This window comes from Bufo bufo, chromosome 3 (assembly GCF_905171765.1).
Source record: "Bufo bufo chromosome 3, aBufBuf1.1, whole genome shotgun sequence".
NCBI lineage: Eukaryota > Metazoa > Chordata > Amphibia > Anura > Bufonidae > Bufo > Bufo bufo.
Genome location: NC_053391.1, coordinates 301,276,449 through 301,420,627, shown reverse-complemented (window position 1 = coordinate 301,420,627; position 144,179 = coordinate 301,276,449). Strand labels below are relative to the sequence as shown.

Sequence of the window (144,179 nt, the reverse complement as noted above, 5' to 3'; positions counted from 1 at the left end):
ATCAGAGGAAGCGGATATGGGTCACGAATTGTGATACGGTTCAGCTCCCTGAAATCCAGACAAGGTCTTAAAGAGGACCTTTCACTAGAATAAAACATCTAAACTAACTATACAGACATGGAGAGCGGCGCCCAGGTATAACAGTAAGTGCAGGGACATCCCTGGGCGCCGCTCTCCATGTCTGTATAGTTAGTTTAGATGTTTTATTCTAGTGAAAGGTCCTCTTTAAAGAACCATTTTTTTTCTTAAGAAAAAAAAAACCAGCGGCAACAGGTGACTTCGAGGGTCGAATGTGTCCCTTTCTCAGGCTCTCAGAGATATAAGTACGCATAGCGACTCTTTCAGGTTGGGAGAGATTGTATAAACGTGATTTTGGAAGCTTGGCGCCTGGGATGACATTAATACTCCCGGTGAGGGGGCAACTCCTGGACACCACTCTCAGAAAACACATCTGAAATTTCAGAGAGAAAAGATGGTACAGTCTTGGTAGAAACCTCTGAAAGAGATGCCGTGAGGCAATTCTCTCTGCAAAACTCACTCCAACCATTTATTTGCCTTGTTTGCCAATTAATGGTGGGGTTATGTTTAGTGAGCCAGGGTAGCCCCAACACTAGAGGAGTAGGTAATCCGCTTAGGACGAAACATGACATATCCTCAACATGAGCATCACCCACAGTCAAACGGATATTGTGAACTATGCCCTTTAACGATCTTTGAGAAAGTGGAGCAGAATCGATAGCAAAAACAGGTATATCCTTTTCCAAAGTGCAGACCTGGAAACCATGCGTTGTTGCAAATTGATTATCAATGAGATTGACAGATTGACAGCTGCTCCACTATCTACAAAAATCTCACAATGTTCTTGCTGTCTAGCGCCACCTTGGCAGGTAGGAGAAAACGGGAACTACAAGCAAACGGCAAACCTTCAATTTCCGCATCAACCTTACCAATAGTAGCAAATGGAAAGTTTTTAGAGGATTCTTTTTTATTACCCTCAGAAAACTTTATGAATCTCCTAGAGGGGCAAACATTAGCCAAATCATTTATACCCCCACAACAGAAACAAACCCTCCTCTGAGAGCTGAATCCTCTACTATCAGAGACAAGCAAACCCAGCTGCATGGCCTCCTCCTCAGAGGGTATTGAGACAGACTGAGACCCCTGCACACTGAATGAGACAGCCCCACTGTCCTTGGACTGAATATGACAGGAAGGAGTAGTCTCCTCTCTCTCTCTAAGACGCCTGTCAATACGAACAGCTAGAGACATGGCAGATTCTAATGAGGCTGTTCTCTCATGAAAAGCAAATGCATCTTTCAATCTTTCCGCAAGACCATGGCAAAATTGACTTCGGAGTGCAGCATCATTCCAACCTGTATCAGCTGCCCATCTCCAAAACTGACGGCAATTGGGTACCTACTCGCGCGAGTTTGCCGCAACGCATCCGGACACGCTCGTGTGAACTCAGCCTAACAGTTTGCTTAGGATACCCAGCCTGAAACTCCTCGGAACCCGTAGAAGGCAGTTCCCGATGCAGGCATTGGGCAGCCTCTGCACGGCATCAGGTCCCTGCCACAGCAGCGCGGGGACTCAATGCACTCACTCACCCGACACAAACCCCTTCTATGTCACGGTCAGCGCAGACTGCGGCATAGAAGGGGTTAATCTGCCGGCATCGGCTTTTACAGCGATGCCGGCAGATACATCAGGGGCCCGGCTACCAGGCCCCTGCAGTGATCGCGCGCACCGCTCCGGTGCCCGCGCGATCACCATGACGTACTATTACGTCGAATTGCAGGAACACAGTGGTTCCCATGACGGAGTAGTATGTCATGTGTCGGGAAGGAGTTAAACTATTTATTTGGTATTGCTATAATTGCACTGATGCAGTGAGAACATTTATCATGTTATTTATTCCACACACTTTGCAATCCGTGCTTTTTTTTTTTTTTTTGGCTTTTCACACTAGCGCTAAAATCTTCTGGCAGGGTTGTTCCGGAAGAGGAATTGCCTGCTGGAGTTCTTCATATCCGGGATAGCTGTCTACCGCCTTTTCACATCGCAGCCCATTGACTATAATGGGATCGGGCCTGTTTCCAGTATTAGCGCCAGACAAAAAACAATGCTGGTGGCATACAAAACCAGATACTGTGCTAACATGGTTGCAGCATATTATACATCCTACTTTCACTGTTGTTGTGCACAAACCCCAAATACCAGCATTAAATCTGTATACAATTGCTTCTAGGACTACTAAAATGAACTCAGGCTAGTGCTAGTATTAATGCCAGCCATATTCTGTTCATTCTACTCATATGAATTAGAATCAAACTACAAAAACATATTGCCCTAGTAAAATTATGTGTTACAGGTGATTTTCTTTCAAAATAAAATAAAAGTTGAGCTAAACTACAGCTTGTATTTAAAAAATAAAAGGCTTTATATAGCTACATCAATGGAAAAATGCAAACTTATTGCCCTTATAATGTGACTATAAAAAATAAAGCAAATCATTCACACGTCTGTATCTACAATGACATCTGGACAAGATGGTCAATGGTTCATACATGGAAGGATGTGTTTGGGTCCTTGTGTCCGTTTTTGACCCTCCGTGTGCCAACCGTATTTGACAGACAATACTCAGCTGAAAATTAATTTCAAGAGCATCTCCTAGCCAACGATCTGGATGCCATCAATACCATCCATGTTATGTCTGTGTTTTTTCACTGACCCATAGACTATAATGGGTGTGATAGATGCACGGACAAAAATAGGGCAGGCTTCTATGGTGTATTTCTCGACCCCCGGACCATGGTAAATCACAGATATGTGAATACATACATTAAAATAAATGGGTATGTGTGCTGTCTGTGATTCACGGATGTCTGAAATAAGGCCTAAAATGGGCTAGTCACGTCAGTAAATAACTTATGGTAGAGAAAGTTAATACAAGGCACTTACTAATGTATTGTTATTGCCCACATTGCTTCTTTCGCTGGCTAGATTTGTTTTTCCATCCCATTATACACTGCTCATTTTCATGGTTACAACCACCCTGCAATCCATCAGCGATGGCCATACTTACACTTGATAGAAAAAAATCACCAGCCTATGTGCACTCCCATGGTCCTGGCCACCAGAAAAGCCAATACTTTTTGTCCATAGTGTGCATGCAGCCACTGCTGATGGATTTCAGGGTAGTCATTAACTATGGAAACAAGCCGAGGTAAAAGGTGATGGAAAAATTAACCAAGCCAGCAAAGGAGGCAATATGGACAATCATAGTACATTAGTAAATGCCTTGTATTAACTTTCTCTACATGATAAATGCAACTAGCTGAAGTGAGACAACCCCTTTAAGGAATTAAAGTGTGAACCCTAATGCTTGTCATTTCTTCTGTTTTAGCTGGGAAAAGCAAATTTTAACCTGGTCTGCTACCTGAGCCTGTTAGGTAAAGTTGTTTTAAACATACATAGGCCCACATTTACTAATGTGAGGGCACTTTTGATAGCTAGGCACAAAGAACCTTTCTAAAACTGCCAAATTGTAGCAAAATTTGGCAGTTTTAGAAAGGTTCTCTGTGCCTAGCTCTCAAAGGTGCACGACTTAGCGGGAAATGGGGTGTTATCAATTTTCTCCAAATTTGCACAACATTTCTGGCATAATATTCTGGTGCAATTTAAGCCAACCAATAGTTGGTATAAGGTTAGTTTAAGGCTGGTTTCACACGGGCATTGCAGGAAAAGATGCGGGTGCGTTGCAGGAACATGAGCGATTTTCCCGCACAAGTGCAAAACCTTGCAATGCGTTTTGCATGCGCGTGAGAAAAATCGCCATGTTTGGTACCCAAAGGTTTGGGTTCGGTGTTGTGTAGATTGTATTATTTCCCCTTATAACATGGTTATAAGGACCATGGTGATGGACCATGTGATGAGCGCAGTGACGTCACCACAGGTCCTTTTCCTCACAGATGAAGGCAGAAGAGAAGTCGGGCTGCGCGAACAAGTGGATTAAGGAGAGTTCAATTATTATTTTCTAGCCCTATTTTACTAAGCATTCTGTATTAAGAATGCTATTATTTTCCCTTATAACCATGTTATAAGGGAAAATAATAATGATCAGGTCCCCATCTCTATCTCCTAGCAACCGTGCGTGAAAATGGCACCGCATCAGCACTTGCTTGCGATTTTCACGCAGCCCCATTCACTTCTATAGGGCCTGCGTTGCGTGAAAAACTCACAAAATAGAGCCTGATGCGATTTTCACGCAACGCACAAGTGATGCGTGAAAATCACCGATCATGTGCACAGCCCCATAGAAATGAATGAGTCCGGATTCAGTGCAGGTGCAATGCGTTCACCTCACGGATTGCACCCGCGCGGAAAACTCGCCCGTGTGAAAGGGGCCTAAGTGTCTAGTCACGCTCAAGATTTATCTAGCCTGAACCACTGTCATAAATCTGGTGCAGGTCTTAACTGCCTAAGTTTACTCTACCTACAGGATTAGTAAATATAATGTCCTATAGTGTTTTGCTTGGTGGCAAAGCTTTTTTTTTTTTTGTCAGTGACACTTATTCAAAATAAAGCATGCTGAAAGTGTGGCCTCCTTCTGGGTTTTTAATATAACTTCAAAAGCACCTAGAAAAGAAAAAAAAAAACTTGCAGAAGATACAATTTTAAAAATGTCAGATCGTGGGGTCTGACACCCAACACATACACAGATCAGCTTTTTTTTAAGCAGCCAGCAGAGCTGGAGACTTAAAGGGGTTATCCCATCTTAGACAATGGGGGCATATCGCTAGGATATGCCCCCATTGTCTGATAGGTGCAGGTCCCACCTCGGGGACCCGCACCCACAAGGAGAACGGAGGGGAGAAAGTTGAGGAGGTCACACTGCGCATGCACAACCGCCCTCCATTAATTTATATGGAGCCGCCGAAAATAGTCGAGCGCTGGCTCAGCTATTTCCGTCGGCCCCATAGAAACGAATGGGAGCGGTGGCAGCGCTTGTGCGGTGCGCTCCAATTCACTTCAATGGGAGAGGAGGGGATCTGCGCCTGGGTCCTCCAGCCACAACTCTCCCCGACTCTGTTCTCCTAGTAGGTGGCGGGTCAAGGTGGGACCTGCACCTATCAGACATTGGGGGGCATATCTAGCGATGTGCCCCCATTGTCTAATGATGGGGATACCCCGGGTACCACTTAAGGACCACAGCTTTATACCCCCCTAGTGACCAGACCCTTTTGTACAAATCGGCACTCTCACAATTTTAACGGTTTATTGCTCGGTCATGCAACTTGGCACCCAAATGAATTTACCTCCTTTTCTTCTCACAAATACAGCTATCTTTTGGTGGTATTTGATTGCTGCTGAGATTTTTCGTTTTTCTGATATTAATCAAAATAGACTGCAATTTTCTCAAAAAAAGGTATTTTTTAACTTCTCTGGTTAAATTGTTCATATATAATTACATTTCTATACAAGTTTGTGTCAGAATTTATTGTGCTACATGTCTTTGATTAAAAAAAAATCCAATATGTGTATTTTTATTGGTTTGTGCAAAAGTTATAGCGTTTACAAACTATGGTACAAAAATGTGAATTTCCGCATTTTGAAGCTGCTCTGACTTTCTGAGCTCCTGTCTGTTTCTTGAGTGCGAGAATGCCAGGATAGTATAATATCCACCCAAATGACCCCATTTTAGAAAGAAGACACCCCAAAGTATTCGCGGAGGGGTATGGTGAGTTCATGTATGATTTTTTTTTTTTTCACAAGTTAGCGGAAAATGACACTTTCTGAGGAAAAAAATAATAATAATAAAGTTTCCATTTCTGCTAACTTCTGGCAAATACCTTGGGGTGTCTACTTTCCAAAATGGGGTCATTTGTGGGGTGTGCTTACTGTTCTGGCATTTTGGGCAGGGCTAAATTGTGAGCAACCCTGTAAAGCCTAAAGGTACTCGTTGGACTTTCGGCCCCTTTACGCACCTAGGCTGCAAAAAAGTGTCACACATGTGGTATCGCCGTACTCAGAAGAAGTAGGGCAATGTGTTTTGGGGTGTATTTTTACATATACCCATGCTGGGTGAGAGAAATATCTCTGTAAATTGACAAATTTGTATAATTTTTTTTTTTTTAAGTTGTAATTTACAGAGATATTTCTCACACACAGTATGGGTATATGTAAAAATACACCCCAAAACACATTGCCCTACTTCTTCTGAGTACAGCGATACCACATGTGTGACACTTTTTTGCAGCCTAGGTGCACAAAGGGGCCCAAATTCCAATGAGTACCTTTAGGATTTCACAGGGCATTTTTTACGCATTTGGATTCCAAACTACTTCTCACGCTTTAGGGCCCCTAAAATTCCGGGGCAGTATAAATACCCCACAAGTGACCCCATTTTGGAAAGAAGACACCCCAAGGTATTCCGTGAGGGGCATGGCGAGTTCATGTAAAAAAATTTTTTTTGTAACAAGTTAGTGGAATGAGACTTTGTAAGAAAAAAAAAGAAAAAAATAATCATTTTCTGCTAAACTTGTGCCAAAAAAAAAAAATCTTCTATAAACTCTCCATGCCCCTCACGGAATACCTTGGGGTGTCTTCTTTCCAAAATGGGGTCACTTGTGGGGTATTTATACTGCCCTGGCATTTTACGGGCCCTAAAGCGTGAGAAGTAGTTTGGAATTCAAATGCGTAAAAAATGCCCTGTGAAATCCTAAAGGTACTCATTGGAATTTGGGCCCCTTTGCGCACATAGGTGTCATGCCCCACTCTGACGATGTGCGAAGGTCGGCCAGGATAGCAGCACGAGTTTAGTATTTGTTTTGGTGCCGTGCTGGATCCGCCTCTCATCAGGAGCACTGGGTGGAGTCATTAGTTTAAATGGTCTCCAGCTAAGTGCTCTGAGCGGATTATGCTGATCATTTTGGTCTGGGAAGTTTGGAGGGAAGGTTGGCTGTCAGTTCCTGCTCTCAGAAGATAAGTGTCATTTCTTGTTTGGTTGTTGTTGTCATCTATCCCATCCAGGTTCTGTGCGAGCAGGCTGCTCCTATCTCCCCACTTCACCATCTCAGGGAGTTCAGGGTTTTGTCAGTTCAGGCTGGAGGACACAGCACACCTACCTTCAAGGTCTGCCTGTGGGCTGAGCAGTGCAGGGAAAGAGGTCAGGGATAAACTAGGAGGTGACCCTTCCCCTGTCTCTCGTCCAGAGCCTGGTTGGTGTGTTATCTTTTATACTGTGCACGTCCGCCGTGACATTATAATCCACCATACTGTGACTGACATTGCTCAGCGTTTATGTGATGGCGTCAATTGATGCACTGGTTGACCGCATGCAGGGTTTGTCCCTGGAGGTTGCGGATCTGCGTAGTATGGTCACACAGTGTCAGAGGGTGTTGGCTTCAGGTACAGGTCAAATTGTTGGGGAGCCTAAAGTCGCTCTTCCTGAGAAATTTGCAGGGGGTACTGATGATTTTTTCCTTTTCAAAGAGTCATGTAATTTGTACTTTCGATTGTGCCCATTTTCATCAGGTAATGAGGATCAGAGGGTGGGTATCATCATGTCTTTGCTTAAAGGGGACGCGCAATCCTGGGCTTTTTCTCTGCCGCCCGGTTCTCTGGCCCTCCGGTCGGTGGAGGAATTTTTTAAAGCCCTGGGATTGATTTACGATGACCCAGATCGAGTTTCGATGGCAGAATCAAAATTACGTAACTTACTACAGGGTAAACATACTGCTGAGGTTTACTGCACAGAGTTTAGGAGGTGGGCTACTGAGTCGGGGTGGAACGACCCCGCGTTACGTAGCCAGTTTTGTCAGGGGTTATCTGAAAGGTTGAAAGATGCTCTGGCTTTTCATGAATACCCCGATACTTTGGAGAACGCAATGTCTTTGGCTATACGTTTGGATAGACGTATCAGAGAGAGGTGTAAGGGTCCCTCCGTGCAGGGGATTCCTCCCGCGTGTGGTTTTGTTTCACCAGCTGCCCAGGGTGATATTGCTTGTTACTCTGGGGTAGGGGAGGAACCCATGCAGTTAGGTCAGATATCTTGCCATTCGGATAGTAGAGACTTTCGAAAAGTGCACAATCTATGTTTCTATTGTGGGAAGAGGGGTCATTTTGTTTTTTCTTGTCCGTATATTGAACCACAGGGGGAAGAGATAAAGAAAAAAGAAAAAAAAAAAAAAACTCCCCTCACACTTGGTAGTATGAATGGTGTGGTGGAGCAGACTGGTATGCAAGTTCCCTGCAGTTCCCGTTTTCTCCTTTCAGCTATGGTGGTGCTACAGTCTAGAAATGTGTTTGTTGATGTTTTTCTTGATTTTGGTGCTGGGGTAAATTTAATTGACTTTCTGTTTCTTGAGGGTTTGGGACTAAGTACTTGCACGTTAGAGAACGAGATTCGTGTTTTTGCTATTGATTCTTCCCCTCTTTCTCAAGGAAGCCTTACTCACGTTGTTCATGGTATTCATTTAAAGGTGGGTGATTCACATGCTGAGATTATTTCCTGTTTCGTCATGAAGGATTTGCCAGCTCCAATAGTTTTGGGGTTGCCATGGTTGTCTAGACATAACCCATCTATAGACTGGCAAGCGAGACAAATCATTGGTTGGAGCAAGTTTTGTTCGGATAATTGTCTTGTCACATCTATTTCTGAAGTGTCCGTTACGGCCTTGCCTCAGTATCTCTCTGATTTTTCCGACGTCTTTTTGGAGGATGGGGCTCAGGAATTGCCCCCTCATCGTGTCTATGATTGTCCAGTGAATCTCATTGCGGGGGCTAAATTGCCTAAGTCTCGGCTCTACAACCTCTCTCAATCCGAGAGAGGTCATGCGAAAGTATGTCGCCGAGAGTTTGGCAAAGGGTCATATTAGACCATCTAAGTCTCCAGTGGCTGTAGGTTTGTTCTTCGTGAAGAAGAAAGATGGATCACTGAGACCGTGTTTGGATTTCCGGGAGCTGAACCGTATTACAGTCCGGGATCCATATCCCCTGCCTTTGATCTCTGATCTTTTTGATCAGATTGTTGGAGCCAAGGTGTTCTCCAAGTTGGATTTGAGAGGAGCATACAATCTGATCAGGATCAAGGATGGGGATGAGTGGAAAACGGCCTTCAATGCGCACGAGGGTCATTTTGAGAACCTGGTAATGCCTTTTGGGTTGACGAATGCGCCAGATGACATTTTAATTTATTCTCCTGATCTGAAGACCCATCAGGATCATGTGAGACAGGTTTTGACGATCCTTCAGGAGAATAAGTTATACGCCAAATTGGAGAAATGTTTGTTTGCGGTGCAAGAGCTTCCATTCTTGGGATACATGCTTTCTGATTCCGGTTTTCGTATGGACCCCGAAAAGGTCCGGGCGGTTCTGGAGTGGGACCGACCGGAGAATCAGAAAGCTTTGATGCGGTTTTTGGGGTTTACAAATTAATCCACGCTAGTCAAACCTCTTACTGATATGACCAAGAAGGGCGCTGATGTCTGTCTGGTCGGATGAGGCATTGCAGGCCTTTTCGGCTATTAAGGAGCGTTTTGCGTCTGCTCCCATTCTGGTGCAGCTGGATGTATCTCAGCCATTCGTGGTCGAGGTTGATGCATCAGAGGTGGGGGTTGGGGCGGTGCTTTCGCAGGGTCCTTCTCCTGGCAAGTGGGTCCCGTGTGCCTTCTTCTCCTGGAAGCTCTCGGTCGCCGAGAGGAATTATGATGTTGGAGATAGGGAGTTGTTGGCTATCAAGTTGGCCTTTGAAGAATGGCGTCACTTTTTAGAGGGGGCTCCTCACCCCGTTACTGTGTATACAGACTATAAGAATTTGGCTTAACTGCAATCTGCCAAGCGTCTGAACCCTAGACAGGCCAGATGGTCATTGTTTTTTACCAGGTTCAATTTCGTGGTTACCTTTCGCCCAGTGGTCAAGAACGTCAAGGCAGATGCCTTGTCTCGCAGCTTCCCTGGGGGAGGTGATTCAGAAGATCCAGCGCCGATTTTGACGGATGGAGTGGTGGTCTCCGCACTGTACCCTGAATTAGAGATGGAGGTATTGGGAGCTCAGGAGAGGGCTCCTGGTTCGTGTCCCCCAGGGAGGTTGTTTGTTCCTGAGGGCCTACGATACAAGGTGTTCAAGGAACATCACGATACTGTTCTCGCTGGACATCCTGGTGGTAAGTCCACCTGTGATCTGGTGTCCCGGAGGTTCTGGTGGCCAGGGTTGCGTAAGAGTATTGAGAATTACGTGACAGCTTGTGAAACCTGCACTCGGTCAAAGGTTGCTCATACTCGACCGCCTGGTTCACTTCTTCCATTGTCTATTCCATCTCGTCCTTGGACGCATTTGTCCATGGACATTATTACGGACCTGCCGAGTTCCTCCGGGAGAACAGTGATTTTGGTGGCAGTCGACCGTTTCAGTAAAATGGCTCACTTTATACCACTAACAAGTCTGCCTAACGTTAAGACTCTTGCGCAGAGTTTTGTGGATAATATTGTGAAATTGCACGGTATTCCTTCGGATGTGGTCTCTGATAGGGGCACGCAGTTTGTCTCCAGGCTTTGGAGGGTGTTCTGCTCTCGACTTGGCATTCAACTTTCTTTCTCGTCGGCTTTTCATCCACAGTCGAATGGTCAGACGGAGAGTACCAATCAAAACCTGGAGACCTACTTGAGGTGCTTTGTGGCTGAGAATCAGGAGGACTGGTCCTCATTCTTGTCCTTAGCAGAATTTGCATTCAATAACCGTAGGCAGGAGTCCACGGGTAAGTCGCCATTTTTTGGCGCATACGGTTTCCATCCTCAGTTTGGTACCTTTTCTGGGTCTGGTTCCTCCGGGATGCCAGAGAAGGAGATTCTCTTCTGCCTTATCCTCTATCTGGCGGAGGATTCAAGGGAATCTGGAGAGGTATAAACGAATGGCTGACAGGAGACATGTGACTGGTCCGGACCTGTGTCACACACCAAGATTCTCTCTACTAGAACAGGAGGAGATGGCGATGGTACCACCGGTTTAACATATTTTTTTTAGTAAAGACTTGTGGAAGACATCATGGATCCTCCAAGTCTGCGGCAGATCCAGTCGAAACGCCACAGGATTGATCACCGCAGAAATTTTATACGGACCAACAAATCTTGGACCCAGTTTCCAAGATGGCACTCTTAACTTGATATTCTTAGTGGACAACCACACTAGATCACCCACACACAGGCTTGATCACCGCAGAAATTTTATACGGACCAACAAATCTTGGACCCAGTTTCCAAGATGGCACTCTTAACTTGATATTCTTAGTGGACAACCACACTAGATCACCCACACACAGGCTGTGTGTGGGTGATCTAGTGTGGTTGTCCACTAAGAATATCAAGTTAAGAGTGCCATCTTGGAAACTGGGTCCAAGATTTGTTGGTCCGTATAAAATTTCTGCGGTGATCAATCCTGTGGCGTTTCGACTGGATCTGCCGCAGACCTGGAGGATCCATGATGTCTTTCACAAGTCTTTACTAAAAAAAATATGTTAAACCGGTGGTACCATCGCCATCTCCTCCTGTTCTAGTAGAGAGAATCTTGGTGTTCGAGATCTCCAGGATTCTCGACTCGAGAGTTCTGCGGGGTTCCCTCCAGTACCTGGTGCACTGGAGGGGATACAGTCCTGAGGAGAGGATGTGGGTTCCGGCGTCAGATGTCAACGCCAGCCAACTGGTGAGGGCCTTTCATAGGTCCCATCCGGATAAGGTTGGTCCAGGGTGTCCGGAGGTCACCCGTAGAAGGGGGGTACTGTCATGCCCCACTCTGACGATGTGCGGAGGTCGGCCAGGATAGCAACACGAGTTTAGTATTTGTTTTGGTGCCGTGCTGGATCCACCTCTCATCAGGTGCACTGGGTGGAGTCATTAGTTTAAATGGTCTCCAGCTAAGTGCTCTGAGAGGTTTATACTGATCATTTTGGTCTGGGAAGTTTGGCTGTCAGTTCCTGCTCTCAGAAGATAAGTGTCATTTCTTGTTTGGTTGTGGTTGTTATCTATCCCATCCAGGTTCTGTGCGAGCAGGCTGCTCCTATCTCCCCACTTCACCATCTCAGGGAGTTCGGGGTTTTGTCAGTTCAGGCTGGAGGACACAGCACACCTACCTTCAAGGTCTGCCTGTGGGCTGAGCAGTGCAGGGAAAGAGGTCAGGGATAAACTAGGAGGTGACCCTTCCAGTCTCTCGTCCAGAGCCTGGTTGGTGTGTTATCTTTTATTCTGTGCACGTCCGCCGTGACATTAGGCTGCAAAAAAGTGTCACACATGTGGTATCGCCGTACTCAGAAGAAGTAGGGCAATGTGTTTTGGGGTGTTTTTTTTTTACATATACCCATACTGTGTGTGAGAAATCTCTGTAAATGACAACTTTTTTAATTTCTTTATACAAAGTTGTCAATTTACAGAGATATTGCTCTCACCCAGCATGGGTATATGTAAAAAAAATACACCCCAAAACACATTTCCCTACTTCTTCTGAGTACGGCGATACCACATGTGACACTTTTTTGCAGCCTAGGTGCGCAAAGGGGCCCAAATTCCAATGAGTACCTTTTAGGAGGGCATTTTTTGACATTTGGATTCCAGACTTCTTCTCACGCTTTAGGGCCCCTAAAATGCCAGGGCAGTATAAATACCCCACATGTGACCCCATTTTGGAAAGAAAACACCCCAAGGTATTCCGTGAGGGGCATGGCGAGTTCATAGAAGATTTTTTTTTTTGGCACAAGTTAGCGGAAATTGATATATTTTATTTTTTTCTCACAAAGTCTCCCTTTCTGCTAACTTGTAACAAAAAGTTCAATCTTTCATGGACTCAATATGCCCCTCAGCGAATACCTTGGGGTGTCTTCTTTCCAAAATGGGGTCATTTGTGGGGTGTTTGTACTGCCCTGGCATTTGAGGGTCTCCACAATCCTTACATGTATGGCCAGCATTAGGAGTTTCTGCTATTCTCCTTATATTGAGCATACGGGTAATGAGAATTTTATTTCCATTCAGCCTCTGGGCTGAAAGAAAAAATGAACGGCACAGATTTCTTCATTCGCATCGATCAATGTGGATGAAAAAATATCTGCCAAAAAATGTGCAAAAAAAAAAAAAGGGGAAAGGCGTCTGCCAGGACATAGGAGCACCGCTCAACATCCAAACCCACTTCAGCTCGTATGCCCTGGCAAACCCGATTTCTCCATTCACATCAATCGATGTGGATGAAAAAAATCATTGCCAGAATTTTTTTTTTATAAAAAATGTTTGCCAAAGCATATGAACACCGCCCCTCAGCTCATAAGCCTCGGCAAACGTATCTTTTTTACTGCAGAGGAGAAATCTCGTCTTGCAGCGCCGCATACACCGACTTTGTGTAATCTGACAGCAGCACAATGCTTCTGTCAGAATGCACATCAGTGCTGCAGCTGGTTGATCGCTTGGTCCACCTAGAAGGTAAAAAAAAAAAAACAGGCCCCAACGCAATAAATTTATTAAAGGGTTTCTACCACCTCATTTTGACCTAATTAGCTCTCAGACACTATCGATCTGCTAGTGTCTGATCTACCTAACAATGCTATTCTCAGACCTGTGTGTGGATCCGTTTCACTAAAAAACTAACTTTTATTAATATGCTAATGAGCCTCTAGGTGCTATGGGGGAGTCTTTTCAGCACCTAGAGGCTTGGTCTACTCACATTGTATGCCGCCCCCGCTCGTCCGTTAAGCCCGCCCATCTCCTCTTGAATGCCATCCTCCATCTGAGCCAGCGGACGAATTCTCGAGCCTGCCCCGTGCGCGTCTGTATTCTTTAGAGGACAAACCTCTCCTTTCCCATGGGACAATGTGCAAAGCGCAAATCGCCCAGAGATGTGGCGAAGTACATTATGCATTTTGTCCCAGGTGAAAGGAGAGGTTTGTAGCAGCTCTGTGTGAAAGGGCCCTAAGACCCCTGTGTGCCTGTCCTGTGTCACGCGATCCCTACACTAATAGTGTACCTGTGTGTGATACTTGCGGAAACACTCCCCTATGCATAGGGCAGGCTGGTCAGGACAAAAAAAGGTGGCGTCACGCCTTATTCCAGCCCTGCTACAGACACGACATCTTTTTCTTGGGGAACCCTGAGTTGGGGTACCAGGATAGACACTCGGGAAGTGTCTGCCATGTAGCCGGCTAACTACATCAGGGACTTGGAAGGAGGAGTTCCGAAATGATCTCTTCCTGGAATTTTAGGAAGGATTCCGTTCTCCCAGCCTTACTGTAGAGAACAAAACTATTATAGATAGCCAACTGAATTAAATAAACAGACACCTTCTTATACCAGCGTCTGGTGCGGCAGGACACTAAATAGGGAGCCAACATCTGGTCATTGAAGTCCACCCCTCCCATGTGAAGGTTATAGTCGTGGACAGAGAGGGGTTTCTCAATGACTTCAGTTGCCCTTTCAATTTGGACAGTCGTGTCTGCGTGAATGGTGGACAGAAGGTAAACATCCCTCTTGTCCCTCCACTTCACCGCGAGCAGTTCTTAGTCACACAAGGCAGCCCTCTCCCCCTGTGCAAGTCGGGTATTAACGAGCCGTTGGGGAAAGCCCCGGCGACTAGGTTGCACGGTGCCACAGCATTGAATTCCGACTATATGCAAGTGCCGAAAGAGGGCCACACTTGTGTAAAAATTGTCCACGTATAAGTCCCAGACAATCTTGCCACTGCACCCCAGGTAGTCAGGACATCCGACCGGCTCCAGTTTTGAGTCTTTTCCCTCATAGACCCTAAAATGATATATATAGCCTGTGACCCTTTCACAGAGCTTATACAGTTTGACCCTATACCGGGCGCTCTTGCTGGGGATGTACTGTTTGATGCCAAGGCGCCCGGTAAAATGTACAAGGGACTCGTCTATGCAGATCTTCTGATTGGGGGTATACACATCTGCAAACCTGGATGACAAACGGTCTATAAGGGATCGAATTTTGTGGAGCCGGTCATAAGCAGGGTGGCCTCTTGGATGACAGGTTTTATTGTCAGTAAAATGCATAAAGCGCATGATGCCCTCAAAACGTGCCCTGGACATAGCAGCAGAGAACATGGGCATGTAATGTATTGGGTCTTTAGACCAATAGGACCGCAATACATTTTTTTTAGTTAGACCCATGCTGAGGATAAGGCCCAAAAATATTTCCGGTGGAAAGGCTGGGCATAGAAGCTTTCCGGATTGGCGGTTATATACTGTGTGACATAGCGGTTGGTTTCTGCCACAACGAAGTCATAGAGATCCGCGGTGAAGAACAGATCAAAAAACTCGAGGGCTGATCCTAAATGAGCTGTCTCCACGCGAACTCCAGACTGGGCGGTGAAAGGGGGCAATATGGGTGCGGCGGAAGCAGGGGAGTGCCAATTTGTGTTTGCCAGCACCTTTGGGAGACTAAGGGCTCTACGGGCCTGTGAACGTGGTGGCTGCGACGGGGGAGTTACTGCACATGCCACCGTACCAGCTTGAACTGCCCTTCTGGTGCTCGCCACTTCACCAGGGAATACGGCAGTGCTGGTAGAAGGTCCAGGATGTGCTGCGCTGCTGGTGTATGCCGCACCATAAAAAAGATCAGCGCTAGCACCACTCTGCTGCAAATGAAGCGGCTCTTCACGCGGGGTATGCAGAACACTGACATGGGATCGGGTACGCCTGACCATAGCAGGGACCTCAACCTAGTCATCTTCGCTAGCGGTTAGAGTGCCACTGCTGTCTACAGGTTCATATTCTGAACCACTGGATTCAGCGGGTGAGGCGTCCCCATCGCTTTCATCCATCAGGGCCAGAATCCTGTAGGCCTCTTCAGCGGAATACCCCTTTGACATTTTGGGCTAACTAAATTTAGGGGGTATTCCTCTGAGACTACCCAGGAAAAAGAGCACACCTGCCTAGTAAAAAGGAGTGCTTGCGAAGTAAAGCTGTGATCGCTAATAAAGATCCAGAAAGCTCAAAAGTGATCTTTATAGAGGGGGCGTGGTTTGGCAGCCGAGCATGATGGCCGCTTGAACCTGCTGCTCCTGCACACATCGACTGATTTAGCAAGGTATTCCCTTTGAAACACCCGGTGCCATTCACCCCAAAGTGCCTGAACCGCTTGCGAGATGCCCAGGGGCAAAAGGGTGCATGCCAAACAAGGCAAACTTGATTTCTACTTTGAGAAAGATGCGGACGCTTCACAGCAGAGCCTGGCAGTCCCGCCATTTTTACCTCATGCGGCTGAGAAGGAACCTGCACTTTCTCCAACGCGGCAAAGAGAATCGCCGCAGCCAGCGAGGAGCGATTCCAGCTTACACACACCTGAGAACCGGTCTACATCGACGGGCAGCTCCGCTGGTGCATCTCCCCCCTCCGGTGATGCAAAAGCACAGTCACCACTCTGCTCCGATGCAAGGAGCCCGGAGAAGCAGAGGCCTAAACTCCAACCGGCTGCAGACACAGAGGTGAGCGCTGAGGGCCTGGATGCCCACTCTGTTTCCAGCATATTATGCAAGTTACCTACCTCTGACCAGCCTGCGTCAGGAAACCTCTTGAAGGAGATGTTGATCGCTTTCAGCGCTGCCCTTCATTCTGATTTCTCCTCCTTGATTACCCCGCTAAAATCATCTGTTGCGGGCCTAGAATCGAGAGTGGCGCATGTGGAATTCAAAATGGGGGAGTTTGCGACCTCGCACAACCAGCTGATAGATAACCAAGAAGCCATGCAGGCGGACATTGACCGCATCCAAGCCAAAATAAATGACCTGGAGGACCGCTCCAGACGTAACAATATTAAATTTCGGGGCATTTCAGAGGATATTAGCCCCTCTGAGCTGATGGACTTCCTGAAAACCTTAATGAAAAAGCTGTTACCCTCATGTGCGGATCAAGACCTGATCATAGACAGGGCCCATCGGATTCCAAGACCCCGGCACCTGCCGGAGAATAACCCCAGAGACACTCTGGCCCGGATACACTTTTTCCGCACAAAAGAAGCTTTATTAATGGCGGCCCGGCAGATGTCTGAATTGCCCGCGCCCTTTCAGTCTGTGAAATTGTATGCAGACCTGTCGGCAGCCACGCTACGACAAAGGCGCCTGTTGGCTCCTATTACCGCCGTCTTCAGGGAGGAACTTTCCTCTCCCTTCAGAGGAGGTTCTCCTATCCGGGCCCCCTCGCTATTTGAATGCAGAGTGGCATGCAGTTGGTGCCAAAAGGGGTACCAAGCATTGAGTATCTACTGTAATTTGCGCACTGGAGAACATTCTAGTGCTTGGCATCAAACAGGACTAGTTCCCTATAAGTCCTAAAACCGGTTATTCACCATCATAGGTGATTATTCATTCCGGCTTGATTTGATGTATGGTTTGTTATATTTTTGTCTGTTTTGTTCCTTTTGTTTAATTTTCACTTGCCTTTACAGTCATGTATCAGATGGCATTACTAGTTGGGATATGGAAGGAGTTGGGAACAGGCTCCATATGGCATCTGGAGAGATCCTAGCGGGTGTCCTTAGCCTTTTGACTTTCTCCCATGGTTCTTAAGCTGGTCTCTCTAAATGCCAAGGGGTTAAATAGCCCTCAGAAGAGGTCCTACATGTGGTCAGAGGCTCTTGATCTCAAAGCGGATATAGTGTGTGTGCAGGAATCTCACATAGTATGCAAGGATGCACATAGGATTAAACATCATCTATTCCCACATGTCGTACAGTCTCACTACCGTAAAAAGCAAAGAGGAGTCATATTGGCCTTTAGGAACACCATTGCCCTTTTGATCAATAACACCCTTATAGACAAGAATGGCAGATTCATCATTTTAACCTGCACTTTAAATAATATGGCATATACCATAGTAGCCATTTATGCTCCGAATAGACATCAGTTACACTTCCTTAATAAAGTATTAGCAACAACGGCGAAACAGCGACAAGGCCATTTAATAATCTGTGGAGATTTTAACTTAGTGCCCGACGCTGAGATAGATTCCTCAGCCAAGAATAGGGGTTCTTATCCCACTCTGAGTCCTCTTTTGAGACGGGAAGAGTTGTACGACGTGTGGAGAATTCACCATGCGTCTGAAAGAGACTATTCTTTTTTCTCTCCTGTGCATAATTCCTACTCCCACATAGACCTTTTCCTGGTTAGTAGATCACTCCTCCAATTGTCCATGCAGTCTACGGTTGAAACAATAAAATGGTCTGACCACGCGGCTATATCTCTGTCAATACAAGAGACGTATAATATACGTGATACTCTGTGGTGCTGTAGTCCTTATATTGTTTCTAACCCAAAGTACAGGGCCGAAATTGATGAAGCATTAACCGACTATTTTGAGCTAAATGCGGGCTCAGTCTCTAATCCCTATAGCCTGTGGAATGCCCATAAGGCTTTCATTAGAGGCATATTTATCAAATTGGGTCACCAGGCAAAAAAACTAAGGGAACAAAAATTACATGACATAATGTCTCAACTTACTTCTCTGGAATCCCTGAATAAATCCTCCCCGTCCGCAGAAAGGACTGCTCAAATACATGCCCTGAGAACACGACTCAGGGAGTGTCTTCTCTTTACATATGAGAAGAACCTGAGGGCCACTAAAGCCCGATATTATTCGCAAGATAATAAAGCAGGAAAATTATTGGCCTGCCGCCTAAAAACAAGGGCAGCCAAGGCCAGAGTCCCTTACTTGGTCCACCCGACTGATGGTCATAAGATTTATGATCCAAAGGCTATGGCAGATCAATTTGTTAAATATTACTCAGCCCTATATAACTTAAAAGACTCCCCTGAGATAAACCCTACTTCGCCCCTTGAAATTGACTCATACTTGGAAAAATTAAACCTCCCGGCCCTAAATGACCAGCAGAGGAGCGAATTGTCCCTCCCTATTAGTATCCCTGAGATTGTTAAAGCCATTTCCTCGCTCCACCCTCATAAGTCCCCTGGCCCAGATGGTCTATCCAATATTTACTACAGCACTTTTCAGGACAAGCTCATTCCCCACTTGTCGCCGGTATATAATAAAGCATTTATAGAGGGTTCTTTCCCGGCCAAGATGTTGTCTGCAACAATAGTAGCCCTACCAAAGCCTGGCAAATCGCCAGATAGACCCCAGAATTTCAGACCCATATCTCTGTTAAACACAGACCTGAAAATGTATGCCAAGATTTTAGCAACAAGATTATCAGATATTATACCAATCCTTACATCTTCGGACCAGACAGGATTTGTCAAGGGTAGGCAAATTACAGATAACTCTCGCAGAGTATTGAATATCATAGATGCCATAAATCGTAGGGGGACTCATGCACTGTTGGTGACCTTGGATGCAGAGAAGGCGTTCGACCGATTGAACTGGTCGTTCGCCTTCTCTGTGTTGGGAACAATGGGACTAGGTGGGGCATTCATTGAAGCAATACGAGCCCTATACTCGAACCCCTCAGCTAAGGTGTTTATCAATGGGGCTCTATCTTCATCATTTCCCCTAACTAATGGCACGCGTCAGGGGTGCCCCCTCTCACCCTTGATTTTTATTCTAGCGATGGAGCCCCTGGCCCAGGCCATTAGACTCAACCCAGATGTACCTGGAATACAGATTGGGAAGACTAAACATTGCATTTCCATGTATGCAGACGACGTGCTTATGACACTCTCATCACCTCAAACTGCCCTTCCGGTAGCTCTTACTATTATTAAAGAGTATGGTCGCCTATCATATTATAAGGTCAACGAATCCAAGTCCCAAATCCTCCCTCTAAACATGGAAAGTAACATGATAGACTCCTTAAAAAGTGCCTTCCCCTTCGATTGGAGATGTGATAGCATAAAATACCTGGGTGTAAATTTACCTCCAACCTTTTCCACTATGTTTAGTACCAATTATCTCCCCTTATTAGAGATGATCAAGCAAGACTTTGCCACATATAGCAAATCTGAAATATCCTGGGTAGGCCGCATTGCGACCTTCCAAATGTTTATTTTACCTAAGCTTTTATTTATTTTTAGAATGGTTCCTATAAAAGTCCCCAACTTCTTTTTTAAGAAGGCACAAGGCCTACTCAGCTGCTTTGTATGGTCGGGAAGTAAACCTCGAATCGCAACTAGCACTCTCACAAAGCACAAAACCAAAGGAGGTCTTAGCCTTCCAGATCTTAGGGATTACTTCCTGGCCACCCAAATACAGGCATTGAAGAGGTAGTGGAATATGGACGTTCAAACTCCCTGGGTACAAATTGAATCTACGTCAGCCCCAAACGGTCATTTAAAAATTCTCCTGATTAATAGCTTGAGTGTCACTAAATCTAGGGTTCAGCCTTTACCTCTTGTGATGAAGACCTCAATCTACCATTGGTGTCTCTTTCACAGGAAATGTGCTCCGGTTCCGGTCTCACTGCTAGATTTATCACCTTTACAGCTAGTGGAATTACATATTCCAGAGTTAGACTTATCACCATGGGGCCCCTTAGGTATCAACACACTGAGTCAACTATACAGTAACGGATCCTTAAAGTCCTTTAGTGAACTCCAGGAGGAATTTATGATTCCTAGAGGAGATTTCTTTAAATACCTACAGGTTCGGCATCTCTTACAATCAGTATCTCCTTACCAAGTGTTAGCGTACAAGGGAATCTTTGAAATGTGGGCCTTACCAACAAGACCGGATAGAAAGGAGGGAATAAGATTTCTATACCAAGCTATAGGCATGAAATCCACTTTTACCAAATCTGCACCACTTCTGGCATGGGACAAGGAACTGGAAGCAATTATACCTGAGGTTGATTGGATGGAAACATTCAAATTCATCTCCAAAACCTTTCACAGCACATCTTTATATGAGGCTGCTATAAAGTCATGTTTAAGATGGTACTATACCCCTGACAAATTGAGCAAAATCTATCCTGGTACATCTCATCTTTGTTGGCGTGGATGCGGACACAAGGGTACACTACTACATATCCTTTGGGGGTGCCCGTTGATTTTAAAGATTTGGTCAGATATATTTGAAGTTGCCTCTAAATTTTGTGGTATTACAGTTAACAAAAATGTGAACACTGCTCTCTTTTTCAAGGGTATACAAGCTATTCCACCCAGGAGTAGAATTCCGGAGGCACATCTGCTACTTGTGACTAAATTAGCTCTGACCAAATATTGGAAATCAGTAACCATCCCTTCTGAGGCTGAAATTCTTGCCAGAGTCCAAAATAACTGTGCTTATGAAAAAGTAATGGCATACAAAGATCATAGAGTGGATAAATTCTTGTATCAATGGGAGCTATGGATGTTATTCATGCCCAAGCCTTCAAACCAACCCCATGATGTGTCTCTCTAAAACTGTCTGATCATTATACTACTGTAATGTTATTAGCATCAAGGCAATATTTATTCTTTGTTTTTTATCTTTTATTTTACTTTCTTCTTTTGAGTTATTTGTGTTATTATGAGTGTGTGTTATTTTATGTCCTTATAACACTTGCTTATATGTGTTGATACTTGACACATAATTTATAATATTAAATCTATGAATATCCATATGTATCATCGACTCTCTGGATTGTATTGATATTGTAATTCATGGTATGCATCTTTTGTATTGTTAAAAATTTTCAATAAAAATGATTGAAACAAAAAAAAAGTGATCTTTATAGCGCTGCAGCGAATTTACGGTGTTTTTGAAGTGATCAGAAAAAAAAATATTCTGTCACTGCGGTGGGGCGGACTGAACGCAAGTGTGCGCACAAGATCAGGCCTGATCGGGCAAACACTGCGTTTTTTGTAGAGCCTAAGGTGACCCTATTGATCACTTACAGATACTATATAGTACTAGTGCTGATTAGCGACAGCGATGACGCTAATCAGCGACTAATCAGTGACTGCGGTTCGGTGGGCTGGGCGCTAACTACCTAACAAGTACCTAAGTAACTGGCAGTGATAAGGGACCCTTACAGGGGGGTGATCAGGGGTTAATAAGTGACAGGGGAAGGGTGTAATGTGTGTGTGGTGATTCATTCATTGGTTATTTTAAAAATCTACAGCCTGCCAGCGAATGATCGCTGCTGGCAGGCTGAAGTTGAACTTGTGAGCGCACGTTCACAGGAAATCTCAGGGCTCACGAGATGACGCCAATAGGTGTCGCTGAGCCCCGAGAGCGCTGCCGCCTGGACGCCTATCAGCGTTACATGTGCGGCAAGCGGTTAACAGTGGACAGAAATGAAACAGAAGGCTCTGTCCACTGTATGGTGGTCTTTCCAATGTACTGTAACTAGAAAGATAGCTGAGCTGTAGTATGCCCGTGTCAAAAACTACACAGTTGATGGAGCCTTCAGCTTCCAGCTCTGTCCACTGTTTAGTGATCGGCAACTGCCAAAAACAGATTGGTACAGGTCCCAGGTATCAGACCTTCAATATCAATAACTTGGAATACCTTCATAATGTTAACCAACTTTTAGTCAAGTTCACATGTAGATTTTTTTTTGCAGAGTTTGCCACAAATCCACTGCAAAATCCTTGGTTAATCTGTGACTAAACGTGTATGTGTTTCATGCACACGTTGCTAAACGTACAGAAGATTTGGAATTACTTAAAGAGGACCTTTCATCGGTCCAAACATTGTGAACTAAGTATCATGATATATACAGCGGCGCCCAGGGATCTCACTGCACTTACTATTATCCCTGGGAGCCGCTCCGTTCTCCTGCTATGCCCTCCGGTATGTTTGGTCACTGAGTTGAACTAGGCGGAGACTTAGGGGACTTGGTTATAGTAGGTGGAGACTGCCCTTGTTCTCCTGGGCATCTCCTTCTCCCAGGCTGTTTGGGCCGATGAAAAGGTCCTCTTTAAGAGACGCAATTGTTTCCCCAGTATGTGAATGGTTTGACGCCACCATTACTCATCCTGTAGGTATGTTTTTATTTCAGAATTCCACATGTATGCAGAGTGTGAAGTAGTATGAATTACTATAGGGAGAAGAAAAAAAAAAAAAGTACTTAAAATCAGAAGTTAGGGTTGTATATGTTATCAGCATCATCTTGCAGGACAAAAGCTTCAGTGCCAATTGCCAGGCCATTGAGGGTCTGGCTTAGTCATATGACAAGACCTTTAGGGAGGTCTACAAAGATGGTGAAGAAAATGCCCATCCTCCAACTTAGCATCTGAAATTATGTATATGGATACCCTCCATATATCAAGAATATGGCTCTTTCCACATGCACTAAAAGTGTGCCCTGGCTGAAAGAATGGGCAGGAGCTTATTTAGCCCTCAAAAAAGACACAGACGTCTTTTAGTTACGTCAAGGGTTCAGGCCCTCACACAACTGGATATATCATCAGTGCAAAAATCCACTGGCATCCCCCACTTTCATGAAGAAACAGTTTTCGGACTCAGACCTATGACATCATAAGCACTACATTTGTGGAAGAATGCCTTCAGAAATTTGAATCTAGGTGATACTAAATCACATCACAATCTTGGGTCTTCTCAACCATTACAAGACTACTACCTAATCTTTCCCCGCAATTCATTTTTCTTAAATCCAGAAAAGAAAAAAAAGAAAATAAAATGATGCTGCTAAAAGAAGCCCCATTATATCAGAGAGACTAAAAGAATTTATTCAAGGATCTTTGCTATACCCTAGCAAGATCAAGGTAGAAGACTTGTCATAGATCTGACATTCCTGACCAAAGAGTCATCAACAAAATTCAAGATGGAATCTACAGTATTGTACAAAAGAGTCAGATAAGGCTTGCTCCACTTGCAGGAGTCCATGTTACTTCATGCTGAATATACAGTGCCTTGAAAAAGTATTCATACCCCTTGAGTTTTTCCACTTTACACCCAAACATAAATGTATTTTATTGAGATTTTATGTGATGGATCCACCCAAAGAAGCATGTGTGTTTGAAGTGAAGAGTGATATAGTTCAACATTTTTAATAAATATAAATTTGAAAAGTGTGGCATGCATTTGTATTCAGTCCCCTGTACTCCGATAGGCCTCATTCACATACGTGGACCACAGTCCATGAAAACCCAGCCTGCCAAGTGCACGACATCATTGGTTGATATGACACCGTGTTCTTTGTGCAACTGTACAGTAAAACTCAAATCATACGAGCGTTACTGTACAGCAGAGGCAGCACAAAGTGCACAGCAGCAAAGCAACCAATGACGCCATGCACTCAGCAGGATGGGTTTTCACGGACCGTGGTCCACTTATGTGTGAATGAGGCCATACCCCTATTTAAAATCCAGTGTAACCAATTCCTTCAGAAGGCACCTTATTAGTAAATGGGGTCCTCTTGTGTGTAATTTATTCTCAGTATAACTACAGAAGTTCTATGAAGGCCTCAGAGGTTTGTTAGAGAACATTAGTGATCAAACAGCATCATAAAACCAAGGACCACACTAGACAGGTCAGGTAGCTCTTAATGACATTGGCTGTGGTTTGTTTTCATGCTACAAAATTAATTTAAACACTCCTATTTTTGAAAGCATTCAATTTAACCGAATTACTGAAATAAAATTAACTAGATGCACCTGTAGATGCGAGAGTAGGAACTCCATTATTGTTTTATTTTCCTATACACTTTGATCAAATTATTTGCCATCATTACCTCAGGGACATTTATCAAGACTGGCATGCCTGTTGCATGCATACTTGCCAGCTGAAAGTATCCTAGTTGATCAGTGTAGAGTGCTAAGAGCCAGACCCCCACCAGAGGATGGGCCATCAGAATCCCAGACACCTTTAAGCACACTGGCTTAGCTAGCATGAGAGGGCACCTTCCTGACATCCCATACATTTAGCTACACAATGACATGCATTTTGTTCACACCAATGTTATACATAACCATGTTTTTTTCCCCTTCATTTTATGTTGGGGTTATTAGAAATAACCCCTTTAACTGTGAATTCACAGGCAGCAGCAGAAAAGAGAATTCCCATGCTGGGCTCTGTAGAACCCCATCTCCTGCAATGAGGTCCAATACCATGTCAAAAGACATGGTAGGACGCCACATTCTACAGAGATTGGCATGGGACTCGACAAGCTCCAGAGAAGGAGAGTATTCATTTTCTTTAATTTGGGACTTTAGGAGAGTTTGCTGCAGATCCATCAGTAAGCTAAAGCAAAAAAACGATCAGGTTTGTTGGGCAATTTTAAAAAGACTTTAATGATAACCTATCCTCTGGAGTGAGTGGGTGCTGACACACTGTTTAAAGGAGTTGTCCAGGTTCAGAGCTGAACCTTGACATACCTCAATTTTTCACCCAGAGCCGGTGACATCACCGAACACACCACTGTTGGGCGTAAGCTTACACCCAGCAGTGTATTATAAATAAAAAAGCCCTTGCACATCAGAGCATGACATGATCCGATGCCAACATCGGGGGGGCTGTCTGGGTGAAAATATGGGTATGTCTGGGTTCAGACCTGAACAACCTCTTTAAAGAATGCACCAGCTCGCAGTTGTGCCACAGCCTGCAACAAAACCATGACAACTCCACATGGTAAATTGACATGCTGCACATTTCAAAATCCTCAACCGGTTTTGCTGCACGCAAATTCACCCTTGCCTGTTTTTAACAGGGCACACCCACAGCCCTACATTTCCAGCTGTAGGTCATGTCTGGTACAGCAACCAGTCCTCTTCATTATCAAACCTTTCAAGAGTATAATTGTCTGACCCCATCCTTGCACTGTGCATTCATAAAAATAGGTTACGTTTTTACCGACTTTCCTTGTGAAGCAGAAGGTACACACAAAAGAACACATTTAAATCATTTATTGATTATATGCAAACAAGATCCTCAAAAGCCAAATTGAAACCCTATTAAGAAAAAAAAAAAAATGAAAAAAAATTGACACCTACGATTCAAACTTAGAAACATTGTACCAATTTATTCAAACCCCCACCCCCATATCCCTTTTGATTACCATCTATTCGTGATGTATCCTTCCCAGAAGATGGCTCCATCTTGCCTCTGGCCTCCTCTTTATTAAACAAAAAAATTGCACTCCTTCTTGCATTCTAAGCGCTTCCAAAAATTTCTATACAATAGCCAATTGAGGATTTAAAAAAAAATAAAAAATCCACATGAATGCGGTTAAGATGGGCAGGAATCCACTCCTATGATCCTTGTTATCTGATCCCGCTCCATGAATCCTGGTAATGCTTTCTCCCTATCCTATTCACTCCTTCCTATGATTTGAATCCAATGATCCAGTTCCAGGATTGGGATCCAGTGAGCCCTCTCCAATCCAAACCTTTACAACCAGCAAAACCAAAAAAAAGAGGCAGAGTTAGATATTATCAACACAGGTTTCTGGGAACTGATCAGTTAGGTTGTGTTCACGTCACAATTTTATCCCATATTTAATGTATACACATCACCATACGGTTCCAATGTAAAAACATATCCACTTAAACTATACTTTTTTTGCAAGATGGAAAAGTGGAGTGTACTACACTCCTGCATCTTTTTTTCCCCCCAGCATATAGGTTAAACGTGGGACAAACATGATGTGAACCCAGCCTTGTATGTGCATCTTATTGGGGGGAAGAAAAAAAAAGGGGAGTACAGATAACTATTACATTCCCAAAACTAATGAATTCTGTGGTATATTTTGTTTCAAAGTTAAAGAATATTTTTACGTGATGTTCTTATTTAGGCGCTTGAGAAGAAAATGCTGCACTAACGCAGTCAGTTAGGCACATACCTGAAGGAGCAGCAACTTTTCAAGCTCAGCAATTATTTAAAAAAAAAAAAAAAAAAAGAAGAAACCCAACATTTTCAACACTTTATAGGCAAGGCGTCATTTATGTCCTAGCTGACTGTGGGCCAACTAAAATAATTAGGGGACGGCTGTGCTGTGGTCAAGAACCGTTCAATTAGCCTAATGACAACCACACTGGATAGTCTTAATTGTTAATGGCCGCATGGCACCTTCAATACAATACGGCCATAAACAGTGCCGACCGGCTATATAATGACTTCTTCATTAGTTAAACAAAAGTTGCTGCGGGCCAATCGGCTGCAAGTTTCTTGACCGCAGTACAGCCGCACCTATATAGAGATCCAAGAATATATTAGTTTGGGTCAGACATTGTTGGGGAAGGACATGCAGCTGCATTACTTTTTCTGGTTATACACCTTTTTAATAATGGGTGGGCAACCTCCAGCACTCCAGCTGTTGTGAAACTGCAACTCCCAGCATGCATACTTGCTCTGCTCTAAGAACTCACACAGAAATGAATGGAGCATGCTGGGAATTGTAGTTCGCAACAGATGGAGTGCCGAAGGTTGCTGATCCCTGGTGAATAACAATACCAGAAAATCCTTCACAAATTGTAATGAGAATTTTTTTCAACAACTTGTTGCTTTTCCTTTTCAAGGAGCAGTCCAGCTTTGCATACAATTAAACTCACTAGGTTAAAGACGACCTGTCACTAGAGATTAGCGAATTTCAGGCTATGAAATTCGTTCACGCTTCGTTTACTGGTAAAAGGCGAATTGCGTTATGGAGTCAGTTACCATGGACCATAACGCAATTCTATGAGGGAATGCATAAAGGAATGCCTTTAAAGTCATTCCATCATAATAGAAGTCTATGGGCTGCAAAACGGATCCATCCCATTTCAGTTATCTAGGAGAGGACTCCCCTGCATAATGGAAACGGGACAGATCAGTTTTGCAGCCAATAGACTTCTATTATAACGGAATGCCTCTAAGCGCATTTAGTTATAGAATTGCGTTATGGTCTGTGGTAACAGAAACCATAACGCAATTCGTCTTTTACCAGTTAACGAAGCGTGAACGACTTTCAAAATATGATATTTGCTTATCTCTACCCGTCACCACAAAATGCAGTAGTGCAGGCTGCAGATAGTTTTGTGGAAAAAGACAGTAAAATGTGTTCTTTATACATTTAAGTCTCTATTCTGGTGCAATCCCATGCACAAGTATCAGTGATTGGGAGCTGTAGTAGCATACTGTGTATACATAGCTGTCAGTATCAGAAAAGGCAGACATTTTCACCAAAACTACATGCCAAATGGCTCGGCTCCTCCTGCATTTCATGGCGACATGTTCTCTAAGGTAAACAGGCATGACCTCTAGCTTATAATGACTAGATCAGGCTTACCCCACCCACATGTTACATAATACATGTGCTTTCTCTGCATAGATTTCCATGCAGAAAATCCACAGTGTATTAGGGTACTTTCACACTAGCGTTTCTTCTCCGGTATTGAGTTCCGTCCTAGGGGCTCAATACCGGAATTTTTTTTTATCAGTATTATCCTAATGCATTCTGAATGGAGAGCAATCCATTCAGTATGCATCAGGATGTCTTCCCTTCAGTCACTGTACGGTTTTCTCCGTCCAAAATTCCAGAACACTTGCCGGAATGCCAGATCCAGCCCCAAGTGTTCTGGAAAAACTAATCTGGTAAAAATTTGAAAAAAAAATACCGGATCAATTTTTCCAGATGACAACCGGAGAAACGGATCCGGTATTGCAATACATTTGTGAGATGATCTAAATCCAGATCAGTCTACAAATGGTATCCGTTTGCATACAGATTGCCGGATCAGGCAGGCAGTTCTGGCAACAGAACTGCCTGCCAGAATCCAGCGACACTAGTGTGAAAGTACCCTTACAATACCAGCAAAGTATGAGTTTACACAAATCTCATGTACACTGCAGATTTTTTGTGCAGTTTCCAAAACCACAGCATGTCAATTAGGTTTGCCTTTCTAGCTGTGGATTTCACCATTTTCTAATCTGCAACAAAAACAGCTTTTCGAAATAGCAGATTTGGAAGCAGATATGGTGCAGAAACGCAAAAATCCATTCAAATCTTATGTGCAGTCATCTGCACTTATGTGCAGCTAGCTACCCTTAGGTTCCCAAAAATCTGTCACAGATTCTCACAAATCCACAGACAATCTATGGCATTTCACACACAGATTGTGACTTTGCGCATATTTCACCCTGTGCATTGCAAAAGGTAAAACTTGCAGTGAAAATCTATGGGAACAAAATTTACATGCTGCAGATTTGAAATCCACACCTCATATCCATGCTGATTTTTTTGTTGTATCTAGTGTAGGTGAGATCTCTTAAAAGATCACCCGCTTTCTTGCAATACAAATTTTCAGCTAATCCAGACAAACTGCAGTGTAACCACTATGTGTGAAGATACTCTTGGGGGTTGATTGAGTTGGAAGGGAAAGTCTGCTGTATGCTCAGACTACTCTAGAGGGTTACTAAAGTGCAGCATGGGAACAAGATGGCCAGTACCTTCACTCATTACCATGAAGTTTGTCAGCACCACATCCTTGTGGTTTCTTTGCTGACAGATTCCCTTTAATGTGGTACCAGATTTGTACTTATGAAACTGGCGGACCTTTTGCATGTGAACTTGGCAGCTCAACGGATCTGTGTTGATTCCATGTTTGTGTGTGCCCGCATTGCTGAGAAAAAGGTTTTAATATAAGCAACATAGCCCATAGGAGCAACTGGGGTGTTGCTGTTACACCTAGTAATTCTGCAACTGCCATCCTATCTCCACTTTGACAGGACAGGGCCAGGCAGTTGAGGACGTTTTCACTGCCTGGCCCTGACAAAGTGCAGAACCTCTAGGTGTAACAGCAAAACTGCTGTTGCTCCTACACACTCATATAAGTGTATTAAAATATAAATTTTCCCAGCTATGCAGGCAAATATGAACATTTGACCAACACAGATGCCTTCAGCGATCAAGTGCACATGCAACAGGTCAGCCAGTGTTATAGGTACACATCTGCTGACAGATGTCCTTTAGAGATGGAAGTGTCTGTCACGTGAGCTGCTGCAGGGTTTACACAGGGTAACTGTCAGGAACAGGTATTGTTTGTTCCTGATCAGTCCCTGCAAAAAAAAAAAAAAAAAAAAAAAACCACACTGAGAACCCAATGTTGGATAAGTTAACCAGCTTCAGCTATTACTGCCCAATGGCTGGACCACCCCTCTAAAGATAAAGGCAAGAAGTTGCTTTTCAAGGAAATTTTAAATAAAGACAACTAAATGTTGCCATTGCTTGAATGAATATGAGATTATTAAAAAGGGATTGAAATGAAACATCTTGCAATGGTGCAAGACAAATAATATCTTACCACTCTAGTGCTGATGGCCAATCCTGGTTCCTTCTGCTCCAGCTTGAAGAGTTAACACAAAAAGTGACAGCTGCAGCCATTCACTAGCTGTAGTGATAACATGTCAATAACAGTTACTCCTGGGGCAAATCAATGGTTGCAGCAGTCATAGGTTATGTTAACACCGCTGGGACTGGAATAAAATTCAAGGACTTATCAGCACTGGAACTGTGCTAAAGCATTACTTTGTTTTACACTATTGTAAGACAATTTTTTTCTTTTTTTTACATTGGACAGTCCCTTTATTGGACTGAGTATGCAGGAAAACCAATCCTCCTCAGATTCAAACTTTACAAGCCCACTCAAATTCTAACTAGTATCCTTTTTTTTTTTAATAAGTCACTGGATCTCTTTACATACGACCTTTTGTGTTCTTAATTTGGCATTTTGATGGGTTAAGTATGTAATATAAGATAAAATTAGACCAGTATGCTAGAAAAAGGATGGTTTAAAGGGTTTCTGTCACCCCACTAAAGTGATTTTTTTTTTTTTTTGGGCTAGTTAAATTAGTTATATAGCGATATATTAAAATATATTAGTGTTCCTTACTTTGATCCAGCAGTTTAGTCAAAAAACGAAGTTTTATCATATGCAAATTCGGTCTCTACCTTGGACAATCCCTTTGACTAAACTCCTGTCGGCATTTCAAAAATCGCGCGCCCGTGTTGAATCTGCGCAGGCGCTCTGAGATGAGGAGGCTCGTCTCCTCAGAACTCCCTCAGTGCGCCTGCGCCGATGACGTCTTCTATTTCGATGATGTCATCGGCGCAGGCGCACTGAGGGAGTTCTGAGGAGACGAGCCTCCTCATCTCAGAGCGCCTGCGCAGATTCAACACGGGCGCGATTTTTGAAATGCCGACAGGGCTGGCCGGAGGAGGAGATCCCGGCTGGCCCTGTCAATCAACAAGAGGAGGGGGCGGATTTCTGCAGCAGCTACCAGCAAGTAGACGCCCTACTTGCTGGTAGAGACCGAATTTGCATATGATAAAACTTCGTTTTTTGACTAAACTGCTGGATCAAAGTAAGGAACACTATTATATTTTAATATATCGCTATATAACTAATTTAACTAGCCCAAAAAAAAAAAAAAAAAATCACTTTAGTGGGGTGACAGAAACCCTTCAAAGGGATTGTCCAAGTTATTTTTTTATTCTTTGTATGTTTCTAACTAAGCAAAATGTTAGGAGTTTTCAATTCACTTCATCTACAGTGGCCCTGTTCTCCTAGCCAAGTGTCACATGACCTGCTGTCAGTCTATTTCCGTTCTCTGACACGAGGGAGCAAGCCTGCCTCTGTACAGTCACTGTGAAGGCTGTGCTGTTTGGAGGCACAAGTCACACCCTGTTCACTGCTTGATCTGCTGGCTAAGCTGTCTGCTTTGTGTCTGACAGACCAGAGGAGTTGTCTCTTCTGTACTCTAGGGTTGTCTGCAAGAGCATTGCACAAGAACAGGTAAAGATTCTGTGTGTATCTGCAATTTCACTGTACCGTACAGCTGGGACTTTTAGTCCTATACATACTGCAGACAGGGAAGCAATTTTATTCACTCCCTTTGCATTGTAGAGAGAGGGGAAGGCAGCCTTTGACACCCTCAGATTGTTGTTACACGCCCCCACAGCTCTGCAACTGCATGTAAACAAAGGGGCCATAACAGAACTAGGGGAAAAAGTCAATGTAATTTTTTTGCATAAAACTTGCTAAGCTTATGTATATGTTGCGGACCATAAGATTTACATTGCTTTATTTTTTTTATTTTTTTTAAATAACTCAGACAACCCCTTTAAATAAAGCAGAGAAAAATCAGAGTTCCACCTACAGGCCTGTATTACACAACTATTAAGATCAGTAGGTGGGACTCTGAATCAAAACATCTGCCAATGTATAGCAATCTACACAAAGAGTTTGAAATGTATTTTAATTGACATTAAAAAAAATAGCAAATTACTAGTCACAAAGAGGACATGCAGAGTTAGCAGTACTGATATTATACTCTACACGTTAGCAAGTCCACAAAACAAGTGTATTGTGGCACATTTGCCAACAGACATTACCGACATTAAGTTACAAAAGGAAAGCAACATTTGGTTGCCTGTACTGGTCTTAACCTAATATAGCATATAACTTCAATACTGCCATTTTCATCTCACAATAGCACTTGGAGTCATACCATGGCCTCCACATTTGATTTGATCCTCCTCAAGCCTCCATTTGACAATCCTAAAATGATTGAAATGTCCTCCATTATCCTTTAATCCATCTCTTCAGATATGTCTACAGAAAGACACATGAAAAGGCAAGGTAAAATAAGGTTTCCCCACAAAGGAATTATTATTATTATTTTTTTTTAACCATATTCACCCAAATCCCCATGTCAAACATTGCAGTCAACACACCAGTGCTGGTGCTTCTGAAAAGTGGCTAGCTTAACTGCAGTGTAGTTCTGCCTACAGTTGTTAAAATGCACCTCTAGGCAAGACTCAATTGAGAAGGAATATGTAGGTATAAGGACTAGCCTTACTATTCTACACAACAGGATTAACACTTTAATAAAACAGTAAAATAAAAAAGTAAAGGACTTAAACTGTGTATACAATGAAAGGGTCTACAAAAAAACAAAACAAAAAAAAAAACACTGTCAGCTATTTATGTACGTGAACGAGATCTGCTGTGGCGGGGAGAGTAGCGAGGGGATCCACGGCTTCTTCTTGGTGAGTAGCTGCGGCTGCGACTGTTGCTTCTACTACGGCTCCTGCTACGACTATGACTGCGAGAACGCGATCTTCCATAGCTTGGACTTCTTGGACCATCAACTTTAACCCGAATGTAGGCAGTTTCTCCCTATTAAACAGATAGAACCTGGGATTGAACAAGCCAAGCTTAACCAGCTTTGCAATTCAGGCAAGATGTAACGCTACGTTTGAATGTAGATGATGGAATCCATGTTCTGGTGAGCCCCCCTCTTACCTTCTGACAATAAAGTTAATTATTAATAGCCATGCAGCAAACAGAAGGGATACAATGAGAAGTACCTACCTCATGTGACCTAAATTTAGTATTATCCAGTTTCCGCACAGCATAGGTCATATCTTCCTTCCGCACAAATTCGACAACACCAGTACCATCCCGGTAAACGTCGGCATAACATACATCACCTGCCTCACGCATGTGATCCTTTAAATCCTGCCAGCTTCCACTTGGAGGCAGTCCTGACGGATTTAAAATAAAAATAGTATTTGAGTATCACTAAAACATGGGACATTTATTACACAGACAAACCCTGCCAAAAACACTTCCATCACAGTAGGCAGGGTCAGGAGAAATAGTAAGAAAATATATTACACCACATTTAAGCAATGTGTCTCTTTGGTGTAAGAACATGAAGTGAACAGTGATGAGCAACAAATACTATTATGCCATTTTCTAATCCATATACCAAAATAACAGTTCTGCTCTGCACAATTGTCATTTCAGATCCTCTAGAAACCTCCCTTAAAAGGGAATCTGTCACCTGCTTTTACCATTTTAAGCTGGCACCATCGCTATGTTGACTAAAGTACCTTATTTCCAGCAGTCGTCTTTTTACTTATTTTTGTTATGTAGTTTTGATATAAAAGCTATTTTTCTGTTATGCTAATTAGGGTCCAAGGTGCCCAGAGGGGCGTTTTTTTCACTCTCCGGAGCCCAGTGACGCCCCCCTGCAGTGCCCAAGAATGTTTTCTGATCATCAAATAACCTCCCACAGCCCCGGCAAACGGTTCCGCCCCCTCCCCACGTCATAGTCTACCTTATAGAAATGCCCCGTCCTTCTTCCTGTCTGCGGCCAGAAAACTCACGCAGGCGCAGTACTGCCAGTGGCCTGTGCAATCATCAACGTCCTGAGGGCAACAGCGCTCAGGTCACATCACTGGGCTCGGCGCATGCCCAGTGAGACTTTTGAGGCTGTTGCCCTCAGGAGTTTGATGATCGCGCAGGCCGCTGGCAGTACTGCGCCTGCGCGAGTTTTCTGGCCGCAGACAGGAAGAAGGACGGGGCATTTCTATATGACGTGGGGAGGGGGCGGAACCGTTTGCCGGGGCTGCATCCTAAATTTAAAACTAGATTGCAGCTCTGCGGGCGGTGATCGGAACAGGATGTCCGCTGAAATCATTTAGCAGGCATCCTGTCAACGCCGGAAGGGGTCCTGTGAAATCAGTGTAAAACTTACATAAATAAAAAAATAAAAAGTATACATATTCGGTATCGCCGCATCCGTGACAACCTGGTCTATAAAAATATCACATGATCTAACCTGTCAGATGAATGTTGTAAATAAAATAAAAACGGTGCCAAAACAGCTATTTCTTGTTACCTTGCCTCACAAAAAGTGTAATATAGAGCAACCAAAAATTATATGTACCCTAAACTAGTACCAACAATACTGCCACCCTATCCCGTAGTTTCTAAAATGGGGTCACTTTTTTTGGAGTTTCTACTCTAGGGGTGCATCAGGGGGGCTTCAAATGGGACATGTCAAAAAAAACAAAAACAGTCCAGCAAAACCTGCCTTCCAAAAACCGTATGGCATTCCTTTCCTTATGCGCCCTGCCGTGTGCCCGTACAGCGGTTTACGACCACATATGGAGTGTTTCTGTAAACTACAGAAACAGGGCCATAAATATTGAGTTTGGTTTGGCTGGTAACCCTTTCTTTGTAACTGGAAAAAAAATTAAAATGGAAAATCTGCCAAAATAGTGAAATTTTGAAATTGTATCTCTATTTTCCATTAATTCTTGTGGAACACCTAAAGGGTTAACAAAGTTTGTAAAATCAGTTTTGAATACCTTGAGGGGTGTAGTTAATAGAATGGGGTCATTTTTGGGTGGTTTCTATTATGTAAGCCTCGCAAAGTGACTTTAGACCTGAACTGGTACCTAAAAATTGGGTTTTGGAAAAATTTCAAGATTTGCTTCTAAACTTCTAAGCCTTTTAACATCCCCAAAAAATAAAATCATTCCCAAAATGATCCAAACATGAAGTAGACATATGGGGAATGTAAAGTAATAACTATTTTTGGAGGTATTACTATGTATTATAGAAGTATAGAAATTGAAACTTGGAAATTGTCATTTTTTTTTTATTCATTTTTATTTATACTTCATTTTACCAGTGTCATGAAGTACAATATGTGACGAAAAAACAATCTCAGAATGGCCTGGATAAGGCAAAGGGTTTTAAAGTTATAAGCACTTAAAGTGACATTAGTCAGATTGGCAAAAAATGGCCAAGTCCTTAAGGTGAAATAGGGCTGAGTCCTTAAGGGGTTAAGAACCAGTTCAGGTCTAAAGCCACTTTGTGAGGCTTACATAATAGAAGCCACTCAAAACTACACCCCTCAAGGTATTCAAAACAAATTTTACAAACGTTGTTAACCCTTTATGTGTTCCACAAGAATTAATGGAAAAAGATGACATTTCAGAATTTCACTTTTTTGGCAGATTTTCCATTTTAATCCAATATTTTCCAGTAACAAAGCAAAGGTTAACAGCCAAACAAAACTCAATATTTATGGCCCCTGAACGGATTTTAACCCCTTGTCTGCGGAAACGGTCCGTTACAGCCCCGATTCTGTAGTTTACAGAAACACCCCATATGTGGTCGTAAACCGCTGTACGGGCACACGGCAGGGCGCAGAAGGAAAGGAATGCCATACGGTTTTTGGAAATCAGATTTCACTGGAATAATTTCAAGCTGCTATGTCCCATTTGAAGATGCACCCCTAGAGTAGAAACTCCAAAAAAAGACCCCATTTTGGAAGCTATGGGATAAGGTGGCAGTTTTGTTGGTACTATTTTAGGGTACATATAGTTTTTGGTTGCTCTATATTACACTTTTTGTGAGGCAAGGTAACAAAAAAAAAATAGCTTTTCTGGCAGTTTTTATTATTTCAAACATTCATCTGACAGGTTAAATCATGTGGTTTGTGTTCACCTGAGGGATTAGATCATGTGATTTTTATAGAGCAGGTCGTTAGGGACGTGGCAATACCTAATATGTATACTTTTTTTATTTATTTAAGTTTTACACAATATTTTTGAAACAAAAAAAACAACAAAACACACCTCATGTTTTATAGTGTCTCCATATTCTGAAAGCTATAGTTTATTTTATTTTTTGGGCAATTGTCTTAGGGGCTCATATTTTGCAGGATGAGACGATGGTTAGATTGGTACCATTTTGGGGGCCATACGCTTTTTGATTGCATGAGGTTACACTTTTAGTGATGTAAGGTGACAATATTTTTAGCACAGTTTTTATTTTATTTTTTTACGGTGTTCATCTGAGGGGTTAGGTCCGGTTATATTTTTATAGAGCCAGTCGATACGGACATGGCAATATATATGTTTAGTTTCTTTTTTTCCCTATTTTTTACTTTATTTTGGGAAAGGGACGGTTTTTTTTATTTAATTTTTGTCCCACTCTGGGACTTCTACTTTTGGGGGTCTGATCCCCTTTACAATACTCCTGTATTGTAAAGCATTGGCTGTAATTGTATTACCAGTGTAATACACAGCCTGCTTGCCTTTGAGATCCAGGGGGCTGGATCTCACAGGCTCTCCCGGAAGGCAGCCATGATGCCCAAGGCATCGGGCTGCCTTTCATGCCATCAGGTCCCTGTCACAGCAGCGCGGAGACCCAATGGCAGCTCCAATCCCCTCATGTACAGTGCACGTGCCGCGGTCAGCGCAGACAGCAACACTTCAAGAGTTAATGCGACGGCATCTGTATTTTCACCGATGTCGGCGCATGCAGGAGGGGGTCCGGCCATCAGTGACTGCCGAACCCCTGCCACTAACAGGTAGGCGCAGTTCAGTTAAAAAATTAAAGGGAACCTGTCACCGGGATTTTGTGTATAGAGCTGAGGACATGGATTGGTAGATGGCCGCTAGCACATCTGCAATACCCAGTCCCCATAGCTCTGTGTGCTTTTATTGTGTAAAAAAAACACGATTTGATACATATGCAAATTAGCATAGAAGAGTCACATCTCACTTGTGTGACCAGAGAGGAGTCATATTTTCAAGCTCTGACTCATCTCAGGGTAATTTGCATATGTATCAAATCGTTTTTTTTACACAATAAAAGCACACAGAGCTATGGGGACTGGATATTGCGGATGTGCTAGCGGCCATCTAGCAACCCATGTCCTCAGCTCTATACCCAAAATCCAGGTGACAGGTTCCCTTTAAGGGGCTGGCATAATGGAAACCCATAAATGGCCCAATTTTAGAAACTACACCCCTCAGATTATTGAATTTATATTACAAACTTTGATAACCCTTGAGGTGTTTCACAAGTAAAGGAAAATGGAGGTGACATTTTTAAATGTCTTTTGCAGATTTTTTTTTAAATCACAATCAATTATCTTTTGCAACACAGCAAGGGTTAACAGCAAAATAAACCTCAATATGTATTACTTTGATTCTGAAGTTTAGAAAAATACCCCATATGTGTTGGTAAACTACTGTAGGGGCACACGGCAGTGATCAGAAGGAAAGGGGCACCATTTTGTATTTGAAGAGACCCTGCCGTACCCCTACAGCGAAAAGCCAGAAAGGAAGGAGCACCATATGGCTCTTGCAGTGAAGATTTGTCAGATATATTGAGCACAAAAGGGATCAATATGGTAAAGGCCTATACAAATCAAATTACAGATTCATATATGAACATGATGGTAGCAATGTTGTCTGAATGCTTTAGGAGGTCAAAGTGAGTTGATTTTCCCAGACAGAGAATTGCAAAGAAACTCAAGAATCTTTGTATAACCTTTACTCGGGTCGTAAATTGAAGGGGGGTGCCCAGACGTAACATAAAGATGGAGACCCTTGCAGAACAAAGGACTGAATGTGCTAAGGTGGTTTTTTTTCACTCCCAATAAATAGAAGGGAGATAACCTATATTCGTTGTAAGGATTATAATTGTTACCAAGTGATTGTATTGTGATATTATCGGAGTTATCCTAGATTATTATGTTTTAAGAAGCTGAAGTATAAATCTTGAAATCAAAATATATTCTTTGACTGTAGAGAATTAGGTAAGGTTTCCAATATAGCCTGAGTGTGTGAAAAACATTTGGAGCTAATTACCGTATTTTTCGCTTTGTAAGACGCACCTAGGTTTTTGAGGAGGAAAATAAGAAAAAAAATATTTTGAACCAAAAGGTGTGCTTTTGGTGGATTTTGAACTAATGGTCTGGGGATGACACTGTTATGGGGCTCTGTGGATGACGCACTGCTATGGGGGGGAATCTGTGGATGACGCACTGTTATGGGGGGGGAGAATCTGTGGATGACGCACTGTTATGGGGGGGGGGGGGGGGAGAGAATCTGTGGATGACCTGTTATCGGGGGGGGGGGGGGGGGGGAAGAATCTGTGGATGACGCACTGTTATGGGGGGGGGGGGGGGAATCTGTGGATGACGCACTGTTATGGGGGGGGGGGGGGAATCTCTGGATGACGCACTGTTATGGGGGGGGGGGGGGGAATCTGTGGATGACGCACTGTTATGGGGGATGTGTGCTGTGACATAGGGCCATGATAAGATGCTATATGTGTGGATGACACACATAGCATCTTATGCTGGTCCCCCTCATGGCCCTGTGTTTCACAGCATTACAGTACTTTATTCTTTGTATGTAAAATCTTTCTTTAATCCTGAATCAATCGCTCTCCTTTTGATAAACTAGCTGACACTGATAACGCCGGCCGCTATGCTGCATAGCGTGGCCGGCGATACATCAGTTACAGTGCGGGGAGGGGCTGGAGGCAACTCACAGCGGAGCCCGATGCAGTCACTGTATTACACCGGGCCCCACGCACAGAAGTCTCTTTGTATGTAAAATCTTTCATTATTCCTGAATCAATCGCTCTCCTTTTGATAAACTAGTCTAATCGCCTGCATCAGTACTCACTATGAATGCAGCGTGCGGTCCGGCCAGCATGTGACTGACGTCACTGAGTCAGTCACGCTCCTCCCACTTCATTAATGAAGCAGGATGAAGTCATGCGCCGGAGGGACTGCACGCTACATTCATAGTGAGTACTGATGCCGGCGATTAGGCTAGTTTATCAAAAGGAGAGCGATTGATTCAGGAATAATGAAAGATTTTACATACAAAGAGACTTCTGTGCGCGGGGCCCGGTGTAAGACAGTGAATGCACCGGGCCCCGCTGTGAGTTGCCTCCAGCCCCTCCTCCCTCCCCGAACTGTAAATGATGTATCGCCGGCCACGCTGTGCAGCATAGCGGCCAGCGATATATCAGTGTCAGCCCTGTAAAAAAAAGTCAACCATCGTTTTATAAGACGCACTGTCATTTTCCCCCCTCTTTCAGGGGGAAAAAAAGTGTGTCTTATAAAGCGAAAAATACGGTACATGTCTAAAGAATGTGTAGATAAGAAAATGATGCATCTAGGGAGAGTTTGTTTAAGGCTACATGCACACGACCGTATGAGTTTCACACGGATGAGGCTACTTTCACACCTGCGCTAGGTGCGGATCCATCTGGTATCTGCACAGACTGATCCGCACCTATAAATGCAAACGATGGTATCTGGATCCATCTCCATCAGCTTTTTCACGATCGTGAAAACTCAGATCCGACAGTATATTCTAACACAGAGGCGTTCCCATGGTGATGCTTCAAGTTAGAATATACTAAGAACTGTGTACATAACTGCCCCCTGCTGCCTGGCAGCACCTTATCTCTTACAGGGGGCTGTGATCCCCACAATTAACCCCCCTCCCTCCCCAGTATTAAAAGCATTGGTGGCCAGTGCGCCCCCCTCCCCAGTATTAAAAGCATTGGTGTTTTTTTTGCGGATCCATTGTAACAATGCCTAAAATAGATAAGAATAGGTCATGTTCTATTTATCTGCGGGGCTACGGAACGGACATACTGATGCGGACAGCACAAAAAAAAAAAAAAAGGAACGGACATGGAAACAAACGTTCATGTGCATATAGACTAAAAGTTATATATTTTAGAAGTAGACTGAATGTGACAGTATACCTTAAGGTCGTTCTGATCTATATTTATAACTTGGTCCTAGGTTTAGGTCAGAGGTTATCTTTTACAAAAATTAAAAGAAAATAGAAGAATTAAGGGTCATTACACACAGGTTTGTGATATAGAACCCTAGTGCCCTCTGGTGGTGAAAATAAGTAAGAAACAATAGTGAAAAAAATACTAAAATTATGTCATTAGTCACGTGGAAAATCAGGTCAAGCCCACTGTGCCAGGGGGGATAAGAATAGCATGGGACACCATAGAAAAAAGGAGAAGGATCCAACACCCAAGACAAAAGACACAAGAGAAGAGATCAGAAGGAAAATAGGATCTGCTCTTACTTCATATTTGAACTTTGACGCAGATTTGTTCCAGACAGATTCTGTCGTATTGTATACATTTTGTTTGTATATTAGGCAACTGATAAGCCATATACACATATTTATTCAAATAGACCATGTTCTTTGAAAGATCTAGATTGATTTGAGATAATTGTAACTTCAGTATTATTGTGCATTTTCAATCTAGGGAGATAAATCTATACAGTTGATATATCTACAATTGTGTGATCTCCAAAGAACTGATTGTAGTTAGGCCCCATTCAATCGCATTTTGCGGAACGAAATTGCGGACCCATCCATTTCTATGGATAGGCATATTTTTATGGACCAAAATCTTGAAAAATGAACTTTAATCCCCTGCATGCACTATGTAACAGCAGAATTCAAAGTCAAGGGGACAGCGGCCTCCTTGCGTCAAGTCTGGATAACCACGCCCCCTTTCCCTGCCCCTTCACCTCTGACAGCCGCACACGCGAATGTTCTGACGCGCACTCACACCCGGCCGGGAGCCTGCGAATTGAGCCGCTGAAAACTACCTAAGAGCGGTATACAGCAATGTGCAGATACGTTAACAGAGACGTCAGGGCTCACGTGCGAGACTTCAGCTGGCTTTGCTGTACAGCTGAAAACTATCGTCTGGCTGTCAATTAAAAGCGAAAAAGCAGGGAAAGGGGGGTGTGGTTATCCTGACTAATTGAGGAGGCCGCTGCCCCCTTGATTTTAAACTCTGCTGTTACATAGCGCATGCAGGGGATTAAAGTTCATTTTTCAAGATTTTGGTGCATCTGGCCGGAGGAAGAAAAGGATCTTTAGAAACATACTGCTGGCTACTTTAAGGTAATGCTGGCGGGTTTGGGAGGCGTTTTTTTTAGGTGACCGGTTGCCTTAACTTTCATTGGTGGCACAGTGTGCACACCCCTCCTCCGCGCCTCTCTCTTATTGGCAGCAGCGGCACAGGGGGAGGGAGAGAGCGACTCCTTCTCCCCTGTGCTGCTGAGGGAACATAAGCACACTCATGATCTGTGATGCTAGGCTGCGCAGTAGCGCAGCCTACTATCGATAATATCAAGTCGTATCGATATCGAGACAAAAGTATCGATTGGGTATCGATATTTCAATACCTGCAACAACCTTAGTCATGACTACTATCGTGTCTTACACACCAAAACAACTTAAAGGGTTTCTATCACTTGGTATCACATATTTAGGTGTCAGACACTAGTGATCCGCTAGTGTCTGCTCTAACAAACCATCCTAATATAATAGGTTTTGGGGCAGCCGTTTTGCTAAAATAACAACTTATATCTATATGCTAATGAGCCTCTAGGTGCTATGGGGGCGTCATTAGCACCTAGAGGCTCCGTCTACCTTCCTAAACTGCCGCCGCCCAGCGCGTCCCTCCAGCCCGCCCATCTCCTGCTGAATGCGATCCTCTCCGTGCGCGTCTCTGTTCTGCGCATGCGCAGTGAATGTCTGACCGCTTCCCTGCTCAGACATGATGTCATCGGCGCAGGCACAGTGGAGATGTCTGAGCAGGGAAGCGGTCAGACATTCACTGCGCATGCGCAGAACAGAGACGCGCACGGAGAGGATCGCATTCAGCAGGAGATGGGCGGGCTGGAGGGACGCGCTGGGCGGCGGCAGTTTAGGAAGGTAGACGGAGCCTCTAGGTGCTAATGACGCCCCCATAGCACCTAGAGGCTCATTAGCATATAGATATAAGTTGTTATTTTAGCAAAACGGCTGCCCCAAAACCTATTATATTAGGATGGTTTGTTAGAGCAGACACTAGCGGATCGTTAGTGTCTGGCACCTAAATATGTGATATGAAGTGATAGAAACCCTTTAAAGCAGCAAGTTCATATTACATAAAAACTGATATGTCACATAGAGAAGAACTCCCGCAAAAATTATTCTTTGACCTGCTAAAAAGGCACATGATGTAATCTGTAGTGAATGTGGTCTTCTCACCAGTGACTGTATGTGTCTCCTTTGACCAACTCCCTGATCTCCAACTGACACAGGACAGGAAGTCAGTTATGTCTCTATTCACTCCTATGAGACTGAGGCTCCCATAGGAATACATAGAGAAACTGACTTCCTCTCCACACACAGGATCCTGTGGTATTTGGAGAGCCAAGAAGCATAATGGAGGAATAGCTCACAAATACAGCCACTGGTATGATAATTACATTCACTACAGATTACATCATGTACCTTTCTAGCAGGTCAGAATAAAACCTTTTTGTGGGAGATCTTCTTTAAAGGGGTTGGCCACTTTCTGGCTACTACTGAAAAATGTGCAGGTAAGATAACTATATGACACCAATACAATAATTCTGTGTCTTAACCAAGTCCTTTGTGCTGTCCACAGGGGAGGTCCTGTGCTCAGGATGGCTGCTGATGGAGGGTCATGTGCCAGACATCACTCAGCCTCCTCCATTGAAACACACTGCACGGAACTCCCCATAGTGATACTCTGCAGCTGCTGTCTGAAGAATCTGAATGGAGGTGATCAGCCTGGTCACGTGAGCCTCCATCAGCAGCCATTTTATGACAGGACCTGTGCATGGACAGCACAAAACACTTATGAAACAAGGGGGCATTAGTGCCAGCGATGTGCGGGCCGCAAAATGTGGAACGCACATTACAGTTGTCCGCGTTTTGCGGATCCGCAAAACAAGTTACGGACATGTGACTGGGGCCTCCGTCAGATGGTCTAATTGTATTGAAATATATTACATTACATGGTTGAAGCTTAATTTTATTTGGGGGTTGTAACTTGGCTAGGATCACATGCTCCAGGAAGCACCTTCAGTAAAAGTTGACCAACGCTGGCTCGGTGGGCAGATATTAATACCCATCCACGGAGAAATAGTTTTTCCACATCAAAATTCTGCAACAGATATTGTGAAGGATCTTCTGGGTAGAAAAATACAGTGTGAACATACACTGAACTTAAAATATTTTTAAAGGGGGTTATCCAAGAGTTAGACCTCCCAGAGTGGCCCATGGTAGAGATCATACTTACTGGATCCCCTCTACTGGGTTATGTGTAATACTCCTGGGCCAGCTATTCCCTTTCTGATAGGGACCTTAGATTGTGAGCTCCACTAGGGACAGCCTGATGCTAATGTCTGTAAAGCGCCGTGGAATATGGTAGCCCTATATAAGTGTGTAAAAAAACTCTTGGATAACCCCTATAACTAAAATGTATCACAAACATACCTGATACTACTACTCTGTACTCTGAGCGTCTGGATGGAGGCCCATATCTTCCACGTGGTGCTCCACCACCTCCACCACCTCCTCCTCCTCCGCCGCCTCCTCCACCACCACCACCACCACCTCCTCCTCTTCCTCCACCTCCTCCTCCTCCTGCCCCTCGACCACTTCGTGGAAATTCAACGCGTAGACGGTACCCATCGTAATCATACCCATCACGTCCGTAAACAGCATCTTCTGCATCCCTATATATAATAAAAGTTATGTCTTAAACATAGAAATAGCCATCCCCTCCCCCACGCCCCATTACCAGACACATAGCAAGTCCAATATCAACAAAAATTGTGATCACTGGCGCTATTGCGCAATGTGGACTAAGTGCTGCAAGAAACTGTCGGTAGCGCAACAGACTAAAGATAATTGCATAAAGTATTGTTTCTGCACAAACTACCGGAGCATGAGCATCATATAGGAGGCGTGCTACCGGCCGGGGCATGCTTCCATTAGAAAGAAATAACTAAGGCTACTTTCGCACTAGCGGCACGGACCTCCGGCAGGCTGTTCCGTCGGGTGAACATCCTGCCGCTAGTGATCGTATGCCCCCGGACTGCCACTTCATCCCCATTGACTACAATGGGGACGGAGGCAGAGTTACGGCAGAGGCGTGGGAGAGGCTGTCGGAATAAAACTACATGTCCGACATTTATTCCGACAGCCTCTCGCCGCCGTGCCTTCGCATCGCCCCCCCCCATTATAGTCAATGGGGACAAAGCGGAAGTCCGGGGTGCATGGTCATTAGCGGCAGGACTGATCCGGCAGGCTGTTCACCCGATGGAACAGCCTGCCCGAGGTCCGTGCCGCTAGTGTGAATATAGCCTAAACTGCTTCTAAAGCACTCCGGGATTGAGCCAAACCATTGGAGATTTTACCACAGCTGGACCAACGAAGGAATAGTATAAGGGAATATTGGATGTGGTGGAATCTCAACAGGAGTCAATTAAGAGACCATCTAATATTTGATAGTTTGTGCAGAAGCAATGCTATGTGAAAAACAGTAAGTCCAATGCATATAAGTGAAAAACCATGAATTCATGATATCCCTCTAAAGTGTGATAGAAAGAAGCAGCACCTGGTGTATTATCATCAGCAGCGTTACCGCACAGCATCATGGTGAAACAAAGGGCTGCACTACTGACACAAAGCAGGCACGACGTGAACAATGGCGCCTCAGGTGGTGGAAAGCCAACGGAACCACGTGCTAATGGCTGCACCCCCAGCCACCGTACACCACAGCACGCGGGACCGCAATTACAGTCACCCCTCTCGTAAAAAAAGATTTAACTCATTTCGTACGGTAGGCCTCACTACCGTGCTGCAGCCTCGGTATTTTCTACAGGGTACAACCAAGCGCAGGAGGGTGCATGCCACCTCCTTCACAAATACTTACCTCGGATCTTCAAATTCTACAAAAGCGAACGGAGGACCTCCTCGCCTATTTTTCAGATCGATGTCCCGGATGGCGCCGTACTTGTAGAACACGTCCTCGATGTCCTTGGTGCGGATATCAGGGGGCAAGTTCCCCACGTAAATGCGGCAATCATTATTGCCCGCCGGCCCCCTAATCACGCCGCCTCCTGACACCTCCAGCTTGAGGGTTTAAATGGGAATGATCTAAGAGAAAACTGGAAGGTAGCAGAAGCGAAGGCTTCTCCCCGATGGTCGGCTAGTGAATTAGCTGCACAAAATGGCGTCTTCTGTCTTTTCGGTTATGCTTGTGAACACCGCCTCGCGGAGTGATACCAATAGCGGGATACACAGCCCTTGCTGTAACCTTCCGCCAGGCGAGGAAACGCAATGTGTATGAAGCGGGGAGGAGACAAGACATTGCCCGCGAAAATAAGAAAGAACTCGGCGTAAAAAGACTATATATAAAAGAAACCTGAGACCGCCTTTTTTTTTTTTTTTATTATATATTTTTAAATTCACCCCCGGAGGGCGGTGCGAGTAATAATTTGTGTGTGACGTAGAAATATCAGATAGCAAACCTGGTTTTTCTTTGGCGGGAAAGCTTTTTGTTTCAGTTTTAAAGGAGGTAACAGATCCCAAGTGCTTTCTGTCTATAGAAGCCGTCATGCGTTTTATTACCTCACGTCTGCAGCCAAAGGGTGTGGTACTTCTTATAGATATTGCAGGAAGCATTTTGGTTATGGGATTTTCTTAAATATATATATATATATATACAAAAAAATGTAGTGGCAGCACCGTCAATAGTATAAAAAACGGGTGCAACTGGCCCAATATGGATACAAGCCAATCCAAAAAGATAAAAATTGCAAAAAAGGGCAGCACTCCAGAGAGTAAAAATGAAGAAAATCTCTTTATTCACCCATATGGGACATGCGACGTTTCGGCTCTATGCAGGAGCCTTTCTCAAGCTTGAGAAAGGCTCCTGCATAGAGCCGAAACGTCGCATGTCCCATATGGGTGAATAAAGAGATTTTCTTCATTTTTACTCTCTGGAGTGCTGCCCTTTTTTGCAATTTTTTAATATATATATATATATATTTGAAGAAAAATCCAACGGGAGCACCATCCAGAGAGCAGGTGCAATGTCCAACAATGGGTTTCAGCAATACCCAATATTATAAAAAAAGAAAAAAAGTTGGACTGCACTCCTGAATTGTAGTGAAAACAATAAAACTTTATTCACCCATATTGTGGCAAACTTGCGACGTTTCGGCTCACATGAGCCTTCCTCAAGCATTGAAACAGTGAAACAGAAAGTATATAAAGGCATGTCATAAGTGACCAACCAATCACAGTGTGATTCCAATCATTGTTTGATTAAATGCATCTGATACATATGCAAAAGAATAAACAAAGTGACATGTGCAATAAGATCAAGATACATAAACGGCATCCTTGTGTATAAATCAAATAAGCGTATAGTATAAAACAGTGGTCCCCAACCTTTTTTGCACCAAGGACCGGTTTCATGCAAGACAATTTTCCCAGGGACCGGTTCGGGGGGGGGGTGGAGGGGGCAGAGTTCTGGGGCGGGGCTTAGGGGGTGGGCGGGACCGACTAATTCACGCGCATAACAAAACACAAAGGTGCATATTAACCACTTACCGTCACACTAACGCCGAAAGGCGTCATTTCTGCGGCGCTCCCAGGTCACACTAACGCCAATTGGCGTCATCTCGCGTGAGCCGAGATTTCCTGTGAACGCGCGCACACAGGCGCGCGCGCTCACAGGAACGGAAGGTAAGAGAGTTGATCTCCAGCCTGCCAGCGGTGATCGTTCGCTGGCAGGCTGGAGATGTGATTTTTTTAACCCCTAACAGGTATATTAGACGCTGTTATGATAACAGCGTCTAATATACCTGCTACCTGGTCCTCTGGTGGTCCCCTTTGTTTGGATCGACCACCAGAGGACACAGGTAGCTCAGTAAAGTAGCACCAAGCACCACTACACTACACTACACCCCCCCCCCCGTCACCTATTAACCCCTTATTAGCCCCTGATCACCCCATATAGACTCCCTGATCACCCCCCTGTCATTGATTACCCCCCTGTCATTGATCACACCCCTGTAAAGCTCCATTCAGACGTCCGCATGATTTTTACGGATCCACTGATAGATGGATCGGATCCGCAAAACGCACACGGACGTCTGAATGGAGCCTTACAGGGGCGTGATCAATGACTGTGTTGATCACCCCATATAGACTCCCTCATCACCCCCCTGTCATTGATCACACCCCTGTAAAGCTCCATTCAGACGTCTGCATGATTTTTACGGATCCACTGATAGATGGATCGGATCCGCAAAACGCACACGGACGTCTGAATGGAGCCTTACAGGGGCGTGATCAATGACTGTGGTGATCACCCCATATAGACTCCCTGATCACCCCCCTGTCATTGATTACCCCCCTGTCATTGATCACCCCCCTGTAAAGCTCCATTAAGACGTCCGCATGATTTTTACGGATCCACTGATAGATGGATCGGATCCGCAAAACGCATACGGACGTCTGAATGGAGCCTTACAGGGGCGTGATCAATGACTGTGGTGATCACCCCATATAGACTCCCTCATCACCCCCCTGTCATTGATCACACCCCTGTAAAGCTCCATTCAGACGTCCGCGTGATTTTTACGGATCCACTGATAGATGGATCGGATCCGCAAAACACATACAGGCGTCTCCCTGGAGCCTTCCAGGGGGGGTGATCACCCCATATAGACTCCCTAATCACCCCCCTGTCATTGATCACCGCCCCTGTCATTGATCACCCCCCCCTGTCAGGCTGCATTCAGATGTCCGTATGATTTTTACGGATCCACGGATACATGGATCGGATCCGCAAAACACATACAGACATCTGAATGGAGCCTTATAGGGGGGTGATCAATGACAGGGGGGTGATCACCCCATATAGACTCCCTGATCACCCCCCTGTCATTGATCACCCCCCTGTCATTGATCACCCCTCTGTAAGGCTCCATTCAGACATTTTTTTGGCCCAAGTTAGCGGAAATTATTATTTTTTTCTTACAAAGTCTCATATTCCACTAACTTGTGTCAAAAAATTAAATCTCACATGAACTCACCATACCCCTCACGGAATCCAAATGCGTAAAATTTTTTAGACATTTATATTCCAGACTTCTTCTCACGCTTTAGGGCCCCTAGAATGCCAGGGCAGTATAAACACCCCACATGTGACCCCATTTCGGAAAGAAGACACCCCCAGGTATTCCGTGAGGGGCATATTGAGTCCATGAAAGATTGAAATTTTTGTCCCAAGTTAGCGGAAAGGGAGACTTTGTGAGAAAAAAATAAAAAATATAAATTTCCGCTAACTTGTGCCAAAAAAAAAAATTCTATGAACTCGCCATGCCCCTCATTGAATTCCTTGGGGTGTCTTCTTTCCAAAATGGGGTCACATGTGGGGTATTTATACTGCCCTGGCATTCTAGGGGCCCCAAAGCCTGAGAAGAAGTCTGGTATCCAAATGTCTAAAAATGCCCTCCTAAAAGGAATTTGGGCACCTTTGCGCATCTAGGCTGCAAAAAAGTGTCACACATCTGGTATCGCCGTACTCAGGAGAAGTTGGGGAATGTGTTTTGGGGTGTCATTTTACATATACCCATGCTGGGTGAGAGAAATATCTTGGTCAAATGCCAACTTTGTATAAAAAAATGGGAAAAGTTGTCTTTTGCCAAGATATTTCTCTCACCCAGCATGGGTATATGTAAAATGACACCCCAAAACACATTCCCCAACTTCTCCTGAATACGGCGATACCACATGTGTGACACTTTTTTGCAGCCTAGGTGGGCAAAGGGGCCCACATTCCAAAGAGCACCTTTAGGATTTCACAGGTCATTTACCTACTTACCACACATTAGGGCCCCTGGAAAATGCCAGGGCAGTATAACTACCCCACAAGTGACCCCATTTTGGAAAGGAAACACCCCAAGGTATTCCATGAGGGGCATGGCGAGTTCCTAGAATTTTATATTTTTTGTCACAAGTTAGTGGAAAATGATGATTTTTTTTTTTTTTTTTTCTTACAAAGTCTTATATTCCACTAACTTGTGACAAAAAATAAAAACTTCCATGAACTCACTATGCCCATCAGCGAATACCTTGGGGTGTCTTCTTTCCAAAATGGGGTCACTTGTGGGGTAGTTATACTGCCCTGGCATTCTAGGGGCCCAAATGTGTGGTAAGGAGTTTGAAATCAAATTCTGTAAAAAATGACCAGTGAAATCCGAAAGGTGCTCTTTGGAATATGGGCCCCTTTGCCCACCTAGGCTGCAAAAAAGTGTCACACATGTGGTATCTCCGTATTCAGGAGAAGTTGGGGAATGTGTTTTGGGGTGTCATTTTACATATACCCATGCTGGGTGAGAGAAATATCTTGGCAAAAGACAACTTTTCCCATTTTTTTATACAAAGTTGGCATTTGACCAAGATATTTCTCTCACCCAGCATGGGTATATGTAAAATGACACCCCAAAACACATTCCCCAACTTCTCCTGAGTACGGCGATACCAGATGTGTGACACTTTTTTGCAGCCTAGGTGGGCAAAGGGGCCCATATTCCAAAGAGCACCTTTCGGATTTCACTGGTCATTTTTTTACAGAATTTGATTTCAAACTCCTTACCACACATTTGGGCCCCTAGAATGCCAGGGCAGTATAACTACCCCACAAGTGACCCCATTTTGGAAAGAAGACATCCCAAGGTATTCGCTGATGGGCATAGTGAGTTCATGGAAGTTTTTATTTTTTTGTCACAAGTTAGTGGAATATGAGACTTTGTAAGAAAAAAAAATAAAAAAATCATAATTTTCCGCTAACTTGTGACAAAAAATAAAAAGTTCTATGAACTCACTATGCCCATCAGCGAATACCTTAGGGTGTCTACTTTCCGAAATGGGGTCATTTGTGGGGTGTTTGTACTGTCTGGGCATTGTAGAACCTCAGGAAACATGACAGGTGCTCAGAAAGTCAGAGCTGCTTCAAAAAGCGGAAATTCACATTTTTGTACCATAGTTTGTAAACGCTATAACTTTTACCCAAACCATTTTTTTTTTACCCAAACATTTTTTTTTTATCAAAGACAAGTAGAACAATAAATTCAGAGCAAAATTTATATATGGATGTCGTTTTTTTTGCAAAATTTTACAACTGAAAGTGAAAAATGTCATTTTTTTGCAAAAAAATCATTAAATTTCGATTAATAACAAAAAAAGTAAAAATGTCAGCAGCAATGAAATACCACCAAATGAAAGCTCTATTAGTGAGAAGAAAAGGAGGTCAAATTCATTTGGGTGGTAAGTTGCATGACCGAGCAATAAACCGCTAAAGTTGTGGAGTGCCGATTTGTAAAAAAGGGCCTGGTCTTTAGGGGGGTATAAACCTGTGGTCCTTAAGTGGTTAAAATATATAACACTATATAATGACTATATAAACTGACTATGGTCTCTGCTGCACTGGTCTCTGCTGCACTGGTCTCTGCTGCACTGGTCTCTGCTGCACTGTACCGTATTTTTCGCCCTATAAGATGCACCTAGGTTTTAAAGGAGAACAATAAGAAAAAAATATTTTTCATTACACCTCAGGTCAGACCAGCAATCAGACCCCCAATGTTAATCAGACCTCAGATTAGACCCCCAATGGCTCAGATCAACCACCAAACCTTTAGCCATCTATCAGCCCCCAATGTCAGCCATAACCCCCCCCCCAATGTCAGCCATAAGCCCCCCATTAGCCCCTCATGTCAGCCATAAGCACCCCATTAGCCCTTCATGTCAGCTATAAGCCCCCCATTAGCCCCTCATGTCAGCCATAAGCCCCCCATTAGCCCCTCATGTCAGCCATAAGCCCCCATTAGCCCTTCATGTCAGCCATAAGCCCCCCATTAGCCCTTCATGTCAGCCATAAGCCACCCATTAGCCCTTCATGTCAGCCATAAGCCACCCATTAGCCCTTCATGTCAGCCATAAGCCCCCCATTAGTCCTGCATGTCAGCCATTAGCCCCTCATGTCAGCCATAAGCCCCCATTAGCTCCTCATGTCAGCCATAAGCCCCCATTAGCTCCTCATGTCAGCCATAAGCCCCCATTAGCCCTTCATGTCAGCCATAAGCCCCCCATTAGCCCTTCATGTCAGCCATAAGCCCCCCATTAGCCCTTCATGTCAGCCATAAGCCCCCCATTAGCCCCTCATGTCAGCCATAAGCCCCCATTAGCCCTTTGATGTCAGCCATAAGCCCCCCATTAGCCCCACATGTCAGCCAGCCCATAAGCCCCCCATTAGCCCCCCATGTCAGCCAGCCCATAAGCCCCCATGTCAGCCAGCCCATAAGCCCCCCATGTCAGCCAGCCCATAAGCCCCCCATGTCAGCCAGCCCATAAGCCCCCCATGTCAGCCAGCCATAAGCCCCCCATGTCAGCCAGCTCATAAGCCCCCCATATCAGCCAGCCCATAAGCCCCCCATGTCAGCAAGCCCATAAGCCCCCCATGTCAGCCAGCCCATAAGCCCCCCATGTCAGCCAGACCATAAGCCCCCCATGTCAGCCAGCCCATAAGCCCCCCATGTCAGCCAGCCCATAAGCCCCCCAAGTCAGCCCCATGTCCCCCAGGTCAGCCATCAGTGCAAATCAAATAAAATAAAAAAACACTTACCTCTCCTGGTCACCATCGCGATCCTCTTCATTCTGCTGTCGGCTCTGGCTGTGTATAGCGGCGCACAGCGTGACGTCACAGAGCGACCTCACGCTGTGCACAGCCCTGCACAGCCGATAGCCGAGCCGAGGACCAGGAAGCAGTGAGTACAGATCCTTCACCGCTCCCTGGTCCTTCTGTACTAATGAAGCGCTTCCATAATGGAAGCGCTTCATTAGTACAGAGTTAAAGACTGCCCTGATCGCCGCGGCCCGGCTAACAATCTTCCACGGCCCGGTCCTGGGCCGCGGCCCGGCGGTTGGGGACCGCTGGTATAAAATACATCAGGTATATATAAAAAACATCTTTTATAAGACTGTAATAAACAACGTGACTTAATGAACCGGATGAAGATCATAAAGATCCTACCTCAATAAGTCATGGCGCCCGCAGAGACCATCGCGCTCCATTGAGCGTCTCAGATAACTCATTGCGCATGTCCAGACTAACATCGTCATGTATGGCGTAGCACATCGACAGAGTGCATGCGCTCTTCGCAATTATGCTAAACCACCATGTTGTTTGAAGGCAAACTGCCCCATTGTTCTATAAATATTTGTTATAGGGATATTTCAAGTGCAAAGTGCATCCTCGACAGTTAGCAGGCCGCCATAGGTGAATCCTACATTATCCAGCATATAGGGAGAGTTCCAAATCAGCCGAGATGGAACCCAACCCAGTAGGTCGCCCGTGTCAGAAGGGGACACATCAATGTACCCCGCTGGCACAGACAGCCACAATGTCGGTGATTGCACAGCCCTAGGGAGGATTCTCCCTTAGATTTTAAGGAAAGCACTTCACATAAATTAAGTATCTGGAATTGCGCAACAGTTAAAAGAGCGGGTACTATTGCTGGGCGTCATCACATTCAAAGAGGTTTGGTCCAGGGATCTTCATCCGGTCGTGTGAATATTAAAATTTCTAAAAGGACAAGAGAGACATTACAAATTAGTTTCAAGTAGGATAATATGTTCGATGTAAGTTACAAATTATACTTTCACCATTCCTTGGCACTATTATACATAATTGGAGCAGGAAGACCACCAACACAAGGAAAATCAGGATCAACCCCAAATCTAGGGTCCTTCACCTAAATTCCACATTAAGACCTCTAGGGTATAGACTATCCAGAGTATATATCCATTGTAATTCTCTTTTTTTTTTTTAAATGCTTTACGGTCACCGCCTCTTCTGGGTAACGCAATGTGATCTATGATCCAGCATCTTAGATCCCGTTCTGTATGATGAAGGGATCCAAAATGTCTGGAAACAGGTAGATCAATGCGGTTTTTCCTTATGGAGTTTCTGTGATTGTTTAACCTTAATTTCAATTCAGTTGATGTTTCACCAACATATAATAGGTTACATGGACATGATAACACATAGATCACATATGATGAGGAACATGTGAGATGAAATCTGATAGGATACTCTTTCCCTGTATATGGATGTACAAAGGATTTGGATTTACAAATGTGGCGACAATTGACGCAGTTAAAGGGCTTCTGTCACCCCACTAAAGTCTTTTTTTTTTTTGGGCTAGTTAAATTACTTATACTGCGATATATGAAAATATAATGGTCTTACTTACTTTGATTCAGCAGTTTCTTCTAAAAATGAACTTTTATAATATGTAAATTAGGTCTCTACCAGCAAGTAGGGCGGCTACTTGCTGGTAGCCGCCGCAAAAAACCGCCCCCTCGTCGTGTTGATTGACAGGGCCAGCCGGGATCTCCTCCTCCGGCCAGCCCTGTCGGCATTTTAAAAATCGCGCGCCTGTGTTCATTCTGCGCAGGCGCTCTGAGATGAGGAGGCTCGCCTCCTCAGAACTCCCTCAGTGCGCCTGCGCCGATGACATCACCGAAATAGAAGACGTCATCGGCGCAGGCGCACTGAGGGAGTTCTGAGGAGGCGAGCCTCCTCATCTCAGAGCGCCTGCGCAGAATGAACACAGGCGCGCGATTTTTAAAATGCCGACAGGGCTGGCCGGAGGAGGAGATCCCGGCTGGCCCTGTCAATCAACACGACGAGGGGGCGGTTTTCTGCAGCTGCTACCAGCAAGTAGCCGCCCTACTTGCTGGTAGAGACCTAATTTACATATTATAAAAGTTCGTTTTTAGAAGAAACTGCTGAATCAAAGTAAGTAACACCATTATATTTTCATATATCGCAGGATAAGTAATTTAACTAGCCCAAAAAAAAAAAAAAGACTTTAGTGGGGTGACAGAAGCCCTTTAAGGCACGAGAAACATCCCAAACCCGGCTGCGTCAATGTTCGCTGTACCATACTTTATTTAGGACCTATGTCTGCTCTAACCAATTGGTCTCTAATATTCCTGTTCTTACGGTATGACAAAAGAGGAGGAATTTTAAACTCAGGGACATCTTTGATACATTCTCAATAGATGTATCAAAGATGTCCCTGAGTTTAAAATTCCTCCTCTTTTGTCATACCGTAAGAACAGGAATATTAGAGACCAATTGGTTAGAGCAGACATAGGTCCTAAATAAAGTATGGTACAGCGAACATTGATGCAGCCGGGTTTGGGATGTTTCCCGTGCCTTAACTGCGTCAATTGTCGCCACATTTGTAAATCCAAATCCTTTGTACATCCATATACAGGGAAAGAGTATCCTATCAGATTTCATCTCACATGTTCCTCATCATATGTGATCTATGTGTTATCATGTCCATGTAACCTATTATATGTTGGTGAAACATCAACTGAATTGAAATTAAGGTTAAACAATTACAGAAACTCAATAAGGAAAAACCGCATTGATCTACCTGTTTCCAGACATTTTGGATCCCTTCATCATACAGAACGGGATCTAAGATGCTGGATCATAGATCACATTGCGTTACCCAGAAGAGGCGCTGACCGTAAAGCATTTAAAAAAAAAGAGAATTACAATGGATATATACTCTGGATAGTCTATACCCTAGAGGTCTTAATGTGGAATTTAGGTGAAGGACCCTAGATTTGGGGTTGATCCTGATTTTCCTTGTGTTGGTGGTCTTCCTGCTCCAATTATGTATAATAGTGCCAAGGAATGGTGAAAGTATAATTTGTAACTTACATCGAACATATTATCCTACTTGAAACTAATTTGTAATTTCTCTCTTGTCTTTTAGAAATTTTAATATTCACACGACCGGATGAAGATCCCTGGACCAAACCTCTTTGAATGTGATGACGCCCAGCAATAGTACCCGCTCTTTTAACTGTTGCGCAATTCCAGATACTTAATTTATGTGCAGTGCTTTCCTTAAAATCTAAGGGAGAATCCTCCCAAAGGGCTGTGCAATCACCGACATTGTGGCTGTCTGTGCCAGCGGGGTACATTGATGTGTCCCCTTCTGACACGGGCGACCTACTGGGTTGGGTTCCATCTCGGCTGATTTGGAACTCTCCCTATATGCTGGATAATGTAGGATTCACCTATGGCGGCCTGCTAACTGTCGAGGATGCACTTTGCACTTGAAATATCCCTATAACAAATATTTATAGAACAATGGGGCAGTTTGCCTTCAAACAACATGGTGGTTTTAGCATAATTGCGAAGAGCGCATGCACTCTGTCGATGTGCTACGCCATACATGACGATGTTAGTCTGGACATGCGCAATGAGTTATCTGAGACGCTCAATGGAGCGCGATGGTCTCTGCGGGCGCCATGACTTATTGAGGTAGGATCTTTATGATCTTCATCCGGTTCATTAAGTCACGTTGTTTATTACAGTCTTATAAAAGATGTTTTTTATATATACCTGATGTATTTTATACCAGCGGTCCCCAACCGCCGGGCCGCGGCCCAGGACCGGGGCGTGGAAGATTGTTAGCCGGGCCGCGGCGATCAGGGCAGTCTTTAACTCTGTACTAATGAAGCGCTTCCATTATGGAAGCGCTTCATTAGTACAGAAGGACCAGGGAGCGGTGAAGGATCTGTACTCACTGCTTCCTGGTCCTCGGCTCGGCTATCGGCTGTGCAGGGCTGTGCACAGCGTGAGGTCGCTCATGGTGGTTTTAGCAAAATTGCGAAGAGCGCATGCGCTCTGTCGATGTGCTACGCCATACATGACGATGTTAGTCTGGACATGCGCAATGAGTTATCTGAGACGCTCAATGGAGCGCGATGGTCTCTGCGGGCGCCATGACTTATTGAGGTAGGATCTTTATGATCTTCATCCGGTTCATTAAGTCACGTTGTTTATTACAGTCTTATAAAATATGTTTTTTATATATACCTGATGTACACTGCTCAAAAAAATAAAGGGAACACTTAAACAACACAATGTAACTCCAAGTCAATCACACTTCTGTAAAATCAAACTGTCCACTTAGGAAGCAACACTGAGTGACAATCAATTTCACATGCTGTTGTGCAAATGGCATAGACAACAGGTGGAAATTATAGGCAATTAGCAAGACACCCCCAATAAAGGAGTGGTTCTGCAGGTGGTGACCACAGTCCACTTCTCAGTTCCTATGCTTCCTGGCTGATGTTTTGGTCACTTTTGAATGCTGGCGGTGCTTTCACTCTAGTGGTAGCATGAGATGGAGTCTACAACCCACACAAGTGGCTAAGGTAGTGCAGCTTATCCAGGATGGCACATCAATGCGAGTTGTGGCAAGAAGGTTTGCTGTGTCTGTCAGCGTAGTGTCCAGAGCATGGAGGCGCTACCAGGAGACAGGCCAGTACATCAGGAGACGTGGAGGAGGCCGTAGGAGGGCAACAAGCCAGCAGCAGGACCGCTACCTCCGCCTTTGTGCAAGGAGGAACAGGAGGAGCACTGCCAGAGGACTGCAAAATGACCTCCAGCAGGCCACAAATGTGCATGTGTCTGCTCAAACGGTCAGAAACAGACTCCATGAGGGTGATATGAGGGCCCGACGTCCACAGGTGGGGGTTGTGCTTACAGCCCAACACCGTGCAGGACGTTTGGCATTTGCAGAGAACACCAAGATTGGCAAATTCGCCACTGGCGCCCTGTGCTCTTCACAGATGAAAGCAGGTTCACACTGAGCACATGTGACAGAGTCTTGAGACGCCGTGGAGAACGTTCTGCTGCCTGCAACATCCTCCACTATGACCGGTTTGGCATTGGGTCAGTAATGGTGTGGGGTGGCATTTCTTTGGAGGGCCGCACAGCCCTCCATGTGCTCGCCAGAGGTAGCCTGACTGCCATTAGGTACCGAGATGAGATCCTCAGACCCCTTGTGAGACCATATGCTGGTGCGGTTGGCCCTGGGTTCCTCATAATGCAAGACAATGCTAGACCTCATGTGGCTGGAGTGTGTCAGCAGTTCCTGCAAGACGAAGGCATTGATGTTATGGACTGGCCTGCCCGTTCCCCAGACCTGAATCCAATTGAGCACATCTGGGACATCATGTCTCGCTCTATCCACCAACGTCACGTTACACCACAGACTGTCCAGGAGTTGGCAGATGCTTTAGTCCAGGTCTGGGAGGAGATCCCTCAGGAGACCGTCCGCCACCTCATCAGGAGCATGCACAGGCGTTGTAGGGAGGTCATACAGGCACGTGGAGGCCACACACACTACTGAGCCTCATTTTGACTTGTTTTAAGGACATTACATCAAAGTTGGATCAGCCTGTAGTGTGTTTTTCCACTTTAATTTTGAGTGTGACTCCAAAATCCAGACCTCCATGGGTTGAAAAATTTGATTTCCATTTTTTTATTTTGTGTGTCAGCACATTCAACTATGTAAAGAACAAAGTATTTCAGAAGAATATTTAATTAATTCAGATCTAGGATATGTTATTTTTGTGTTCCCTTTATTTTTTTGAGCAGTGTATTTTATACCATACGCTTATTTGATTTATACACAAAGATACCGTTTATGTATCTTGATCTTATTGCACATGTCACTTTGTTTATTCTTTTGCATATGTATCAGATGCATTTAATCAATCAATGATTGGAATCACACTGTGATTGGTTGGTCACTTATGACATGCCTTTACAGGGAGTGCAGAATTATTAGGCAAGTTGTATTTTTGAGGATTAATTTTATTATTGAACAACAACCATGTTCTCAATGAACCCAAAAAACTCATTAATATCAAAGCTGAATATTTTTGGAAGTAGTTTTTAGTTTGTTTTTAGTTTTAGCTATTTTAGGGGGATATCTGTGTGTGCAGGTGACTATTACTGTGCATAATTATTAGGCAACTTAACAAAAAACAAATATATACCCATTTCAATTATTTATTTTTACCAGTGAAACCAATATAACATCTCAACATTCACAAATATACATTTCTGACATTCAAAAACAAAACAAAAACAAATCAGTGACCAATATAGCCACCTTTCTTTGCAAGGACACTCAAAAGCCTGCCATCCATGGATTCTGTCAGTGTTTTGATCTGTTCACCATCAACATTGCGTGCAGCAGCAACCACAGCCTCCCAGACACTGTTCAGAGAGGTGTACTGTTTTCCCTCCTTGTAAATCTCACATTTGATGATGGACCACAGGTTCTCAATGGGGTTCAGATCAGGTGAACAAGGAGGCCATGTCATTAGATTTTCTTCTTTTATACCCTTTCTTGCCAGCCACGCTGTGGAGTACTTGGACGCGTGTGATGGAGCATTGTCCTGCATGAAAATCATGTTTTTCTTGAAGGATGCAGACTTCTTCCTGTACCACTGCTTGAAGAAGGTGTCTTCCAGAAACTGGCAGTAGGACTGGGAGTTGAGCTTGACTCCATCCTCAACCCGAAAAGGCCCCACAAGCTCATCTTTGATGATACCAGCCCAAACCAGTACTCCACCTCCACCTTGCTGGCGTCTGAGTCGGACTGGAGCTCTCTGCCCTTTACCAATCCAGCCACGGGCCCATCCATCTGGCCCATCAAGACTCACTCTCATTTCATCAGTCCATAAAACCTTCGAAAAATCAGTCTTGAGATATTTCTTGGCCCAGTCTTGACGTTTCAGCTTGTGTGTCTTGTTCAGTGGTGGTCGTCTTTCAGCCTTTCTTACCTTGGCCATGTCTCTGAGTATTGCACACCTTGTGCTTTTGGGCACTCCAGTGATGTTGCAGCTCTGAAATATGGCCAAACTGGTGGCAAGTGGCATCTTGGCAGCTGCACGCTTGACTTTTCTCAGTTCATGGGCAGTTATTTTGCGCCTTTGTTTTTCCACACGCTTCTTGCGACCCTGTTGACTATTTTGAATGAAACGCTTGATTGTTCGATGATCACGCTTCAGAAGCTTTGCAATTTTAAGAGTGCTGCATCCCTCTGCAAGATATCTCACTATTTTTGACTTTTCTGAGCCTGTCAAGTCCTTCTTTTGACCCATTTTGCCAAAGGAAAGGAAGTTGCCTAATAATTATGCACACCTAATATAGGGTGTTGATGTCATTAGACCACACCCCTTCTCATTACAGAGATGCACATCACCTAATATGCTTAATTGGTAGTAGGCTTTCGAGCCTATACAGCTTGGAGTAAGACAACATGCATAAAGAGGATGATGTGGTCAAAATACTCATTTGCCTAATAATTCTGCACGCAGTGCATATACTTTCTGTTTCATTGTTTCGATGCTTGAGGAAGGCTCATGTGAGCCGAAACGTCGCAAGTTTGCCACAATATGGGTGAATAAAGTTTTATTGTTTTCACTACAATTCAGGAGTGCAGTCCAACTTTTTTCTTTTTATATATATATATATATATATATATATATATATATATATATATATACACATACACACACACTCTTTAAGCCTAGTGCAAATAGTGCATATTTGGTCAATTTTTGCATGTCCTTAGGGAGGCTAATCCCCACGGCCTGCTATTGGCTGTGAGACCGGGGAGATGCAGCAGTGGCCTTGCAGAGATCTGGATAAATTAAGGACCCATACAAATTACAATATTGTTGGCTACACCTGCAGTTTTTAGCAGGAACTGCCAGCAGTCCAAGGGCTCATGCACACAAATGTGTGCCTGTATTGCCACCTGCAGACAGCTGAATGGGTCCACAATCTAGAAGATATGGAGAGGAAGGCCACCAAATCACTACAGAGTGTTTCTGTGGCATTTCGGTCCGTACCTTCACTCCGCCAAAAAATAGAACATGCTCTATTTTTTCTGTGGTGCAGACGGATCGCAGCACATCAGTCAGCACCAGCCACACAGACCGTGCATGTGCATTTGGTTCCCAATGCATGGCACCTTCAATACCATGCAGCCATTAACAATGAAGATTGGCTATACAGTGTGGTCTTTATTAGTTATATAAAGGGCAGCTGCTACCTAATTGGCCATGAGTTTCTCGACTGCAGCCAGCCGCAACCTGAGTGGATCATGTCCGCTCCATGTGGTCGTTGAAGAGAAATGTGACTCCATCTTGTCTTCTCTAAATATGTAAAGAATTGTTATAACATCTCACCCACGGACTGTTTCACGTCCCCCCGCTGTGACTTAGGTTCACTTATCTGTCTCAGGACAGATTCTGGGAATATCCTAGAACTAGAACAAACGTTCTTGTCTTATCCAGGGTCATTCAGCACAACTGCGTACATTCTTATAGTGAGTGATTAAAACCTATTATTTCTGCTTACTGCACGTATACATACCATATAAGGATGTTCGGTAATATGTGTATGAGCACCAATGTGTAGCTTTATGATTGGTTTAACGCTGTTGTTATGCAAACTTTTCTACTGCCTATATAAGGCCAAGCGATAGCATAATAAAGTTAGAGTGTTTCTCAGTAATACTTGTGTGTGTCTGTTATTAGCAACTGAGAAACATCTCTCCTGACGTCAGTGTCTCAAACCAAGGTTGTCGTAGAGGTCCAGAAAGGTCCAAATCCTTTCAGTTTGGGGGCTCTGTCCGGGATAGAGAAGGCCATCCTCGTGTCAGGTAAGAGAGACATGCCTTTTGTCCACTGCCCGGTCCGAGGGCAGTGGCCACATCTCTACCCGTGAGTTTTTATTATGTATCCGGGATACATTGTTAAGCCTTAAAAATAGACTCCGGGAGTTTATAATAAGTACTTAGAGTACTTTCATGACTAAGGCCGGCACTTGGAGTGCCATGCACGGCATAGAGTCTCAGGGAGATCTATCCATAAGTTGGTTTGTGTCAGGGACACACCATAGGATCTGAGGGAGATCTATTTACTTTATCTAACTGTCGACAGAGATTTTTTAGTACCAGGGGTACATGTACGAGAACAGTCCCAGGGAGACTGACCTACCTCGGTTTGACGCTTACCTATATTTAGAGTATAAGATACATAGAGTGTTAAGATTCATCTGTTTGTGTGAGAGCTATTGTTCTGGTGGTAAGTGTAAGAACATATCTTACTGTAATATCACTCTGTCATTTGGTGAATTTTCTTACTGTGGGTGGAGGAAAATCTAAGTGTGAGTTTCCCCCTCCCAACCAGGGACTGCAGGCTGCAAATAGTGACAGCCTAGTTCTCCTTCCCAATCTCATGCTGACTGTAAAGCAAAATGTTTTCTCATGGACCTCAGACAAAATACAAGACTTTGAGAAACATTTATATGAGAAGGAGGCAGCGGGATGCTTTGAGATCAGGAAGATACAGACCCCCACACATAGTTACAAAAGTTCAGGAGCCAACATGTGAGTAAACAGAGATAGCCGAGACATTTCTCAGTTGCTCTCAATCATCCCTGCAGATGCTGTCTGTTTCAGCGTGATAGACTTGAAAAATGCTTTCTTCTCTATCCCGGTTGACAAGTAGACCAGACTCTTTTTGCTTTTTCCTTTGAGTGTTGTCAACTCACCTGGTGCAGGATGCCCCAGGGATATGCTGATTCACCTGTAGTGTACAGCATTGTCCTCCAAGCCCGTTTAAAACCATGGCACCCTACCCCCCCAGGGTTCTGTACTCTTGCAATACGTGGATGAGTTGTTATTGTGAAGTGTGTCAGAGGAGGCCAATGTAACAGATGGTTTATCTTTGTTGAAATAGTTGTCTAAATGTGGACACAAGGTGTCACGCAAGAAAATGCAATGGTGTAAAAAGCAAGTTGAATACTTGGGCTTTGTTCTCACAAAGGGAGAAAGGAGAATCAGCAAAGAAAGAATCCAGTCTGTTGCGGGCCTGGTCACCCCGCACACCAAGAAAGAAATGTTATCTTTCCTTGGTGTAACGGAACGCCTAGCACCCCGATCGGGTACCTCCGTTGATAGTTGCTCCTAGTGCTTTCCGAGGACTCCAAGCACTCTACTTGACACCGTACGCACTGCAGACCCCACGAACCGCCGAAGCTTGGTTGAGGTCTCACCATCTCCTACCCACCCTGGACCTACGACAAGGCTCCAGGCTCCAGTGGGTGAACCTCTCCTAAAACCAGAGAGCAGGAACAGCTCTTAAAAGAGCTAGTAGTTATAGCCAGGGGAGTATAGCAAATCTCCCAGCGTATAGCAATCCCCAGCGTCGATCAGTTACCCAAACATCAGCCTCACATGATAAAGGGTAAAACAGGAACACTTTATTGAGGGCTACCCGCTCGTATTTATGCAGGTCCCCATCTGGTGTACACGCCCCTAGGGGACCAGAAGGAAGACTGTGACACAGGACAGATACGTAGCACTCAGGATACACCGACACAACACATCCCCACAATGCATCATGGTTTCCTCCTCTCTGCCCTGGAGACACCCGAGGAGTAATTCAATTATCTCTCAGGACAAAGGGAAATAGCCAATACACATGTGGATACAACAGGACAGGAATCACCACCCAAACACACAATGTCACACCCCCACAGCAAACAGACATTTAACATATTCCCAGATAGCTCAAGTCTGAGTGCATATCATTAGGTGAATGGCACTCAGAATACACAAATACAATAAAATTAGCTATCTGGGTACCCTCACATAACAAAATACAATTGCAAAGACAGATTTAAGCTGTGCGGCCGGTCTGTCTGCTCCTTTAAAGTTAGTATGGGCCATAATCCTGAAGCAAGAGGCTGGTAGCCAGGCCCCTCCAAAACCCAGTGGCGAGGTTGGTTTCGCCACACTTGGTATGATAAACTACTGCAGACAATGGATTCCTGATTGCTCCTACTATGACAATGTAATGAGACAAGCCACTTTGGCAGACATGCCAGATCTCATCAGGTGGTCTGAGGAAATGTTTAATTGCATTTGATTATTTGAAATGTTCTTAATGACAAGTCCGGGTTTGGGCCTCCCTGACTACAAACTCACATTCCACGTATATGCTCGACAAAATTGTAAAACCATGGCGGGTGTGCTGACACAATATCACAGAGGCAAGTTACGTTCTTGTGCCTTTTTCTCAAAGGTGGTTCCGGCATCCGTCCAAGGAATGCCGGCCTGTCTGAGATCTCTTGCAGCCTGTGCTATGATGGTTGAGCTTGCAACGCCACTCACAATGGGACATGAGACTATCCTGTACACCACACATGATGTAGTAGGCCTTCTCAAAGGCATACACACACAGCACATGTCTGCACAAAGACTATCTGGATATGAGATTCTACTCCTCAGCAATCCCTACCTCCAAATCAAATATGCAACACACACCTCAGGTCCAGCACCTATCTTGAATGCCCTATTACGACTTAAAGGACCTGAGGATCACTTGACAGAGGCACATGATTGTATACACGCCATACAACATGACACACATGTTGTCCTGGAAGCCAGACCCATCACATACCAATCTGCACAAGCAGCAGAATTAATTGCACTCACGAGAGCATGCATACTACATGAAGGCAAGCTAGTCACCATTTACATTTACAGCAGGTACGCACATGAAGTGGTCTGGGACCACGGGGTCATTTGGCAAAGGAGAGGATTCATTGCAGCTGATGGTAAGCACATCTCACATTCACAACTTGTCATACAACTTTTAGAAGCCATAAGATTTTCCTCACAGATTGCAATTGTCCACTGCAGGGCGCATACTGGTGGTAAAGATCATGTGTCCCAAGGCAATGCCCTGGCAGACGCGGAGGCCAAGAAGGCTGCACTGATGGCCCCAGCCACATTGCAAATGGTGAAATTAGTACCTCCTTCACTTGAGTTAACTCAGATGCTTGTGGATCTCCAGTCCTCAGCTACTGGCGATGAAATGGCTTATTGGTGTTATCCAATCTTGCAGAAGAATCCTAGGACAGGATTAATCTGCAAAGAGGGGAAGCCATGCATACCACAGCACAGCTCCCCTCTGTTCATTGCACATTTTCATGGAGTAGGACACAACAGCATTCAAACAACACACATGCTGCTAGCACAGAATTTCTATATTACAGGCATTAAACAGTTAGTGTCAGATTATGTGGGAAGGTGTATAACATGTTTGAGGAACAACCCAAACACCAATGTAACCAGATTGATTAAAGCCCTAAGTGAAATTGAGGAAAAAGTTGCTTGTAAGTCTCCTTGTCTTCCACAGGAACCAACTCACCCATTCCAAGTGGGAGATATCGTGCTGATAAAGAAATTAAAGAAAGGAAAATTTGCAGGAGACTTCACCTACTGACCACCGACTACAGTGGTAGCCGCGACCCGCACAGCAGTACTCACGGAAGAAGCACCTACTTGGATCCACGCCACCAGAGTGAAACTGGTAAAGGAGGCACCCCAAAAGGAGGTAATAACGGGGACAGACAGTCCTGACCTCGAAAAAGGACAAAGTGAGGTACTAACGGGAGCAGACAGCTCTGACCTCCATCAGGATGCACTCCCTCAATTCTGGAAGATGGCACAGACGGTCCACTTGGACTGTGGGATTACTGACGATCCTAATGACTCTGCCGGAGGATAACAAAGCTGAAGTTGCTGTAACTCAGAAAGGTGGTGTAACGGTCACGTCCACACACACACAGGGAGAAGGATAGTGACCACTGCGCTCCACCCTCACCCCTGGCCCTGCCTACTTGCCTCACGAGTCCTGATGACAGGGGACAACTGGACGACAGTCCCTAACTTAGGATATGTGCAGGGAAGACAGACAAGACAAAATACGGAACATGAACGGACCGGGTCAGAACCAAGAGAGCTACGCAGTACAAAGGGTTAAAGGGAACCTGTCACCAGGAATTTGTGTATAGAGCTGAGGACATGGGTTGCTAGATGGCCGCTAGCACATCCACAATACCCAGTCCCCATAGCTCTGTGTGCTTTTATTGTGTCAAAAAACCGATTTGATACATATGCAAATTAACCTGAGATGAGTCCTGTACGTGAGATGAGTCAGGGACAGGACTCATCTCAGGATAATTTGCATATGTATCAAATCGGTTTTTTGACACAATAAAAGCACACAGAGCTATGGGGACTGGGTATTGGGGATGTGCTAGCGGCCATCTAGCAACCCATGTCCTCAGCTCTATACCCATAATCCCAGTGACAGGTTCCCTTTAAGCAAAGAATGGTCAGGAGAAGCCGGGGTCAAATACCAGGAGAGTAGAGAAGTACAAGAGGAGTCCTAAGAGAGTAGTCAGGTGGGAGCCGAGGTCACAATACCAGGACGGATGCGCAGTACAGGAGGAGCAGGCAAAGGATCGCCAGGGAATGGAATCAGGTGAGTATTCAGTAGTCCAACAAATAGCCAGGAACCTAGAAATTAACAGGCAACCAGTGGCTAGCAGGCTGCCTGTATTTATAGTGGGGAGTGAGGGTCATGTGACGTGGCCAGCGTCACATGACCGACAGACCAACCAGTTGAGCACCGAGTGATCAGCTCGGCGCTCAAGGCAGACTTAGGAGCAGGGAGCCACCCAGCAGTAAAGCCGCCCTGGGAATGAGGTCAAACACAGATCCTCATTCCCAAAGCTAAGCAACAGTTCTGCGGGCAATGGGGGACCGAGTGCACCTTCGGAACCCCGTTACAGTACCCCCCTTTTACGAGGGGCCACCGGACCCAAGACTTCAGGCGATGGCTTTTCAGGGTGTTCTAAATGAAATTTACGAACCAGTCTAGGAGCATGAACCTCCCTGGCAGGTACCCAAGATCTCTCTTCGGGTCCATACCCCTTCCAGTGAATCAGGTACTGCAAGGAGTTACGCACCTTCCTGACATCCACTATTTTAGACACAACATACTCGACAGCATCATTAACAAGAACCGGCGGAGGCGAGGCTTTTGATGGTACTACCGGTTCAAAATATTTTTTAAGTAGAGATTTATGGAACACATTATGAATGTGGAATGACTCAAGCAGCTCCAACCTAAATGATACCGGGTTAATCACCTCCGTGATCTTATATGGTCCAATAAAACGAGGAGCAAATTTTCTAGAAGCTACCTTGAGAGATAGATTCTTGGAGGACAACCATACTTTATCCCCAACCTGAAAGTTCACCTCCCTTGAACGTCTCCTATCGGCCTTGAGTTTTTGAGAACTTTGAGCCTTTTCTAGGTTCGATTGAACCCGGGCCCAAACTGTGCACAGTTCGGAGGAGAGTTTATCAGCTTCAGGGTTAGAGGAGGAGACGGACGACCCAGAATGTAAACGGGGATGAAAACCATGGTTACAAAAGAAAGGGGAGACCCCAGCAGAAGAATTGACACGGTTTTTCAAAGCAAATTCAGCCAACGGAAGGAATTTGACCCATAATTGCTGGTCATCAGCAACATACAACCTCAGGAATTGTTCCACAGACTGATTAAGGCGTTCAGTCTGCCCATTACTCTCAGGATGGTAGGCGGAAGAAAAAGACAACGAAATTTTACATCTTTGACAGAAGGCCCTCCAGAATTTGGACACAAACTGCACACCCCTGTCCGAAACAATATTTTCCGGGATGCCATGTAAACGAACAATCTCTCTCACAAAAATAGACGCCAGGGTTTTAGAATTCGGAGGTTTAGACAGGGGAATGAAATGAACCATCTTGCTAAACCTATCGACCACTACCCAAACCACAGTCTTACCCTCCGCCAGCTGTAGGTCAGTTATAAAGTCCATCGAAATATGGGACCAGGGTCTACTGGGAATGGGTAGGGGTCGGGGTTACCAGCAGGGCGAGTCCTAGGTGTCTTAGACCTGGCACAAACCTCACAGGCTGACACGTAGGACTTGACATCTCTGGTCAGAGTGGGCCACCAATAAGATCTAGAAACCAGATCCGGGCCACCAATAAGATCTAGAAACCAGATCAACACCCGGATGTCCACAAAAGGCAGAATCGTGACACTCACCCAACAGTTGGAGACGAAATAGTATGGGAACAAACAACTTATCTGTTGGGGTGGATGCCAGTGCCAGATGTTGTTCAGACCTAATGCGAGCCGAGATATCCTGGGTTAGAGCCGCTAAGAAGATGTTTGCTGGTAGGATGGATTCAGGCGGCGTCTCAGTGGGTTGAAAAGCATGGAAGCTCCGAGATAATGCGTCTGCCTTCACATTTTTACTTCCCGGCCTGAACGTAATGGAGAAATCAAAACGGGTAAAAAACAGAGCCCATCGGGCTTGTCGGGGATTCAACCTCTTAGCAGACTCGAGAAACATTAGGTTTTTATGATCAGTGACAACAGTTACTCGATGCCTTGCCCCCTCCAAAAAATGTCTCCACTCCTCAAATGCCCATTTAATAGCCAGCAGCTCCCTATTTCCTATGTCGTAGTTTCTCTCCATGGGAGAGAATTTCCTAGAGAAGAAGGCACACGGTCTCAGGTTAGTGAGGCTAGCAGGACCTTGTGAAAGGACTGCTCCTGCGCCGTCCTCGGACGCATCCACCTCCACAATAAAAGGTCTCTCCTGATCAGGCTGGATCTGAATGGGAGCGCTACTGAATGCCTTTTTTAATGTTTCAAATGAAGAAATGGCCTTGGTAGACCAATTCTCCAAATCCGCCCCTTTCTTAGTAAGGTCGGTCAATGCCTTAGCAATTACAGAAAAATTCATGATAAATTTACAGTAGTAATTAGCGAAACCCAAAAACCGTTGTAAAGCCTTTAAGAATGAAGGCCTTACCCATTCCTTAATTGCTAAAACCTTACCAGGATCCATCTTAAAGGCGTGAGGAGTCAAAACATGCCCTAGAAACAGTATCTCCTGTACCCCAAAGACACATTTCTCTTGCTTGGCGGATAGCTGGTTCTCCCTCAACACCTCTAATACTTGTTTGACATGAGACACATGAGATTCGAAATCAGGAGAGAATATCAAAATGTCGTCAAGATAGACAATAATAAATTTACCTAAGAACTCCCTAAGAATATCGTTCATTAAGTTTTGGAACCCAGCTGGGGCATTGCTGAGTCCAAAAGGCATCACCTGATATTCAAAGTGTCCTATCGGAGTATTGAACGCTGTCTTCCATTCGTCTCCCTCCTTGATTCGGATTAGGTTGTATGCCCCTTTCAGGTCAATCTTGGAAAACCAGGTTGCCCCCAAAACCTGGTTAAATAAATCCGGAATTAATGGGAGAGAGTATCTATTTTGGACAGTGATTTTATTTAATCTCCGGTAATCAATACAAGGCCTAAGACCACCATCCTTCTTTTTAACAAAGAAAAACCCTGCTCCCATAGGAGAGACTGAAGGTCTAATATGCCCTTTAGCAAGGCTCTCCTTAATATAATCTTCCATAGCCTTGCGTTCGGGCCCTGAAAGATTATAAATTCGACCTTTAGGAAATTCGGCACCCTCAATTAGCTCTATGGCGCAATCATAAGGTCTATGGGGGGGTAGAACCTCTGGAGTAAGGGAGGAGAACACATCAGAATATTCCTTATTAACAGAGGGTAATGTATTAGACCTTACTGAAACCCCAGCCTGGACCACGGACAAGCATGAGTCACACTTAGGTCCCCATTTCACCAACTCTCCTTTGGACCAATCAATTGTGGGGTTATGTAAACGGAGCCAAGGCAACCCTAGTACCACCTCAACCGGTAGGTTCTCCAGGACTAGAAGAGAACATCTCTCAGAGTGGCACACACCCACGGACAGAGAAATTTCAAAGGTACATGACCTCACCGTACCACCAATCAGGGGAGTAGCATCAATAGCCATGACATGGATAGGTGTAGGTAAAGCAAACATAGGAATACCCAATTTACTAGCAAACTCAAAGTCAATAAAGCTGGCCGCTGAACCGGAATCAATAAAGGCCTTACCCGGCCACTTATTAACCCCCAGAGAAATTGTTATGGGTACCAAAAGCTTACCTTTAGAAAAATCAGGGTGTACCTGGTCTTTAGGTTGTCTTGCCTTAGGAGACTTGTCAGAGAGGACCCTCTTAGGACACTTGTTGATCCAATGGCCAGGATCTCCACAGTAGAAGCACTCTCCGCGTCTGCGACGAAGATTACCCCGGGTCATGCCAACCTGCATGGGTCCCTCAGTGGAGACCTCAGTGTTGTCCCTGGAAAAGGCCTCTGGCTGGACGACCATCTGAGAACAGAACTGTCGTTCTTGTCGTCTCTCTCTAACTCGTCTGTCAAGTCGGACAACTAGGGTCATCATCTCCTCTAAGGTCTCAGGAATTTGGTAATTGACTAATAGATCCTTTAAATTATCAGATAGACCAGACCTAAACTGACTCTTCAGGGCTGGTTCATTCCATCCTGAGGGGACACACCACCGTCTGAATTGGGTGCAATACTCCTCCGCAAGGAGATGGCCCTGAACCAGTGCCCTAAGAGCTGTCTCGGCTACCAGGGCCCTGTCTGGTTCGTCATAGAGTGTACCCAGGGCCTGAAAAAACCCCTCCACAGAAGTCAGACAACTGGCCCCAGGAGGTAACGAAAATGCCCAGTCCTGGGGATCACCCTGTAGTAGAGAAATGATAATCCCCACGCGTTGGCTCTTGGGACCGGAGGACACGGGGCGCAAACGGAAGTAGAGTTTGCAATTCTCCTTAAAGGAGAGAAACCTCTTCCGGTCTCCAGAAAAGGGTTCTGGGAGCTTGATCTGGGGTTCAAAATGTGGACTGGAGGACAGAGTGGAAGAACCTTGCCCTAACTCACAAGAACGGAGTCTCTCTCCTAGCTCGTGCACCATCTGTGTCAAGTTAGAGACATGGTCAGTCAGGGTAGTAAGAGGATTCATGATACAGTGGTTATTGGGCCTGTTATTCTGTAATGGTCACGTCCACACACACACAGGGGCCCTGCCTACTTGCCTCACGAGTCCTGATGACAAGGGACAACTGGACGACAGTCCCTAACTTAGGATACGTGCAGGGAAGACAGACAAGACAAAATACGGAACATGAACGGACCGGGTCAGAACCAAGAGAGCTACGCAGTACAAAGGGTTAAGCAAAGAATGGTCAGGAGAAGCCGGGGTCAAATACCAGGAGAGTAGAGAAGTACAAGAGGAGTCCTAAGAGAGTAGTCAGGTGGGAGCCGAGGTCACAATACCAGGACGGATGCGCAGTACAGGAGGAGCAGGCAAAGGATCGCCAGGGAACGGAATCAGGTGAGTATTCAGTAGTCCAACAAATAGCCAGGAACCTAGAAATGAACAGGCAACCTGTGGCTAGCAGGCTGCCTATATTTATAGTGGGGAGTGAGGGTCATGTGACGTGGCCAGCGTCACATGACCGACAGACCAACCAGTTGAGCACCGAGTGATCAGCTCGGCACTCAAGGCAGACTTAGGAGCAGGGAGCCACCCAGCAGTAAAGCCGCCCTGGGAATGAGGTCAAGCACAGATCCTCATTCCCAAAGCTAAGCAACAGTTCTGCGGGCAATGGGGGACCGAGTGCACCTTCGGAATCCCGTTACAGGTGGTATCACTACCTTCTGGTACAATTCCTCTAGTACTCACGTTGCAACTTACTCCTTCTGTTTATGCAGCATAATGAAGTGCAGTCCTTCCACGAGATGCGGCAACCACTATAAGAATGGACATACCCTCAGAAACAAACAAACCCCGTATCTTAACTTTTAACAATATGACAGCAATATCTGACCCAACATATGAGGAGGCTTTTGCAGCAGAAACTGGGTTCTCTGATGCCAACCTATGGTTAGAATGGATGAAGTACAGTGCAGCTTCAGTAAATAAAAGTAATTGTTATATATGTGGGACCGCTAAGCCTCACCTAGGTACTGTGCCCTTAATATTGCCCTCTAGTGTTGAGGAATGTTTTTTGCAATTATTCTCAAATTCATCTAGTAACCTTATTTAAATAATTTAGGCTGTCTCACAGTATTTTTGCGTACATAAATTTATTACTCATTAAAATACATTTGAATTAATGTCAACATATCAGCATGATTACATGTATAGACATAAATAGTGCGGAGCTCTCGCACACACCTATACGACTGGAGTACTCCAAATTGTATAAGACCTTTAGCTAGTGTTATTGGCGTTTTTCTGCAAACTTCAAATATATAGACAGTTTAGTACTAATGTACTATTTTACCGGTTGTTGGAACCAAATGGTTCAAGGAACGTCCTTTTTGCAATTATTGATGTAAAAAATGCTGTGTTCAAGTATCGTCCGCTGGTGTTGATGCCTCCGCCTTCACCTGATGTTACTCCACCGGCTATCGTTGCGGAATGGGCTCCGACCTCGCTTCACACAGCGTCCCACGTGACCTCCCTGAAGATAGCACAGTGGAAGCTGATGCAGCAGAGTTCTTTCGGTATGCGGTCCGATTTTAATCACAAGTTAGGCATGACAGCATAATTCAGTCCATATGGCCGATAGTTTATAGCTGAAATCGCTATTAAGCTTGTTCCTTTTAGAGGTATATATCCCGGTATTTTGATGAAATCTTTTTTCAAGCAGAGTTGAAAAAACGCATCAATAGCTAGGTCTGGTTCACACTAGACGCGTTTCGGAACTATGTTCCTTCATCAGTAGATGTGAAATGCATTTCACAAGGCGGAGGCATCAACACCAGCGGACGATACTTGAACACAGCATTTTTTACATCAATAATTGCAAAAAGGACGTTCCTTGAACCATTTGGTTCCAACAACCGGTAGAATAGTACATTAGTACTAAACTTTCTATATATTTGAAGTTTGCAGAAAAACGCCAATAACACTAGCTAAAGGTCTTATACAATTTGGAGTACTCCAGTCGTATAGGTGTGTGCGAGAGCTCCGCACTATTTATGTCTATACATGTAATCATGCTGATATGTTGACATTAATTCAAATGTATTTTAATGAGTAATAAATTTATGTACGCAAAAATACTGTGAGACAGCCTAAATTATTTAAATTTGCTTTTTTATAAGTTGGTTACTGACAGGCTGGGCTCCAGTAGTTTGCTGGTATATTATTTTTCATCTAGTAACCAGTCTGCATGTGAAGAATGGAAGCAAAAATACCCACTCCTCATAAAAACTCCCCGCCCTGGTGCAGGTATACATATCTATCCTGGTAACTATACCTGCCACAGAGGGGAAGATCAAGGAAGATTCCTGGGTAATTTCACTGAAGGATACTGTGCAACTTACAGTGAAACAGATACCTCCCTCACACAGAATCAAGTATACTCGATTGGAGATGTACTGTATATTGGATCTGTGGGGATGGAAAGATAAGATCTAGACTAGAGGGTTCCTGGAAAGGTGAATGTGCTCTTGCTAAAGCCATCATGAACATACACATCTTCACTGAAAATGAAAAAGACACCAACACACATGCTACATGGCTACATTTAGGTGCACCTGTGAGGCCTGGGCCATACCAGCCAGTCTTGAGTGGGACTCGCAGACTCCTCCCTCCTCCCATTGCAAGCATGGCTACATGTTGGAGGTAACTGGTGAGTTGTTTGTTGTTTGTGAGTCGGCCTCATGCTCCTGTAATTTGCCCACTGGCTCCTGGTAGTGCCCATACGGCGCAGGTAGGTGAGTGTTAGGTTCCCGAGCTACTTGAGAAACCTTGGCGCGGTGCTCGGGCTCAGACATGTCCTACACCGTAGGATATGTTGGCTAATCTCTCAATTTTAACATCAGTTTGAGGGTTTAGTAAGACCACAGAGTGCACCTGTCTTTGCTATTTTGTTATATTGCTATATTGATTACTACATCCACATAATTGCTATCTTGTGTAGGATGTCTATTGTGGTACTTGTGGTTCACTGCGGGCATCCTCCATTGTATGCATTTTTGCTGGGGATCGTCATTAGCAACGGGCCACAAGTGCAGGATTTGCTCCCCTATATATATGCACAACCGCATGTGGGTTTGAGCATTTCCTGCTTGGTTAATGCCACGCCATTCTTTTCAGTTTATATCAACACACATATACGCAACCGTCGCGCCCTCCCAAAAGGTAGCTTCGACCCACACGTGTATATTGATGCAATAGGCGTCCCAAGAGGGGTCCCTGATGAATTCAAGGCCAGAGGTGGCAGCAGGATTTGAATGCATAATTCCCCACATAACAATCAACAAAAATGTAGACTGGATCAACTATATTTACTATAATCAACAAAGGTTTGTAAACTACACCAGGGATGCGTTACAGGGTGTAGCAGAACAGTTACAGGCAGATTCCATTATGACATTTCAAAACCGCATGGTACTCGATATGATACTTGCAGAAAGAGGTGGTGTCTGTAAGGTATTGACAGACCCCTCATAATGCTGCACGTTCATACCCAAAACACCGGCCCTAATAGTAAGGTCACATTGGCAATAAAGAAACTCGAGGATTTATCAATCGAGCTCAAAAGAAACTCTGTTATCGATAACCCTTGGGATCAGTATTTTGGCTGGTTCACTAACTGGAAACAGGCACTTGTACAGTTGGGAATCATTATCCTGATAATTATTATAGTAATAGCAATAGTTGCAACATGTATCATACCATGTGTACGGAAACTGATAATGAAAGGGGTATCAAATATGTCATTTTATGAGACTCTGCTGCCTAATCCTGAAGACAACTGACATGAAGGATATAGAAAATATCTGGCGGTATACAGGGAAAAGGGCAAGGGTAAGAACCATATTATCTAAGAAATTTGGTTCTAAGAGGGGATTGAAGAGAAATGTGACTCCATCTTGTCTTCTCTAAATATGTAAAGAATTGTTATAACATCTCACCCACGCACTGTTTCACATCCCCCCGCTGTGACTTAGGTTCACTTATCTGTCTCAGGACAGATTCTGGGAATATCCTAGAACTAGAACAAACGTTCTTGTCTTATCCAGGGTCATTCGGCACAACTGCGTACATTCTTATAGTGAGTGATTAAAACCTATTATTTCTGCTTACTGCATGTATACATACCATATAAGGATGTTCCGGTAATATGTGTATGAGCACCAATGTTCACTTTATGATTGGTTTAACGCTGTTGTTATGCAAACTTTTCTACTGCCTATATAAGGCCAAGCGATAGCATAATAAAGTTAGAGTGTTTCTCAGTGATACTTGTGTGTGTCTGTTATTAGCAACTGAGAAACATCTCTCCGGACGTCAGTGTCTCAAACCAAGGTTGTCGTAGAGGTCCAGAAAGGTCCAAATCCTTTGAGTCGTACCCTAACATGTATAGGGAATTACCAACATACCCTGAACAGATAATTTTGGGGGAAAGTAGGATCAGCACTTTGCATTTCAATGCCCAATCTTTTTGATCTCCTAGTACATAAGATTATTAAAAGTGTTACACCATTGTCATGCATTTTCATAAGTGTACAGTCTTATCTGAAGATATTATAGTCTAAATATCAATGCTCATTGCCTTTAAGTGTAAGGACAGACTGAACCAGAGTCTAAAGTCTTTCTGTAGGTTTGAAATAGGCCGAGATGAGTTCATGCTGAGTTCAGTTTGGGTAAAATGTTTATAGCGGACATAGAGTGTATTGTCTCTTAAAAATTATTGTGAGCAGATGTAGTGTATCTGTTAATAATATAATGGGTCCTACAGACATGTGTCTGTGAGAGATAACCATTTAAATAGCAATGTATTATTTTTACTTGGCTCTTCCTGAGGCTTGCTCTACTAAGTGGCTTCTTATTAAGTGGAGTTAAAAAACAAGGAGTTCTAGATCTGTGTGTGGTTTTGTGGGAGTGATTGCAGGTGGCTGAGTGTGGATTGCAGCAGAGATCATTGAAAGTTAAGTGTTTGTATTCTAGTACTGCCATTTAAAATCTTTTTTTTTTTTTTTTTCCTCTGCTTAACCACTTAAGGACCACAGGTTTATACCCCCCTAAAGACCAGGCCCTTTTTTACAAATCGGCACTCCACAACTTTAGCAGTTTATTGCTCGGTCATGCAACTTACCACCCAAATTAATTTTACCTCCTTTTCTTCTCACTAATAGAGCTTTCATTTGGTGGTATTTCATTGCTGCTGACATTTTTGCTTTTTTTGTTATTAATCGAAATTTAACGATTTTTCTGCAAAAAAATGACATTTTTCACTTTCAGTTGTAAAATTTTGCAAAAAAAAACGAGATCCATATATAAATTTTGCTCTAAATTTATTGTTCTACATGTCTTTGATAAAAAAAAAATGTTTGGGTAAAAAAAAAAAATGGTTTGGGTAAAAGTTATAGCGTTTACAAACTATGGTACAAAAATGTGAATTTCCGCTTTTTGAAGCAGCTCTGACTTTGTGAGCACCTGTCATGTTTCCTGAGGTTCTACAATGGCCAGACAGTACAAACACCCCACAAATGACCCCATTTCGGAAAGTAGACACCCTAAGGTATTCGCTGATAGGCATAGTGAGTTCATAGAACTTTTTATTTTTTGTCACAAGTTAGCGGAAAATGATGATTTTTTTATTTTTATTTTTTCTTACAAAGTCTCATATTCCACTAACTTGTGACAAAAAATAAAAAGTTCTATGAACTCACTATGCCCATCACGAAATACCTTGGGGTCTCTTCTTTCCAAAATGGGGTCACTTGTGGGGTAGTTCTACTGCCCTGGCATTCTAGGGGCCCAAATGTGTGGTAAGGAGTTTGAAATCAAATTCTGTAAAAAATGACCAGTGAAATCCGAAAGGTGCTCTTTGGAATATGGGCCCCTTTGCCCACCTAGGCTGCAAAAAAGTGTCACACATCTGGTATCTCTGTATTCAGGAGAAGTTGAGGAATGTGTTTTGGGGTGTCTTTTTACATATACCCATGCTGGGTGAGATAAATATCTTGGTCAAATGCCAACTTTGTATAAAAAAATGGGAAAAGTTGTCATTTGCCAAGATATTTCTCTCACCCAGCATGGGTATATGTAAAATGACACCCCAAAACACATTCCCCAACTTCTCCTGAGTACGGAGATACCAGATATGTGACACTTTTTTGCAGCCTAGGTGGGCAAAGGGGCCCATATTCCAAAGAGCACCTTTCGGATTTCACTGGTCATTTTTTACAGAATTTGATTTCAAACTCCTTACCACACATTTGGGCCCCTAGAATGCCAGGGCAGTATAACTACCCCACAAGTGACCCCATTTTGGAAAGAAGAGACCCCAAGGTATTCGCTGATGGGCATAGTGAGTTCATGGAAGTTTTTATTTTTTGTCACAAGTTAGTGGAATATGAGACTTTGTATGAAAAAAAAAAAAAAAATCATCATTTTCCACTAACTTGTGACAAAAAATAAAAAATTCTAGGAACTCGTCATGCCCCTCACGGAATACCTTGGGGTGTCTTCTTTCCAAAATGGGGTCACTTGTGGGGTAGTTATACTGCCCTGGCATTTTCCAGGGGCCCTAATGTGTGGTAAGTAGGTAAATGACCTGTGAAATCCGAAAGGTGCTCTTTGGAATATGGGCCCCTTTGCCCACCTAGGCTGCAAAAAAGTGTCACACATCTGGTATCTCCGTACTCAGGAGAAGTTGGGGAATGTGTTTTAGGGTGTCATTTTACATATACCCATGCTGGGTGAGAGAAATATCTTGGCAAAAGACAACTTTTCCCATTTTTTTATACAAAGTTGGCATTTGACCAAGATATTTATCTCACCCAGCATGGGTATATGTAAAAAGACACCCCAAAACACATTCCTCAACTTCTCCTGAATACAGAGATACCAGATGTGTGACACTTTTTTGCAGCCTAGGTGGGCAAAGGGGCCCATATTCCAAAGAGCACCTTTCGGATTTCACTGGTCATTTTTTACAGAATTTGATTTCAAACTCCTTACCACACATTTGGGCCCCTAGAATGCCAGGGCAGTAGAACTACCCCACAAGTGACCCCATTTTGGAAAGAAGAGACCCCAAGGTATTCGCTGATGGGCATAGTGAGTTCATGGAAGTTTTTATTTTTTGTCACAAGTTAGTGGAATATGAGACTTTGTATGAAAAAAAAAAAAAAATCATCATTTTCCACTAACTTGTGACAAAAAATAAAAAATTCTAGGAACTCGCCATGCCCCTCACGGAATACCTTGGGGTGTCTTCTTTCCAAAATGGGGTCACTTATGGGGTAGTTATACTGCCCTGGCATTTTCCAGGGGCCCTAATGTGTGGTAAGTAGGTAAATGACCTGTGAAATCCGAAAGGTGCTCTTTGGAATATGGGCCCCTTTGCCCACCTAGGCTGCAAAAAAGTGTCACACATCTGGTATCTCCGTACTCAGGAGAAGTTGGGGAATGTGTTTTGCGGTGTCATTTTACATATACCCATGCTGGGTGAGAGAAATATCTTGGCAAAAGACAACTTTTCCCATTTTTTTATACAAAGTTGGCATTTGACCAAGATATTTCTCTCACCCAGCATGGGTATATGTAAAATGACACCCCAAAACACATTCCCCAACTTCTCCTGAGTACGGCGATACCAGATGTGTGACACTTTTTTGCAGCCTAGATGCGCAAAGGTGCCCAAATTCCTTTTAGGAGGGCATTTTTAGACATTTGGATACCAGACTTCTTCTCATGCTTTGGGGCCCCTAGAATGCCAGGGCAGTATAAATACCCCACATGTGACCCCATTTTGGAAAGGAGACACCCCAAGGTATTCAATAAGGGGCATGGCGAGTTCATAGAAATTTTGTTTTTTGGCACAAGTTAGCGGAAATTGATATTTTTTATTTTTTTCTCACAAATTTTTTTCTCTTTCCGCTAACTTGGGACAAAAATTTCAATTTTTCATGGACTCAATATGCCCCTCACGGAATACCTGGGGGTGTCTTCTTTCCGAAATGGGGTGCCATGTGGGGTATTTATACTGCGCTGGCATTCTAGGGGCCCTAAAGCGTGAGAAGAAGTCTGGAATATAAATGTCTAAAAAATTTTACGCATTTGGATTCCGTGAGGGGTATGGTGAGTTCATGTGAGATTTTATTTTTTGACACAAGTTAGTGGAATATGAGACTTTGTAAGAAAAAAAAAAAAAATTCCGCTAACTTAGGCCAAAAAAATGTCTGAATGGAGCCTTACAGGGGGGTGATCAATGACAGGGGGGTGATCAATGACAGGGGGGTGATCAGGGAGTCTATATGGGGTGATCACCCCCCTGTCATTGATCACCCCCCTATAAGGCTCCATTCAGATGTCCGTATGTGTTTTGCGGATCCGATCCATGTATCCGTGGATCCGTAAAAATCATACAGACATCTGAATGCAGCCTGACAGGGGGGGTGATCAATGACAGGGGGGTGATCAGGGAGTCTATATGGGGTGATCACCCCCCCTGGAAGGCTCCAGGGAGACGCCTGTATGTGTTTTGCGGATCCGATCCATCTATCAGTGGATCCGTAAAAATCATGCGGACGTCTGAATGGAGCTTTACAGGGGGGTGATCAATGACAGGGGGGTGATCAATGACAGGGGGGGGTGATCAATGACAGGGGGGTGATCAGGGAGTCTATATGGGGTGATCACCATAGTCATTGATCATGCCCCTGTAAGGCTCCATTCAGATGTCCGTATGTGTTTTGCGGATCTGATCCATGTATCCGTGGATCCGTAAAAATCATACGGACATCTGAATGCAGCCTGACAGGGGGGGTGATCAATGACAGGGGGGTGATCAGGGAGTCTATATGGGGTGATCACCCCCCCTGGAAGGCTCCAGGGAGACGCCTGTATGTGTTTTGCGGATCCGATCCATCTATCAGTGGATCCGTAAAAATCATGCGGACGTCTGAATGGAGCTTTACAGGGGTGTGATCAATGACAGGGGTGTAATCAATGACAGGGGGTGATCAGGGAGTCTATATGGGGTGATCACCACAGTCATTGATCACGCCCCTGTAAGGCTCCATTCAGACGTCCGTGTGCGTTTTGCGGATCCGATCCATCTATCAGTGGATCCGTAAAAATCATGCGGACATCTGAATGGAGCTTTACAGGGGTGTGATCAATGACAGGGGGGTAATCAATGACAGGGGAGTGATCAGGGAGTCTATATGGGGTGATCAGGGGTGATCAGGGGCTAATAAGGGGTTAATAAGTGACGGGGGGGGTGTAGTGTAGTGTAGTGGTGCTTGGTGCTACTTTACTGAGCTACCTGTGTCCTCTGGTGGTCGATCCAAACAAAGGGGACCACCAGAGGACCAGGTAGCAGGTATATTAGACGCTGTTATCAAAACAGCGTCTAATATACCTGTTAGGGGTTAAAAAAAATCACATCTCCAGCCTGCCAGCGAACGATCGCCGCTGGCAGGCTGGAGATCAACTCTCTTACCTTCCGTTCCTGTGAGCGCGCGCGCCTGTGTGCGCGCGTTCACAGGAAATCTCGGCTCACGCGAGATGACGCCAATCGGCGTTTGTGTGACCTGGGAGCGCCGCAGAAATGACGCCTTTCGGCGTTAGCGTGACGGTAAGTGGTTAATTAAGGCGAGTGCCCTGGGCAACCAGGTGCTATAAATTGACCCACTTACACTCTCCAGAGCCTGCTCTTCCTGAGGCTTGCTCTACTAAGTGGCTTCTTATTAAGTGGAGTTAAAAAACAAGGAGTTCTAGAGCTGTGTGTGGTTTTGTGGGAGTGATGGCAGGTGGCTGAGTGTGGATTGCAGCAGAGATCATTGAAAGTTAAGTGTTTGTATTCTAGTACTGCCATTTAAAATCGTTTTTTTTTTTTTTTTTCTCTGCTTAATTAAGGCGAATGCCCTGGGCAACCAGGTGCTATAAATTGACCCACTTACACTCTCCAGAGCCTGCTCTTCCTGAGGCTTGCTCTACTAAGTGGCTTCTTATTAAGTGGAGTTAAAAAACAAAGAGTTCTAGTGCTGTGTGTGGTTTTGTGGGAGTGATTGCAGGTGGCTGAGTGTGGATTGCAGCAGAGATCATTGAAAGTTAAGTGTTTGTATTCTAGTACTGCCATTTAAAATCTTTTTTTTTTTTTCTCTGCTTAATTAAGGTGAGTGCCCTGGGCAACCAGGTGCTATAAATTGACCCACTTACACTCTCCAGAGCCTGCTCTTCCTGAGGCTTGCTCTACTAAGTGGCTTCTTATTAAGTGGAGTTAAAAAAAACAAGGAGTTCTAGAGCTGTGTGTGGTTTTGTGGGAGTGATTGCAGGTGGCTGAGTGTGGATTGCAGCAGAGATCATTGAAAGTTAAGTGTTTGTATTCTAGTACTGCCATTTAAAATCGTTTTTTTTTTTTTTTTTTTTCTCTGCTTAATTAAGGCGAGTGCCCTGGGCAACCAGGTGCTATAAATTGACCCACTTACACTCTCCAGAGCCTGCTCTTCCTGAGGCTTGCTCTACTAAGTGGCTTCTTATTAAGTGGAGTTAAAAAACAAGGAGTTCTAGAGCTGTGTGTGGTTTTGTGGGAGTGATTGCAGGTGGCTGAGTGTGGATTGCAGCAGAGATCATTGAAAGTTAAGTGTTTGTATTCTAGTACTGCCATTTAAAATCGTTTTTTTTTTTCTCTCTGCTTAATTAAGGCGAGTGCCCTGGGCAACCAGGTGCTATAAATTGACCCACTTACACTCTCCAGAGCCTGCTCTTCCTGAGGCTTGCTCTACTAAGTGGCTTCTTATTAAGTGGAGTTAAAAAACAAGGAGTTCTAGTGCTGTGTGTGGTTTTGTGGGAGTGATTGCAGGTGGCTGAGTGTGGATTGCAGCAGAGATCATTGAAAGTTAAGTGTTTGTATTCTAGTACTGCCATTTAAAATCGTTGTTTTTTTTTTTGTTTTTTTTCTCTGCTTAATTAAGGTGAGTGCCCTGGGCAACCAGGTGCTATAAATTGACCCACTTACACTCTCCAGAGCCTGCTCTTCCTGAGGCTTGCTCTACTAAGTGGCTTCTTATTAAGTGGAGTTAAAAAACAAGGAGTTCTAGAGCTGTGTGTGGTTTTGTGGGAGTGATTGCAGGTGGCTGAGTGTGGATTGCAGCAGAGATCATTGAAAGTTAAGTGTTTGTATTCTAGTACTGCCATTTAAAATCGTTTTTTTTTTTTCTCTGCTTAATTAAGGCGAGTGCCCTGGGCAACCAGGTGCTATAAATTGACCCACTTACACTCTCCAGAGCCTGCTCTTCCTGAGGCTTGCTCTACTAAGTGGCTTCTTATTAAGTGGAGTTAAAAAACAAGGAGTTCTAGAGCTGTGTGTGGTTTTGTGGGAGTGATTGCAGGTGGCTGAGTGTGGATTGCAGCAGAGATCATTGAAAGTTAAGTGTTTGTATTCTAGTACTGCCGTTTAAAATCGTTTTTTTTTTTTTTTCTCTGCTTAATTAAGGCGAGTGCCCTGGGCAACCAGGTGCTATAAATTGACCCACTTACACTCTCCAGAGCCTGCTCTTACTGAGGCTTGCTCTACTAAGTGGCTTCTTATTAAGTGGAGTTAAAAAACAAGGAGTTCTAGAGCTGTGTGTGGTTTTGTGGGAGTGATTGCAGGTGGCTGAGTGTGGATTGCAGCAGAGATCATTGAAAGTTAAGTGTTTGTATTCTAGTACTGCCGTTTAAAATCGTTTTTTTTTTTTTTTCTCTGCTTAATTAAGGCGAGTGCCCTGGGCAACCAGGTGCTATAAATTGACCCACTTACACTCTCCAGAGCCTGCTCTTCCTGAGGCTTGCTCTACTAAGTGGCTTCTTATTAAGTGGAGTTAAAAAACAAGGAGTTCTAGAGCTGTGTGTGGTTTTGTGGGAGTGATTGCAGGTGGCTGAGTGTGGATTGCAGCAGAGATCATTGAAAGTTAAGTGTTTGTATTCTAGTACTGCCATTTAAAATCTTTTTTTTTTTTTTTTTTTTTTCTCTGCTTAATTAAGGCGAGTGCCCTGGGCAACCAGGTGCTATAAATTGACCCACTTACACTCTCCAGAGCCTGCTCTTCCTGAGGCTTGCTCTACTAAGTGGCTTCTTATTAAGTGGAGTTAAAAAACAAGGAGTTTAAGAAAAGGAGTTTGGAAACTAAGGTTGGATATAATTTCCTTGTGTGTTGTTGGCTTAATTTTACGTGGTCCTTCGACTACAGCAGACAGGGTCTAAATCTAAATCATATATACTGTTTTACTTTTTTACTGTTGTAATCCCCATTTAGTATGTGTTGCACAATTTACAACGCAGTCCAGTGCACATCTTGCATGATGTATGCAGTCCTGGAACAGGAGTTCAAGGGTGTATATCTTTGTTCTAGATGTGAGCAAATTACCCGTTTGGAATCGCAAATCGAGTCTCTAAACGGGCAAGTTGCAACACTGAGAGGCATTGATAATTTGCAAAAGAGTTTGCTTCTCACCGAGCAAGCACTCTTTGGGGTAGATGAGGGGGAGGGTGACAGAGAGGAGGCTGAGGAAAGTGAGGTAGCTAGCTGGGTAAAAGTTAGAAAGCGGGGTAGAGGGAAGAGTGCCAGGGAGGCTAGCCCTGATCTGACACACCCCAACAAGTTTGCACGTTTGGCAGATGAGGGGGATGTCAGTCCGTGGACGGCACTGCTGCAGCCAGACACTTCCTCTGCCAGTCAGGGGAATGTCAGCTCCAGTAAGCAGGGAACCAGGAGAGCAGGGCAGGCCAGACAGGTGCTGGTAGTGGAAGACTCCATTATTAGGGGAACAGATAGGGAAATCTGTCACAAAGGACGTGATCGCCGAACAGTGTGCTGTCTTCCTGGCGCTAGAGTTCGACACATCGCGGATCGGGTTGACAGATTACTGGGAGGGGCTGGAGAAGATCCAGCGGTCATGGTCCATATCGGAACCAATGACAAAGTTAGAGGTAGGTGGAGAGTCCTTAAAAATGATTTCAGGGATTTAGGTCAAAAGCTGAGGGCAAGGACCTCAAAGGTAGTATTTTCCGAAATACTGCCTGTACCACGAGCCACACAAGAAAGGCAATGGGAGATTAGGGAGATTAACAAGTGGCTCAAGAACTGGTGTAGGAAGGAGGGGTTTGGGTTCCTGGAGAACTGGGCCGATTTTTCTATCGGCTACAGGCTCTATCGTAGGGACGGGCTGCACCTCAATGGGGAAGGGGCAGCTGTGCTGGGGAGAAAGATGGCTAGAAGGTTGGAGGAGTGTTTAAACTAGGGACTGGGGGGGAGGGTAATTACGTTATAGGAGGGGAAGATAGTGCAGATAGAGACCGGGGGCAAGGTAGTGGGACTGGGGGAGGAATGGAAGGAGGGACTAGAACAGTTCAGAAGGAAAGGTGTAGGGTAAAAAATATACATAAACCTCTCAAATGTATGTATACTAATGCCAGAAGCCTGACTAATAAAACTGGTGAACTGGAATTAGTGATGTGTGAGGAGGACTATGACATAGTGGGAATAACTGAGACATGGCTGGATGATAGCTATGACTGGGCGGTTAATGTACAAGGTTACAGTCTGTTTAGAAAGGATCGTCAAAACCGGAGAGGGGGAGGGGTCTGCCTTTATGTAAAGTCCGGTCTAAAGCCCACACTCCGTGAAGATATAAGTGAGGGACATGAACATGTGGAGTCACTGTGGGTAGAGATACATGGAGCTAAAAACAACAGTAAATTACTAATAGGAGTTTACTATAAACCACCTAATATACCAGAGTCCACAGAAAATCTACTACTAAACGAGATAGACGAGGCGGCAAATCATAATGAGGTGGTTATTATGGGGGACTTCAACTACCCAGATATAGACTGGGAAACTGAAACTTGTATATCTCATAAGGGAAACAGGTTCTTGGCAATAACCAAAGACAATTACCTCTCCCAACTGGTTCAGGACCCGACTAGAGGGATGGCCATACTGGACTTAGTATTAACCAATAGACCTGACAGAACAACAGACGTGCAGGTTGGGGGACACCTGGGAAATAGTGACCATAAAGTAATAACCTTCCAATTATCATTCAAAAGAGCGTTTCTACAGGGAGGAACAAAAATACCAAACTTCAAAAAAGCTAAATTTAGCCAACTAAGAGACGCCATAGGCCAAACTAACTGGGACAAAGTCCTCAAAAATACAGCCACAAAATGGGATATCTTTAAAAACATCCTAAAATCTCATTGTGAGAGGTACATACCGTATGGTAATAAAAGGTTAAGGAACAAAAAGAAACCAATGTGGATAAATAGAACTGTAAAGAAAGCAATAAATGACAAAAAGAAAGCATATAAAACAGTAAAACAGGAGGGTAGCACGGAAGCACTGAAAAACTATAAGGAAAAAAATAGAACATGTAAAAAACAAATAAAAGCGGCCAAACTAGAGACCGAGAGATTAATTGCCAAAGAGAGTAAAACTAACCCTAAAATGTTCTTCAATTATATAAATGTTAAAAAGTATAAATCTGAAGGTGTTGGCCCTTTAAAGAGTAATGAGGGGGGAGTCGCAGAGAGCGATGAGGAGAAAGCAAAGCTGTTAAATATTTTTTTCTCCAATGTATTCACTGAGGAAAATAAATTGTCAGATGACATGCAGAATGCAAAAATAAATTCCCCATTAAAAGTGTCCTGTCTGACCCAGGAAGAAGTACATCAGCGACTTAAAAAGATTAAAATAGACAAATCGCCAGGACCGGATGACATACACCCCCGTATCCTAAAGGAATTAAGTAATGTCATAGCCAGACCCTTATTTCTGATATTTGCAGACTCTATACTGACAGGGAATGTCCCACAGGATTGGCGCATGGCATATGTGGTGCCAATATTCAAAAAGGGGCCAAAAACAGAGCCTGGAAACTATAGGCCGGTAAGTTTAACATCTGTTGTGGGTAAACTGTTTGAAGGTTTTCTGAGAGATGCTATATTAGAGCATCTCAACGGAAATAAGCAAATAACGCCATATCAGCATGGCTTCGTGAGGGATCGGTCATGTCAGACTAATTTAATCAGTTTCTATGAGAAGGTAAGTTCTAGACTTGACAGCGGCGAATCAATGGATGTCGTATATCTGGACTTCTCCAAAGCATTTGACACTGTACCACATAAAAGGTTAGTATATAAAATGAGAATGCTCGGACTGGGAGAAAACATCTGTATGTGGGTAAGTAACTGGCTGAGTGATAGAAAACAGAGGGTGGTTATTAACGGTACATACTCAGATTGGGTCACTGTCACTAGTGGAGTACCTCAGGGGTCAGTATTGGGCCCTATTCTCTTCAATATATTTATTAATGATCTTGTAGAAGGCTTGCATAGTAAAGTATCAATTTTCGCAGATGACACTAAACTGTGTAAAGTAATTTACACTGATGAGGACAGTATACTACTACAGAGGGATCTGGATAGATTGGAGGCTTGGGCAGATAAGTGGCAGATGAGGTTTAACACTGACAAATGTAAAGTTATGCACATGGGAAGGAAAAATGCAAGTCACCTGTACATACTAAATGGTAAAACACTCGGTAACACTGACATGGAAAAGGATCTAGGAATTTTAATAAACAGCAAACTAAGCAGCAAAAACCAGTGTCAGGCAGCTGCTGCCAAGGCCAACAAGATAATGGGTTGCATCAGAAGGGGCATAGATTCCCGTGATAAGAACATAGTCCTACCACTTTACAAATCGCTAGTCAGACCACACATGGAGTACTGTGTACAGTTCTGGGCTCCTGTAAACAAGGCAGACATAGCAGAGCTGGAGAGGGTTCAGAGGAGGGCAACTAAAGTAATAACTGGAATGGGGCAACTACAGTACCCTGAAAGATTATCAAAATTAGGGTTATTCACTTTAGAAAAAAGACGACTGAGGGGACATCTAATTAATATGTATAAATATATCAGGGGTCAGTACAGAGATCTATCCCATAAGCTATTTATCCCCAGGACTGTGACTGTGACGAGGGGACATCCTCTGCGTCTGGAGGAAAGAAGGTTTGTACACAAACATAGAAGAGGATTCTTTACGGTAAGAGCAGTGAGACTATGGAACTCTCTGCCTGAGGAGGTGGTGATGGTGAGTACAATAAAGGAATTCAAGAGGGGCCTGGACGTATTTCTGGAGCTTAATAATATTACAGGCTATAGCTACTAGAGAGGGGTCGTTGATCCAGGGAGTTATTCTGATTGCATGATTGGAGTCGGGAAGGAATTTTTTATTCCCCTAAAGTGGAGAAAATTGGCTTCTACCTCACAAGGTTTTTTTTGTTTTTGTTTGTTTTTTGCCTTCCTCTGGATCAACTTGCAGGATAACAGGCCGAACTGGATGGACAAATGTCTTTTTTCGGCCTTATGTACTATGTTACTATGTTACTATGTTACTTCATTACAAGGTCATTAAGGAAGTCATGCCTTATGGGAGACATTTGGTGTGTGAATGTCCCATTCATGTATGTATGATTATGTTCTATATATTTCTGTGTGGTATATTTAGATTTGCAACATATCTTAACCAATGATTTATATAATGTGTCATTTATGTGTAACAGTGTGTCGATACATATGTGTGTATATATATATATATATATCGTACCATGTATGTATAATTTAGAATATATATTTTATGCCGTGTGTATCTCACTGATTGAATATAGCCTTTTTAAGGTCTAGAAAGTATTGAAGTTGTCTTCCTACTAATTGGATTTCATTAAGATAGCTGAATGTTATTAGCCAGCCATGTGGACAAGTTAAATATATGAACCCGGATGCCAAATAAGAAGGCCCATTGTCCCGTTGTCCATTATCATGAATTTAAAAAGACAGTAGAAGATAGTGACTCCAACATGTTTAGATTATGGGTAATTAAAATGTCAGGAAGAAACCCTTATTACTGATGTATATTGGAGAGGTTAAGAAGGTCATGTGAATGTATTATTAGGTATTTAGAATTAATGTTTGAAATTGTTATGTGGTACAACAGTGCCATCTAGAGGTAGATGGATAATAGTATGTCATTTTCACCAATATTTCGAGGGTTAAAATGACATCATTATTATCTGCATACGAATAGACCCACCTTGTCTGATTGGAGATCCCTAATCTAGAAGGGGATAAGTTCTTAGATAACATGGGGTATAAAGTATGCATGTAAGAGGTTAGACAGGACTCTCAACTGACAGAACTTCAACTAACAACTTACTTCAACAACTAAAATACAACTACAACACAAGAAAATCTTGCTACAAAGAAACATTGGCACAGAGAAAATTGCCCATAAGAAGGATTCATCACAAATAAACTTGGATTAATTTTTGTCTACTGGAAGAGTTTTGAGAACTGATCACACCCGCAACCCTGTTCATCCTTGACCCGGTAACGTATATTTTTACTCACTGATTGTGGTATTAATAAGATATTCCTCTCGGCATATAGTCAAGAGTCCCGATACTGAGGGAACATATAGTGTTAAACACCTCCCTAATGCTAGTTGTCCTCTTAGCAAAGATGCATATTGCTAATGGGAGATGGGACATTATCTGAGTAGAGGAAAAACCCTTGGGAAATTATATTTCCATAGTATGATTGACGAGTGGGGTATAATATATTAATATCATATATATATATATATATATATATATATATATAACAAAAAGAAATTCCGCAGCACTTCCAAGGCGTAAAATGAAAAGATAGTACTTTATTTACCAGACAGCAACGTTTCGATCCTTCTCTCTGGGATCTTTCTCAAGCAGTGAACAAATACTAGCATAGCATGCTTTTTATACAGCTTAGTGTCATTAATCAATAAACATTTCTCAATTAATATATATTAATAAAATAATGAAAAAATGATAAAAAAACATAATGCAAACACGTGAATTCATAGATTGTGTATATCATGGGTTCCATATAAATAGGATATAGAATTAATATCAAAAATAACATATTATAGTGCAATACAAATATAAAGCGACATGATTCATGATTATATCCATCTGATCATGATTAGCGATGGTGAATAGTGCAGGTGTACCTGATAAAAACATTCACAATCCAAGAAGGTCCTTCGGTGGAGATGGGACACAGACCACATGAAGTTCGGCGTATCAATAATAAAACTGCGCATGTCAAAGGACCTTAAAGATCCAGCTCGTCATGTGATCTATGTTTTGATCACATGATCGCTGAAATCATAATGTTGGAGTTCACGCCCTCTCTTAGGACAGCGTCATGCGTTCCAGGGTGGAGCGCACAATATCCACTTGTATAGAGGAATCCAAGCGCCGCACTTAACAAGTGACGCGCACGCATCCCCATGGAGACCAGCAAATGCTACTGGGTATCGAACCCTCACGGCACATACTCAGCGGCACGGACACAGTCACAGCATATCACAGAAAAAGCATATGGGAGTACATCAGGATGTGAAAACAGCTCAGGGAGAATTCAAATTTAACCTAGTATCTTTAACAGTATATATATATATATTTGATTGGTCCTAAGGAGACAGTGGATCAGTTATGCTTCCAGTATTGGTCTTCGGACAATTTTATTCTGGTGAAAAAAGCAATAGTGGGTTACACCACCATCTAGTGGTGGTTTGTTGGTACTGTGTCAATTTGTCTATCCATTGATCTTATGTCTGTTTTGTATTGGATTTTACTCATTTATAAATAAATTCTTACATATATTTTTACATAAATATTTGTCCCTTGTTTCACTGATTGCACAAAACAAATTAAGATTTCTTATCAAAGAACTTAGAGGTGATATGTCAGCCTAGAGGATCCGATCATTTTTGTATTTTATTTTTCTGAGATCTTCTCTTTTATATGAAGATTAATTTTATATAGAAGATAATTCGACACCATATCCTCTGCTCCATCACCAGAGGATGAAGAGATGCAGGCCTCTTCTCTAAGTTAGGCACATCCTTCGTCGGCAATGAATTTATTCTAGCTGTAGGATAAAATAGACTTCAATAGTCTTTTACATCACTTTACTGGTATAAATGTCTGATGGTCCCGGCCATATCACGTTCCAGTCACTTCCCCTTTTCAAAAAGTGGAGAGGGCAGCATAGAAGCATCACTTGCACCTAAAGTTAGGCGCAATGTTGTTTAAAAAGTCACAAACAGCTAGCTTGCAAGATTTTTTTTTATTAGGGGTGTTGTGCATTTTCATAAGTGTACAATGTATCTGATGATACTATATTCAATATGGATGATCATTGCCTTTAACAACATGTGATCAGCATGAACCTGAAAAAACCCAAGATGGGTTCATAGCAAGTTCAATGTGTTAAAAGTGAATATATAGAGAAGACTATACTTTTATTATTGTTTAGAGACATGGATTTATCTACACAGGTTTCTCTAAACTTGTCTGTCTGAGGAACAATGGGTGTTTTAATGGCTAAACCATGATCTGATAAGAGACGTCCATAAAACACATCTGGTGTGGAACAGATATCTATTCATATATTCGCATATAGATATATATTCCTGTGTGCATTTATTTAGCGTTTGAACTTATTAATGATTCATATATACTATGCAATATTGATGTATTATAACCAAATATTATTAATGTATCTTTATGTGTCTGTATCTCATTGAGAGGATATATTCTAGGGGATATAGAATTTTCTTAAATAGGGTTTATTTTAGAGGAGCTGATGTTATTTCAAACATCATTACTCAATAGCTGAAGACAGTTAAGGTACACAAACCAGAAAAACCATCCTGACTCCTATCTGCCCCATAAATTCAGGGATTAGGAAAACTTCTGATACCGCCAGTCAGTCTGAGCAAAGTGTCAGAAAGAGCCCCTCCTAATTGATTTAAGGTGTGAAAGGGCAAAGTTTAAGTAGTAATAAAACAATCTGTATATATGTTAATTCTTAAAATATTCAAAATTGTTATATGATACAACAGTGCCATCAAGTGGTAGATGGGCAGAAGTTTCTTAGGAATGTCAATTAGATGACATCATCCCCATGTTTAACATACGTCACACCCACCTTATCTAATTGGTAATCCCTAATCCAAGAGGGGATGGGCATAGATAAGGATTGGGATATCTGATCCAGTTTTGGGATAGCAGGAACTTCTTCACAGACACTTCACAAACTTCACAAAAAGAAAAACTTCACAAGGACTTCTTCACAACGGAACTCTTTACAAAGATTCATTCATCAGCATCACTTCACACGTCAGGAACATACCATAGGACGGGACATATCTGAACCTTGGAAAGCTGAGTCCATTCTAAAAGCTCTTTATCCCAAAGCCAGGGGTAATGTATAATTTATTTCATTTGCAGTAATTATAAATCGCTCCAATTGGCATATAGTTGAGACCCCATTATTAGTGGGTCAATAGTGTTAAAACAATAATTTTATGGGAAATTTTAATGAACGTGCACATCATTAGAATTCCTGTAATATTGATATCAGAGTAGAATCTCTGATCGGATATTATTATCCGTAGTTAGGCCAACGGGCGTATTTATAAGGTGTCTCTTACTGCCATATTCTTTGATTGAGCATAAGGGATTTTCCACATATTCCTTTCTATTGTTTTGTTGTTATTGTTACATTATAATATTTTAATAATCGGTAATAATTTGATAATAATTTGAATAACATTGTATTGTACTTGGTGTACTAAATTAAGTAAGCCCGGCGTAAACGGCGGAGCATCATTTTGTGGTCAATTTTGATATTATCCTTGTATTCATTTGTATGCCATTTTTACTGCATGTATTTATTTGTAATAAATTATATTTTATATAATTAATTGCACCCTGTTTCATTATCTGCACAAATTAACTTTAGATCTCATCAATAAAAGAACTGGCGTTTATATGTCCGCCAATAAAAATTTTAATTTTTAATTTTTCATATTTCATAAAAATATGAAATCATAATTTTTATGATTTCATATCTTATATGAAATAAATACCCGACAGGGGCACAGGGCTTCATAGTTAATGACCTATGCAATGCGTTTGGAACACTTTCAGACCCTTTCATTTTTTCTTTCACATTTTGTTACGTTGTGGCCTTGTGCAGAAACATTCAAGTTTTCCCCTATCAGTCTGCATTCTACCTTTTGCATGGACATAAGTTCAGGCCATTTGCTGTGACATTAAAAATGTATCTCTAGGGGCCTAATTTCTCTTGATCATCTTTGAGATGTTTCTACACATTTACTGTATTTTTCGCCCTATAAGACACACTCCCCCCCTCAAAATGGGGGGGGGGAGGGGGTTAGTGCGTCCTATGGGGTGAATATAGGGGAAAAAGTAAATGTCTGGCGCTTTGCTTATTACAGTACCTTGCTGCAGTGAAAGAGCCGGTCGCGTTGCGTGTGCTGAAGGGAAAGGGCAGAGTGCGCTGCTGTGCTGGGAGTCAGGGACCTGCCGCAGCTACATGTGGTTGGATGCAGGGACTGGTCTCCTCTGCGGGTGTTCTGTAATAGGGGCCTGCCAGCCGCAGCAAGTGGTAGGGACCGGCTGGCCCGAAGTTGCAATGGTATGGTGGAGGAGGACTGTTGATGGGAGTGCAGGCAGACGAGGGGTGGAGCAGACTTTCCTGTCACACATCCATCTTCCGCCTCTCAGCCTTTACACGTGCCTGCTCCTGGCTACCAGGATAGATCATCAGTTAAATGAAAGTGCAGAACCCCTTTAACATCTTTGACCGCTTTTAGAAGGCAAAGTGAAGGGGATTGTTGGTGAGCTTGACCCAACCTGGCCAATTTAGCTTCTAAGCAATTTGGGTTGAATTATTTTCCTTTTTTAATTGGGAAGCTACCCCCATTAACCTCCCTTGCATAAAGGCTTTGTGGGTTAGCCACAACATCATAGCGTCAATGTCAGGAGAAATATTCTCAATAAAAAAATTTTTTTGTTCATCATGGAGCTGACCACACAAAGCAGGGCGTGTTAAGAGGGATTCATTCAGCCTCCAAGAGTAAGGAATGCTGTACTTGTCCGCAGAGACAATCTCTGTCATAACCATGTCATGGTCCGACCATGATGAGACAATATGTCTGGAGTAGGAAAGATATGGAAAACAGGATGAAGTGACCAATATCATATCAATACGGGTGTATACGTTATGAGCCGGGGAGTAATAAGTATAGCCCCTTTGTGGACCGTTGTGTTCTCTCCATAAGTCAGCCAGAGACAAAGATTCTAAGACTTGACGTATTTTGGCTGTACGAGTAGATGGGCGAGGATGGCCAGGGGGGGGGGATGAGCGATCCAATATAGGTTTGAGGACAAAATTAAAGTCTCCGCACCATAAAAGCTTATAGTAGGAGAGGGGTTCAATTATGCGACTCATATCACTGAAAAAATGTAATAGGTTCGTCAGTTGGGGCATAAACGTTAACTATACATAAGGTTTCTTCTTTATAATTGCCCATTAATAATACAAATCTCCCATTTGGATCAATGATAGACTGGGTTAAGGAAAACGGGAAGGAGTTTTTTAACAGGATGATAACTGCTTTTAGTGGAATACGTGGATTCGAAATATCTTGTATATTGCTGGTGGAAGTACTTCGAGTGTGATGTAGGGGTGAAGTGCGATTCCTGTAGGCAGATAACATCAGGTAGAGGTTTAAGGTATGTAGAAAAAGGTGATTTGTGTTTTCTGGGGGAATTAAAGCCCCGTACATTATGGGTCAATATTTTACACATAATGAAGAGATATAGGACATTTCTAAATTGGACTGACAATAGGAATTACCCCCTTGAGTAACCGTTAAACAATAAAACATTAACAATGTGCTTGCAAGCACTACATAGCATACAATGTGGCTGTGCCTAGCAAGGCTAGCAAGTAGTAGTGGGTTAGGTGAAGGGAGACGGTGCCCAAAAAGGGCAGACGGCTCCACACCAGTCAACCCTGGTGGAGGAAGCAACATGATCGCGCCAAATCCCTGTAGTGAAAAGAAAGTGGAACATAAAAACAACAAAACCGGGGCAAAAGGACCCCCAAAGATTTATAGAAAAGGTAACACTTGCGTCCAGATCAGTAGATGAGTGCCGTCCTCTATCCCTGAAGAAAAGTAGAGACCATCTTGTAGTTGTATAGTCTCAGTTATCTGCCGATCTAGTCGGACGAGGTGAAGAGGAGAGGACATTGGTCCAGACCCTAGCTGGTCGTTGTGGTCTTGGTGGGACAGCTGGAATTTCTGAGCGTTCAAATGGGATTCCTGCCCGTTGTAGAGCTTCAAAGCCTTCCGCTGGAGTATGGACCGTATGATTACGGGAGTTTAGCTGGAAGGATAAGTTGAATGGGAACCCCCATCTATAGCACTCCTGCGCATTCTGTAGGGCTAATGTCACCGGCCTCATCTCTCTGCGTTTGCAGAGTGTGGAAGGTGCCAAATCCGCATATAAGTTAATCACTCTTTTAAAATACATTTACTTCTTGGGAACTCGCTGCTTAAAATTCCTCAGGGAGATCAGGGTTCGGGATCTGTCTCATGTTTATTATATAGTGTATGTCCACATTGGACTTCACAGGGCGGGATATGAACCACCCCTCGAGTCTCCAAACTATGCAAGAGTCTCTATGTCTGATACCTGCATGTCATCCCCTGAAGACGCTGAGTACACGGCGAAACATGTAGGGATGCAGGAACCAAGATTTTAGTTCAGGGAATTTGAGGCAGGGACCTCACAGTGGGAAATTGCATTTAGATAGTGTCAGACATAGAGACTCTTGCATAGTTTGGAGACTCGAGGGGTGGTTCATATCCCGCCCTGTGAAGTCCAATGTGGACATACACTATATAATAAACATGAGACAGATCCCGAACCCTGATCTCCCTGAGGAATTTTAAGCAGCGAGTTCCCAAGTAGTAAATGTATTTTAAAAGAGTGATTAATAATGATAAAAATTTTATCATTACTAGTCAGAGAGGTTGCAAAAGTTACGCTAAGGTCCGAGTGACCATTTAATCCTTCAGTATAATAAATATAGCATCGCAACCTCCTGAGGGATCCTTTGTTTGTTGTTTAACCCCTTAAGGACTTAGGACGCACTTGAACTGTTAGAACAACACTGGTTTATTTAGACTGGCCCACGGAGTGGTAATGTATACTGCCAATAAAGTGACAGTGGAAAAAGGCTCCGGCACCAAAGGACGTTTTGTGAAAAAATCCCGGTCTTTATTAAATTCTTCACCAAAATACAGGTACAGACAGCAACAGTGACACAGGAACCCACTGCTCCCCACGATCTACGCGTTTCGAACGGTGTCGTTCTTAGTCATGATCTAAGGCGTCTGGCGTGCACCGGGCTGAAATAAGGCTCAACCTCGAGACATCCGACCACAAGGAGGGACCTCAGAAAACCAGGGTAAGTCAAAAATCAGTCCGGTGGACGCGAGACACCTGTGCAAACAAGTTCACCTGTGGCATAAACATTTCCATACCCGAAGTGCTACAACATATAATACTATATATAATACAATGAATAAAAATAGCAAAGTGTAATTACTCTACTCCAAAACAAAGAAAAAACCATATAGTTCTGACAAACATATATGCATATGATTCATGATTTGACAGCCCAGCATGGTATAAATGCACTAATGTTGTTCATTGGGAACAGACAATCTATATATATCAAGGAAAAACATATCAGAAGAGAGAACTACATGTATATATATGTGTATATACAAACATATATATACACACACGCAAGGTTGATATGGAGTAAAATTGATAATATTCCATAGTCCTATGTCAGTGAGGCCCAGATCCACCAAATTCTTTATGAAAAAATGAATGAATAAAATATTGAGCTAATCACTCTCAGCGAATTAACGCAAGGTGTGAACAGGCATCAAGGTTCATATGCAGAAACCAATCCAACATATTGTAATAATTATGGTGTATTCGGGCGTCACTGACAAGACTACCATTTCACCCAGAGTTTGTCTTCTATCCTTCAGATCCGTCTGTTAAAAGGACGCTCCACGTGAACTGTGTCATACTCTCCAAAGGACGGACTAGTCTATAAGGGAGGACTGGACATGTTATTCCATTGTAGTATAAACTTATGTAGCCCGACGATAGTAAAAAAGGACCACATAGTATAACTGAGACAAAATCTGTAAGTATTATATATACTTTTTTGGAAGCAAACAACCGGTATATTTTATTGTTGTTATCTATGATTTTAGTCTTAGTATGGTTGTATTATCATCCTGATATATCATATTTAAGACAGACATTTATATATCAATAGTTTTTATACATTTTTTATATATTATTATTTGTTGTTATTGCTATCATCTCCTTTTCATTATCTCCATGTTCATGTGCGCATTCCCATATATCATTCGAATATTTCAATGTTCTCAACATCTGTCCAGATATAATTCTGGGGATATTATACAGAGAACATGGGGAAAGGAAAAAATAAAAGAAAAAAGCAGTAACATACAATGTGTCTGTCTTTGAATTCACCATTTGACATGGTAAGTTCCCATATGTGTTGGAACACATGAATCAATTATAATGCAGGGCAGCACAAATGTAACATCACAACATCGGTGTCTTATATGGATCATACATAGTTCATTGATGAAAAATCCTCATAGTAATATATTTGTGTAAGGGGCTTACGGTAGTACAGTGAAGAGCCCTGGGAAACAGGGAATGAGTGTAGTCGGTTGTGGTGTGCCGAAACCGAGGATGAGGTAGGCCTGAGAAAGAAGAGGGCCTACCCAAGGAAAAGATATGGAAGAAATGAGTTGTAAATGAGTGGAGTGGTGGGAGGGTCAAAGCTCAGACCTCAATGATGCAGGAGCCAGGTAAGGGGAGTGCCCTAAATAGGCTGGAGGCGGACCTCAGCCCCTCCCACAAATCCAGGCAATCTGCCTTAATACTTGTGTAAGGGGCTTACGGTAGTACAGTGAAGAGCCCTGGGAAAGCAGGGAATGAGTGTAGTCGGTTGTGGTGTGCCGAAACCGAGGATGAGGTAGGCCTGAGAAAGAAGAGGGCAAAAATGGAAATAACCAGTTTATTGTAGCCAATTGATGTATCAATAGCTTAACCCGACATGTTTTGGAAAGCCACTCTTAAACTCTTGTGTTGGATTGGGGAATGTATTGCGCGTAAGCGGATGACTCCCAGCGCCCCAATCCCCTGATGCCATGAGTGAGGATGTTGGCACTGGAGGCCGTGGACGTGGCTCCAATGCGAAAGGAGTGCCCTGAGTAGTTGGCTGCGTTGAGGCCTAGTTGTGTGAGGGATGACCCGACATGGGTCATGAAGGTGGTGGTGGTGAGTACCGAACCATGTAGTTGAAGTAGCGGTTGAGAGGGTAGAACTTGTGATGCTGATTGTGAGCATCCAGGACCCTGACTGGACACCATCTGTTGTGCGTGGGGTAATATGAAATGTTGACGGGTAAGTGCTGACTATTCTTGGAGTGAGGTAAGGACAGGATGTAGTGAACCATGTGTTTTGACAAGTGGGAGACAAGAAGACAAGGTGAGGTTCGGGTCGTGGAGGCTGTAGTGAATTTCCCGGAACTCAGGAATCCGTAGAAGGTCAAGTAAATGCCGTATTGATGATGGAGTTGGTATCTGTTTCCAGAGGCGTGGCGTCCAGTAAGTCGGATAATGCTTTGAAGATATGATTGATTATGGGTAGCCTCTGGGCTGGACGTGCGGGTTCCGTTTCCTGAATACCTCTGAGTATGGATTTGATCTGGTGCGAGGACATGAAGCTGATGTTATTGGGGTGTATGATTAGCATATGATGTTGAAATGCCAGTGAGATATGGTTTGATGGTGTTGTATGACATGAGTTTGAGGTGGCAAAAAGAAGCCAACCCCGGAAGAGACGTCATGACAAAAAGGGTGCGTGATGTTGTGTTCCAACAGGACCTGTTGAATAGTGTGAACGCTCTGTCGTATGTTCTATGTGTATCGTCTGATAGTGCTAAGCGCGACAAAGACTGGCTATGCCGCATGATGCCTTCTAATCCAGAATGAGCTGTTTGGAGTGATGGAGGCTGTGGGTAACGCTGATGGGAGAGCTTGATGAAATGCCTGAAATTTGACGCGAGACAGACTGTCAGCTGCCGTATTGCCCACCCCCGGGACATGGAAACAATGCAAGAAGAAAATATTGCAAGCGGCCAACCAAGGAAGTCTCCGCAGAAACCTCACGATTGTGAGAGATTTGGAACAATCCTGTTGATGAACTGGCAGGTCGTATGGTTGTCTGAATAGCACCGGACCGACATGTTGCCCATGAATGACCCCATGCTACGGCCGCCGCCACAATGGGGTAGATCTTGAAAAGCGCTGAGGCAGTGGAGAATCCTTCCAAACCCCGGACCGCAGGAGGCCAGCTGCCCCACAGCCAATCGTTCCCAAAAATGGCCGCGAAGCCTGTGGTAGATGCCGCATCTGACCGGATAGAGGGGGAAGAGTCCGACGGCTGAGGGAGAAACAAGCTCCCGCCATTCCAGGTGGACAGAAATCTCCCCCACATGCCCAGACCTGCCTGCAGCGTGGGCATCCAGGGACAACCTGTGTGAGTCGTGTAGGAAAAGGGGAGAGGTGCAGGAGCCGTGATATAAATGTGCGACACTGAGGTGGATGCGCATGGCAAAGATCAGGGAGCCCAGCAGGGACTGCAGTTCTTTGCGGTTGCCGGTGCTGAGTTGAAGGTAGTTGCCTATGTGGGCGAGAATGTCCTGGATCTTCCCGGATGGCAAACTGGCTGAATCCAACTGGGTACCCAGGAAAGGTGATGACCGTGTCTGGCCCTTCTGTCTTCTTGGTGGCGATGGGTACCCCTGGTTCCTCCTCCGGTATTATGTGCGTCGGGCTGACTTCTTGGTCCTCCAGGCTAACGGTCGACGTGATCACTGGCAATCCGGCCGGTGACGCTGCCGGTGGTGGCCCCGCCAAGGAGAGGGTCGCAGTGACCGATTCCAGCCTCTCCAACCTGGCGTTGACTTTAGACATGGATGACATTTAGGGAGGACAGCATGGTATGTATATCCCCTGTGCTGGACTGGCTAGGTCCTCCCCTGCCTCCCTGTTATCGATTGGCGTGCGCAGCACCTGGAAAAGCTCTGCTTCCCTCGCCGTGGCGGGGAAGGGAACATGCCGTCACCTTGACTCAATCGTCATGCGCGGGATTGCCCAGGATCTGATGGGTGCTGGACTGGCTAGACCGTCTCCCTGGGTAGCAGTGACGGATCTAGCAGGGGTGCCAGGTAGGGAGAAGTTCTCTTTCCCTTCCAGAGACATAGTAAAAAAAAACAGTTGATTAGCTTGGGGAAACACAGGATCGTGCTGGCTAGCTAGGCCGGATGGCGAAAAAATTATACTTGCATGGTGACAGATGAGGCCCTGCTAATTGCCAAGCGGCTTGAGAGGCTCTACCTATGATTTGGCGCGAGGGGTTAATGAGGCCACTTGTGGTAGTGGCAGGAGCGTTGGCCTCTCGGTGACTGTAAGACAGGACTAGGGGAAGGGAGTGACAGGTGAGGCCCTCTCTATGCAACACGCGAGGCGGCTTACTAACGAGGTGGCGCGTTGGGCGGGTGCCTCTGTACGTTTGAGGCGGGGTGTCGGCCTCGCGGGACCACTAACTGCTGGCGAAGCCAAGAAGGGGGTAACCTAGTGGGATGATGGTGCCCCTAAAGCCAGCACGCTGACCCTAACGGGATTATTCGAAATGTAAGGAAGACTTTTGTTAATGAGCAGGTGAACGTACCTGGTGGTAAGAAAAATTCTCCGGATACATGGTAGTGCAAAATACAATATAGGTTGACCGCCTGAAAAAAGAAAGGGGGAGGGTAGACATAAAATAGTGTGATGAAATGTGCAAATGCATATGGTACATATACACGACCGGGAGGATCATGGCGGTTGTTCATGAAACGACAGCTTGCGCCTGGTGTGAAAAGAGACCAGTGCGTGCCGTGTGGCCATGCCCAGGCGGAAAGCGCGTGCCGGCAATTTAACCACCTCAGCCCCCAGTGCTTAAACACCCTGAAAGACCAGGCCACTTTTTACACTTCTGACCTACACTACTTTCACCATTTATTGCTCGGTCATGCAACTTACCACCCAAATGAATTTTACCTCCTTTTCTTCTCACTAATAGAGTTTTCATTTGGTGGTATTTCATTGCTGCTGACATTTTTACTTTTTTTGTTATTAATCGAAATTTAACGATTTTTTTGCAAAAAAATGACATTTTTCACTTTCAGTTGTAAAATTTTGCAAAAAAAACGACATCCATATATAAATTTTGCTCTAAATTTATTGTTCTACATGTCTTTGATAAAAAAAAAATGTTTGGGTAAAAAAAAAAATGGTTTGGGTAAAAGTTATAGCGTTTACAAACTATGGTACAAAAATGTGAATTTCCGCTTTTTGAAGCAGCTCTGACTTTCTGAGCACCTGTCATGTTTCCTGAGGTTCTACAATGCCCAGACAGTACAAACACCCCACAAATGACCCCATTTCGGAAAGTACACACCCTAAGGTATTCGCTGATGGGCATAGTGAGTTCATAGAACTTTTTATTTTTTGTCACAAGTTAGCGGAAAATGATGATTTTTTTTTTTTTTTTTTTTTTCTTACAAAGTCTTATATTCCACTAACTTGTGACAAAAAATAAAAACTTCCATGAACTCACTATGCCCATCACGAAATACCTTGGGGTCTCTTCTTTCCAAAATTGGGTCACTTGTGGGGTAGTTATACTGCCCTGGCATTCTAGGGGCCCAAATGTGTGGTAAGGAGTTTGAAATCAAATTCTGTAAAAAATGACGAGTGAAATCCGAAAGGTGCTCTTTGGAATGTGGGCCCCTTTGCCCACCTAGGCTGCAAAAAAGTGTCACACATCTGGTATCTCCGTATTCAGTAGAAGTTGGGGAATGTGTTTTGGGGTGTCATTTTACATATACCCATGCTGGGTGAGATAAATATCTTGGTCAAATGCCAACTTTGTATAAAAAAAATGGGAAAAGTTGTCTTTTGCCAAGATATTTCTCTCACCCAGCATGGGTATATGTAAAAAGACACCCCAAAACACATTCCCCAACTTCTCCTGAATACGGAGATACCAGATGTGTGACACTTTTTTGCAGCCTAGGTGGGCAAAGGGGCCCACATTCCAAAGAGCACCTTTCGGATTTCACTCGTCATTTTTTACAGAATTTGATTTCAAACTCCTTACCACACATTTGGGCCCCTAGAATGCCAGGGCAGTATAACTACCCCACAAGTGACCCCATTTTGGAAAGAAAAGACCCCAAGGTATTCGCTGATGGGCATAGTGAGTTCATGGAAGTTTTTATTTTTTGTCACAAGTTAGTGGAATATGAGACTTTGTATGAAAAAAAAAAAAAAAAAAAATCATCATTTTCCACTAACTTGTGACAAAAAATAAAAAATTCTAGGAACTCGCCATGCCCCTCACGGAATACCTTGGGGTGTCTTCTTTCCAAAATGGGGTCACTTGTGGGGTAGTTATACTGCCCTGGCATTTTCCAGGGGCCCTAATGTGTGGTAAGTAGGTAAATGACCAGTGAAATCCGAAAGGTGCTCTTTGGAATATGGGCCCCTTTGCCCACCTAGGCTGCAAAAAAGTGTCACACATCTGGTATCTCCGTACTCGGGAGAAGTTGGGGAATGTGTTTTGGGGTGTCTTTTTACATATACCCATGCTGGGTGAGAGAAATATCTTGGCAAAAGACAACTTTTCCCATTTTTTTATACAAAGTTGGCATTTGACCAAGATATTTATCTCACCCAGCATGGGTATATGTAAAATGACACCCCAAAACACATTCCCCAACTTCTCCTGAGTACGGCGATACCAGATGTGTGACACTTTTTTGCAGCCTAGATGCGCAAAGGGGCCCAAATTCCTTTTAGGAGGGCATTTTTAGACATTTGGATACCAGACTTCTTCTCACGCTTTGGGGCCCCTAGAATGCCAGGGCAGTATAAATACCCCACATGTGACCCCATTTTGGAAAGAAGACACCCCAAGGTATTCAATGAGGGGCATGGCGAGTTCATAGAAATTTTTTTTTTTTTGCACAAGTTAGCGGAAATTGATATTTTTTATTTTTTTCTCACAAAGTCTCCCGTTCCGCTAACTTGGGACAAAAATTTCAATCTTTCATGGACTCAATATGCCCCTCACGGAATACCTGGGGGTGTCTTCTTTCCGAAATGGGGTCACATGTGGGGTATTTATACTGCCCTGGCATTCTAGGGGCCCTAAAGCGTGAGAAGAAGTCTGGAATATAAATGTCTAAAAAATTTTACGCATTTGGATTCCGTGAGGGGTATGGTGAGTTCATGTGAGATTTAATTTTTTGTCACAAGTTAGTGGAATATGAGACTTTGTAAGAAAAAATAATAATAATTCCGCTAACTTGGGCCAAAAAAATGTCTGAATGGAGCCTTACAGGGGGGTGATCAATGACAGGGGGGTGATCAATGACAGGGGGGTTGATCAATGACAGGGGGTTGATCAATGACAGGGGGTTGATCAATGACAGGGGGGTGATCAATGACAGGGGGGTGATCAATGACAGGGGGGTGATCAATGACAGGGGGGGTGATCAATGACAGGGGGGGTGATCAATGACAGGGGTGGTGATCAATGACAGGGGGGGTGATCAATGACAGGGGGGTGATCAATGACAGGGGGGTGATCAATGACAGGGGGGTGATCAATGACAGGGGGGTGATCAATGACAGGGGGGTGATCAGGGAGTCTATATGGGGTGATCAGGGGCTAATAAGGGGTTAATAAGTGACGGGGGGGGGTGTAGTGTAGTGTAGTGGTGCTTGGTGCTACTTTACTGAGCTACCTGTGTCCTCTGGTGGTCGATCCAAACAAAGGGGACCACCAGAGGACCAGGTAGCAGGTATATTAGACGCTGTTATCAAAACAGCGTCTAATATACCTGTTAGGGGTTAAAAAAAACACATCTCCAGCCTGCCAGCGAACGATCGCCGCTGGCAGGCTGGAGATCAACTCTCTTACCTTCCGTTCCTGTGAGCGCGCGCGCCTGTGTGCGCGCGTTCACAGGAAATCTCGCGTCTCGCGAGATGACGCGTATATGCGTCCACTCGGAATGAATCAACCACCTCCAGGACGCGTCTGTGCGTACAGCGGTCCGGAGGTGGTTAATGGAACATTTGGACCGTGTCCCTGCAATTCCCACCTATTTATTGATTATGATGAAACAATTATAATATATATATATTTTTATTTTATTTTATTTTTTTATTTTTCCCGGATGACCAGACGATGACTCCTCCCCCCAGTGCTTCCATTATTAATTTTTTTATTTTTTTATTTATTTATTTATTTATTTATTTTATTTTATTTTTTTAAGCTGATGACCTATCCAAAGGGTAGATCATTGTTAGCAAAAAAGGTGAAGAACCCTTTTTGAGACAGTCTCTTTGCAGCTGAGTGTGTGTATGGGAAGTTATGCCCTTTCAGCCAGAAGAGCATTTATAAGATCATACATTGATTTTGGACAAGAGGGCCTGGCTTATAATCTTCATGTTTATTCCAAAAGGTGTTTGATGGCGTTTTTTTTTTTATTTATTTATTTTTCTTTTCTTTGTGTGGGCTGCTGGGGTGTTATATGACTGTAAGGGGCGTGCTGGAAGGCTCCCCTGCCGTCCGGCGGCGCCCCCCCGCAACAGAAGCGGCGCGCACGGCCGCCGGGACACCGCGCACACGCCGACGGAATCGCCGCGCATGCGCAGAACCCCGGCCGCGCATGCGCAGACCAGGCACCAGGACGCGGCCGGGCGCCATCGGCCGCGCGGCAGGAGGAGCGGTAACCAGGCAGGAGGTGGTGGGGAGGGGATGTCAGGGCAGCGGTAAGCCCAGTGGAGGTGAAATGAAAGGGGGGGGGGGTGCAGGTTGCACCGCCGCTGGCCCCCGTGACAGCGCACCTAATGACCGGGGGGGGGGGGCCATGAACGTTGTTGGTGAAGTGAAAATGAATCATGTGGAACATGCTTGGAGGATTATGTGACTGTTCGTAAGGAGTGACATTTTGGAGCATAGAAAAAATGAAAGCCATTTATTTTTGAACCCATTCGTCCAGAGTCCCCCCACGGCCGCCGGGACACCGCGCATGCGCCGATGAAATCGCCGCGCATGCGCAGAACCCCGGCCGCGCATGCGCAGACCAGGCCCCAGGACGCGGCCGGGCGCCATCGGCCACGCAGCAGGAGGAGTGGCAAACAGGCAGGAGGCGGTGGGGAGGGGATGTCCGCGCCGCGGCAAGCCCAGTGAAGTTTGAAATGAATGGGGGGTGTGCCGGGTGTACCGCAGCTGGCCCCTGTTCTGTGTACCTGGAAACGAGGAGGGGAGGGAGGGGAGGGGAGGGGGGGGCGGAGGGCATGAATGTTGGATGTTTGAGGGGTGAAACCCAGAAATGGGGAATGGGGCTGGAACCATCAGGGGGCTGACCGGAGTGACGGTCCTGTGGGGAGACGCCAGAATAGGCATGAGCAATGAGCTGCCGGTGATTGCTGCGAGCAGCCGTGACATGGATGCAGTGTGTGTGAAAAGAACCATGGAAAAAAAGGGGGGGGGGATTTAATCCACGAACCATTGGTCGCATGCTGCCAGAGCTGTTGACCGGAATGGTGGTGCGGTTTGTGAATGAATATGCATGAAACAGGTGTGACAGAAATGAATGCTGGTGACTTGCATGAAAACCGTGACATTGGTGCGCATTGATGAAGTGAGATGAACCGGTACAGGGCAACCGTGAGGCCCTGCTGTACCGTATGAAATAACTCATACGCATTTGTGCTCCTGCAGCCGTGCACATGAACATGAGGAGGTGGGGGGGGGGCATGAATGTGGATGATTGTGGGGTGATATGGACTGAAAAGGAAATGGGGAACGAGCCTGGACCCCAGGGGTGCTGACCGCAGTGTTGTGCCTGTGGGAAGATTGCTGAACGAGACATGACAAAAAGAGATGCTGGTGACTGTGAGAAAGCCGTGACATTAGCGCAGCGTCTATGAAATGAAACAGAAATGGGTGATTAGGCCAGAAACCATGCCGCATGCTGCAGAGGTGTTGACCGGAATGGTAGTACGGTGTGGACAAATTGCGCATGAACAAGGCGTGACAGAAATGAATACTGGTGACTTGTATAAAAAAAACGTGACATTGGTGCAGCGTATGATGAAAAAGAAATGAACCGGTACAGGGGGCAACCGTGAGGCCCCGGCTGTACCGTGTGGATGACTCAGAAACCACTGCCTGCATGCCGCAGGGGTGTTGACCGGAGTGGTGATATGGTGTAGATAAATTTAGGCATGAACAAGACATGACAGAAATGAAATGCTGGTGACCTGGGCGAGAAAGCTGTGACATTTGCAGCGTTCGGTGAAACGAAATGAACAGAAATGGGGGATTGCCCAGGAACCGACTGCATGCTTGCCGCAGGGGTGCTGACCGGAATGGTGGTACCATGTAGACAAATTGTGCCTGAACAAGGCGTGACAGAAATGAAATACTGGTGACTTGTATGAGAAAACAGTGACATTGGTGCAGCGTTTGGTGAAATGAATTGAACCGGTACAGGGGCAACCGTGAGGCCCCGGCTGTACCGTATAGATGACTCGCAGTTTAACGGGCAAACGTGACCCACAGTGAACCTGAGTAAAGCCGGAAAAATAGAACCGAAATGCTCCAAATCCAGAACTGATGGCAACGAAAAAACTCCCAGGAATTCAGCGACTCGCAGGTAACTCTCCAGAAACTCCACAAGCGACCTCCTCTCTCAAAGCTCAGACCTCAATGATGCAGGAGCCAGGTAAGGGGAGTGCCCTAAATAGGCTGGAGGCGGACCTCAGCCCCTCCCACAAATCCAGGCAATCTGCCTTAACCACCTCAGCCCCCAGTGCTTAAACACCCTGAAAGACCAGGCCACTTTTTACACTTCTGACCTACACTACTTTCACCGTTTATTGCTCGGTCATGCAACTTACCACCCAAATGAATTTTACCTCCTTTTCTTCTCACTAATAGAGCTTTCATTTGGTGGTATTTCATTGCTGCTGACATTTTTACTTTTTTTGTTATTAATCGAAATTTAACGATTTTTTTGCAAAAAAATGACATTTTTCACTTTCAGTAGTAAAATTTTGCAAAAAAAACGACATCCATATAGAAATTTTGCTCTAAATTTATAGTTCTACATGTCTTTGATAAAAAAAAAATGTTTGGGTAAAAAAAAAATGGTTTGGGTAAAAGTTATAGCGTTTACAAACTATGGTACAAAAATGTGAATTTCCGCTTTTTGAAGCAGCTCTGACTTTCTGAGCACCTGTCATGTTTCCTGAGGTTCTACAATGCCCAGACAGTACAAACACCCCACAAATGACCCCATTTCTGAAAGTACACACCCTAAGGTATTCGCTGATGGGCATAGTGAGTTCATAGAACTTTTTATTTTTGTCACAAGTTAGCGGAAAATTATGATTTTTTTTTTTTTTTTTTTTTTTCTTACAAAGTCTCATATTCCACTAACTTGTGACAAAAAATAAAAAGTTTTATGAACTCACTATGCCCATCAGCGAATACCTTGGGGTCTCTTCTTTCCAAAATGGGGTCACTTGTGGGGTAGTTATACTGCCCTGGCATTCTAGGGGCCCAAATGTGTGGTAAGGAGTTTGAAATCAAATTCTGTAAAAAATGACCTGTGAAATCCGAAAGGTGCTCTTTGGAATATGGGCCCCTTTGCCCACCTAGGCTGCAAAAAAGTGTCACACTTCTGGTATCTCCGTACTCAGGAGAAGGTGGGGAATGTGTTTTGGGGTGTCATTTTATATATACCCATGCTGGGTGAGAGAAATATCTTGGCAAAAGACAACTTTTCCCATTTTTTTATACAAAGTTGTCATTTGACCAAGATATTTATCTCACCCAGCATGGGTATATGTAAAAAGACACCCCAAAACACATTCCTCAACTTCTCCTGAGTACGGGGATACCAGATGTGTGACACTTTTTTGCAGCCTAGGTGGGCAAAGGGGCCCATATTCCAAAGAGCACCTTTCGGATTTCACTCCTCATTTTTTCCTGAATTTGATTTCAAACTCCTTACCACACATTTGGGCCCCTAGAATACCAGGGCAGTATAACTACCCCACAAGTGACCCCATTTTGGAAAGAAGACACCCCAAGGTATTCCGTGAGGGGCATGGCGAGTTCCTAGAATTTTTTATTTTTTGTCACAAGTTAGTGGAAAATGATGATTTGTTTTTTAATTTTTTTTTTCATACAAAGTCTCATATTCCACAAACTTGTGACAAAAAATAAAAACTTCCATGAACTCACTATGCCCATCAGCGAATACCTTGGGGTCTCTTCTTTCCAAAATGGGGTCACTTGTGGGGTAGTTATACTGCCCTGGCATTCTAGGGGCCCAAATGTGTGGTAAGTAGGTAAATGACCTGTGAAATCCGAAAGGTGCTCTTTGGAATGTGGGCCCCTTTGCCCACCTAGGCTGCAAAAAAGTGTCACACATGTGGTATCGCCGTATTCAGGAGAAGTTGGGGAATGTGTTTTGGGGTGTCATTTTACATATACCCATGCTGGGTGAGAGAAATATCTTGGCAAAAGACAACTTTTCCCATTTTTTTATACAAAGTTGGCATTTGACCAAGATATTTCTCTCACCCAGCATGGGTATATGTAAAATGACACCCCAAAACACATTCCCCAACTTCTCCTGAGTACGGCGATACCAGATGTGTGACACTTTTTTGCAGCCTAGATGCGCAAAGGTGCCCAAATTCCTTTTAGGAGGGCATTTTTAGACATTTGGATACCAGACTTCTTCTCACGCTTTGGGGCCCCTAGAATGCCAGAGCAGTATAAATACCCCACATGTGACCCCATTTTGGAAAGAAGACACCCCAAGGTATTCAATGAGGGGCATGGCGAGTTCATAGAAATTTTTTTTTTTTGGCACAAGTTAGCGGAAATTGATATTTTTAATTTTTTTCTCACAAAGTCTCCCGTTCCGCTAACTTGGGACAAAAAATTCAATCTTTCATGGACTCAATATGCCCCTCACGGAATACCTGGGGGTGTCTTCTTTCCGAAATGGGGTCACATGTGGGGTATTTATACTGCCCTGGCATTCTAGGGGCCCTAAAGCGTGAGAAGAAGTCTGAAATATAAATGTCTAAAAAATTTTACGCATTTGGATTCCGTGAGGGGTATGGTGAGTTCATGTGAGATTTTATTTTTTGACACAAGTTAGTGGAATATGAGACTTTGTAAGAAAAAAAAAAAAAATTCTGCTAACTTGGGCCAAAAAAATATCTGAATGGAGCCTTACAGAGGGGGGGATCAATGACAGGGGGGTGATCAATGACAGGGGGGGTGATCAATGACAGGGGGGTTGATCAATGACAGGGGGGTTGATCAATGACAGGGGGGTGATCAGGGAGTCTATATGGGGTGATCACCACAGTCATTGATCATGCCCCTGTAAGGCTTCATTCAGACGTCCGGATGCGTTTTGCGGATCCGATCCATCTATCAGTGCATCCGTAAAAATCATGCGGACATCTGAATGGAGCTTTACAGGGGGGTAATCAATGACAGGGGGGTGATCAGGGAGTCTATATGGGGTGATCACCACAGTCATTGATCATGCCCCTGTAAGGCTTCATTCAGACGTCCGGATGCGTTTTGCGGATCGGATCCATCTATCAGTGCATCCGTAAAAATCATGCGGACATCTGAATGGAGCTTTACAGGGGGGTGATCAGGGAGTCTATATGGGGTGATCACCACAGTCATTGATCATGCCCCTGTAAGGCTTCATTCAGACGTCCGGATGCGTTTTGCGGATCGGATCCATCTATCAGTGCATCCGTAAAAATCATGCGGACATCTGAATGGAGCTTTACAGGGGGGTGATCAGGGAGTCTATATGGGGTGATCACCACAGTCATTGATCATGCCCCTGTAAGGCTTCATTCAGACGTCCGGATGCGTTTTGAGGATCGGATCCATCTATCAGTGCATCCGTAAAAATCATGCGGACGTCTGAATGGAGCTTTACAGGGGGTTGATCAATGACAGGGGTGTAATCAATGACAGGGGGGGTGATCAGGGAGTCTATATGGGGTGATAACCACAGTCATTGATCACGCCCCTGTAAGGCTTCATTCAGACGTCCGGATGCGTTTTGCGGATCTGATCCATCTATCAGTGGATCCGTAAAAATCATGCGGACATCTGAATGGAGCTTTACAGGGGGGTAATCAATGACAGGGGGGTGATCAATGACAGGGGGGTGATCAGGGAGTCTATATGGGGTGATCAGGGGTGATCAGGGGCTAATAAGGGGTTAATAAGTGACGGGGGGGGGGGTGTAGTGTAGTGTAGTGGTGCTTGGTGGGACTTTACTGAGCTACCTGTGTCCTCTGGTGGTCGATCCAAACAAAGGGGACCACCAGAGGACCAGGTAGCAGGTATATTAGACGCTGTTATCAAAACAGCGTCTAATATACCTGTTAGGGGTTAAAAAAAACACATCTCCAGCCTGCCAGCGAACGATCGCCGCTGGCAGGCTGGAGATCAACTCTCTTACCTTCCGTTCCTGTGAGCGCGCGCGCCTGTGTGCGCGCGTTCACAGGAAATCTCGCCCATCGCGAGATGACGCATATATGCGTGACTCTGCGCAGGGCTGCCACCTCCGGAACGCGATCCTGCGTTAGGCGGTCCGGAGGTGGTTAATACATGTCAAAATCACATGATGATCATAGAGCGGTCAGATCATAAGTATCGGAGAGAGTGCATACAATTAATTAAAATTGACTATAAAATAAAATATGTGTGGGTAAGTATAAAAACAAGGCAAAACCATGGTTATGCTGCATATAGATATTAGTACAGGTACATTAATTCCCTTTTGAGGTTGAGACCGTATGGGACTCTGGTATTGAGTCTCCAGATCCAAAATGCTTCCCTGAGGAGGATTTTTTTTTTTTATATCACCGCCTCTCTGGGGTAAAGTGACACGTTCAAAGGCAAAGGTACTTAGTGTGTCTATATTGCGGTTATGTATATGTATGAAATGGTATGCCGCATTAGATACTCCTGTGGCTGTTGGATTATGTATGTAGTTGAGATGTTCACGCAATCGGTCCTTAAATTTTCTGATAGTGCAGCCTACATATATTAAAGCACAGGTGGTGCAAATAATAATGTAGATGACTCCCATCGTGTTACAATTTATGAAGCTCTTGACAGGGAAGGTTTCAGTATGCGTAGAGTTGGGGAATTGTTTGGTGTTTTTAGCGACTTTACATGTTTTACATCTCGTGTGTCCACATTTCGAAAAACCGGTATATTTTAACCATGTAGATGGATTTTTAGGGCATTATGAGGTGTACATGGAGGGGGAGAGTGTTTTTCCCAAAGTGTCAGGTCTTTTATATACTACCCGGCAACCTTGTTTTAGAGTGTCCCTCAAGATGTCATCCTCATACAAAATAGGTAAACATCTATGAATGATGTTCTTGATTTCAGCAAACTGTCTGCTGTATGTGAGTACTATTGTTGGTATGATGTTATTATTTCTTTCATTTTTTTCATTTTTTTCACAGGTGGTTTCAAATTTGACACTATTTTTATTATTATATCCATCCCTTCCTCCATTAATGACGGGATTTATTAATTCTCTCTTGGTATTAAGTTTTAGAAGTTTGGCTCTGGATTTATTTTTCGCAATTTTAAAACCCCTATGGAGCATCCATTGGGGATAACCTCGCATTTGTAAACGTCTCCACACTTCAATACATTCCCTGTCAAAAGCCTCATCTGTGCTGCAATTTCTCCTAGCTCTTGTGAATTCACCAACAGGAATACTTTTAATAGTATGAAGTGGATGATGGGAGTTGGCTTTAAGGATAGTGTTGTCAAAAAACACAATCTGAATATACTGCAGAGAACTGCCATAAAACAATTAGAAGATAATAAAAATCTGATAATAAAGATGGCAGATAATGGAGGGTCTGTGGTGGTGCTCGACAAGACATGTTATCACTCACTGATGTTGGGACTCTTGTCTGACATCACCACATATCACATTCTAAAACAAAACCCTATTATAACATATAAAAAAGAACTGACTCTCATCTTAAATAAGGGCCTGGAAAAGGGACACATAACTCAAAAACAATTTGACTTTTTGAATGTAGAATATCCCGTTACTCCCATAATCCACGCCCTTCCTAAGATGCACAAAGGGCTCAACCCCCCACCTTTACGACCCATAGTGTCTGGCATCGGATCCCTAACGGAGAAATTGGGAGAATGGTTGGACTCTGCTGCAACCCTTAGTAAAAAGATCACCTGGATACATTAGAGATACAAATAATGTACTCAAGTATATGTATAATTGCACTTGGTCCAAAGAATACACTTGGATCACATTGGATGTTGTAGCGCTGTATCCTTCCATTCCCCACTCATATGCTCTCCTAGCCTTGGAGTATAGCCTGCATAAATATAGTGGTTACTCTGACATGTTTATTGATTATGTGTTGGAGGTTACTTCGTATCTGCTAACACATAATTATTTTGTATTTGATGAGGTCTTTTATGTCCAGATCTCAGGTGTTTCTATGGGAGCCAAATTCTCCCCATCTCTAGCTAATATAGCTATGGCGTTCTGGGAGGAAAAGTATGTTTTCTCAGTTGACAACCCCTTCTCTGAGTGCATTGTCTGGTATGGCAGATACATCGATGATTTGCTCCTCATATGGGGGGGCGATGTGTCTGCCATACCGGACTTCGCTCACTATCTTAATCAGAATGCATACAATTTGAGATTTACACACGTATATCATCCTACAACCATTCATTTTCTGGATTTGACATTGATTGGGGTGGCGGATAGGGTGGTGTTGACAGAGACCTACCGTAAGGAGATATCTGGCAACACTATCCTTAAAGCCAACTCCCATCATCCACTTCATACTATTAAAAGTATTCCTGTTGGTGAATTCACAAGAGCTAGGAGAAATTGCAGCACAGATGAGGCTTTTGACAGGGAATGTATTGAAGTGTGGAGACGTTTACAAATGCGAGGTTATCCCCAATGGATGCTCCATAGGGGTTTTAAAATTGCGAAAAATAAATCCAGAGCCAAACTTCTAAAACTTAATACCAAGAGAGAATTAATAAATCCCGTCATTAATGGAGGAAGGGATGGATATAATAATAAAAATAGTGTCAAATTTGAAACCACCTGTGAAAAAAATGAAAAAAATGAAAGAAATAATAACATCATACCAACAATAGTACTCACATACAGCAGACAGTTTGCTGAAATCAAAAACATCATTCATAGATGTTTACCTATTTTGTATGAGGATGACATCTTGAGGGACACTCTAAAACAAGGTTGCCGGGTAGTATATAAAAGACCTGACACTTTGGGAAAAACACTCTCCCCCTCCATGTACACCTCAATATGCCCTAAAAATCAATCTACATGGTTAAAATATACTGGTTTTTCGAAATGTGGACACACGAGATGTAAAACATGTAAAGTCGCTAAAAACACCAAACAATTCCACAACTCTACGCATACTGAAACCTTCCCTGTCAAGAGCTTCATAAATTGTAACACAATGGGAGTCATCTACATTATTATTTGCACCACCTGTGCTTTAATATATGTAGGCTGCACTATCAGAAAATTTAAGGACCGATTGCGTGAACATCTCAACTAACATACATAATCCAACAGCCACAGGAGTATCTAATGCGGCATACCATTTCATACATATACATAACCGCAATATAGACACACTAAGTATCTTTGCCTTTGAACGTGTCACTTTACCCCAGAGAGGCGGTGATATAAAAAAAAAAAATCCTCCTCAGGGAAGCATTTTGGATCTGGAGACTCAATACCCAGAGTCCCATACGGTCTCAACCTCAAAAGGGAATTAATGTACCTGTACTAATATCTATATGCAGCATAACCATGGTTTTGCCTTGTTTTTATACTTACCCACACATATTTTATTTTATAGTCAATTTTAATTAATTGTATGCACTCTCTCCGATACTTATGATCTGACCGCTCTATGATCATCATGTGATTTTGACATATATATTACTATGAGGATTTTTCATCAATGAACTATGTATGATCCATATAAGACACCGATGTTGTGATGTTACATTTGTGCTGCCCTGCATTATAATTGATTCATGTGTTCCAACACATATGGGAACTTACCATGTCAAATGGTGAATTCAAAGACAGACACATTGTATGTTACTGCTTTTTTCTTTTATTTTTTCCTTTCCCCATGTTCTCTGTATAATATCCCCAGAATTATATCTGGACAGATGTTGAGAACATTGAAATATTCGAATGATATATGGGAATGCGCACATGAACATGGAGATAATGAAAAGGAGATGATAGCAATAACAACAAATAATAATATATAAAAAATGTATAAAAACTATTGATATATAAATGTCTGTCTTAAATATGATATATCAGGATGATAATACAACCATACTAAGACTAAAATCATAGATAACAACAATAAAATATACCGGTTGTTTGCTTCCAAAAAAGTATATATAATACTTACAGATTTTGTCTCAGTTATACTATGTGGTCCTTTTTTACTATCGTCGGGCTACATAAGTTTATACTACAATGGAATAACATGTCCAGTCCTCCCTTATAGACTAGTCCGTCCTTTGGAGAGTATGACACAGTTCACATGGAGCGTCCTTTTAACAGACGGATCTGAAGGATAGAAGACAAACTCTGGGTGAAATGGTAGTCTTGTCAGTGACGCCCGAATACACCATAATTATTACAATATGTTGGATTGGTTTCTACATATAAACCTTGATGCCTGTTCACACCTTGCGTTAATTCGCTGAGAGTGATTAGCTCAATATTTCATTCATTCATTTTTTCATAAAGAATTTGGTGGATCTGGGCCTCACTGACATAGGACTATGGAATATTATCAATTTCACTCCATATCAACCTTGCGTGTGTGTGTGTTTATATATATGTTTGTATATACACATATATATACATGTAGTTCTCTCTTCTGATATGTTTTTCCTTGATATATATCGATTGTCTGTTCCCAATGAACAACATTAGTGCATTTATACCATGCTGGGCTGTCAAATCATGAATCATATGCATATATGTTTGTCAGAACTATATGGTTTTTTCTTTGTTTTGGAGTAGAGTAATTACACTTTGCTATTTTTATTCATTGTATTATATATAGTATTATATGTTGTAGCACTTCGGGTATGGAAATGTTTATGCCACAGGTGAACTTGTTTGCACAGGTGTCTCGCGTCCACCGGACTGATTTTTGACTTACCCTGGTTTTCTGAGGTCCCTCCTTGTGGGCGGATGTCTCGAGGTTGAGCCTTATTTCAGCCCGGTGCACGCCAGACGCCTTAGATCATGACTAAGAACGACACCGTTCGAAACGCGTAGATCGTGGGGAGCAGTGGGTTCCTGTGTCACTGTTGCTGTCTGTACCTGTATTTTGGTGAAGAATTTAATAAAGACCGGGATTTTTTCACAAAACGTCCTTTGGTGCCGGAGCCTTTTTCCACTTTGTCTATTTATAGCCGGACTGGCTTGAGTCCGCCCCGTGCACCGTTACACAGGATCGGAAGGTGAGCTGGCTGTAACCTTTTTCTACTATATATTGCCAATAAAGTGCTTGCCTTTTAGATATATAAGAGGACGCTTACCAACACGTTTTCAGGCACTTCACTCCTCACAGGATGGACAGATGCCAAAGCCTGTCTGTGGCACTTTTCCTTCTAAGGTTTTACCAAGTGCTTTGTACCAGAATTACTTGTTCTGACAGTTGTTTATTCGTGGTTTATAATGTTAACCTTCTAATACTAGCTGTTAATTCAAAGTCAAGCAGCCAGCTCAATTTAGCTCACTTTTAGTGACACAGGCCCTGTGTGCTCTTCTGTCAGGACCTACAAGGTTTTTAGAGTTCATATATACCTGTCACTTCCCCCCATTAGCTGGGTACTTTTGCCTTCAAGTGATATGGTGTGCCTTATGATACTTCTTATGCTAATGAAAATCGCATTGTATAAGAGGTTTAATGTACCACCACACCTTCTTGTATCTATTATATTGACCTTCAGTTTGTTCTTATTTCTATCCTTTTCTCTCCTGCCCCACCTTCCCTCACCCTCTCCACCCTCCCTTCTTTATGCGGCACGTCTCTGGATCATATGCATTAGGATGTTCAACGATGACTATTTTCTATGGCCCAGGTTAAATGTACTACTTACAATGTGAAAGGCATGAACACGCCGTAAAAAAGGTCTCAATTATGTTGATTATTACGTAAATCCAAGACATATACAGTGGATATAAAAATTCTACACACCCCTGTTAAAATGTCTGGTTTCAGCGCTGTAAAAAAAATTGACAAAGATAAGTCATTTCAGAACTTTTTCCACCTTTAATGTGACCTATAAACTGTACCACTCAATGGAAAAACAAACTGAAGTCTTTTAGGTGGAGGGAAGAAAACAAAAAAAAACAAAAATAATGTGGTTGCATAAGTGTGCACACCCTCTTATAACTGGGGATGTATCTGTGTTCAGAATTAAGCAATCACATTCAAAATCATGTTAAATACGAGTCAGCATACACCTGCCATCATTTAAAGTGCCTCTGATTAACCCCAAATAAAGTTCAGCTGCTCTAGTTGGTCTTTCCTGAAAATTTCTTAGTCGCATCCCACAGCAAAAGCCATGGTCCACAGAGAGCTTCCAAAGCATCAGAGGGATCTCATTGTTAAAAGGTATCAGTCAGGAGAAGGGTGAAAAAGAATTTCCAAAGCATTAGATATACCATGGAACACAGTGAAGACAGTCATCATCAAGTGGAGAAAATATGGCACAACAGTGACAGTCCCAAGAACTGGACGTCCCTCCAAAATTGATCAAAAAAGACGATTAGAAAACTGGTCTGAGAGGCTACCAAGAGGCCTACAGCAACATTAAAGGAGCTGCAGGAATTTCTGGCAAGTACTGGATGTGTGGTACATGTGACAACAATCTCCCGAATTCTTCATAAGTCTGGGCTATGGGGTAGAGTGGCAAGACGAAAGCCTTTTCTTACGAAGAAAAACATCCAAGCTAGGATACATTTTGCAAAAACACATCTGATGTCTCCCAAAAGCATGTGGGAAAAGGTGTTATGGTCTGATGAAACCAAGGTTGAACATTTTGGCCATAATTCCAAAAGATATGTTTGGCGCAAAAACAACACTGCACATCACCAAAAGATCACCATACCCACAGTGAAGCATGGTGGTGGCAGCATCATGCTTTGGGGCTGTTTTTCTTTAGCTGGAACTGAGGCCTTAGTTAAGCTAGAGGGAATTATGAACAGTTCCAAATACCAGTCAATATTGGCACAAAATTTTCAGACTTCTGCTAGAAAGCTGAATAAGAACTTCATCTTTCAGCATGACAACGACCCAAAGAATACATCCAAATCAACAAAGGAATGGCTTCACCAGAATAAGATTTAAGTTTTGGAATGGCCCAGCCAGAGCCCAGACCTGAATCCGATTGAAAATCTGTGGGGTGATCTGAAGAGGGCTGTGCACAGGAGATGCCCTCGCATTCTGACAGATTTGGAGTGTTTTTGCAAAGAAGAGTGGGCAAATCTTGCCAAGTCAAAATGTGCCATGCTGATAGACTCATACCCAAAAAGACTGAGTGCTGTAATAAAGTCAAAAGGTGCTTCAACAAAGTATTAGTTTAAGGGTGTGCACACTTATGCAACCATATTATTTTATTTTTATTTTTTCTTCCCTCTACCTAAAATATTTCAGTTCGTTTTTCAATTGAGTTGTACAGTTTATAAGTCACATTAAAGGTGGAAAAAGTTCTGAAATGATTTATCTTTGTCTCATTTTTTTACAGCACAGAAACCTGACAACCTGTAGACTTTTTATATCCACTGTATATGCTTTTTTCAGGAACCACATTTTAAAGAGGGGCGTATCCCATCTCTTCCCCACATGCGTACTTTAATATGTGGTTCCATAGCTCTTATGTTAGCGCCTCTAGAGGGGTGAGTGTTGCTATCTCTAAAAATGTATCCTTTACCCATATCCTCACACAATCTGACCCTGAGGGACGCTATATTTAAGTTAAAGGGCTTCTGTCACCCCACTAAAGTCATTTTTTTTTTTGGGCTAGTTAAATTACTTATATTGCGATATATGAAAATATAATGGTCTTACTTACTTTGATTCAGCAGTTTCTTCTAAAAACGAAGTTTTATAATATGTAAATTAGGTCTCTACCAGCAAGTAGGGCGGCTACTTGCTGGTAGCAGCTGCAAAAAACCGCCCCCTCGTCGTGTTGATTGACAGGGCCAGCCGGGATCTCCTCCTCCGGCCAGCCCTGTCGGCATTTCAAAAATCGCGTGCCTGTGTTCATTCGGCGCAGGCGCTCTGAGATGAGTGCGCCTGCGCCAATGACGTCTTCTATTTCGGTGATGTCATCGGCGCAGGCGCACTGAGGGAGTTCTGAGGAGGCGAGCCTCCTCATCTCAGAGCGCCTGCGCCGAATGAACACAGGCGCGCGATTTTTGAAATGCCGACAGGGCTGGCCGGAGGAGGAGATCCTGGCTGGCCCTGTCAATCAACACGACGAGGGGGCGGTTTTCTGCAGCTGCTACCAGCAAGTAGCCGCCCTACTTGCTGGTAGAGACCTAATTTACATATTATAAAACTTTGTTTTTAGAAGAAACTGCTGAATCAAAGTAAGTAAGACCATTATATTTTCATATATCGCAGTATAAGTAATTTAACTAGCCCAAAAAAAAATAATGACTTTAGTGGGGTGACAGAAGCCCTTTAAGGGTAAAATAAGAGTAGATGTTGTTAAGCTTGCAAGTCTATATGCACCCAATAAAGGCCAACAAAAGCTCAAAATCACATTGGCCAAATTAAATCAGTTCGCTGAAGGTATCCGTATAATAGGAGGTGACATCAACATTGCCCTATCACCTATTCTTGATACCTCCACACATTCTCAGGTATCTCTAGGGCAAATACATAGAACACTAAAGGATACTTGCTTAACTGATGCATGGCAACTCATATACCCAACTATTAAAGCCTATACCTTTTTCTCTAATGTGCATAACACGTTCCAGAGACTAGATTACATCTTTGTCTCAGAGCGGCATATTGACTTACTGCACTCAGCCAATATAGAGTCGATTACTATATCCGATCATGCACCAGTGAATGTATCCTTATGCTTTCTAAACTTACCAGCTAGAACATGGTCTTGACACCTGAAAGAGACATTGCTGGATAGGGACGTAGACTTGCAGTCAATGCAGCAGAAGCTAGCCCTTTTCTTTCAGCAGAATCTGTCGGGAGACCCCTAAGGCTGTAATGAGAGGGTAACTGATCTCCCTAGGTAGCAAACTGAAAAAAGAAAGGCAAAAGCTGTTGAACTCCCTGCTTTTACAAATAGCCACAATTGAGGCACTCCATAAAAGGACTAAAGTTTTACAGACACACCAGGAGCTGGTCTATTTGAGACAACAATTGCAAGACTTGCTCAATATACAATCAGCTAAGTCCTATGAATACAAATTTAGATTTTATGCTCATGGGGACAAGGGCACAAAACTTATGTCTCGCCTCCTGAAGCAGCATAAGGATGTCACCTTCATACATTCAATTAAGCAGGCCCAGGGCTGAAAAGTAACGAAAACTGCTGATATTGCAGCTGCCTTTTAGAAATTTCATGCCCAGCTTTATGGTTTGAGGGAGGAGGGAGACCCAATGGAACAGGATTCTTGTGGTATCATTGATAGCTTTTTAGATACTCTGCACTTTATGAAGATCCCTCGCTTCTGCTTCAACCGGTAACGGAAGATGAGGTAGCCAAAGTCATAAAGTCAATGCCGTTAGGCAAAAGCCCGGGCCCAGATGGCTTCCCAGTGGGCTATTATTTATATTATTCCTGTCCACCCTTCTCCCTCAAATCACAAAATGGTGTGGGTCTCTAATCTCAGGTGCCTCCCTGCACCCTCAGGCTTTAGAAGCAGTTGTTACCATCCTACCCAAAGAGGGGAAATATAGAGAGCAACGTGGGAGCTACAGACCCATATCACTTCTAAATGTAGATGTCAAAATATGGGCAAAGCTTCTTCCTTCCAGGCTAAGCTCTCTTCTCCCAAACCTGGTTAGTCACAAACAAGCAGGGTTTGTTCCGGGAAGGGAGTAGAATCACAACTCTTGTAGGATCCTTAATTTCATCTCCTATGCAAAGGTGTCTAAACAGTCATTGGTCCTTCTTAGTGTCGGCGCAGAAAAGGCCTTTGACCGAGTCAGCTGGGCTTTTATGCAGAAAACTCGTTTGAGAGTTGGCATCCGTGCTGCCTTTGTCAACACCATAATGTCATTATATAGGTCCCCTAGCGCAAGAGTCAAAGTTGTACCCTCTCTTCTGTATTTCCTATTAAAAATGAGATGAGACAGGAATGCCCCCTGTCCCCCACCCTTTTTGTTGTGGTAATGAAGACGTTATTACAAGCCATTAGAGAACATCCCCAAATACAAGGACTTCATCTACCTAATAAACTACCCACTTACCATACAGCTGCATTTGCAGATGATCTACTCATCTTCATAGCTAATCCCTCACGTGCCTTCGCTCCGCTAGACCTTTTTGAGAAATTTGGAACCCTCTAACTTTAAACTTTAAAATAAATCACACTAAATCAGAGGTGCTCAATATAACGGCACCAGCCTCAGTAGTGTCTAAACTTGACTCAGCTACCCCTTTTAAGTCCCAAACCTCATACCTCACCTATCTTGGCATTAAGATCCCTTCGGACCTTACGAGGGTCTTGCTAATCAATTATCCACCTCTGATACGGGAGCTTCAGGCCTACTTAAAATCCCTCCAAGTCCTGTATATTTCCTGGATGGGTCGCAAGTTGCTCAAGACCTTTATAATGCCCAAATTGCTTTATGTCCTACAGATGCTGCTGATACATGTTCCCATGCACTTCTTTCGACAGATTAAGTTTGCATCTGCAACCTTCTTATGGAACAAAAAGAAAGCACGCTATCATATAGCAGACTTGTGTTGAGAAAGGAACATGCTGGCTTTGCTCTCCCTTGACCTATTATAGAGTAGTTAATCTAAAACGGCTCCAATTAAATATCGCAAATAACCAAGTCATAGGTACTGAACTAGAATTGGAATCTATAATACCAGAACAGCTTGCAGGCCTGTGGGGACTGGAAGCAGTGGCGTGCCTAGGGTGTTTGGCACCCGGGGCGGGTCCTTTCTCTGGCACCCCCCAATACTTGACCACATACCTCTTACATCCAGGGACATCTCCTGTCATGTAGACCTTCTTTTTCCTCTTCTCCTCTGTTAGGCCTCTTTCACACGGGCGTTGCGGAAAAATGTGCGGGTGCGTTGCGGGAACACCCACGATTTTTCCGCACGAGTGCAAAACATTGTAATGCGTTTTGCACTCGCGTGAGAAAAATCGTGCGTGTTTGGTACCCAAACCCGAACTTCTTCACAGAAGTTCGGGCTTGGGATCGGTGTTCTGTGGATTGTATTATTTTCCCTTATAACATGGTTATAAGGGAAAATAATAGCATTCTGAATACAGAATGCAAAGTAAAATAGCACTGGAGGCAGTGGCGTACCTCCAATAGAGGCAGACCACGCAGCTGCTATGGGGCCCCTGGGGGAAGGGGGCCCGCAGTGGAGGTTAGGCCCCGCCCACTAATTACACTTGTATGGCTACCTGAGAAAGTAAGAGGTGGAGAAGGACCTTTGGTGATGTCATCAACCATGTGACCAGTGCAGGAAGCCAATGAATAGCAGAGCAGCAGAAGTCTAAAGGACCTTTGGTGATGTCATCAACCATGTGACCAGTGCAGGAAGCCAATGAATAGCAGAGCAGCAGAATTCTAAAGGACCTTTGGTGATGTCATCAACCATGTGACCAGTGCAGGAAGCCAATGAATAGCAGAGCAGCAGAAGTCTAAAGGACCTTTGGTGATGTCATCAACCATGTGACCAGTGCAGGAAGCCAATGAATAGCAGAGCAGCAGAAGTCTAAAGCACCTTTGGTGATGTCATCATCATGTAACCAGTGCAGAGGACTGGTGAAAGACCTGTGGCATATCCCTGTGAGGGGGCGGAGCTTCTGTGTGGTGCCTGGAGGAGAGGTTAGTGGTGTTCTGGGATAACATAACATCCTAGAAAAGCTGGGAGTTGTAGTTTTGTCGTATTATATGTTTCTCAATGTAATTTAAACGTATGCCCTAGTACAGTCTGGTAATGCTGGGAGTTGTGGTTCTCTCCTCTTATACCCCCTCTTTGGAATGTATACTGATGACCCATAATAAGTCTGGCCATACTGGGGGTTATAGTTATTTCTTTTTAAAGCTCTCACCTGGTACAACTAGATGTCCTATAATCTGGACATGCTGAGAGTTGTAGTTCTCTTTTCTTAGGCTGGATTCTCATCACCGTTTAGTTTTCCGTTTTGCATGCAGGACTTTTTTCTGTCTAAAATAACGGATCTCCGACAGAAATGGCATAAACGGATGCGGAATGTGCAGAACTGACGCTTAAAATACAGGATCCGTTTTTTTTCCTTTATTTTTCTGTTTATCTGACGGATCAGAAGAACGGAAAACTAAACGGTGATATGAACCCGGCCTTATACTCTGTGTAATATCTACTTGTATCTGATCATAACAGCCTGGACATGCTGGGAGTTATAGTTCTCTCCACTTTCACCTCTCCCTGTGTTGCTCCCTAATTTCCAATAATAATCTGGTGATGATGAGACTTGTAGTTCCCTTGTCACTATTATAATGTTCTGCAGCAGCTGAGGTGTGTATTACTTGTTCACTTCTGTGCTGGTGACGTTCGCTGTTCTGCCGTCATAGGAGCACAACAACGAAAATCACTGCAGTTCCGGATCTGGCACTTCATGGACGACAACACCTGACGGATCCCGCTGACTATGATGAGATCTGTCAGGTTTCCATCTTCCAGGCTATAAAATTGTGTCCAGCATTTATGACCTGATCCACGAATGAGGCCCTAACACAGATGTGAACGAAGCTTTATATGTTCTGCAGCAGCTGAGGTATGCATTAGGAGGTTCTGACAGTTCATAAGGCAAGGGGGGCTATGGTGGCACTGGTATACTATTATGCCAGCACCACCATAGCACCCCCTGTGTGCTGCTTATAGTGGACAGTGCCCTCAGACAATGAATGGGGACAATCAAAAGCGGGTTTTTTCCCGGTATTGAGACCCTATGACGGATCTCAATACCGGAAAATAGAAACGCAAGTGTGAAAGTAGCTCCTAATGTCTACACGGCTGCAACTGCTGGGGGTATGGCAGGGGAGAAGCCAGGGCAGGTGGTGGGATGGGCCAGTGGACGGAGTTAGTGGGGCCCCATTAAGATTCTTGCTATGGGGCCCAATGATTTCTATGTACGCCCCTGACTGGAGGGGTTAAAAAAAAAAAAAAAATCATTTAACTCACCTTAATCCACTTGCTCGCGTAGCCCGGCATCTCCTTGTGTCTCCTTTGTTGAAGGACCTGTGATGACGTCACTCCGGTCATCACAAGATACGTCACATGATCTTTTACCATGCTGAATCACCATGGTAAAAGATCATGTGACGTACCATGTGATGACTGGAGTGACGTCATCACAGGTCCTTCAACAAAGGAGACACAAGGAGATGCCGGGCTACGCGAGCAAGTGGATTAAGGTGAGTTAAATGATTTTTTTTTTTTAACCCCTCCAGTGCTATTTTACTTTGCATTCTGTATTCAGAATGCTATTATTTTCCCTTATAACCATGTTATAAGGGAAAATAATAATGATCGGGTCTCCATCACTTGCTTGCGGATGCTTGCGATTTTCACGCAATCCCATTCACTTCTATGGGGCCTGCGTTGCGTGAAAAACGCAGAATATAGAACATGCTGCGATTTTCACGCAACGCATAAGTGATGCGTGAAAATCACCGCTCATGTGAACAGCCCCATAGAAATGAATGGGTCCGGATTCAGTGCGGGTGCAATGCGTTCACCTCCCGCATTGCACCCGCGCGGAAAACTCGCCCGTGTGAAAGAGGCCTTAGACCGCCAATTTATTTCAGCCGCATCTCGTCTCTACAGACTTTGTTAGGCCCCTTGCAGACGAGTGTGTCCGGATTAGGTCCGGATGCGTCCCGGTGCATTGCGGCAAACCCGCACTAGTAGGTACTCAATTGCAGTCAGTTTTGACTGCGATTGCGTGCCGATGTTCAGTTTTTATCGCGCGGGTGTAATGCGTTTTGCACGAGCGTGATAAAAAACTGACTGTGGTACCCAGACCCGAACTTCTTTACAGAAGTTCAGGTTTGGGTTAGTTGTAGTGTAGATTGTATTATTTCCCCTTATAACATGGTTATAAGGGAAAATAATAGCATTCTGAATACAGAATGCATAGTAGAATAGGGCTGGAGGGGTTAAACTTTTTTTTTTTTTTAAATTTAACTCAGCTTAATCCACTTGTTCGCGCAACCCGCATCTCTTCTGTCTTCATCTGTGAGCAATAGGACCTTTGATGACGTCACTCCGTTCATCACATGGTTCATCACATGATCCATCACCATGGTGATGGATTATGTGATGAGCGTAGTGACGTCATTAAAGGTCCTATTGCTCACAGATAAAGACAGAAGAGATGCCGGCTGCGCGAACAACCCCTCCAGCCCTATTTTACTATGCATTCTGTATTCAGAATGCTATTATTTTCTCTTATAACCATGTTATAAGGGGAAATAATAATGATCGGGTCTCCATCCCGATCGTCACCTAGCAACCGTGCGTGAAAATCACACCGCATCCGCACTTGCTTGCGGATGCTTGCGATTTTCACGCAACCCCATTCATTTCTATGGGGCCTGCGTTACGTGAAAAAACGCACAAAGAGGAGCATGCTGCGATTTTCACGCAACGCACAAGTGATGCGTGAAAATCACCGATCGTGTGCACAGCCCCATAGAAATGAATGGGTCAGGATTCAGTGCGGGTGCAATGCGTTCAACTCACGGATTGCACCCGCGCGGAATACTCGGCCGTGTGAAAGGGGCCTTATACAGACACGTTAGATTTCTCAATTTATCCATCAACCTCCCCATCCTGGTGTCCCCACAGTGTCATCCTGCTGCCACCCCCAATACTGTGCCCGTTGTGCCCCCCAATGCCCCAGGTACTATACTGCTGAAAAAATAGTGACATAATTGGGGTAATTTATCAAACTGGTGTAAAGTAGAATTGGATTTCCAAAAGAGCTGTCAAAAATATAAGGTGGAATCTGATTGGCTGCTATGGGCAACTAAGCCAGTTCTACTTTACACCAGTTTGATAAATTACCCCAAATGTCCCTATAGTGTCCACAGCAGTTATAATGTCCCCTAGAGTGCCCCCAGTCAGTGGCGTAGGGATCGCCATAGCAACCATAGCAGTGGCTATGGGGCCCTACGCCACTGGGGGCCCGTCCGGACCGCATACATTTTTTTTTTTTTTTTTTTTTTTTTACACACTAAGGCACTGGCAGCCAGGCCCGCCCGCCCGCCTGGTGTAGTGGGCGGGGCGTGGGCGGGCGGTCCGCGGCTCGGGCCTGGCTGGGGATTGGGAAGCCAAGGAGTAGTCAGGTCATGTGCTCCGCCTCCTTGTCTCCCGACGTCACTCACCTCTCCCGACGTCACTCGCCTGCTCCGCCTGCTTCTAAAGTGGGAGGAGCATGTGCGTGCGGCGTGACGGAGTGAGTGACGCCACGCTGCCGCCCGCTGCCTATTTTGAATGTGAAGAGCGGGAGCCTGCCTTCCCACCCGTGCCCAGTGTGCCTAACTGCCCATGCCCAGTAGGCCAGAAGTGAATGGATTCTTTTCTGCACTGCCAGCAGTCTGCCACAGTAAAAAGAAAAAGTCTGGAGTGGAGAGGAGTCCTGACTGTCCCCGACTCCCCAGTAAGTTAGTGAAGTGTCAAGTGATGGATAAGGATGATTAGATAGTAGTATACATACTAGTACATACTTTGCACAAGTTTATTATTTACAACTTAAAGGGAACCTGTCACCAAAGAAATCGCTTATTAAGCTGTTAAAAATATTAACAGCTTAATAAGCGATTTTTTTGGTGACAGGTTCCCTTTAAGTTGTAAATAATAAACTTGTGCAAAGTATGTACTAGTATGTAGTACCTTATAGTGCTGCATAGTAGTTTCCTAATGCACTTTTTCTTCGTTTAGCCGCATTTAGCCTCCTTGAGAAATCAATGTTTTATTCAGTCGCTGCCCCGTGCTTCAAGTCAGGTTTGAAGTCAAGGGGGCAGCGGCCTAGGTGTCTCCAATGCTGCTCTCCACGCCTCCCGCCGCCTTTATTGACAAGCCGGATCTCAGTGCCGGGACCGCGCTCCCAGCCCGCATGCGCAGTAAAGGGCTGCTGTAGCCTGTAGCGCGATCCCGGCTCCGGCTCGTACACTCAGCCGGCTTCAGTTTCGCTACTGCGCATGCGCCCGGCATCTTCTGTAACTGCGCTAGTATGTAAGGCTGGCGGGTGCATGCGTAGCCGGGATCGCGCTACAGGCTACAGCAGCCCTTTACTGCGCATGCGGGCTGGGAGCGCGGTCCCGGCACTGAGATCCGGTGTGTCAATAAAGGCGGCGGGAGGCGGGGAGAGCAGCATTGGAGACACCTAGGCCGCTGCCCCCTTGACTTCAAACCTGACTTGAAGCACGGGGCAGCGACTGAATAAAACATTGATTTCTCAAGGAGGCTAAATGCGGCTAAACGAAGAAAAAGTGCATTAGGAAACTACTATGCAGCACTATAAGGTACTATTAACAGCTTAATAAGCGATTTTTTTGGTGACAGATTCCCTTTAAGCTCACTTACATAAGGAACGCGGCGTCCGTCTTACAATAGTTGCCGGCCTCCACCCCCTGTTGGGGGTCAGTCACTGTCAGGGACACTGTTATGGGGGGGGGGCCCATACATTTTTTTTGCTATGGGGCCCATGCATTTCTAGCTACGCCCCTGCCCCCAGTAATAATAACACCCTATATTGTGCTCCAGGCAATAATCCCTGTATAGTGTCTCCAAAAATAATAGAATTGCCCCTACAGTGCCTTCCCAATAGCAAGGCCCCGCCCCCATGTTGCCCCCATATAGCAATTTCCCCCACACTACCCCATACAGTAATTTCCCCCACACAGTAATTTCCCCCACACTGCCCCCACACAGCAATTGCCGCCACACAGTAATTTCCCCCACACTGCCCCCATACAGTAGTTTCCCTCACACTGCCTCCCACAATAATTTCACACATACTGGCCCCTACACAGTAGTTTCCCCCATACAGTAGTTTCCCCCATACAGTAGTTTCCCCCACACTGCCCCCACACAGTAGTTTCCCCCACACAGTAGTGTCCCCCACACTGTAATTCCTCCAACACTGCCCCCATACAGTAGTGTCCCCCACACTTTCCCCACACAGTAGTGTCCCCCACACTGCCCCCATACAGTAGTTTCCCCCACACTGCCCCCACACAGTAGTTTCCCCCACACAGTAGTGTCCCCCACACTGTAATTCCCCCAACACTGCCCCCATACAGTAGTTTCCCCCACACTGCCCCAACACAGTAGTTTCTCCCACACTGCCCCCACACAGTAATTTCCCCCACACTGCCCTCCCATAATTATTGCCCCCACATAGTAATCCCACCCATAATAATTTGCCCCCACACAGTATACCATCATATTTTTCCCCCACATGTCCTCCTGTGTGCACCCTCCTCATGTCCCCCAAAGTTGGCACATAAAAAAAAATATATAATTTGCCCCCACATAGTATTCCACCATATTTTCCCCCCACATGTCCTCCTGTGTGCACCCACCTCAAGTCCCCCAAAGTTGGCACATAAGATTAAAAAAAATATTTGCCCCCACACAGTTTCCCACCATATTTTCCCCCCACATGTCCTCCTGTGTGCACCCCCCTCATGTCCTCCAAAGTTGGCACATAAAAAAACCCCAAAAAAACACTAAAAGCTAAATACTCACCTGCGCTTGCTCGCAGAGACCCGGGACCATGCTGCTGAGTTCCGGCACAGGCGCGCACAATGATGTCATCTCGCGCGCCTGCGCCGGGATTTCACTACCGCATAGGCCTCAGGCCTGGGGCGGGCTGGGCCGGAAGGCAGGGAGGCAATTGCCCCCCAGGCCGCCATAAAAAACAATGGCCGCTGGGCCGCCCGTCTTTAACAAAAAATGTAAATATTTTTTATTTTTTTTATTCCTCAGGGCCGCACCGCCGATCACCACAGGCGGCGCGGCCCTGGATGTAATTAAGGCGGGCAGCAGTGTCGGCGGGCAGTAGGAGATGAGCGCTTCAATTGTGGAAGCGCTCATCTCCATATTCATCTGTATTGCCGTCCTCAGGACAGCGATACAGATGGCTGTGCTGTGGGGCAGGGGAGGGAGAGGCGTGTCCCTCCCCTGTTCTTCTAATAGGCCGCAGGCATTATGCCTGCAGTCTATCAGAGGCCGGCTCAGGCAGCGCGATGACGTCATTATCATCGCGACGCCTGAGCTGTGCAGCACACAGCAGGGACACAGGCCGGAAGAGGCCTGCATCGCTGCTGATGGAGGTAAGTATTAGTGTTTTGGTTTTTTTTCTTTGCGGGTGGAGCTGGCACTATGGCTATGGGGAAGCTGGCACTATGGGGGGGAGCTGGCACTATGGGGGGAGCTGGCACTATGGCTATGAGGTAGCTGGCACTGTGGCTATGGGGGTGCTGGCACTATGAGGGGGAGCTGGCACTATGGGGGGCTTGCACTATAGGGGGAGCTGGCACTATAAGGGGGGCTGGCACTATGGGGGAGCTGGCACTGTGGGGGAGGGGCTGGCACTATGGGGGAGCTGGCACTATGGGGGGGCTGGCACTATGGGGGGGCTGACACTATGGGGTGGGCTGGCACTTTAGGGGAGCTGGCACTATGGGGGGGAGCTGGCACTATGGGGGGAGCTGGCACTATGGGGGGAGCTGGCACTATGGGGAAGCTGGCACTATGGGGGGCTGACACTATGGGGAAGCTGGCACTATGGGGGGGCTGACACTATGGGGGGGCTGACACTATGGGGGGGCTGGCACTATAGGGGGGAGCTTGCACTTTGAGATGAGCTGGCACTATGGGATGAGATGGCACTATGTGTGCATTTCTTACTGGCACATTATGGGGGGGCACCATGGGGGAGAGGAGCACTATGGGGGTATCTGGGGGCTCTAAAGGGGCTTTTTTTTAATTATTGGCACATTATAGGGGGCACTATAGGGGAGAGTGGCACTATGGGGCATCTGGTGTTACTATAGGGGCATTATTTGGGGGCACTATGGTGAAGTGGGGGCTCTAAAGGGGCCTTTTGTATTGGCACATTATGGGGGGCACTATAGCATTTGGTGGCACTAAGGGGGCATTTTTTACTGGCACATTATGGGAGGCACTATAGAGGAGAGCGGCACTATAGGGCATTATTTGGGGGCACTATGGGGGAGTGGAGCACTATTGGGGCATATGGTGGCACTAAGAAGGGGCATTTTTTACTGGCACATTGTGGGGAAGAGGAGCACTATAGGGGCATCTGCTGGGGGCACTAAGAAGGGGCATTTTTTTACTGGCATATTATGGGGGACACTATGGGGAAGGGGGAGAGAAGCACTATGAGGGCATTTACTGGGGCACTATATAGGAGTATTTTATACTGGCATACATTATGGGGACATTAGCTCAACTGCGGGCACTAAGCGGGGGTATTTCATGTACTGTCAGATTATAGGGAGAATTATTACTACTAGGGGGTATGATGGGGATCTTTACTACTACTGGGGGCTATGAGGAACATGATTACTAGGGCACTATAGGGGCATTATTACTGCTAAATGTGCTCTGGCAGAGAATTATTTCTATTGGTGGGATTTTGGGGAGCACTGTTACTTTGGGGGCACCCTGGCATAGTATCAGCTTAGCACAATTATTTTTGGGGGACATTATCTTTATACTATTAGTGTCTGGGTGCAGTTATTTTTTAGAGCACTGTGTGCCAATAATTGTTTAAGGGGGCACTATCTGTGTGGTAGTAGTATTTCCAGGGGACTGTTTCTGCAGTATAGTATTGGGGGCATAGTGGCCACAGTATTGGGGCACTATCTGTGTGGTAGCAGTATTTCCAGGGGGACTGTATCTGCAGTATAGTATTGGGGGCACAGTGGGCACAGTATTGGGGGCACTATCTGTGTGGTAATAGTATATCCAGGGGGACTTTCTCTGCAGTATAGTATTGGGGGTGGCAGGAAAGGGTGTTCAGAAGATGTGAAGATGATGGAAATGTGGGAAACTAATGTCTGTTTGTCAATCTCTGCAGAGATGGGAGATGGCTGAAAAATCATCATGGCGGTCTGGTCTGAATGGAGAAGATAGAGAAAGAGAACGTCTACAACAAAGGTGACATCACTGGATGTAAGAGGTATGTGGCGCTATGTAGGAGAGGATATGCTCCGGCTCCTCCTCCTGCCATTTGCAGAAGGAGGATTCATAGCTGGGTGAGGACGGCCAAAGGGGGCAGCAGGCCACGGGCGGGTGGCAGATGGTGGAGGGAACAGCAAGCCTTGAGCAGGATCTGGGGAGGGAGGAGCTTACTGGCTGTAGCCTGCAGTTTATTGTATAATCTGAAGCAGGCAGTGCAGCCAGGACACGCCCTCCCCTCTCCATATGATGTGTAGAGACAGGCCTCAACAATAGAATTTCAGCTGTAAAGTGTTTGTTGGGAGTGGCCTATTATATGTAGGAGGGGATTTTAATAATGGACGGGGCTAAAATGGGCCACTTGACTGGTTTGCCCCCAGGACTAAGGCTGCCAGCCCTCCCCTGCCTCAGGCCCACTAGGCCTGAAGCCTATGGCGGTGATCGGCGGCGGGCAGGGAACTATGTGCTCCACTCCCATGCCCCGCCGCAGTATGTGGGCATCAGCGCTTCAGCAATGAGCGCTTCCATCTGTATTGATGGAAGCGCTCATTGCTTCTGGGCCTGGCAGTGGCACCCCTGTGAGAGCCTGCAAAAGAAAGGGCGTTAGTCAACACATCCTAATGCGCAGGTGCACGCTGCCATGGCTAGAAAAACAGAGAAAAAAGACAATGCAACAGCATTCTGCAAACCAGATAAAGTACAATAATGCCATAGTCACAAAAAATATTCAAGTGCTAATGCTACGCTTATTTATAAAGTGAGATGCTTGGCAAATTCATTTTGTACAAAACCATTTGGGCCCTTCTGCCAAACGTCAAGGCGATCTCTGTAAGACGGGAACCTAACACTAAATACTACCTGCTATGTGCCATACCTTTGTTCTCATGGCTTTTCCAGATGTGTGAGAATCCAGGAACACTCATATAAGTGATGACACACTGGTATAATACCCCTAAACAAATGCATCTATTAGGCTTGCAGTCATCGGAACTGTGCTGGAAGATGCGAGGACAGGGAGGGTACACTGAGTCACAACTTCTATTTCTGCCCAAAGATTTCAAATTATTGGGAAGAGGTAACGAGAGAGGTTAATATGATTACCTCGGCTAATATTAAGCTAACTTCAGAGTCAATCCTTTTATGGCTCCCAAATGATACTTGACGCCCAGCTAAGAATGACCTAGCCACCCATCTATTACAAGCGGCAAGGCTATTGATTCCTCTCAAATGGCTTAGTAAAGAACCCCCCACTTTAGAGCAATGGGTGGATAAAGTGGATCAAATATGTCACTTTGAAGAACTAGCGGGGTGGGAAAACAGGAATTACCATATATATATGAAACTTTGGGGACCCTGTAAACAATACTGTGCATCAGGACCTAACAAAGAGCCATAGACACCCCATCCTTTCATCTGGGCAGCCCTATCTATGCAAGCATATAGATCACACACTGTCACTTATGGAATACTGAGGCTGTCAAAGAGGAGCAATAATCTGAGCTTGTACCCTGTCCTTGTCACAGAACCGTATGGCTATCTAGTGGAGAATAGCTGGCCACATGGACCCGTCCCCTCCCTCTCTTCGCCTATCTGATTCTTCCCTATTCCTCATCTTACTTATCTCTTATTTATTATTTCATTGTTTACACATCTTTTTGGTTTGTTTATATTCGGTTCTGCAAAACTAAACCCAGTGATAGTAGTCTGACTTTCACTCTTTATATCAAAGAGAATGATAACAACATCTCCTAAAAATGGTGTCAGACGTTTTACCTTTATTTGCATTTGCGAACTTGAGATATTTGTGAATTACAATGTATGTTGTCAAATTCAACTGTACAATTCTGCTGATTAATAAAAATAATTTTGAAAGAAAAATGCTTTTAGTGTGTGAAACTTAACAAAAAAAATAAAAAATAGACATATTAGGTATTGCTGCGTCCATAACAACCTGCTCTATAAAAATATCACATGACATTCCCTGTCAGCTGAATGCTGTAAACATAAATAAATAAAAACTGTCCCAGTCATTTTTTGTCACCTCGCCTTGCAAAATGCCTAATATCGCGTGATCAAAAAATTATATATATTCCCAAAATGGTACCAAATGAAAATGTCACCTCATCCCACAAAAAATGAACCCCCACATAAGACAATCACTCACACCATCACATATGGGGTGTTGCCGTATTCAGGAGAACCTATCGCTGACCCTGTGGTGCCTGGGGTCAGAAGGTCGCAGCGGGTGGCTACTCGCCCGATTTCAAGGGATCACTTCATGACCTAGTTGTGGGAATGATTCCAATCCAGGTTTTTCTGTTTTGGTTTATTATTCTTTTTGTCCTATCTAGGTATCGGTAGTTTTCCTTTCAGCTGTTGTGGGTCTGCTACTCCCAGCCACTATTTAGTCTCTCTTCCTACTTCCCTTGTTGCCAGATATAGACCTTCCTTTCAGGTTATCTATTCTGACCTCAGGTGGTGTTGCTGTGGAGTTGCTGGAGCAGTTGGAACCAGTGCAGTTGGATTTCGGGTCCTCTTCAGTTTTTTGTATACTGTTTGTTGTCTCCCTTCGGGGTTATCTGTGGTGTTTGTGTTGTTTGTCCACTCCCTGTTGTTACCCATAGTGTCAGTGATGAGGACTAGTGCTCCCACTGCCCTACTCACTACCTAGGGCTTCTTCCAGGGTAAGTCAGGGACAAGGCACGTGATCGGTATAAGGGTGAGCAACCCATCTAGGGACGTCAGGGTAGCTAGGTGCCAATGCTAGGTGAGTTAGGGGTCACCACTCCTCCCTCTCCCTTGTGTTAGGACACGTCTAGTACCTGCCATACCGCACGTGATATGATATCTGGCCCTTATTTTGAAAAAAAAAATTATTTTAAGATCCACTATGGATCCTATTGCTGCTTTGGCAAAGCAGCTGCAAGGTCTGTCTCTTGAAGTGACAGAATAGAAGGCGTCGGTCCTTGAGCAGCAGCAACTGCAGCAATCCTTGAGACCAGTGGTTACCATGGGTAACCAGGTTAATCCGAAACCTATGGTTGCTCTCCCTGACAGATTTTCTGGAGGAAGAAACAAATTTGTGGTGTTCCGTGAAGCCTGTAAATTGTATTTCAGGCTGCGCCGAAATTCCTCAGGTAATGAGGAACAGCGGGTGGGGATTGTTATCTCCCTTCTTCAAGGGGATACTCAATCCTGGACTTTTTCGCTGCCAGCTTGTGCCCAGGCCCTCAGGTTTTTTGAGGCCTTGGGTCTCATATACGATATCCCTGTCCGAGTCTCTCTAGCTGAGTCTTGATTACGGCGGCTTCAGCAGAGAGATCAGTCAGCAAAGGTTTATTGTTCTGAATTTCGAAGGTGGGCCACGGATGCTAAGTGGAATGACCCGGCTCTCAGGAGTCAGTTTTGCCAAGGGTTGTCAGAAAACATAAAATATGCGCTTGCACTGTACGAGACTCCTATATTCCTGGAGGCTGCTATGTCGCTATCTATAAGAATTGATAGAGGCCTTAGGGATAAGCTGAGGAGTTCGTGTCCCCCACCTACTTTTCTCAAGCAGGAGTCAGCTGGTCCTGACTCAGACGAACCTATGCAACTAGGGGGAGCACTCGTCAGGTTGGTCCTCCTCTGGGGTTTGTTTTTTCTGTTGTCAGAGGGGTCATTTCATTGGTGTTTGTCCAACGGTACCTAAGAAAAAGTAACAACCAGGTTGTGCGGAGGATGACAACCTGGGTGTATACATTAACTCCATACGTACTCACAGTTTGTTTTGCCAGCTACGGTAGTTTCAGGTAATAAAACTGAGAAGATTTCTGTTTTCTTAGACAGTAGGGCGGGGGTCAATTTGGTGGATGCTCAGTTTGCTCGGACTTTGGGGTTTTGTTTTAGTCCATTACTTAGATCTATCGACTCTGCTCCTCTTACTCAGGGGAACATGACACACATTGTACATAACATTCGGCCCTCCATAATGAGGTTATTTCTTGCTATGTCCTGGATGGGCTTCCTACTCCTATGGTTTTAGGTCTTCCCTGGAAGTGGTTTTCCAAGATGGAAACCTGGTCATGCCTTTTGGCCTGACTAATGCTCCTGTTGCCTTTCAACACTTTGTCAATAATATTTTTTGTCATCTTATCGGCAGATTTGTTGTAATATATCCTTTTATTTCTTTAAATAACGTTTTATTTGTGTTTTCAAAGCTTGTAATACAAATGATTACACAATCATTATTTTGAGACAATTGCACATGAACATCATCAAAATACAGTTCCAGTAGTACACATTTACAACTTATTTTTTCCATAGAAATGAGCACATGTTTTAGTAGATATGTAACATGCTTTCACCAATTTACTCCCCAACCATCCCCCCACCCTCAACCCTCTCTGGATGTGTCTCATTTCACCTTTACTCCTTCTCCTTTCCATGGTTCATTATTTTCTCCACTTAGTGCACTTTCAATTTCCCCAGTGTTCCTTTTAGATCCCCTGTTAGATACCATTTTGTATGTCTGAAGTTATTCATGATCCTTTGAATATGTTCTCCTGACAAATTTTTACTAATAAATGTTTTCCATTTGTTTAAGAAGTGTGTCGACGTGCTATTCTTGTGTGATTCTGCATCAAGTTGTTCCATCAGCAAAACATGTTTAATTTGTCCCACAAACTCTGTCAGAGACGGGGTTTGTGGCTCTAACCATTTATTAAGCAAGCATCTCAGCGCCACTAAAAGTGTCCCATCTACCAGCCTTGGGACTCTCATTCGGTCCTCATATATATGAAAAAGTACCACTTGTGGCTCACATGCCAGTTCTATATTCCATGTTTACTTAATCCATGTAAGTATCTCCTTCCAATATGTCTGTGTTATTAGACACTTCCAAACACAATGATCAAGGTTTGCTTTTGGTTCTTTACATTTAAGACACATCACCATTCTATTAGGATGGGCAGCATTCTGGGGTAAATTAAAGGCATATATGGCTCTGTGAAGCAATTTAAACTGGGTCTCCCTCCATTTTCGACATGTCACTGCCTTTCTTACTCTCATCCATCCATCTATAATCTTATCCTTCCACTCTGATCTACCCAGAAGCGATTCCCATTGCTGAAACAACTTGGATTCCATTTTCTTATCCTCCCTATCCCTAATCTCCTTATACACCTCAGATAAGGATATTTTACATTTTCCTTGTTAATTCTACCTGTTATATGCCATAACGGCCACCATAAAATTCAGGCAGTGCAGGTTACACATGCATGCTGGGCCAACTCTGATTTTTATCATTTTTGGTGCCAAAATGGCCTCCATTGAATCCAGGGAATGCAGGTACCAACATGCATGCCGAGCCCACTCCATACATCTCCTAGTGCCAGATGGACTCCAATGAATGCAATGAGAGTCCACCCTATACCTCTCCTGGTGCCAAAAGGCTTCCAGTGAGTGCAGGGAGAGCAGACTACAGCTTTAGGCCTCATGCACACAGCCGTGGCCGTATTGCGCCTATTGAATAGGTCCGCAATCCGGAGCTGCGGTGCGGAACAGAGGCATGGAACCCCACAGAAGCACTACTGAGTGCTTCCGTGGTGTTTCTGTTGTGAGGATTTGCTCTGGTAGGCAGGGTAAGCGGACGCAGTACAGAGGCAAAACAAGTTCGTAAATCAAAATGTCAGTGTTTATTCACACAAAAGGCAAAAGAAAAACGACTCATTACAGTCTTGGTGTTAATTCACACAATGAAAAGTCCATAGAACAGACACATCACTTTGCTAGCCATTTTATCCCCGACAGTCCACAGCAGGCTTTAGGGGGCCTGTTTCCCAGTGTGCAGCCCTCATGTGGCTCTCAACCTTCCAGCACAGCACCATGTTTCAGATCCCAAAACAGAGACTCAGATGCTGAGCCCAGCTACCTATTTAAAGGACAGCCAGGTGCTGCCAAAACCCGGACCGGCACTTAAACTCCGGTCCGGTATTTGATCTCACCTGGCTGGAAATCAGCCTAGCCGCCCATGTTAGGAGGAAAATACCTGCCTTCCCAAACGAAACCCCTTGCTATGTCACATACCCCCCCTTGTTCAACCCTGAGGGGGTGAACACGACGCCAGACAGTGTACCCGGGACAGGGCATCCGCCTTTCCCTGTAACTGGCCTGCCCTGTGTTCTACTGTAAACTTAAAGTTTTCCAAGGACAAGAACCATCTGGTGACCCGAGCATTCCTCTCTTTGGCCTGGCTCATCCACTTGAGAGAGGAGTGGTCGGTCACCAGTCGGAACTTTCTCCCCAACAGATAAAAGCGGAGAGACTCGAGTGCCCACTTGATGGCCAGACACTCTCTCTCCACTATACTGTACCAGGTTTCGGCTGGAGTGAGCTTATAGCTGAGGAAGACAACGGGATGCTCCTCCCCGTTGACTTCCTGAGACACTACAGCACCAATGCGAATTACGGAGGCATCGGTCTGTACTATAAACTCCCTTTTGAAGCCAGGCGTCACCAAAACCGGGGACCCACACAGGGCTGACTTCAAAGCGAGAAAGCCTCTTCCGCCTGGCCATTCCAGCGGACCATCACGGACTTCCGTCCTTTCAAGAGCCCTGTCAATGGAGCTGCTAAAGTGGCAAAATGGGTAACGAACCTCATATAATAGCCCAGAATTCCCAGGAAAGACTTTACTTGCCTAGAGGTGACAGGTCGGGGCCAATTCCTTATCGCCTCTATTTTGTTTACTTGGGGTATGATGACTCCGCGCCCAATGACATACCCTAGGTATTTAGTCTCCTCTAACCTTATCGCACATTTTTTGGGGTTAGCTGTTAGACCAGCCTTTCGAAGGGAGTCCACTACGGCCTGTACTTTGGGCAGGTGACTTTCCCAGTCGGTACTGTGAATGACAATATCATCCAGGTAAGCCAAGGAGTACCGCCGATGTGGACGAAGCACAATGTCCATTAGACGTTGAAAGGTGGCCGGAGCGCCATGCAGACCGAAGGGTAACACCTTATATTGGTACAGCCCCTCTGGTGTAATGAAGGCAGTTTTCTCTTTGTCAGCCTCCATCAAGGGTACCTGCCAGTACCCTTTGGTGAGGTCCAAAACAGAAAAATACCAGGCTTGGCCTAACCTTTCAATAAGCTCATCCACGTGAGGCATGCATCGAATTTAGATATCTCGTTCAGCTTACGAAAATCGTTGCAAATCCGTAACGTCCCGTCTGGCTTGAGTATTAAGACTATAGGACTGACCCACTCACTTTTAGACTCCTCGATGACGTCTAGCTGCAGCATGAGCTGCACTTCCTCCAAGATGGCTTGTCGCTGAGCCTCGGGTACCCGGTATGGCTTTAACCGGACTTTTGCCTGAGGCTCAGTTACAATGTCATGCTGGATTGCGGAAGTGCGTCCAGGGAGGTCCGAGAACACATCCGTGTTCCGACTAACAAACTCCCTGGTCTCCTGAGCCTGTTTAGCGGAGAGGCTGTCAGCAATTTTTACTGTGGCAACCGCTTCCCTTGCATCAGACAGAGGGGCCGGAACCTCTTCCCAGAGAAAACCCGGCAGCGGGCTGTCTTCAGTACAGGTCTCCCTATCTTTCCAAGGTTTAAGTAAATTAACATGGTAAACCTGCTCCGGCTTCCGCCGCCCTGGCTGGTGTACCTTGTATTTTGCCTCTCCAACTTTCTTGAGTACCTCGTAGGGCCCCTGCCATCTAGCCAGGAACTTATTGTCCACGGTCGGTACCAGAACCAAAACCAGATCACCCGGGTTAAAGTTCTGGACACGAGCCTGCTGATTATAGATCTGACTCTGGGCTCGCTGAGCGGCCCCCATATGCTCCCTGACAAGAGGCAAAATAGTCTCTATCCGCTGTAGCATCTTGATAACATACTCCAGGACACTTTTATGCAGAGTGGGTTGCTGTTCCCACGCCTCTTTGGCCACGTCCAGCAGACCACGATGATGTCTGCCATAAAGCAATTCGAAGGGCGAGAACCCAGTAGAAGCCTGGGGCACCTCTCGCACAGCGAACATGAGATAGGGCAGAAGAAGGTACCAATCCTTCCCATCTTTAGACACCACCCTTTTTAACTTAGTTTTTAGAGTTTTGTTAAACCTTTCAACCAGACCGTCTGTTTGCGGATGGTACACAGACGTCCGTAACTGTCTGATATACAGCAACTTACAGAGGTCCCTCATGACCTTGGACATAAAAGGGGTCCCCTGGTCAGTCAGAACCTCTTTAGGTAGCCCCACTCGGGAGAACATCTCCATTAGCTCCATAGCTATAAGCTTTGCAGATGTATGTCGCAGTGGCACCGCCTCCAGGTACCGAGTGGCGCAGTCCAGGATGACCAAGAAGTGTTGGTGTCCTCTAGCGGACTTTGGCACTGGGCCTATGAGGTCCATAGCGATTCGCTCAAACTGCACCTCGATGATCGGGAGAGGTACCAAGGGACTGCGAAAAAGGTGCTGGGGGCTAGTTGCCTGGCAGGTCAGGCAAGACTTACAGAATTCTTCCACCTCCCCAAACACACTGGGCCAGTAAAACCCGTTGTAGCATCCGGTCCTGTGTCTTCTCCATTCCCAGATGACCCCCGAGAACATGCTGGTGGGCTAACTCTAATCCGAGTTTGCGATAAGCCTGGGGCACCACCAACTGTTCAATGGATTCACCTCACAGCCGGTTTACCTGGTATAACATATCTTGATGAACCACAAAGCAGGGGAACACCGACTCTGCCCCTGGTTGTTGTGGTTCACCATCTACTATTAATACATTTTCCTTCCCAGGCTCAAGATAGGGTTAGGTCCCGGAGTGGTTAGGTCCCGGAGTTGGGCGGTACCAAAATTATCCCTGGAGACATTCAGGTCTGCCAGCTCAGGACCCGGTGGCAAGTCCTCCATGTCTCCCACAATCACACTTAGCGGGGTTGTCTCCCTCTCTTCCAACAAAGTGGCGGTCACTGCTACCACTGGCCGTTTGGACTCAGGTTCCCATGGTTCTGGTCTCCCCCCTAAGCCGGGCCACTCTGCTAGGGTTATCCCTGTCTCATGGGTATCAGTCACTCTCGTAGCAGGCCACAGTGCCGGGAAGTCTCTCCCTATTATAAGTTTGTAGTGTAGATTGGTGGCTACAGTCACTTCGTGGGTCCACCTGCCGGCAACCGTGGATACAGACACCATAGCAGTGGGGTAGTCTTTTAAGTCTCCATGAATACACATAACCCTGACTTTCCGGCCAGTATATTCAGTGTACCGTACCAGGGGAGCACTTACCAGGGTCACCAGACTCCCTGAGTCCAACAGAGCCTCCGCTGGAGTATCTCCCACCTCCACCTGGCACAGGTGAATCAAAGTATCCAGTCCTGTGTCTTCTGCATTCCCAGATGACCCCTCTTCCACTGAAGTGGCGGTCACCCCTACCGCTGGCCCTTCGGACAGGTTCCCATGATTCTGGTCTCCCCCCTGAGCCGTGGCCACTCTGCTAGGGTTACCCCTGTCTCATGGGTATCAGTCACTCTCGTAGCAGGCCACAGTGCCGGGAAGCCGGGGAAGTCTCTCCCTATTATAAGTTCGTAGTGTAGATTTGTGGCGACAGCCACCTCCTGGGTCCACCTGCCGGCAACCGTGGATAGAGACACTATAGCAGTGGGGTAGTCTTTTAAGTCTCCATGAATACACATGACCCCGACTTTCCGGCCAGTATATTCAGTGGACCGTACCAGGGGAGCCCTTACCAGGGTCACCAGACTCCCTGAGCCCAACAGAGCCTCCGCTGGAGTGTCTCCCACCTCCACCTGGCACAGGTGATTCAGAGTCTCCGGGGCACCCGCTGCACACAGCTTGCTAGCATGAAACGACTCACGGAAGCCATAGTTCGTGTCCAGGGGTTCCACCTGATGTGGATAGTCAGCTTGTACATGGCCAGGCTCCCGACACCGCCAGCAGACTATCGGAGCTGGGTCCACAGGGGGTACATCCCAGGCGGGTTTGGTGGGCACAAACCGCGGGTCTGGGGTAGAGAGTTACGGGATTTGACTACCATCCTCCCAAAATAACCCCCCTGTAGATTCCGGGTAGTCTCATAGCGCTCCACCAGGTTGACCATCTCAAGAGCATTACCTTGAGAGACTTGGCCGATCCATTGCTGGAGAGGGGGTGGCAAAGCCCTCCAGAACATATCGGAGAACAGATGGTCCAGCATAGCAGTGGGGCTCAGCACCTCAGGCTGTAGCCACTTTTGCAAAAGATTAAGTAAGTTATAATACTGGGGTCTCACGGGCACAGCCGGCTTAAACCTCCACTGATGCATCCGCTGGACCCGGACCAATACATTCACCCCCCAGTCTTGCCAGAATCTCACCCTTGACTTTCTGGTAGTCGGCCGCTTGATCGTCCGGCAAGTCGAAATACACCCACTGGGAATCGGATTTCAGGAACGGAGCAACGACCTCAGCCCACTGATCTCGGGGTATATTCTCCCTTGTGGCCACCTTCTCGTACATCGGCAGGTAGGTTTCTACGTCATCGGATAGTGTCATCTTGGGGATCGCCGCACGGACCGCTTTCCAGACATCATGGACACTCTGGGATGCTCCTGCCATCTGTAAAGCCATCACGTGTTGTATCATCAGCTGGTTTGTTGGTTAGCCTCCACGAGCCCTGATGGCTCCGGTAAAAGTTTCCCCATCAATTAATAATAGGCTGATTCAGCTGTTTATTCTGTACAGAAGTTACCTTACGCCCACTAGACTGCACAAAATGGGCAGACTACCTCACAATAGGTGTCACAGATGCTTGCAGGATAATGCTGACTTCTGGCATCTCATGTGGGATTGCATGCACTTACAAGGCTTCTGGAGAGCGGTCACAGAGGTGCTGACAACTTTGGTCCCCACTGCAGTACCGCTCTGCCCTAAAGTCTGTGTTTTGAGAATATTAGATGAGGAAACCTAGGGGCATCGTGTATTTTGTGGCGGATGTTATCCATATGCCTGCTGTGTGATCCCGGGCTCTAGCTTATGCCTCATTACCTCTGATGTTTTCTTATATTTATCTGAGAATGGATTCCTCTTCAGGTCTGATGTAAGACTCTCGAGATATATCATGATGTCATTGTATCCCCGCCGTGGGATTTACCCCTGCACTGTCTTGATGTAACCTGCCTTACTTGTTATACTTCAATAAAACGAGTTAAAAAAAAAAAAAAGACTCATTACAGTCTTGGTGTTAATTAACACAATGAAAAGTCCATAGAACAGACACGTCACCTTGCTAGCCATTTTATCCCCGGCAGTCCACAGCAGGCTTTAGGGGGCCTGTTTCCCAGTGTGCAGCCCTCATGCGGCTCTCAACCTTCCAGCACAGCACCATGCTTCAGATCCCAAAACAAAGACTCAGCTGCTGAGCCCAGCTGCCTATTTAAAGGACAGCCAGGTGCTGCCAAAACCCAGAGTAGCACTTAAACTCTGGTCCGGTATTTGATCTCACCTGGCTGGAAATCAGCCCAGCCGCCCATGTTGGGAGGAAAATACCTGCCTTCCCAAACAAAACCCATTACTATGTCACACTGTCCATGCCTCCGCACAGCAAAAAAATAGAACATATTCTATTTTTTTGCGGTGTGGACGGATCATGGAACCGTTCAAGTTGCGGTCTCGAATGCACGGAACGGCTGTGTGCATGAGGCCTTATACTTACACTAATTAAAATCAGCATATGGGGCAGGCAAAAAATGAAAAGAAAAAGTCCCAAAATACATTGCCTGTCTTCTATGCGCTGCAGGTCCTGAAGTGATATGGGCAAGTTCACACAGTAATGCGTTTTATATGGAGGACCGCGCTGCTTCAATCTCCATAGAGGAATAGACTTTCGTAGCAGGATTTTTCCACACTTCCTAAATGTAGTGACATACGAATCCTCACAGTCGCTCACACCCTCCCGGTAGATCGTATAACCTTCAAAAAGGGATGTGCTCAGATAGTGAAGTACCGTCACAAGGGGTAAAAAAGTACAATTTATTATACTCACAAACACGAATGTTTTAAAATGCCTTAAAACATAGTCTTATGTTCAGATCCGACTGGGTTTCGCTTGACGCTTCATCTGGGGCAAAAAAACTACTGAATTCTGGGCTGTCTAATAAGTCAATGGGACTTTGCCCTCTCTCTCAACCGGTTGACACCATTAAAATTCATATAAAAATATTCACATGTTCATTACAAACTGATATTATCTAGCTCGAATTAGACATATAATATCTTTACATTGTCACATAAAATCGCATACCAACAGTACTCAATTAGAACCACTACAGATATATCAAAAGCTTTTTTGTATGAGCGGGCAATTTTCAATCACACCCTTCAACCTCCACGTATCCACTATTGTTGTTCCACTTTCATTCACAAAATACGGGACCAAGTCACATGGTCCCTACCACCAATAGGGAGTCTTTTCGCATAGCTGACTCCGGAGATAGAAAGGAGATGGAAAGTCCTACCCCATATATCGCAACCAACTGTAAGTGCTATACTAGGCATGGCTTTAGATCAAATTCAACATTTTAGCCGCCTGGCTGCAAAGTCCCCAACTTATAAATTCACTCAACCTCCCATTTGTTGATTCTAGCAATCTGGTCTCCACCCCGCCAGTGTGGTTTAACCAGTTCTATGCCCATGAACTTCAAACCCTTAGGATTTTTTTGGTGCGTCTTTTTAAATGTAATGAAACACTATGGGTTTCAAGGCCCTTTTTTATATTTCGTATGTGTTCCTAAATTCTTATTTTCAGTTTGCGGGTGGTATGCCCGACATACTGCAACCCGCACGGGCATTCTAGCAGATAGATAACACCTTCTTTTTCACAGGTGATTTCGCCATTGATCTTGTGGCGATTGCCTTTCACTGTAGATTCAAATGTCTGTGCGCATCGCTCCCTATCTGTTACGGCTCTGTTTTTACATGGCAGGCAAAAGCCGCACCATATGAATTGTGGCTTGTGTTTCTGCTCATTTATCTCCTGTATAGCACTATGCACCAGATGGTTGCGCATATTGGGGGCTCTTTTATAAATGATATCAGGTTTTTTGGGTATAATGCTTCCCAATATGGGATCATTTCTTAGAATCGACCAATTCTTGCGGATAGCATTTTTAATCACCCCAGCTCCTATATTATACTGGGTTAGAAACGTCAAGCGAAAATCTTTCTCTTTCCTCAAAGCTCCTCTTTCTTTCTTCCCTGACCTCCTATCATAATCCACCTTACTCCCATTTAGATCTTCAATATGGTACCCCTTCTCTACAAAGCGGTCTTGAATAATTCGGCTCTGTTCTTCATACACAGCTTCCTCCGTGCAATTCCGGCTGATTCTAGTAAGCTCCCCCTTAGATATATATATATTTTTTAAATCCAAGGGGAATGGTGGCAGCTAGAGGTATCAATATATCCATTGACGTCCGATTAAAAAAAAAGTTTTTTGTTTTTAATTGGTCCTGTTCAACATAAATAGTTAGATCTAGGAAGTCAATGGAGATATTGCTGATGGTGCCTGTAAATTTAATATTCCAGTTGTTTATATTTAATGATTCTATGAGGGCTTCCAATCCCTGTCTTTCTCCCTCCCAGAACAGCAGGCAGTCATCTACAGTATGTATCTTCTCCAGACAACTAATGTGCCACCTGAAATACACTTTGACAAAATAGGTTGTATAAATTCTTCCTCCCATAGATTCATAAAAATATTATCGTAACTGGGGGCGAATTTTGCCCCCATCGCCGTTCCGGTCTGCTGTAAATAGTACTGTCCCTTAAACCAAAAAAAGTTGTGTTTCAAGCAAAATTCCACACTATCTAGGATGAATTGACCCTGTTGTTCTGGCATAAACTCATCCTTAGCCAATGCAGCTTTAATCGCTCTCAGTCTGACGGTGGACAGGATGCTGGTATACAGCGATGTCACGTCCACAGTCGCCAGCCAAAAATTGTTGATATCTTTAATACTACCAAAATTCTTGACCACATCAATAACACTCCCCGTATCCCGAAAATGCGAGGGCGCACTAACCATATACTTCTGTAGAAAGAAGTTAGCATATTCTGACAACCTGCTGCTCAGTGAATCAATCCCCAAAATTATGGGTCTCCCCGGGGGATTGGTCAAATCTTTGTGGATTTTTGGAAGTTGGTATATGACTGGGACTACTGGGGATTTAATCATGAGATAATCTAACTCTCTTTTATTCAGGATATTTTGCTCAAAGCCGGACTTCAGGAATATATTTAGCTTGCTCTGATATTTGGATGTGGGATTTTCTTGCAGGGGCACATAGGTCGTCTCATCTGATATTAACCTCTCAAGTTCCTGTTCATACTTGGTAAAATCCATAACTACCACTCCTCCCCATTTATCAGCCGGTTTTATTACTATATTGGAATTCTTTTCTAAGTTCTTTAGGGCTGTTCTTTCCTCTTTAGTTAGATTGAAGTGCCGTGGTTTTATTTCCATATTTTCCAGTTCTTTTATTAAGCCTGTCTTGAAGGCCTCCATTTTTCCTTTAATTTTGTATGGATTACTTATTTTTCCACTACTCCACTATTTAATAAGGGGACTTCAGTCATATCTACTATCTTATTTTTTAGAGGTGCGTTTTGTGTACTGATACAATATTTAGCAATATTGAGTTTTCTGATATATTTATGTATGTCTAGAAACATCTCAAATTTATTGGGTCGGTGCAAAATTTTACCCCTTTCCCAGCACTCTTTTCTCAGGCTCGGTCAGGGTATATGAGCTCAGATTGAATATCCCCATTACTTTCCCTTGCTCTTTTTGGATACCGGATTTTCGCTTCCCATTCCCTCTTCTTCCTCTATATTTCTTTTTTGGGGGGTCGCTTTGCCCAATTCTCTGGGCTGCCCCTCCTCCATTATTTTGTTCATTTGTATCCCTTTTATCGCTTGGTGTGGAAGTTTTTTTCTTTCTGAATAGCCACTCCCTCCGCATCCATTGCTCCGTTACTTAGCCCCGCAAAAAAAATATAACATGTCCCATTCTTGTCCATTTTGTGGACAAGAATTGGCATTTCTACAATGGGCCGCCTGTTCCGTTCCGCAAATTTTGCGGAAAGCACACGGACGGCTTCCGTGTTTTGCGGATCGCAAAAAACGTAACGGTCGTGTGCATGAGGCGTAAAGCTCACAGGTCCTTCATTCTTTGAATAACTGACCAAC

At 44.4% G+C, this 144,179-nt stretch overlaps 1 protein-coding gene across 1 annotated transcript; it reads right to left on the bottom strand.

Annotated features, from left to right (window-relative positions):
• Window positions 1-26,030: 26,030 nt before the first annotated feature.
• SRSF1 (serine and arginine rich splicing factor 1) lies at window positions 26,031-143,496 on the bottom strand. Its single transcript, XM_040422227.1, has 7 exons — window positions 142,797-143,496; window positions 45,257-45,467; window positions 43,813-44,054; window positions 33,233-33,405; window positions 32,851-33,037; window positions 32,367-32,470; window positions 26,031-26,268 (listed from the first exon to the last, which is right to left on the bottom strand). Exons 1-6 carry the CDS (start codon window positions 143,494-143,496, stop codon window positions 32,448-32,450), a joined length of 1,536 nt encoding a protein of 511 aa, XP_040278161.1. The 3' UTR covers window positions 26,031-26,268; window positions 32,367-32,447.
• Window positions 143,497-144,179: the final 683 nt, after the last annotated feature.

Bases quoted from the DNA above. Each gene is read 5' to 3' on its own strand.
- SRSF1 (XM_040422227.1), bottom strand. From the start codon at position 143,496: ATGGAGGCCTTCAAGACAGGCTTAATAAAAGAACTGGAAAATATGGAA. The intron at 45,468-142,796 runs GTGTGGAATTTT...TCATTCCCATTT, and splicing joins GGGTCAATTCATCCTAGATA to AAACCCTCAAGCTGGAGGTG. The intron at 44,055-45,256 runs GTAAGTATTTGT...TATTATATATAG, and splicing joins GTAGAATTTGAAGATCCGAG to GGATGCAGAAGATGCTGTTT.